Raw genomic sequence first — 111,235 nt, 5'->3', positions numbered from 1 at the left:
CGCATCGGGGCGAGCATGGGTGGACCCGGGGCTCATCTTAAGTGGACGCGTGCCCCGAACAGCCGCATCACACTTGGGTGCGCTGGGTCCACTGGCCAAAGCGATCGCAAACCAACAGGAAGTGACTTGAAGTATAGCTAGATGAAACAAAAACAGAAAAAATAGATACAAACCAAAAACACAACAAACAAAAAATCATAAAATATGTGAAATTTGAGTAGCTCAAAAGCTGGAAATGGATGGTACTGATAGGGTGGGGGAAAAGCGAAACCGATTAACTATCGCTAATGCAACGCTAAATGGTCGGTGAAATGGCTGAATGCTTAACCGGGAAGGGAAGGACAATGTCTCTGCAGGTTTTTGGCGATTGATCAGATAAAAACCGTCCCAGCATCGTTTTACCGCCCTGCCCGTTCATGGCTCGTGCCGAAAGATTGATGGGCCGAAAGGGCATATTCATTGTGGGGTTGGTTTGTGGAGGCACCTTCGAATATCTCCACCTTGCGAGATGATGTAGGAGTTGTTTTGATCTTAAGCATGATGATCATCTGTATTTATCACATGTTTAGAGGCATATTTATTTGCTGCGGTAGCACCGGTTAATATTGTCCAAACGAGTCGAGGCAATAGATGAAAAAATATGACCAAGACAGTCATATTCTTTAGATTCTTTAGATAGACTCTAGCAAGTAGGAATATTAAGAAAAATGTGCAGAGTTAATCTGGAGATGGCTGAATAGTGGAGTTGACTGCCAACGACTTGTTGAGTCCGGTCGGTCTGAGTTCAAATATAGATCTAGCTATCTTCAGGCACGCAGTAGCAGGACTGATGCATCAGTTCCACATTGGCCAGCCATTAAGCGAATAGAGAAGCTAGAGCAAGAAGTCCCCCGGCAATTGTTATCATAAAGAGGAAGAAAGTTGCTAACCAACGTTCCAAAAGCATTCAAATACGCCTCAAATATTGCAGATAAAAGAACTTTCATTGAATATGTTATGTCTTTTTATGCCTTCTAGCCTCTAAAACTTTACGTCTGTAGACCGTTTAGACCATTACGTCTATAAAAATGCCTTATTTAAGACATTTTTGAAGACGTAGCACAACAGTTCGCGCTTACTACTTAGGACCCGGTCAGCCAAATTTTCGCTTCGATTACAGCAATCTTCAAGGCAAGATGGGAACTTAGAATGTGTTTTACGAATTCTGAACGTCGCTTAATAAATATATGGTATAAAATAAATGGTTTCAATACACAAAATGAAGTGCCATTTTTGCAAACCAAAAATCTGCACCATTCACATCACATTACCGGTGTGCGGCTTTATGGGAGGCATCATTTTCTGTTTTACAGCATTCGGGTCGCCCGGCCAGTGGAACGATCATAAAACCGTGTCTTCTACTTCACATCATGCGTGCAGTAACTTTGCTTACGGTTAGAATGCATGCGTGCAGCCTGTTCGTCATTCACCGTGAAAGGAAGCTGTCTTGCAGGGAAACTTCTCCCGGCAGGAAGACACAAAACCGCGATCATCTAGGTGCGCGCCCGATACTCCACCGGGGGTGGTGTTGCATGGTTACCAATGATCAGCATTAGGAAGAGAGATGAAAAAAAGCGCAAATGTAGTTCACCGGTACGGATGCTCCTGCTGTCGAACGGTACCAGCTGCCCGAGCGGAGATCTTGTTGCCTGCCTGGTCTCATATGAGCTGTGTAACTCCGACTCCATGGAGTGATCGTTACGAGCGGAGTAACTAAATCGTCGGCTCCGCAAACGAACGTGACGTCCTGTTTTGCAGTTACCCTCTATCACTCTTTTGCACCGCTATTCTTCACCTGACACAACGCGCATGGGTTAAATTCATGTTTTATTTACAGTACCGCTCGCTCGTACACATTTAACAAACCGCAAGACTCCTTTCTCCGTGGCAGTGAACACGGTGAGGCCCGCCGGTCGGTAACAGCTATCGCATGTAGATTTGACATAAACACCACTGCTGGGTCGCTGATGGTTGGCGATGCCACAAAGTTCTGGTTAATAAAGCTTGGAGTTAATCGCACCAGGGATTCTGGGGGGTAAGCGATTGGAATTTTTAAAAATTGATTCATATACGTTTGGCATTCTTCATTCAAATTATGCGTGTTTCCCTGGAGAGGTTTTGTTTCCTGTTTTTGTTAATAACAACAAATACAAGTGGATTCCAGACAAAACAGCACTAAGAAGCAAGTAATGTTGTGTCTTCAATATATAGCTTAAGATGTGAAATCTTATGTCACGTAACATGAAACAAAGTGTTATGAACAATTCGTTCCATTTTAACATGTCCCTTTTCGAATTTAAGCGATGCTCAACTTCTCGAGCAAATCTTTTGGGAATTGTAGTTTGGGGAATATCATTATCAGAAACTCGGAAGTGGAATCTTCAGGAACCATCTTCTATAAGTCAATCCAGATCTTGGCATTCGCTGATGACATAGACTTCATTGGTTTACGGCTCTCCTATGTAGCGGACGCTTACCGAAGGATTGAGCAGGCGGCAGAAAACCTCGGGCTGGAGATTATCGAGGCAACAACCAAGTTGATGGTGGCACTACCAGCGGCCCTGCTAACAAATCCTAACTTACGCAGGGGTGACGTACAAAAAGGTGAGCGCTCTTTCGAAGTTGTTCAAAATTTCAACTATCTTGGGTCAAAAGTAAACACCAGCAATAACATTGATGTCAAAATACGCGCTAGGTTGTTGGCTGCCAACCGGTCATTCTACAGTCTGAAGTTCAAACTTCTCTACTAAAAACATCTGTCGCAACGAACGAAGCTGGGACTATATATAACTTAAATAATTCCAGTACTCATATACGCCCATGAGACATGGACTTTTTCCATGGAAAAGGATATTTGGCCCCGTATGAAGGACAATCGAGGAGCCGCTACAATGACGACCTCTATGAGCTGTACTTACTCACTTACTGACGTACAGCGGATTAGACTCGCCAGGCTCTGGTGGGCTAGTCCTATCATGGGAATGACACCGGGCGATCTAGCCCGTAAATTCCACTTAGGTCGTCCAGATGGACAGAGGAGTCGTGGTAGGCCTAAACTGCGATGGAGTGATGGCGTTAATGCGCCCGCTAGAAAGGCCGGGATAATGGATTGGCGAACGATGGAGCTCCACCGTGAGCTCTTTAGCAGGTCATAGGGCCCTGTAGCGCTGGATAAGTAAGTAAGTAAGTAAGCATTATTAGGTACAAGACTTTGCAATCAGTTGCTAGAATTTTTACTAAACCTACAAATCTTTCAAATTTTTAAGTCAAAATGGGTTTTTTTTCTGTAACCATTTTACATTTTGTTATTACAATATTATCATTAGTAGTTTAAATGTTTAAATGCTGTCTCGTATCGTGACACAATGTTTTGCTTTGACATAGTTTTGGGTGCTTCTATCTGAATGACCGTCGAATAAACTCCTGAGGGAACAACAAATGCAGTTTATTTTTACAACATTTAGTAGAAAGGCCATTAGAAATAACCACCTTTTCTGTGTAGTTTGTATCTAAATCTGAATACATATTTAATGTTGTACTGTTGAAGATAGTTTTCCCTTTTTTCAAGTTATTGTCGTATACTGCCTCTTACAATATGGTAATTTAAATGTGAGCTTAGGTCTGATTGTGTTGTAATTTTTATTGTATATGTTTTTTTTTATTAGCGACCGTTCTTATAGTAAAGAATATGAACATTTATAACACTAATTTACAATTATATTGATGTCTGATGAATATCTTCATACAAATCTAATGGAGAATTTTCCTTAAGGCCATTTAAAACATAAGTGTATTTGTAACTTTATTAATCATTTATTTGATATCATGACACATAATTATATGATATGATAAAGATTAATGTACCTAAATTATAGCATTTATAACTTTTACGACAGTTTTTTACTTTATGAAAGTATCACTTTTACCATTGTACCGATGTATAATTATCCATTATGCAAAACTACTACGTATGACCTTTCACTCTCGTTGCGTTTCGGTATTGGGGGTCCTTCAGCGTAGCAGCGCCATCCAGTTAGCATACTTTACGCTGTCGCTTCATCACATGCAAGGAGGATTAGATCAATTAGAGTCAGTGTACCAGTAGTGCACCGTTACTCCACACAGCATATCACCTTGTGCGCTTCGTGATTAATTAATCATTAACCATTGGACGCGCTGCATTCCGGCGAAATGTTGCACATCATGTTATGCTGCGGACCATCCCACCCGATAATCCCGTGCCCTGTGCGCCGTTGCGCTGATCGGCGGCTTTGTATTGTAGCGTGCCGTGCGCGTGAAATTTATTGCCCGTCACCAATCGATGCGATCGATGCGTTTTGTTTTTGTTGCATCCAACGTTCGCGTGTGCGTGTGCCCCAGTAAATCATAGGCCCTGCTGTCCTGCTTCACCTACCGCACGGGGTTGGTGTTTCAGCTGATGTCACGCTGATGTACGCAGCTGATGGATGCGACCGGGCGGTTTCGCACAAAACTAACGGGCCATTGCAAATGTGGAACCGATCGGACGCGAAGATTGCAGTAAAGTGAAGAGTTGCAGCTCGCGAACACAATTGGGGTTGTGAATATTGCGTAAGGTACACCTGGTGACTAGAATTATAAAGGGATGCAGAGATAGGAGAGTACCTTGGATATCATAGACCTTCGCTAGTTCGTGATTAGTTCGTGGAGAATTGGAGGGAAGAGCTTTTTTACGATCCCAATCAATGGGTTGTGCAATGTCGAACATGTACGCTGATTGTAGTCACAAAACGATACGACTTCCTCAAAGAATCAATTTGTCTAAAGTCCATTTAGCTCGGCGTATTCTTTTCAAGCTTGATACCAGCAACCGATCACTGTTACAATCATCGGTGGAATATTTTACCACGAAGAACGCAATGCGAGATCAATAAAGTGAACCCGTCCGAAATGATGACTGGTAGAAATTGGGACGAAATTGAACCCTACTCCTTAACATCAAGACATCAACCCAGCACCACCCGACGCAACCACCCGAGACGGGCATTCATAATCTTGTTAGCGGGTGAGATGTGTAAAAAATCGAACCTCAAACAGCGGAAATACCGAACCGACTGTGCAACTGTTCGACGCTTAAAGGAGAAACAGCTTACAGGAGTCTACAATGTTGTTAAAAGCTCAATTCAATCAAAGTATTTCAATTTACTGTTTTCACTGTTTTTTTTTTGTCTCGCTCTCTTTCGGTTTGATCGATCGGTCGATCGGTCGCCACCAAATCCACGGCAGGGTGAGATGTTGTGAATAGAAAGCGAATAGGCGCATTCTGTTACCAAGGCTCTCGTACTGTGTACCGTGTCGATCAAATGGTTGGGATCAAACGGTTTCCTATGGAAGTATCGCATGGAGGCTTATGGAGGTGGCAGCTACCAGCAGTAGCGTTGAACAAATCATCCGTGGTGGGTCAATATAAATATCAATCCCTAGCAGTAGCCAGAACCAGCAGCTCCAAAAAGCTCTCGATTATTGTTTGCTTCCTTTGCCCTTTCGCTCCACCTGCAAAGCCCCACTTTGCTTCCCCATCCCTGTTGGGTCACCCCTCCCGGACGTATCCAAACCGTACGCAGTGAAGTGTTTGAAGTACGGCAATATCGGCAGCCCCCAGGAACGTCAAGTGGCCGCCGCCGTGAATGGCATGAGACTACGCCACCGAAGAAACGGAGCAATAGGAAAATAAATAAAGCACAACACGTGCACCGGTGTTCGTGCCAAGCGCTCCTGCAATGCGGACAGGATCCGATTATTGTTGTTGCTTTTTTTTTACTCCCTTCGATATGCCACACAATGAATTTCTTTCACGTTATGGATGAATAAATCGCCGTGTGTTGTTGGGGTGGTGTTTCAAAAGAAACGGCAACAAAAAATACACTAAAAACAAGCAACAACAGAAGCTGCGATGGTGTTGCGAGATGTGAGGATCGTCGTTGTTGGGTGTTCCGCCTGTCAGTTTGTGCGATCGGATCGGAAACCACACACGATCATTTTTTCGAAACGATTCCACAGCTTCCACGGCGTGAGAGTGTTTCAGGGAAGGCCATTCGAAGTATGTTAAAGCGTGTGCCGATCGATACCCCACCGATACGATCGGCATCGATCGGTAGTATCGATTGCTGCCGTTGCTTCCGAAATAACAGACGGGTACACATTAATCGCGATCCGATCCGATTCCGATCGGATTCGATGAAGATCTGCTGATAATGCTAACGACGATGCTAACGACGTAGAAGAAATCGTTGCGGAGCGATCCTTCCCGAACGAAGGGAATTGATAGCATCCGGCACCGTTTGCTAACAGTTTTGGGATGAAAAATGCAGTTTTTTGTTTGTTTCGAACGTTGGCCAGCTTTAGGTGATCGAGCTTATCAAGCTGTACGATCAATGGGTCGGGATGTTTCATGCAAAACCGAGCGAATCGGTTAAATGTCGATGTAAATAGTCGTAGATATGTATCGGATGATTAGGCCTGGCTGAGTTCAAATGCGCCGCCGGAGCGATTGGGTTGTTGGGGGAAGGATTAGCAAACGTGAGTAATTTTTAATTGCTGTATGATGTGTGGTTGTTGAGAAATTAAGCTGCGAGGCTTAAAACGCGGATTGCACGAAAGATGGAGTTGCTGTGGCGATTGTTCTAAACCATCTTCCTCCTCCTTATCGGCACAACAACCTCACGAGGTCTAAAGCCTGCAATTTCGGGCTTTCTGTGACTTTATTTACCCGCAACTAGGTAGACAGTTCTGCGCACAGGGGAATTGGTCCGGATGAGATTTTGGTCCGATCCGTTCGTGTGAAGATCGGCGCCGCTACCATCATGCCAACGGGTCGCTCCGTTCTAAACAATCTAGAACATGTTAAAATCTCTTGGCCCAGTGACGTATGGTAACTTAAATAGAACCACCAAAAATGTGTAAAAACTGTGAAGAATAAGAGTAGATCTTGATTTTTCGCGGTCCAAAAATGAATGCTTATTTCAAGAATTCATATCAAAAATCTGTCACAATTTGTTGTTCTCACTCTTCGTTTTTTTCGTAGGTCGTCATTTCAACCGCGTAGAAAACTCCCGCTGCGCCGGACCGGTAATAATCAATTAAAGAAATGCTCGAAAATGAAACGAAAGGTGTAAAAGATAAAGCGTTGCCCATTTTTTTGTCGTCCGTTCGCACTTCTCCTCGTCTTTTTGTTTCCAGTTCATGGGTCCTTCTTCGCTCCCATGATATTGATTAATATGAAAGATAACTGCGGATGTCTTCTGTATCACGCGCAGAACGAAACTAGCGGCCGAATCGAGTCACAGTAGACTTTGTAAGGTTCCAAGTTTGCTGAGCAGTATGTTCTTGAGGAAGGCAAATGGTTTGCTTTCGTTTCTTTAGTTGAATGGTTTTTGATTCTCCATTTTCTCTTCGCTTGTTGGACAAAGTCATCAGAATCGAACGAAGAACCTTACGATGGGAGAGACCTTCCGAGCACACTGTAAGGTTCGGTAGCCAGAATTGCCCCGCAGTATCGTTGTGGAAATGGACCCCAAAACTACCCAGACCGTAAGATTCCTGATAACTTTGCTCAAACTTGGGGTACGCGTAAAGCTTTCCATCGAGGTTTATTCAATTTTTCCTGCAGCCCTGTGTCTTCGATTCCTTCGCTCGCCCTTCTCCCTTAAATTCCGCTGCCGACTGGTTCATTCATTAATTCGCTCATTGATGGTTGTGTTTTATAATTTATTCAAGTGAACGCTTTCGCACCCCCTTCGTCAGCGTTCGTTGCTGGATAATCTTCTACAGGGACGGTGCTGGATCTTGGATCTGATCATGCTAAAAAGGAAGTGTCTACGACCGGCGAGATGAGGGATCGTGATCGTGACAGCAGTGTCCGTGTGCTGCTTGCCTTTTGGATAGCAATATCACCCGAAATCGGTCTTCTTTGGCTAGTTCTTCTTTCGACGCCCGCGGAACAAAAGGGGTTCGCCGTGTGAGTAAGGAGCAGAGAAGAAATGACTTAAAATGTGACATTTCCTGTCGTAGAAGTGATGGCAATTAATTATAACCATTGGTCCATTATGACTGCGAGTTAAGCAAACGGAGAGTTGAATTTCGAAGTGTTTGAAAATCGTTTAGTGTTATAGTATATATTTCTTCAAAACCTTACAATCCACCGTAGATATTGCTTCGTTTGAGTTGACAATAAAATATAGAAATGTTTGCTATACTTTTCTAGATTACAACAAACATAAAATAATGTGTAAAGTTGTTCTTCACATGCTTCACATACCAAGACATTGCTAATTGAGGACTGAAAAGGAAATATTACCACTACCTCATTTACTTGTCAGGAGTAACCTGCGCTTATGATTTAGGAATGCTACAGAGGTCCTTTAAACCGTTGATGCAATGATGCATACCCTGCTTCGCAATACCTCAATTTGGAACTACCTCTTTGTCCGCGTGGATGATCTATGAAGACTCTATCGGTTGGGTTGTTCGTTGTCATCCTAATAATCCTAATAATCGTACAACTCATAGAGATCTTCAATGTACTAGCTTTTCCATGGTCCTTGGTCATTGCGCCATATCGTTTAACTCTGTACATTTTATTATATGCAGCTCTTAGGTGAGGAAATGATAAGAGCTTCAAAATCAATTTAAAAGATGATACGTTTGTGTTGATTAGTACCTGTTGCAGGACTTTCTCTCATTATTCTCTCCTATTAAAACTGTCATGGAAAAAATGTCCTATTAAAGTGCCATGTTGTTCACACCTCACAGCACCCAAATCGATCCCCGTGACACTCACAATTGGAATGCAATCGGTTGACACAGTGGTTTGAGATCAGAAACAGTTAACTAAATTTCATCATTATTTTAAAACTAAATGTAACCAATATTTTTTGTTGGTTTAGGCAGCGTGATTAAGGACAAGCTTCCAATTTGTTTTATCCTCGCGTTAATTAAAAAAAAATAACGCAACAATATTTATTTTATTGTTTCGGTGATAGAGCGAATTGAGATCAATCACTATTCGATGGTTAATTGATCGCTCGGAATCGTATTGTTATACATCTGTTCGACAAAGATCGCGGAGGCAAATCTTTTATCACTGAGAAGAAAATTTGTCTTTGTTGATAGTTTTTTCTCTGTTTTGTCAAAATCTTTAATTATCCATCAACACGTTCAAACGGCAAGACGGTGGATCACTAATAGATCGCTACTGAGCTAACGTAACGATATTAACAAAACAAAGAAAAAACATGTAAATCACTACATCTTCGATCACAAATTGGGATAGTTATAGCTGAAACCTCCCCAGCCAGCGGGTTTTATCATCCGGAGACACTGGCTAATGATCGAACGAAATAGCAAATTGGGACCATTTTTCTCGCAACTGTCGCTGTGACTTCTGTTCGCCTGCGGAGAACAGCATTTCGGTCTAGTTCGAGATCCAGTTCCACCCCGCTTAATTACGGGTTCGGTTTTCGATTGTATTTCGTTTGAGTTTGTGTGTGTGTTTTTTTTCCATCTTTTTATGTACAAATATCCAAAGCCAACGAAAGGAAAGCCAACCCGCTAACCGAGGGTGTCGATCGTTTAAATTTCCCTCCAAAAATCGCACGAATGTCAAAGCAATATTAAAATGAGCAGCCAAGGAGAACGACAAAACGTCGAGATGACAAAGAAGCAAAAAAAAACAATAAATGCGCGTTACGGCGCAGGATAAACTGGATTTTAATTTGTGAAATATTTTCCAAACGAACAACAGAGAGAGAAAAATAAATACGAATACGAATTAAACGAATTAAAGGTAGACTGTTAACGTGCACGGGAGATGCTTTAAGGCAACCAGCGCGAGGTGACATACGGTGAAAAGAAAAACGGTCGCCTGTTTGCATGGCCCGTCTCGATTGCTAATGACACAATTTTAATCGGATGTCACACGCTAATGATCGAAATCAATCCGACTAGCTTCGGTTGAGGACGCTGTAAGGGAAGTGAGTTGGGGCGAATGGTTTGGGGGGGATGAAATGTGCATTTATGTGAGCTGCATCGGCATTTTCTTGATTCGGTTTAACGGCGCAAGCCAGCAACGATTCCGATCCCCAGGAGTAGTCAGGAATAATATCGAATTTTTGGTTCTGTTTATCAATCGCACCAGAATATATGTGTTCAATGTAAGGTGTTTTTATCACCCGGTTGGTATAGGATATAGGGGACGAACCAACTGCTCGGCTAAACCAGTTGATCGGTCAGCTTTTGGGCGCACCAACAACTTGATGGTAGCAACCACAAAAAAAAAAAAAACTTCGCCTCCATCATGTTTTTAATGTGCGAAAACTCTGCAAAATGCATAACAGAAGCTACGGGCAGGCCGTATTCGTTACTATTGTCGTTAATTAATTGCTCGTGTCTTATGGAACTGGACATTTGTTTCTGCTGTGCTGAACCGTGTTTGGTTGCGGTTTTATTTTGTTTAGTCCAGTGTTCCACACAGCGAGAAGCACATTTCGGAAGCTACATTTTTGGCGCCTTGATGTGTTGCAGCTGAGACATGTTATTTTTATCCACGCTTCTTGCCGCAGCTGCTGCTTGTACAATGGTTTGGTGATTTGCATTTTACACCATTTAAGTTAATGAAAGATGAAATTAACAAGATGCTTTAACGACTGCTATGAAGTGGGAAAAACATACAATAAACGGAAGCATGTTGATTGCTGACAGCCGAAGCGAAGACGATACGTCCTGTAATTTTGTTGTACCTGATCGGGATCACAGGCGCCACAGGACGATCGGTATGACCGTGACGATAAACAAGTGGTCTAGAATGTAACGTTCGTTGTGGTTCCCGGTGTGCCAAGTGGATCGAATTAAGGGAGAGAGTTGCCCGATTCATCCATATAGCCTTCAAAGCAGCACATGCTTTGCCTAAATACTTCTTCGTTTGCAGTTTACACCGGGAGATCGCTGCCTCCCATCGGGAGACGGCAACCAGATAACGAAACATTGTATCCTTTGCCACTGCCACCAATCGAAATCGTCGTCCCATTGGTCTGTTGTTGTTGTCTTTTGAGATTCGTTTTTCGAGCCCGTGCAAACGGTGTGCCCCTCAATGTGAAGATTAATCGATGGCGATATCTCATCAGGGATAATTAATTTTCCTTCCGCACGGTCTCAACCCTGCCGGTTGATTTCTACTACTACTGTGCACCACGGAAAGGATGGTCACCGTAGCATAGCAGCGCGCCGTAGTTTGGACCCTGCAAAACGGATGCATCACTCACCGAAGGAGATGCACGGTGCATTCTGCACCGCATGCCATTTGTGGGGTGGCGGATGCGGTGAATTTTCGTTAAAGGGTTTCTGTTGGGCTACCGGGCCTGCTTCGGTACTTCCAAGATCACAGTGGGGGGTCGCACACAGGCAAAGGGAAGGCAGCTTTGCTTAAGGTTAAGGTTAGCCACAATGCTGTGCAGTGCAAGGGTATTCTACTGCAGTATTTTCCGCTGATAGTTTGATCCGGTGTAAAGAGGTGTCAGCTCCGGATCGGGAGTGTACGCAATCGTTTTCAATGCTTGCCTGGAAGGTATATGCTGAGCCCTTAGGAAAAGAGATGGAAATGAAAAGAAGCGAAATGAGAATTATGGCAAGATCGGTATGGAAGTAGCCGTACGCAAACGAGCGAGCTGGAAACTATTTTTTATACGCATTTGAGTCATTTATAAAAAAACCCGCTTACAGTAGCCTGATAGGTATCGAAAGTCATTTGCTACAATTTTATTCATTATGCTATGCCGTAATAGCATCAGTGAGCTTAGCTTACTAATGAAGAAATATGAGTAATATAAGTAAACTTATCGTGCAAAGACAAATGGCAGTATGGCGGATATTGAACAACATCAATAGTATTGGGAGTATAACTAATCTTTATAGTTAGGTTTTCTTCGTTAGGATATTTCTTTAGAAAGTATAATTTATTTCCAGCTTTTTGTGATATTGAGAGTTTTGTGCCAATATAAACGCTCGTCTTTTAATTCCAAGAACAATTTTATCCTATGTGTGAACGTTAAAAACAAATGGTAGTCGTATGTTGCCTAGTTTGGGCTAAAAAGTATGTATTGTACTCGGGTGACCAACAATGTTCCTGAAAAAATATAACTATCTCATGTCTATTCTCATGGTTTGTAAAGTTTTCCTTCAATGGAGGCTTCAAACAAATTAGTTGGGTTCAATACTGTATTCTACTGATGGCTCAATCAACTGAAATGAAGTACGTAAAGTATGTTGATCAAATAATGTGCAGAGCAGGAGGGAATTTTTCTCAAAGTCACGCTTTTCTTTTTGAAAACGCTCCAGGATTTCGATCGAAAGTTTGTCATTATTACGATATATGCCCAAATGACCATTGGATGTTGCACATTAAGTATAATATTCCAACAGTTTTAAACAGTGAAATCCGACCAACAGTGAGTTCTAACATTACATGGCAGCGATCTTTGAGCGTACAAGCATGCTCGTATCTTGTCAAATGCCTAATGTTTAGGCATATATCGAAATTCTTGCATAAAATATATTTATGTTTTGTGGCGACTCAACGAACGTTTATGAACAATGAACGTACTATGAACGTATGGATAGGCACAATCCAACAAAAAGCTTCCCGACATTGACATTTAAAGGTATCAGTAGCAGGTGGTTACAAAAAACATAAAGATTGTATCTCACGGCATAAATCATTACCCGTAATGCATCTGTTTAGGTGGATGCATTTCCCTAAACGGTGTAGTTCGTACAGTTGTAGTAGTAAATGCACGTTTTGCATTACCATCGTCCGATGTTATGGATGGTACTGATTAGTTACGGATGTAACGTAAATTTAAAACGTTCTGTGCGAAATGACCTTCAACAGCTGGTACTCAATATATTCGTACATCAAAACTTCCAGCAGAGATTGTGGAATGAAGTTGAATGAGACATGCTTAATAAATGAAGAATATTTAAATTTTCTGATGTATAGCAAGAACTATATTGAGTTGATTAGTTAAATTATGCTTTTCATATACTGAACAATAATCATTTTCATTGAATTGTTGAACATCAACTTTGCGCTCACGTTTCCGCTCAGTTATAAACCAAGTGAAAAAATGTAAAAAATAAATGCAAAAGTAGCAGTTTATATTTAGAATCAGATAGCTTAACCGACAAATTTAAAGAACAAACAACTTAACATCTCATCACGGGTTCCCACCAAGCAGGACGAACTGTCCATCACTGATCGCGAACGATGAACCATGAATAAAATTAAATCTCCCCAAAATAAAGCGTTCCGACGCTATTCCACGCCAAACCGCGAGGGATGTCACGAAATCTTTCGAACCTAAACCCAGCTTGATCGTGTGGATCAGCGTCGAAAGGTGTTCACAGGCAGAGTTCGTGCCATGCAGATACCGCCGTGCGTTGAGTGCTTTCGTGGGCCACCACACCGAACCCCGGCACACTGGCTGGTGTGATGAGCATGAGTAAGTTGTCGAGCACTTTATGCTGGCGCCGTATGATTGTGTTGTCGCTTGCGCTTATCAGATGCGAGCCGGCTGTTGCGATCTTCTGGTTTCATTTTTTGGCTGTGTGCTGATGCGATTCGTATTCGCTGGATACCGCTCGAAGGCGATATGTTTTCGGTAGCCGAGCGGTTGGTAATTCAATCCGGATTAACACAGCCCCTGGTCTGGTCACGTTTCTGACCGGTAGGTGACCTGCATCTGATCAGTGGAGATGATTTGGCGAGGAAGTGCTCTTTTTTCTTTTCGTACGGTAGCACAGTGGACTGCTTAGAAATGGTTGAAAATAAGCGTTTCCTGCATTGAACGAACTCACATTGCACAACCGAACAACGACAAAACAGGAAACGGCCTCATTTTGTTGTGAGGATTTCAACAATATGGCGCATGATTATATCGGTAATGTGAAGATAACGAACACGCCAGAGTGTAATGAATAATACGAAATATTGACGCATTATTCTTCACGCTCAAACGCAGCGCATGTATCGTTCGCGATCGGTACGTGCCAAAGGTACCGTCCGGGTCGGTTTCAATTACGAGCGCATAAATTATCATTACCAACAATCGAACGTTATCGAACAGAGTGCCGGCGGAACGGGAATGCTTAACCATGATGCGATGCTGTAGCTCTGGGCGGCTTCGAAGAGAAAACTGTGAACATCTTTTAGGTTACCGCCTTGCCAGCCGATCGCAGCGTACGCAATTGTGATTTTATTTTTTATTTCACCTGGTATGAAAGAGTTTAATCGTCATTTATGAGTAAAGTTGTATGGGTATTCAGATGTCCTAAACATTCATTTCTAAATCAACTTCAATCGGATGTCGTTAAAATCATCATCACTTTCGACTGTTTGCAACCGTCTTAAATAACAATTTCTACTTGACAATGGATAGAATATGGGGTTTATTAAATTTGTACCAAGATTAGTTAAATGAGTTAAATGCATGGCTATATATTGAGTTTAGAGGTAAATTTCAAGTGTTTTATAAAATTTGTCGTCACAAATGCATTATGCTACAACAATACGAGTAGGAATATCAGATCTCATATGATGTATTTAATGAATGGATATCTGAGTCCTTCCAACCGCTCACGATCGAGGGCCGTCGTCTACATCTGTCAATATCCCGGCCTTTCTGGTGGACGCATCATCGGCATCACTTCATCTCAATTCCAGGCCTCCTCTTACCATGTGGACTACCGAAAAAGAACATTGCAAGTTGGGTCTTCTGGTGAAATTCTCGTGACATGATCAGCTCGCGAGATTTTATCGTGTAGCTCAAAGTTTAAGTTTGTCATTGGGCTCCTCCTTTTTTCTTCTACATGTACTAGGCCAAACATTTTTCTGAGGATCTTCCTGTCGAACGCGGCCAAAAGGTTTAATCAGTTTTGGACAAAGTCCATGTCTCATAGTCTGATATGTCATCTTAGAAATTATACAAATTTTATATAGACTCTGCTTCGTTTGTCGCGACAGGTGTTTCGAGTGCAGAAGTTACCTCAGACCAAAGAAAGATCGTTTGGTAGCCAGTATTGTAGACCGTATCTCACTATAAATTGTTATCGGTGCTGACCTTTGACTCAAGAAGGTTGAATTTTTGGACAAATTCGGAGGTTTGTTTAATTATCTGCACGTCACCCTTGCATGAGCTAAGAATCACTGGTGCACAGCTTCACTGGTGGTGCCTCCATCAATTTGGTTTTTGCCTCGGCAGTATTTAACCATAGGGATTCCATCGCCTGCTCAATCCCATGTAGGAGAGCCGAAGTGTTGGTCATCTATGTGTGTCTTCTATGTGTTCTATGTGGATGTTTATATCATCCAAGTTTTAAGTTTTCACCTCCCAGTCGCAGATGGCCTTCTCTAGCGCTAGGTTGAAGTGTAGATAAACTAGTCCATCTCCTTGGCACAAATCCTTGGCGATAACAAAGGGCCATGAGAATTTTTTATTCACCATCACGTGGCATGTGACATGGTGGCATGTTCATTATCATTTGTGCTAGCCTAGCAAGTTTGTGACAATTTCATCCAGGCTGTGCTATCGTATGCGGCCTTGAAGTCAATGAAGAGATGGAAAGCGGGGAGCTGTTGCTCCGCCATCTTCTCCAAGATCTGTTGCATCGTGAAGATGAAGTGATTGATTTTCCGATTCGGAGCTCTCTCCGATAGTTTCCAACTATCTCTAGTGTTGTATTTTGCTAAAGTGTTTCAAAACAGTTGTCTGATGTAAAAGCTTAAAAAAAATGAACTTGTAACAATGTTCTATAACTTTTGAGGAGAAAATGCTGGAAACTTACTTGTACACCCAACTGTGGTATGATTTTATTTAATTTTAAAATAAAAGTTTTCAAAAATCGGTGCTTCTTATTTCCAAAACTTAGTCCCTCATAAAGCACATGAGGTGTGTAATGAAACATAAATTAACAAGCATGTCGAAGAAGTTCAGTGTTGATTGATTATCGTTTAGGTAATGCATACTTTTAACCTTTTAAAATGACATTGGCTGCAACCAGTAACGAATTTTAGCTTCGAGAATCAATACAAAAAAAACACCCTTCCTTGCAAAGCATTTCATAACATGGGAACCCTTCATTTGACCTCTCTGTTAACGGTCGTATGTTGTTGTCTTCTTTTTGTTTTAGCGAGTTTACGACGAACTGAAGTGTTTAGGGCTGCTCTATGCAGAAAATCCCCTTGGGGATACGTATGGCCCATTTGTTTTATGGTGTGAACTGCCAGTGAAGAAGCTCGTAAAAATGTATGCACATCTTGCCATGGTGCAGTTTGGAATGCACGGCAAGCATTGGGAGTATCAGCGACCGCAGTGGATTCAATTTTTAGATGTTCTGAGCAGCGCAGAGGTGTCAATTGCCCCTCATTTTGCCATTTTTGTTGGTTGTGTTGTTAGATGCTGAACATAAAATTATATTCGGTATAATTATTCAACGGACAGCTTAGACCTTGATCACACTTTCGGATATGTTTGCGGTTGATCAACATATTTGCCAAGTTTGCGCAACTTAAAAAACGTACACCGGGACTGTTTTCTCTTTGAGTGATTTATTCTTAATACATTTTCATTTTAAGAGCAAGAGCTTACAACCACGATACAATGAACTTTGTTCCATTCACCGGTAATTTCTCACTGTCTATCAACGTTGTTCCAATGCAGAACAGTTCTGAGTCGTATTCACCGATCAGCTGACCGGTCGTCAGCTGATCGTCAGTTATCATCAGCAGAATATAGTTTAGTTTTATTCCTTATCCTAAACGTCTGCATAGTGTGGGACCAAAGGACATTTTTTTAAATTTTCAAGTAAATAAGAGAGTTTTTCTTAGTACTTTTGTTGAATGTAGATCATGGTAAAGATACGTCTGCAAACCACCAGATCCCCACTTGAGATTGGAAATTTGCATCTAATTGCCACCTTTGGTTGCTATTCCGTATTTAAATGTTTTATTGTTAACCACTTTGGAAAATAACATCTATTTGTTTGTAAACGTAAAGAGTTCCTTAAGTCGTATTCTGGTTGCTCTGCATTAGTGGTGATACAATGATGTGCGTGTATATTGATAATTTTTATGTTCGATCAACAATGTTGATTTAGTAAATAAGTATTAGGCTAAAGAAATGGTTTCGTTTTGCGTTTTGATGCTTACTTGTTTGTACTGTTTTCAAATGTTTTTCTACCAGTCTGACGTTTACATGTGTTTTTTTCTATGTTACGTTTTATTTGTTTGTCCTTCCATACATCAAAATGCAATCAATTTCATTTATTCATTTACGACACTAAACCCCCAGTACCAGCTGCCGTAGCTGAGCAGAGAAAAAATTCGAAAAGGAACTCACACATTTTTTTAGCGTTTGCCTTATTGTTGTCTGTTTGTATTTTTTGTTTTATTTTTGAAACCATCCAATGTAAATCCGAACTTTAGAATCGCGGATTTTGTGTTGTAATCCCATCTTCGAAATGTTTCTTCTGCTGGCTAACAGCACTGGGTTGATTGGGTTGACTTGACTTCCAGCCCATTACTTAGATTGACTCACAAAAACGAGCAAGTAATGGTGATTAAATGTTTAGTCAACTTGTTTGAACTTTTGCATCCCGTCCCGTGTAAGTTCTATCTAAAAAGGGGTGAAAATATGCTTCGGCCTAAAGGCAACCCTTCGTTTCTTCTGTCCGCGAACCACAGAAATTGTCCCTTCCCGGGCGTTGCGCTACCTAAATTTGGTGGTTAATAAAACTGTCCCCGGGATCGCCGGGAATCGACGTTCTCGAATATGTTACTCCCACCATTGCCTGGAACGAGATACTCTGTACGGTGACTCGTCCCAGCATGTCTTGATCGAGCTATCTAGAATAATTTGTTGACCCCACAAATAACACTTACACTTACAATGTTAAAGAGGTTTTGCTTAGAAAAAGAGCGTACGATACGTACGGCGCGTGTGGGTGTGTGACTGTGTAAGGAAAACTTAGCATATACTATGTGTTATACGCTTATGCTCTAGTAAGTATCTCTCTTATCTGTGTGGGTTATCCTATGCCGATGGGCAATCCGTCCACCGTTCACTACCTTAGAGTGTAGGAAGAAGTGTTAGCAAAGTGGTTTTGTTACTGATGAAAAAGATTACTTTGTAAGTACACATCTAATGCTTGTTTGGAGCATTTCATACATTGGCTTAGCTAAATTTCATTTTTGCACAATTAATGCTCGGTTAGTTCGTTGCTCTTCCCTTTGACTGTTTAAGTATTACATAGAATGCGATTGCCATTGGAAGCATTGTGGTACAGTAGGATATTAAAATAAACATCTGACAATTGACAATTGTGTTGGGTTTCTGTTTAAGGTGCTGTTCGCTAAAACTTTGTTTATGCGATTTCAAACCAAACAAGTAAATAAACTGCCATTTTTGCTATTCTTTTCATTAAATAGTTTCCATTTAGATTTACCTAAACGCAGTAGCGGTTAGGCCGATTTCGTGTAACAGATTAAATTTATTTCTACACATCTGTGCTGTTTTTGCTGTGTAAGTATACGGATCGAGAGATACATTGTTTTGTAAATTTCTAACATTTTTCGCTTTGGCAAAACAGATCGTACGAAATCAGTAAGGGGAGCATTTGATAAATGTTTTTCTCCGCCCACACATCAGTCCACTACAAATATGTCTGGAATGAATTTTATATAATTTAAGGCCATTTTCACCTGTAAATTTGCTGTTTCACTACGAGACACTTTATGCGCGGATGCTGCAAGCCACTCGTTAATGTTTGATCTTTCTTCTTTTGGTTTTGTGTTTCTTTTTTTCTACCTCGCCTTCATGTACAATGAAGCCTCGAGCAGATATATCGTTCTACGAAATCTGATACCTTATCTAATTTGGCAACTGCTGGTACGAACTACATGTAAACGATATTAAAAAAGAAGAAAAATTGAAAGCAACAAATGATATTATAATAAAACATACAAACCTTTACAACAAACTGAAAACAAATGAGGGTAACAGAAAAATTGTGAAATAAAAAAGAAACCACAAGGAAACATACAAAAAACTAAAAATGAAAAATAAACTCAAATTGTGGAATGTATTCTTATTTTTATTTTTTTTTTATTTATTAGAAATACGTGTTTGCTCTTTCATATTTTTTCATCGTACTTGATTTTTCGCTTTGTTCAATAAACGCAATACCTCCAACAGAGGTTAGTACCATTAAATTATACACAATACTACAGATAAATGAGTTTCACACATATACTTGAAAATTCTACACAAACAATCCGATGGGATAGGACATCAGTAAACTGATATCAGGGGCACAATAGAAAAAAAAACAATCGCAAAATAAAGGGAAGCTACTTAGGAAAACCGTCGTTACGCTGATGGTACTGACAGAACACAGACACTGAAAATTTATGCAAAAATTCCCTAGAGCCTGCAATGTAAAATGTAAAGTATCGCTTTCGCTCTATCCTCGTTTCGTTAGGATGGTTTTAGTGATGGTTAGAAAATCCACACTAAATGAGTTTTAATAGCCTACGTGGTATGATTAATTTATTAAAGCCTTTAATTTAGTCATTTTCAAAGCATACCTTTTATGATTACGTCAAACTATACCTGTCCTACGTTGTGTGCGCTGTCTGTGTGTTTGTGCGAAAATGTTACCACAAATTAGTAATATTGATGCGATACACAACAACAAACACCAAAACTTAGGTTTGCCTTATCTGAGTCTCCATGTTGCTTCTAGCGTCAGTGTACAGTGTTATAAATGCAAATAAAGAGAATTAAACTAAACAAGCGTTACGACTAGCTCCATACAGCCCGTAAATAATACAAAGAAACACTTTTTTTTTGCGGGCAACGCGGTATTACTGACAATGTGTCGATATGCAAAACGGACTAATGGCTTAATGGCAAAGCATCAGAGTGATGTAGCGTGAACCGCTCTCTTCCCGGCAGACCCGATTAATTCGAATCAATCCATTCAAGGAAGGGTTTACTTCAGCAAATGCTTTATGCATGAACTTGCATTGATGGCACTGTTAGAAACAGGGTGCAACATAAGTTGGGCAGCAAAATACAAACAAAGTGTTATGTACAACAAAAAACATACAAAAATAAAACACACACAAAACACATTTCAAACATTACATAAAAAAACTACACAAATATGTACACAGAAGTACGAACGAGTTTTAACCATGTAAGGGAAAATATGGACAAAAAGCAGGAGGGATAAATTCAAAAGAAACCAACTAACTGGGAAATAAGGAAATGAAACAGAAACGTTGCAATGGGGGTGTGTGTTTCATTTGCAGCAAAAGGATATCTTAATATGGCAGCACATTTGCACGGTGTGTTGGGGGCTCTACAGTTTGTATTCTTTGTTTTACATCAGCAATCGGACGACCATAACTGCTGATACTTGGTGCTCCCCAAACGCGTTCTTCCAGAGCATGAAATGTTGCTATGGTTGTAACAGTTAGTAAACTACACAGTACAGTTAGCGACACGATAAAATGCGATGAGCAGGTTAAACTATAAGTTAAACGTAGCCTAAATCTAAGCAAAGTAACGAAAGGAACGACCACACCACGGTACGGTGACTTGTAGACTTCCACCTTGAACATTGTTCAACAACCAATGGGAACGTACAAACAAACGAAAGGACTTTAGTGAGGGAACCACAACGAATACCGAAAACCATGCCAACCAACCACGTGTGTCACGAGGTTCGTGCAATGTTGCGCCAGTTCAATCTCCCTAGTGTCGTCGTCAACAGTCGTCCTTTTGTTCCGTTTTAGTAGTTGTTTGTGGTTTGTTAAATACTAGTAGGCTAGAATTAGTTCTCCCGTTTTGTTTGCTTTTCAATGAGAATCATATTCTTTTCATACGAAACAACAGAAACAAATGCATCCTAACTACAATCATGTTCGGGGTTCTGTTTGCTAACACCATTAGCATCCCTTAGTTATGTACTTTCCATTCTATTACACCTAAAGTATGGTTTCCCTTAAGCTTAAGATCATGTAATTCTTAAATCTTCTACATCGTATTCGTCTTCTTCTACTGGTATCGCTTTGTGTGATTCTTCGCCCTAGTGCGCCGATTTTGTTTGCACTCATTGTGTCTTATAGCTAACGTTACTGGAAGTAAAGAGAGAGAAGAGAAAGGGAACGCACCGCATGTTGTACATGCGTGCACGTCCTTCGGCCACGGGGATTGATGGTACAGCAATTCAACATTCAAAAATGTTTAAGTTTCCGATTAAAATAGCACTAAACACTAAAGCAGGGCTGTCTGCTGAGATCTGAACAGCCCTACACATCTAGTGGGAACATTGTGCCGACATTGTGTGCTTTTAAGTGCGTTAAAGGCGAAGATTAACCTGGGACACGAGTTAGTGTAGTGGCAGAAAAATGGGGGTTTTTTTTTGGAAGGTATACACTGATAATGGTTCGATGATGTTCATCTTCGCATAATGCGAAATAGCAATCGTAAGTTACGACAAATGGTTTTTTTTGTTGTTGTTGTTGTTCTAACCTTTCTTACCTTTGACAATCCCAACCCAGATCAGAGCTCGCACGGTTCCCGGATCGTGCGTCGATCTTGTAAATTTTAATCAATTTGTTAGATTACCTACTGAAAGGCAATACTTAGCTTAGCTCGATTTGTCGCTTCAATCTGGTTCCAATCAAGCTGCTCTGAGGCCGCTCAGTGTTTTTAAAAATTTATACATATTTATATATATATTTGTAGGTGTTGTTTTGCATGGTTATAATTTCCTTTTCTTGCTTCCCGCTTGTTCGCTTCGAGTTTTCGCTTTGATTTTCGTTGTTGCTCCTATACGAAAAATGAGATCACAGTATTCTAAGAGATATAGAGATTATAAGAAAGGAACGGTTGCGGGCTCGATGGTGGAGCTTGGCACCACATTTCACCTTCACCCCGTTCGAGAAAATGATATTATTTCCCTAGGTGAGCAGTAACGCTAGGTTTTCCAAAACGACACGAAATTACCAAACACGCGGGAACACTTCCGATGAAACGGATGAAAGTAAGTTACATTTAACGAGCGTAAGATGATGTAGTTTTAACATTCAACATTGCACGAATACAAACGCCAAAGTGCACCGAGTTGATCGCGTAGAAGATCCATTACGAGTGCAGGAAACATTCGTACCGGAGACCGGCGTGTAAACACATGTTGCGATTCCACATGATCACTGTTTGATGGTGCAGATTTGAGAGAGTGAAGGTGCTAGAATTTAGACGTGTAAATACTGTTTGCAAGATCCGAATTGTAAATTTCCCGAAACGCTTATGAACTTCCGCTTCTAGCATTCTAGGTAGATGTGTATAAAAGGTGAGCTTTTTGATCGTGTTCTGTTCATTTACTTATGTACGATATCGTTTAGCTGCTATTGGATTTGCATATGGAGTAATTCCAGTTTACTATTTCGTCAAACGGTATTGTGCGGATTTGTAATGGTCTCACTTGTTCTGGTGCTGTTTGTTCATGTTGGTGGGTGATCCCAGCTGCGAAGTTTCTCTGTTGATGAGCGTTGACACGACCGGTAAATGGCACTGCCAGTTAAGCGAAGCTGTGCGGCTGCACCGTAAATGTCATTTTCGGCACGTTGGTTTGCTATTTCCATCGTATACGGGTGGTTGAGAGATCGTGCCACCTTACTCCATCAGTAAAACAATCACAAACGGTTGTCTGCCGTACGGCGTGGTGCCGCCAGATGGCTGTTGTTCCACCGGCTGATGCACGGAAGGGCTGGAGGTGGGCGATTTTTGGACATTAGAAATAGCCTCCGTTCGACTGTTTTCACCAACGTCCAGCTCTTCCTCCGAATTGTCGATGTCCATCCGGTCTGGTTGCGTTGCTGGATCTGCGTCGTCACCAGCGGACATCTCCACCTCCTCCACAATCGCTAGTGGAGTGGCTGGAGCGTTCGGATGCTCAGGTTCGGTGATTCCGTTTCGGTTCGGTTCGGACGTGTCTTCGGCGGTGGTATCTTCGTTGATGTAGCCCATGAACGGATCGTCGTGGACTAGCTCGATCTGGGGATCATTCAATCGCATAATATCGATCGACGAAAGCTCGGTCTACAAGCTGCTGTTGGCCGGGTTCGATGAGGACGATACGATCGGTATACCGGTGAGATCGTCATGCGTGAGCAGGTGATGCGCGTGCAGTCCTGGATGTACCGCGTGATGTCCGAGCTGCTGCTGCTGCTGATGGTGTTGCTGTTGATGGTGGTGTTGTTGCTGCTGTTGCTGCTGCTGTTGCTGAGCGTGGTGGGTATGATGAGCACTGGAGGCACTGTTGTTGGCACTGCTACCTCCGGCGCCGGAATTCTTCTCCTTCTTGATGCGCTGCTTCAGATGCACCTTGGCGTGACGTTTCTTCTCGTCCGAGCGCGCAAACTTACGACCGCAAATGTCACAGGAGAACGGTTTTTCGCCGGTGTGCGTACGGATGTGCGTCGTCAGGTGATCGGAACGGCTGAACGAGCGCATGCAGATCCGACACTGGAACGGCTTCTGTCCCGTGTGGATCCTGATATGTCGGGTCAGTTCGTCGGAGCGCGAGAACCGTCGGTCACAGTTTTCTACCGGGCAGGCATAGGGACGCTCATGCACGGGTGTCTTGCTCGGTCGGTTCGGGTATTTTCGTGGCTTGACGGGCACAAGCTTCAGCGGCATCGTGCTCTGCTGATAGACCTGTGAAAGGATCTCATGGCCCTTGCTGGTGGCCTGGTTGTACTCAGCCAGCTGGACGGCATATTGGGCCTGTTGGGCGGCCTGGGCCGGTGTCAACCCACCGAGCTGACTCGAATCGGACGTGCAGGCGTTTGGTGTGGAATATGGTTCCTGCTTCGGAATGATTGGCCCGACGGAGATGGGTGTAGACGAGGGTCCGGGCAGGACGACCGATCCGTGCTGCGGACTACCGACGTACGGGTCTACCGGTGAGTCTAACCACTGATACTTCTGGCTCATGCCCAAACCTGCCTGGCCCTGGCGACCGTACGCATGCATGTCCTGGCTTTGCTGCATGTCGAGCGATCCGACGCAGCTGTTGTAGCTCGGTGGCTGCTTCAGAATGATGCTCGCACAGTCCATATTCAGTCCGAGCAGTTCTGTACCGGCACCGTGCCCGTGGCTGTGACCTCGCTCATCGCCACCAGTCCCGTAATGGTGCTGATGGTGCTGGCCGATCGATGGTGAGGTAGCCGAAACACCTTGTGATGCGCTAGTGGCTTGCGGTCCGAGCAGACCGAACATGGGCGCCTGGAACAGACTCTTGTCGGGGCTTGGCAAACCCCAGCTGGCCGGACCCAAACCGGCTGTCGGTGACATCTGACCCGATCCTGGCATCACATTGCCCGCCTGCAGTCCCATGCTGGGGCTAGCGCTCGACGTGAAAATGCCCCGGTAAGAGATCTTGTTCTCGATCGCATCGGACGATTGGACACCGTCGTTGCTGCCGTGATGCATGTCGGCGCCACCCGTGACGCTGGCCAAACCGGCAACGCGAATCTGTCCGTGAAGTGAATGTTGCTGCTGTTGTTGCTGCTGCTGTTGCTGTTGCTGCTGCTGTTGTTGTTGTTGATGCTGCTGCTGCGAACCGGACGATGGGTACATCGTGTTGGTACTGCTGGTATTGCTAGCCTCTTCCTCGTTGGCGATCGATTGCGGTGTACTGCGCTCCTGCTTGGTGGGACTGCAGAGGCTGACGCACGGGCTGGACACCGTTTGTGGCTCCAGCGAGAGATCGTCCGATTCGATTGATCCTGCAAAACGCAACGACACAGAAAAACAGAGGAAGAGAAATTGGTGTTAAGAATGAATCGTTTCGCATTTGCCAACCCGATGGCGTAGAGACGAACATGAAGGTCAGGTTAAATGTGGTTGAATGATTATTCAAGGTGGTCCGGTGTTTGGTTTGTGTGAATCATATGCAACGATACGAATTTATTTAAAAATGTCAGTTCGGAAGAAGTTTTATAACAATCTGCAAACAAATCGTACAGAATTTTCATTAGATCTGTAGCCAATGAATATGTTTAAGTGTTTTGTAGGCTATCATATATTTATTTGGTACGGAAATTATAGCACTGTGTAACATGCAACTGCTTGCGCTGACGCCTTGCAGGATGGGGAACTGAATTCAGGGAATTGCTGCTCGGATGGCTATTGATGCGCTGGTGAATTTCCTGCTGTGTTGTTGCTGTTGGCTCTGATGCCGTGTGTGGTAGTTGTTGTGGCAGTGTTTGTAGTCGGTTCGCCACAGATCCTTTGGATCTAGAGTAGTAAACCACGAACAATTAAGCCATATGGTTTGGGTGCTTTACTTCCATCGAGAATATGGAACGATCAAAAACAAACGATCCCCATTCTCCTCGATCACATGTTTCAGTGTGTGGCTTAGTCGATTGTTCTTTAGAAGTATATTGCCGTCTCACTCACTCTGACGGTGAGCTCGTTTCTTTTATGCTGTCATGGTTTGCATAAATTAACCATAAATTTTAATCGCACCCACAATCATTATTGGTGTTTTTCGTTCTGCCTTTACTCTGAGCTGGTTGAATTGGTTCCTTCTTGGATTTCGATGACTGTTTTCTCTATTCGTTACCATTGAAAAGTTTTGCGGGTTATGTTTCCTCATAACAGATAGGATCAGCGTTACAACATTTGAGCAGTTTGAACGGAAATATTTAGCATACCTTTTTGGTACTGGTTAGAGAAAAATCCCCGCAGGGTTTGTTTTTTGGTAGAAACCTTCAAACCATTTAATAAATCATTGTGTATTAGCAACAACATACATTGTACCAATTCTTCATCGCTTTGAACGATGCTGAAGAAAGCAAAGGTGGCAAACCGAATTTTACTACCAGTTTAGGTCATCACGTGGCAAAAACATTTTGTTTTGTTGTTCATTTTTACATGCCCGTTCAATACAACTCTTCCTCTCCCGTTTGGTAGCCAATCTGATGAATTCGACGGTGAACCGTTGCTGGTTTTGTCCAGAAGGGGTTGTTTAAGGATAATTTTATGATCATACACGATTGGATTCCATTTTGTGTGTGTGTTTCGTGGTGAGAAACCCACAAGCGCCAAACGATCCAACGGACGCCAGAATGACTCGTTGCTTACGCATGGCCTGTTTCGGCTACCGTATTAACATAAATCAGCAAAAATTGCTAATTAACGCTGGAAGGTTCTAATTAATATTTGTTGCCGTATTTGCGAGACGCTTTGGAAATTGGTTTCGCTCCAGCTGTTTTTAGGATGCGCCATCGTTACCGGCGGTTTGTATCATCGCTAACACGATATCTCCAGTTAAAAAAACTGATAAGTTTTGCCTCTATACTCCTGCAATATTCGTCCTGTCTTTGGAAGTTATACACTATGCTTTAGATACTTCGAAAAGATTAAGAGAAAATGCATAGCACGTGATGAAATAAGCTAAGCGAGAAGTTTGTATGCATGCATGTTTTGGGTTGGCCCTCAACCGACGCACGGATGATCCAGTTGCACGATCCACAACTCTTGTACAGCCTGTTTTGATCTACAGCAACCGCGTTGGGGTAACACCGTAGATATAGTCCGTAACCATAGTCCGTGAATGCAATCAGCCACATCACCAACGACTGGCAGCGGTTAATTTATGCTGATAGCGTAATTTATGTTTTCGGTACTTTCGCCTCGATCGCCGATCGATCGATCGTTGAAGGGAAAGGTAGAGAGCAAAAGAGATAACATTTTTTTGTATTCACTCGCTTTGGCACACGGGAATGGGAAGGTTGGGTCTTATCCCCCCTGGTGGCTGGTATCCCGCCGATCGCTACGATCGAACGAGGACGAACAACAGCGCACACGGCCGCGACGGGATCGCATAAGAGGGTGCATAAGTCAATATTGTGATGATGATGTCGATTTAACGCACGCACGCACGCTTCGCGTCGGGTCCAACGACGTTGGCCGAATACTCGCCCAACCATGACCGGAAATAGTGATTAGCGTGGTGATTTGGGGGTTTTTTCTTCGTCTTTCTCTCGCTCTCTCCTTTATCCGCCCATCGCTGATCACCTTTGAACTGGCCCCGCGGTGTTTGATTGTGTTTGGCAGGTTTGGTGCGAGGCTCTTTGGAGAGAATTTTGGTGCAGGAATTACCCGGTCCAGTCGGCTAGTCGCCCTTGTCAGGGGCGTGGAGCTAAGGTGTGAGTTTGCCCTCCGGCGACACAGACTCTGGGGCACGGGCTTGTTCGATAGCATTAGTGTCAAATCGAAGTAATGCTTAGCATCACTGACATGCTCATCGTTTGCCCTGTCAAGGCACGTATCGTACCGCGAGGGATTGGATCTGTCGACGTGTGTTTCAGTTCCTTTTCTTTATGGAACCATAAGTTGTGCGGGCCAGCACGCACAGCATTCTTGGCAAGGGTATAACACCTTCAAGTTTGACGCGGGACATCGGGGATCTCATTCGAATGTCAATGTCATAGCCGTTGCTTTCGGTTGATGGGCGATACGGCACAAACATTAATTCTAACTGCTGTCAACGATTCTTTGTGTTGATGGTTCTTATTCTCGAAAGAGTTTAATTTGATTTTTGGGCTATGGGTGGTAATAGGGCTAGGGCAAGAAAATGGTGCTAATAATGCCAATCCGCAGAAAGCTGTGGTATATCGTGCACAATAAAAATCAAAGTCCGTTTTGCGTTTAATTGTCATCCAAGGTCCAATAGCTCGTCTAGGTGAATTTCTGCACACCAGAAGCCGTCTTATGGCATAAGTTTGTGGCTTGCCTACGGTACACGATCCGTTATTCTACCACCTTTACTAGCAGCACGTACCGCCAGCGGGAGCATAGTGATCCGACATAATGCTGATTTATGCTACCATCTTCGAATGTCGCGCAACTCAACCGAATGAAGCTCTCTTTCGCAGCAATACACGCCTGCTCCAGACACTCCCGGTTGACTTCGTTTCGTTTCCGGCGGATTATTATTTATCGACTGGACGGCTCATCCCCGTCGGCATACTTCACCCGATGATTCGTTGCCTGTTGCGTATCTTACGCTTCGTGATTGCCGGATTACTGGTTTGGTGGCGTGGCCAAGCCTTCACGATTCGTTCAACCGATCGATCTACTAAACCGGTGAGCTTCACTCCGATAGTCTCCATTAATTCTACGCTGCCATACGATCAACCAAAGCTACCGAGCGATGATGATGCGGGTAAAATCGGTTGGCGGTAATGGAAGGAAACCACACAACAAATGAATCTGATTTGGAGAATCGGTGCGGAATCGGTCACTACCGTTTTCGGTAGTTGGGACATTTATATAAACGTCCGCTGATTAATCTTGGGCTGTTAATGAGCCTCGTCGCCGATGGAAGGACCACACAGCTAGGCTTGGGTCGAGAGCCGACAGCGCGGAGGGTGTGATGCCGACGAAATGAATGGTTTTTGATGTGGTTTAGCGTTCTTATTTTATAAGTGTGAAACCACGTTCTAGCAAGAGAATGTGGCAGTCGCGAACAGGTTTTCTAGCTGACGGAATGAACGGGAGAGTCGTAAGCTTAATGATTTTCGAGGCCAATTCTAAAAACGTTAGTTATGTTTAACTTTTTGTCCATAGTAGGAAATAAGTGCTCTTGATATGCTTTATACTAGGATGAAAAAAATAATCCATACCAATGTCTAATGCTATCGTCCCGTTGGAAAGGAAGTCTGAGCGAGATGATGATCATGAAACTTACCGGTAATCGGCGGTGGTTCTACGACCGTCGATGGCCCAAAGAACGACGGGATGTCACCGGAGGTGGTTACGGGTGTATTGAGATCGCCGGCCTGTGCGTCTGTTTGCGATTGCGAATGATCGTCACCGGTACCAGAGTGCAGGGTCGAGCTATCGTTCGAGTGATGACCGGCGCCACCGGTAGCACCGCTGCCACTCCCACCGGTACTCAGCAGACTCAGATGGGGATGATTATGATGATGGTGGCTGTGACCGTGGGATGTATGTGATGCGGTTACACTCGTCGTCGCTGTCGTGTGCGTAGTGATCGCAGTCGAGCTGGCAGCACTGGCTATCGCCGATGAAACTGCCGAAGACGAAACAATCGTACTGGCGGATGAATTGTGCTGATGTTGCTGCTGCTGTTGCTGCTGCTGCTGCTGTTGTTGCGTTGCCGAATGATGATGGTGATGGTGGGGCTGATGGTGGGCAAGGGCAGTCGCAGTGCTGACCGCCGTTTGATGATGGTACGGGTGATACAGGTGATGGTGATGGTTGTTGTTCGGTGTCGTCGTGCTGTTGTTGTTCAACCCGAGCGAGGTGGTCGTGGTGCCCGTCTTGAACAGGCCGCACGTATCGAAGCTCAGCACGTTAAAGTGTGCTGCGGCCGCCGACTCGGTCAGCAGGAATGTGTGATGCGATGGCGCAACCAACGTTTCTAGCCCTTCCATGATCATGGCAGCTGCTGGTGGTCCAGGGGCAACGCCACCTATCGGAAGAGAAACGGATAATGAAGAAAGGTGAGAACTCTGCGTATTACAGTCACATTCCATCGATACGATCGATCTCAATAGCTGAAAATTGTTTTGCAAATATTGTTCACAGCAACACCATATGATGCACAATGACCTCACGGATCTCCATCACTTTGGCTACAATGGAGATCAATTCCGCTATTCCCTGCACGATGGGTACACAAACTAGAACTCAAACAAGGCTCCCTGCACTGCTCCCTTTCCATCCCGTCCGTGTTTGCTCAGTGAGGGAAAATTAATTAATTAAATGTCATTAAACAATTGACACCGTGACACTACGAGCAACTAATTCAGCCGCGGCCGCGCTGTCTACTGTCGGCTCTCGCTGCAATTGTGGCCTTTTACAAGTGTGTGCTTGCGAGCGCACCATAACACATGGGTAAGCATTATGATTCCGCAACGCAGCCAAAACCATAAATGGATGGCCATTAGCAGTGTTGCCGGTACGGTTACGACTTCGGGGTAAATCCGATAGGAACGCAACATTTGTTTTGTTCATCTAAAGTTAAACTGCACCCTTCAGAGTTCTGTGCGCGTCTTGTCCCTTTCGGTACCGCGGGTCCATTCAGGTTTTTCGGAGAGCAACATACTGTCCCACAAAGACGCTATTAATGTGCCCAGTTAGGTTAGATGGTGAATTGTTCAATGCTGTCAAAAAGGATGACACTCGTGATCTTGACGAATTGGTAGAGGAAGTGTGGCCTAGTGGTGTTGATCTACTAATCCAATGTGGCCCAGACATTTCGGAATGAGGTTGTGTTTTCTAAATCGCCATTACAGATGTTGACAATGTCGGTGGGGGGAAAGATCACTGGTTCATGAGGGTTGACGCAGTGATAATCGACATGATTTGGTTTGTTGGCTACTGGCAGAGCTGGTTACCAACGACAGCTGGAATTGATAAAACAGACCTTTTCTCTGTAACAAGCTAAAGCTTTCCAGAAAGATTTTTTTCTTAAAGACACCACGCTTATGAACAAATTATTCTTCAAGGTGTATGCACACTACGCGTATACGTCGACATGGGCAGAAATGTTATAATGAACAGTCAAATTTATAGAACATAAAGGAAATGTTTATACAATAAAAATAAAACATCAATAGGATTGAACCTGAACGTGGCAATGGACGAACTCAACAAGACGTTATTGAGTATGAAAGGAAACGCAGAATCAAGAAGAAACCGAATGAAGAACGGTTGATAGTCCAAAACGGACGCAACAACACGTTGGTAAAAAGAGGTTTTTGGATTGTAACCAGCAAAAAGAATGGATAAGCGACATGACAAGAGGTTGCTGCTCGGTTGCCGAAAGGAGCGCAGGAAGGCAGAGTGGTTGGTTGGTGGCACAGGCTAGAAACAAGAACAACAGCGAGAGAGAACCAGACTTCAGGCGAACGAGCGCGCGCGCGCGCCTTCGCGCCATAGAAGTGTCAAAATAAACGTATTAAATTTATAGATTTTATTCCACCCGCTAGGAGGACAACTCGTTGATGATGGCGTTGATGATGAAGGGTACGGCATTCCAGCGAGCTTACCAGGGGTGCAGTGTACGTGTGTTTGAGTGCCTTTCCGATTCGTTATTATCGGTCACCTGGGTCGGGTTGCTCGAGACCGTGTCTAGGTTCTTTACTGAGCGTTGGTGCGGTCCCCGGGTCCTGGGCCCTGTCTTTCAAGTGTGCTCTCCTTCTGCTGGGTGTTCTGTTTTGGGCTTTTACACCTCTTCGCTAGACTTTTTTTCCCCCTGTGCAGTTTGGAGATTATAAGCATTATGAACAACGCGAACGAGCGAAACGTCGGCCACGACCCGCCTCGACCGATCGACATCGACCGGCAAATGAAATCATCAACATGTCTTGTTGGTGGTGTGCATTCTTCCGACTCTTGCGCCTGGAGTCTCTTCCTGTATTGTATTGTTTAATAATATGTGACAGACCGAGATCGGGCGATGGGCTGGTAGACACCATCGGGCGAGTAGTGCTTAAGCCGACGGCATTCCCTGTTGCAAGATTGTCGTCCACGGGCCGGAGGGTTATGGATGAGATTTTCGACCCGAGATTAAGATAAGATTTAAGTGAAACAGATTGATTCTCTTTTTGTTGCCGTTGTGCTTGTTATTCATGGTGCCGGTACGGTGGTCCCTTTCGAATGGAAAGGGGCTAAGATGCATGCACGGGGAGGACATGTTTAGCCACAGGTTACGATCAATATTCACACATCGGAAGGTACCACCTGAGAGTGAGAATTATTTTCCTTTCTATCGCATGGAACTAAGGTGATAAGCTTATCTGATCGTACAAACTGGTTGGAATAACCGGTTCTCATTGTCGAGAGATAGGATGATTTGTCTGATAATTTTGATTTACCTTAACTATTGACTCACACATTCACCCTATTCGCTTAGTTCATGGATCTTTTCCATGTTTATCATTTCTTCAAAGTAAATAAAATATTGAATAAAACAATATTAAAATATTTATAATTATTCACTGCTGAGGAAATGAATTCATTCCATTTTGTGTATCATAAATTTGTGGAATCATCCTAGACGAAATGGCCTTGGGTGGAGAGAAGTAAAATATTAGTCGACAGGCTCCTAGATGTTAGCTGTTGCCGGGTCTTTTAGGTGAACATGCGCACATGTAACTGTGTAAATGAGAGAAGGGCAGGAGATAATAACCAAAGTGTCAGCGAATTCCTTGAATAATAAGCATATTAAAAAAATATTTATCACTGCCGGACATTTCCGACACATTGTTTCTCCTTCACTAGTCACATATTCAATACCTCACTGGATAATTCTGCATTGTTACCAAAAGGGGGACAAATAACTTGTTGCTCCAGAAGGAAAAACGAACACACTCGCAACAGCCCTTCGACCAGAAACTACGTTCAAAATTGCAAGCGTACAGATAAACAAAAATTAAGAACTTAGACTCGAAGCAAATTCAAACAGAAAAAGAAAACATGACCGATAAATCATGCCGCCTCGTAAATCCCGGGAGTGCCCTATCAATTCTTTCCATTCTCCTTAACCAGTGATTACTTGGCTGGTGGAAATTGAAAGTACAAACATGAGTGGTTCAAGTGAAAAAAGCCGATGTGCCCTTTTGCTACCGGCCGGCAACTGTTGTCTTCCGTATGTTGTCAGTCGAACACCGCTTAAGCCGATGTGTTTCCACGTCCTGTCGTTATAGTGTTTGTTAATTATCATTAACACATTCGGGGTCTAGTGGTTTCCGAGACGATTTTCTTCTCTTCTCGTCCCAATCGATGTGATGACCGTCAACTGCACGGGTAGGCGTGAGAAAACGACACAGCCAGAGAAGCATATCAGCGATCAGCGCTAAAGCAGTCAATGACAAAAAGAGGTTGTGTACCGGAAATGTTTTTAACAGTTTTCCTATTGCGAATATGGGTGGTGGTGAAGTTTACCAATTTTATAAACGTTTCATTGTACAGCTTATCTAACAATTGTCGACTATTACCAACTGTTTTCTTCATATTTATTCTTTATAAATTTTTGTGTAATTAAAATTAATTTAATGTCACTGATAAAAACTAACGGCCCTACCAAACGTTAAATGATTAACCAAAAAGAAAATTAATTTAACGATAGCTCCCAAGTGAAACCCATTCGATAAGCATGGTCTACATCTTAAAAAAATGCATAAAAATGGGCAGAAATCCCGCCGGCACGCAACAACAGTTGAGCGGAGTAAGCTGACCGCCTGATTATCACAAATCGCGTGTATTTTGCAGTTTAATCGGCACATGATTCATCGCCCATAACACGATCTGCACGACCCAGTCAAGGGGGAACATGTGCGGTGGAAGCGGTATTTGTTTGTGATTTATTTAGCGTCGTGTTGTGGTTGTGCGTTTCTGAAATTTTCCAACAAACCATCCTGGACCGGAGCGAAACACCCCCCGGGGATGATGGAGGTTAATGTGTGCTGAATGGTGGAAAAGCTGGTGGCTGTAACGACCGAAGATCATTCTATTCTGGGACTCGGATTGCTAAATGATGACGTTTTGGCGGATGGGAAGGTCCAGAACGTTGGGTGAGAAAATACGCCGAGGAAATTTAATCTTTGTTCTACGCTCCATTTGCCGTATCGTAAAAACGGGCACAAACACACACACATTACCGTTTGGGTATGCGGCTTGCGTTTTTTGTCCACATTTTCCCATTTCCAAACGGGATGACCCTATGTCTGGGTAGAGTTTTCCCAGTGCAGTTGAAAATTAGCAACAAACCCTTCTTTTTCCTCTTCTTGTGTCACTTAAAGCCGGACCGCATAAGCATTCTATTCGACTGTTCGTGCATTAAAACAACCATGTAATGAGCTGCCAAAATGGCATCTTCAATGTTTAAAGCATTCCGTTCCTGTACCTTAGCGATGACAAAAAAAAAACCTTAACGCACTGTGTCTGTAGCAAGTTGCACTCTGAATGGTGGCATAATTATATCCAAACGTACAGATGGAATTGGAATAAGTTGTTAATAAATCGCTGCTATAAAGTGGTTTCATGTTGTAAATTACTTTCGCTAAAAATAAACTCACATAACACATTTCGCAGCAGAACAATAGCGATGGCTTCCCATATCACGTATAAAAGTGAAATCGGTCCCACCGTCATGATGGAGGTCGGAAAAATAAATTCTCATTCACATTTCCCTAAGGCTCAGTCCGTGACGTCAGCGTAACGAAACCGCACAAGGATATGATCGAACAACGAACGGCAGCAGGCCCAGGCGCGCTTTTATGAATGAAAATGCCCGGCCTTTTTTCCTTCCGTGCAATCGTTTCCCTTTTTCTCTGAGCCGAACAAAAACAAGCGATTGAGAAAGGAATGTAAAAAAGGGTTTCCAAAAAGACAAAAGAAACTTTTGGTGAGAGAGTATGAAAAAACACCAAGCTGATAATGGTACGGATTGCGCAATTCCTTAAAAATTTCAGAAGCTTTACCAGATTGGATTGGATTGAATGGAAAAGACAGAAGAAGAAAGAAAACCACCAAAGGAAAATATACGTTTCAGCAACATTAAAAGCCGCTATTTCTTTTAATTTAATATTGTTTCTTTCATATAAACCAATTGACCTACTGAAGGTGAAATTTACTGTTTCATTAGTGAGAGAAATACGTTTTTTTTTTTTACGGAACAACGAAAGGCAAGCGGACCTTTCAAAGGAAACTGACTCCAGCAATCGAGGGAAATTTCCGGGCGCCATTACGCGCGTCTGTATGTGTGTGTGAGTGTGAAAAATCGCGTGAATGCGCAGAACGGTCGACCTTGAAGTTATGTCACGCTTGTCGTGCCGCTTCTGCAAAATTGTTATCCAGTTCTAGTCTCCTCTCCACGGAAACTTCATCTGCTCCCCTTACCCTTCCCCACGGTTCCCATTCTTCACTGCGGCTGCGTGCGCTTTCCCGGATGGATTGCGAAAACGAAGTACGGCGACGAGGGATAAGGGTCGGTATCCGCTTCGTATCGCCGGGGTCGGGATGGGCGTCTTCGCGGTTCGCCAACTCGGCTCAATTTCATTCATAAGTTCAGTTTCATTCATTCGGCCAACCGAGCCCAAGCGCCAGTGTGATGGTTTGGATGGTTGCTAAGGGCAACCTTTCTCCAGATTACCACCATCACCATCATCATTATGCCATCGCCGCGCAAACGTTCTGCTTCGTCCTAGCAACAGCAGGACATTCAGCAAGCTCGCACCCAAGTTCGTGGCCGGGTGAAGGCTTTCCGTTTTTTTCCGTGTGCTTACGACGGAAAAGGTAACATTCTGCCTCCCCAAAATGGGTGTGGTGGTATGTGCAGTTTTGGGGTAGAAATAAATCGATTCCGGCATTGGGCGATAACAAGTTCTGAGCAACTGGTCTAAATTCAGTTGGGAATTTAATGGTCCTTACGGAAAAAAGTACCAAATACGATAAAATTGCATCCCTAACAAAAAACCCGCACCACTGTACAAGCCGCACACGAATTATCACAGTGGTTCCTATATGCCACCAGAAACAACCATACATTACGCATTACCTGGAAACGGTTCCGGAACGAGAAGAAAATTTGAAACGACTATGCGTTTCAGCTTGGAAGCAACGGCGCTTCCGGGGTCGATTCGCACTGTCGTTTGCTCTATGCACTGCACTGACGTTGAACTTTGCCCTTTTGAACGGTTGGGCGCGTTTTGTCTGTACCTTTTGCGCTGATGCTGTTTTATTTATTTTCCTTTTTCACCAAACAAACACACACACTACCGTATCGCGGTCAGTTTAACACTTGCTTATATAGCCAAATATTTGCATGGCACAAGGATTATATTATTTGCACTTGAAACGTTTCTACCACGAGCTAGAAGAACCATTTTATTATGTCACCTTCACCGCCGGATTATTGTAGAATCTGCCCTCTAAAACGTTATCTAACCGAGCGTTGAGATTTGAACTTGATTTGGGTTATGTTTTTGAATTTTCATCCCTTCTTTTGATCCAAGAGATGCCAGGTACATTCAACACGGGAACGACATTCACATTCCGCACTCACTCATTCATAAACGATAGACACTTTTGCAGGAGCGCTTCAGGCAAATGTTTTAAATACAATAACACGGCGCGTTGCTAGTTTGTAGTAACAATTTTGCACAACACTTGACACTTTGTACTTTTGTGTAAGATTTTCTGGGAGTTGATCAGATTTGTGAGTCTAACACATCGTCACCGAACTGCATCTGTTCTACTACTGCTTGGCATACACTTTACGTTACGTTTGCTTTGAAGTCATAATTGTGAAGATTGTTTTCTCTGCACTGTTTGTGCTTCACCGAACGCCGAACCGAATTGGTTGCCCACTTTGCGTGAGGAACTACCGACGGGATTTTTCACTCACTAAAAACGCACGAGAAGAAGGTCGACACACCGAAGAGGGACCGTTTCTGTTCACGTTTGGTATGCTTCGGTTTTCTGGCTTTCGTTTTCACTGCACTGTGTGTTGGGGCTCACTGTTCACGCCTTCCTTCCGAACTGACACGCACCGACCGACTGGTTGGTGCGAACTGAATCAAGAAAATCACCACCACGGAGGCACGACAAACCTTTACTCTGCGTCGGCCTGTACGCTTTTCCTCTGCTGCTGCTGCGTCGCGGCACTCGGAAGTTTTCCACAAAAACCACAAGGCGGACCCGTGCGTGCGGGCGTGAGAAGATGACTCGAATGAAAATCGTCGAGGTGGCTCGGTTTGTGTGTTTGCGGGAGCGAAAAACCCACCGCCCGTGTGTCTGAACGCGCGGAACGATCGCAATGTATTGAAGCGCGTTCGGTCGCAGCGGTTGAGTTTTATGAATGAAATGCATCTCGCGCGACTCGCCAACACGCACACAGTGCTAGGTGCCGCGTTTTCGAACGGGTTTCAGCGGTCGATCGCGGAGCGCGGGAGTTCGAGGGGGCTGGGGAACGATCGGAACGCACCAATCGATGGCGAGCTTGCTACTGCGCCGGCTCGCAATTGGTCGACACGGTATGAATGAACTTGGAAGTTTGTGGATGATGCGTGCGGCAGGGCAATCGCTGGGTTGCCGCGATACGTGCGTTCCGACCGTTGCCTTTTTCGAGAGGGGAAATACTGTAAGCAGTCACTCACACGCACGTACCAACGGAAAGTATACAGTGGGCATCGCATTGTAGAGTTTTGTGGAGACTTCTTTTGGCTCCCCCTGATGCGTTCTGTAATGTGCGTGCGGTTTCGATGTGTCTGTTGGGGTACGTTGATTCCACCACTAACACTGCCATTACTCTCCGCATCGTTTGGGACGGTTGGGGGTTGTAGAGGTAGCCTCCCTGCTTTCTGCTCGCTCCCCTTTTTGCCCTTCCACGCCACAGTTTGAGTGAATATCCACAGCTCGTAGAAAACATTTCTTTCCTTGTGGTGTTCTCTTCATCTCTCTTGCATGATTTTTTTTTCTGGTTCGATATCGGTCTCCTCTGCCCGTATCCAACCGCTCTCATATACGTTTGAGGTCATCATCGTCAACACAGCAATGACACTCGGCACGCGTCTCCTTTTTGTGTGTGCTGTGTTGTGTTTTGTTGATTATTTTCCTTTTTTTTGCTTTCCTCTCTGTTTGCTGCTTCGATCCGCTCTTTGCACAGTTTTTCGCTCCTTCGCAAAGTTTCTATCCTTCTTGCGTGTGAGTTTAGTCTATGGTGGAGAAAACGCATGGAAAAACGGAGCAACGTCTGCTTTGCCGGGGGTTTTGTTGCTGTTACAGCAGCCTGTTGCTTTTTTGCGCTGAATTGGTTGGGAAACGTGATTTGCCGAACTGTTTCTTAGGTGTTACTTGTATCAAACGCACCTTTAAATTTATGCCAAAAGGTGATAAAGATTTTTCATTTTTGTACAGAAAATATAAAATATGAGCTTTTGGTGTTTTTAAGCTGCGATAGATCTTAATTATTAATTATTTTTGGTAAAAAAGTCTTTTCAGCGATGCGTTAAGTTCATAATTATTACAGCTTTGCGAAACAGAACATCATATAACAATGATGACAGGTATAACATTATGCAAATGGACCCGGTGTACTTTTCATTACAGTTACATGCAAACAGGAAAAAAGACGACATGGGTGAAGTAAGAAAAACCGACGAGATGAACGTCCTTTAAAGATAGTGATCAAAAGAAACTTGCCGACGGTATTGCTGTGTCAGAAATTGGTACAACAAGAACATGGCTAAAGTCTCATTCTGTACAAGAATTTAACTTTAACTACATTTTTTTTAAGTTTGGATAGAAATTGTTTTGGCACTACAGCATAATACTAAAGTTTTTTAAGCAAAATCATTTCACGAGATGCATTTCAATTGGATCTTGCTGAAAAACCTGCCTGCAGAGAAAAATATCAACACTTGTCCAATATTCAGAGCAATAAAAACTTGTATTGATTAATGTATTTTGGTGTTGAAACACACTTTCATGTAACATTAGTTCTTTTAAACAATTATTCAGAGAATTGAAACATTATTCCGAGCAAAATAAGAGAGTGAAAGTGAAATAACGTTTTACATGTTTGGGTACTTGGAAGATTTTTAAAAATATTGTCCTCTGCTTTAATGCAAAATTTACAATTTATAACCTTTTATCTGTTACATAACTGCCAAAAAAAACTAAGAAATCTCTTGGTAACATCTAGTGTCTAAGTGTCACAAGCAGCGATGTAAGTAAGCGGAACTGTCCGTCAGAAATGATGCGTAAGGGGAGAACGAAAGGCCACTGTTCGAGGGTTGCCTATCGTGCACCGAGAGTGACCGAAACAGCGACCATCTTGCGACCAGCTTAGTAATCACCTCTGCAAGCCTCCCAACTCGTACACTCGTTCGCTCGAATGCGTATCGTTTGCTCTCTTTCGCGCTAGTGTTGCTGCAAGGCGCAAGGCGCTGTAAAGTTTTTGGCGCGCGTGTATCTGGTATACCAGATGGTACCAAAAACTGGCAAATTGGATCCTTCCCGTGGGTTTCCGCACGGGGTGACCGGCCCAGGTGACGGTACGCACGGTAAACAATGGATCCTGCGCCGGTCAATGGCGGTCACAGCGACCGACCACGGCCAAAAGGACATCGAAAGAGGGGTGCGCACTTTCGTCGCACGGGTCGGATCGTTCCGAACGGCCGGATGCTGTCAACTTGCCGTGGATGCCGAACCGGACGGTGGCGGCAGGCGAGAAAAGTGGCATGGGTGGTGAACGAGTGTGGATTTATGCCACGGCGCGGAGAAAAATGGTTCGCTGTTATGTAGATTGGCTTTCGGTTTCCCGCGGGTATCCCCGTGCACGCTTCCGCATCGTCGAGGCCGCGCTCGTCTCGTCTTGAAGCGCCGATTGCTTGTTTTATCATGCATGGAAAACGATCAACCCCGGGGGGCGGGAGAGGCTGCAGCGGTGCTGATGATGGTTGCAGCAGCATGCATATGAGCGTGGTTCAGAGCGAAACATATGGTCGGTCCGGCCACGATGGGGCTTTATTTTTCAGAACGAAGCGAATGGCAAATGTGATTGGATTACGCGTGGCGAGCAGTTGTGCAGACGCTGGAGTATTTGAGGTTTTCTATTCCGAGGTTGCGTTATCAGTCAGGCTCTAGGGATATTAATAAGCACTCGAAAACCTCGGCAAGAAAAGGTCATTTGTCTTATTGTCAAGGAAAGTTTTAAATGGTAAAGATTTTACTGGAACCTAATATTTAACATTTCTCATATTCTCACCGAAAACACAACTAATTAAGATTTAATTTGGAATACAGATTTCCAAGATACATTATTATATCGAAAATACGAGTATCTAGAATTTCCGCGAACCCGGGAGCTGTATCGCTTGACATTTTGGAATTCAAATTAAAACGTTAAAACAAGAATCTTAACTCTTTAATGAGATTTAATTCGAAAACATTATCAACCAATTATGTTCCTGTTGGTTAGAAATTTGTACAATTAAGTTATTGTCCTATCAAATGCCGGAAATCTTCGTATCTACTAATCCACCTATATCAGATATCTTCTATTCCGGAGACTGTCTGTAATTACCATAAATTGATTCTCACTCAATACGAAGCTCTTGAAGCCTCGGCGTTGTTGAGGTAGTTTGGTAAGGTAAGTAAATGTTCATCTAAGTGGACAGTTTGCACCCATAACAGTTACCATCCATAAGCGTGACAACTTTTGCTGCAACCCATTTACGATTACTGCTGATTTTTATCCAGCCACACATATCTCGTTACGGGGCAAAAGCAAATGTACCAAACAACCACCCCTATGGGGGTGTACATTGACACACAGGCACACACATACACATACACACGAGCATGTTACGTTCTTCGCTCGGTCAATCTCATACCGCATTTGAGCCACAATTCGCTTTAACCCAGCGTCCCAGTAACGACGCGCCACGGGCCCGACATAATGTATAAATTGCACCGCATATAGTGTAAGATAGCGGCAAAACGAAGCGTGCAGGCATAGAGCCACGCGCTTTATCGTGCGTGTGTGTCGATGCGAGTATGCCGATATGCCGATGGTCCGATCTTGTGGACTCCTCCCTGCCCGACCTGAGACGGCCACACCACGGCGGTGAGATATGGTAGTGGGGTTCGATATTTATTGAAGATAGTAATATCATTATCGTAATTGTTGGTGCTTTAAAATATTTGAGCGATAATAGATTTAATGATTTTACCCTGCCCGAGATTGCACGGGACGGTGGCAGCGGTGTAGCGATGCGTTTGGGGCTACGACCCAAACGTGTCTTCCCGGTTTTCCGGTTTCAGTTTTCCCCCCAGAGTTTTGCCGCTTGTCCCACACCGCGGACGACGGGCGGGCATTGGCCGACAGGATTATGAGGTGATAAAATTGGTTGTTTGTTTTCTTAGTTTTGTTTCAAGCCCTGTTGCGCACGGCTGCTGCTGCCACTCCTGGGCCACTTACCGATCCTACCATCTGCCGCTTATTGATCGTTTCCTTCCTCGAATGACAGCGATTGATAAATCTTTTAACACATTTGCGTACAGTGTTGCGCCAGCGGTTTCATCTTGCGCGATCGCAGGATCCGTGTTGATGGGTGCGGGTGCCTTGTGTCACGATCGCGCGTCCCATCACCTCCATGTGGCCCGCTAAACCAAACCCTCCAACATCGTTCTGCCCGCTAGATCGCTTGGAGCAAGTTTTCGTTTTGGAAACAGAAAACGGTATTGTTTCGGAGTTCCGCTGGAGTATCGCTTGTTTCATAGGGCATAGCGACATAGCGCCGCGATAGCCAAAATTTTAAACAGCTTAAGGCCACAGACTAAGGCCGCGAACGTGTGGATGAATAATTTGGTGTTTTGAGATATCGTTACCGGTTCGAAGATTGGCAACGGTGCTTTCCGCCCAATGGGGGTACTCTCTCCCTCTCCCTTTCTTTTTTCTCTTTCTCTCTTGTCTCTTTGTTTTTCTGGGCGGTTGTAAATAAATATGTTTACTTTTGACACAATGCATTAATTATGCTGGATAGTTTCGAGGGCGACAGTAGGATCGATATTTTAATGTGTGCTGTTTCCCGCCTCGTTTTCAACCGATTTGGCCGAAACCATCACAGTTCGAAACGTACACCGCTGCGTGTCTGGCGCCGTCAGTCACTTGGGCCGTTGTTGTTATCATAATTTTAACGATTTCTCACTTTTCTATCAGCCTGGTCGAAGATGGAAGATATTTCTTTATCGGCTAATGGAAGGATAACATGATCGGTTTGCGGGTTTAGTGGAAGAAATTAATATCTTGATTGACGAAGTTCGTTCTTGTTAGGATTTATCTTGAAATACATCGTGAGGAACGTTGTGAAACGTAAATATATTTGCCTATATAGAGTTGCTGTGTTGAGTTGTTCATAGCGTTATATGCAGTATGGCCACAATTTTACATACTAAGAGACTCTATCAAAAGAAGTCAATGTTCGAAAACCTCGCGTACTAGTTCTATAGTTGTTGCCAATTGGACGCAATATCAATGGATTATTCGATGTTGTGAATGTTGAGGCATAAGCCTTTAATATATCTCAGCCTAATGTGAGCTCTTAAATCAAGCATGTGGCTTTCAATATCGAAAGACTGGTTCGTTATTTGACGTTTTTGATTCGAATCTTGAAATGTATAATAAATAAATTAAAAACAACTAAAAATCCTTACTGTATTGCTATAATTGAGTTGAAAACAGTAGTAATGTTGTACCATAACTTTCTATATATTTTTCATCACAAACTACCACAAACTGTACGACTTAGCACTTTTTGTTAAGATTTGTTGCTTAAGAACAGTGCATCAAACACCATAGTATGGAACAAAATAAAACATCTCATCATAAACAACCACCTTCTTCCTAATCCAATGACATAGTGTCAACGGTAAGTACGCACTGTGCAGAAACGAGCAGCGGGTATGTATGCGTGCGGCCACTAAACAAACAATTCCCCCTGCTTCCCACCCATCATCTGTCCATCGGTACGCTATGTAAAGTATGGAATACCGCACGGTGGTGGTGGATCGCTAAAAATAACCCACCGACGTAGTGGATACGTTCCTGTGTTCGCTAAAAATAAAACTCATGTGCAACGTTGTGCTTAAGCGGTTGTAGCGGCTGTTGTTGGTCCGCAGTTAATCACCGTCATCAACACCAATTGCGACGGCCCTTCGCGTTGGGAAGGAAGTTCACTCCAGCTCCTACGTTTACCGTGCAGTATGGTTTAGGCCCAATAACACCATCACGGGTGTTCCAAATTAAAAGAGCACTGACCCAACCAACCCAAGACAGTGCGATCCTTGGCGGTTTTCTCCAGCACCGGGGAACCATGCTGAACGTCCAAAACAAAAGCAGTAATGTTCCACAATTAGCCACTTCCTACTTAACGGCGTCACTCGGCGCAAACCGAGGCACGCGCTGTGACGCGGTGGCGAAAAGCATGTTTGCGTGTTTTCCGGACCCGCTCCGGTTTGGTCGTGTGCCAAATGGGCCAGAGACAAGTGATAAAAAACGAAACCGAATAGCTTAACACATCACCCTTCGATGGCCCTCAGGTTAATCTTAACCGACCCGGTCCGTGGAATGTGGCTGAACAGGGGAAAAACTATACTCCAAAGGTGTCAGCTGTCAAACCGGGCCGTTCTCACAAAATGGTAGTATACATACATGGGAGATCGTCGAAAAAACCGTATTGTATTCCCAGTGAATCATTTTTCGTATGTTTTTCCTAGCATAAACTGTTTATTTCTTTTGTTGATCAACCACGATGGGGTATGTTTTGCAGTATGTAGACCGCCAACGAAATAACAATTACGTCGCCGGTTACGGTGTCGCTAAAAATAGGCCGTGTGTATGGAGGCGCCAAAAAGCGGAACCTTTCTTTGCTTATAATATCCTTTAATGTGCTTTAGTCACGCTTCCGAATTGTACCGGCGTCCTATTCTGGACACCGTAACGTAACGGAACGGGTGACGCTAGGCGCCGTAAGTAAGCGTACATACGGCAGACGAAGTTGGTTTGATTTCGCATCTGACGCTTGTCTGTGACGTACACCGTCGAGGTGGATAGGCTGTTTGTTTTAATCGGCTAGTGTGGCGTACGTTGGTTTATTTTTACAGAAGCATGACGCGTCCTAATTGTGTTTTGTTACCAAATTTGGTAAAACGCTACTCCATCCTTCGGTAGATAGTTGGTTTTCGATGACTTTCGTTAAATTCGTCTAACAGTGCGTTGTTGGTAGAGGTATTTACTGAAATACTTCATCCAAAATGTAAATTTTTGTTGCCAATTTTTGACAAAACCTCATTTCTGTCGCGAGGATGGTTGAATCACATCACTTTGAAGCGATTTTTCTAGAATCTATCTCTATTACTATATCTATATCTGTCCTACTAAACAGATATCTTTCTCTTTGATATCTTTCAACAATATCATGTTTTTTTTCTTTAAAGGAGATATACAGTCAGAAGCGAAATGGCTCTTTTATGAAGTTAGGAAAATTACCTACGATATTGGATTAGGATTCACGAAGGAATAAATAAATAGATAAATATTGAAATGGAATTATTAGATGTTTGCCATGATATAGATTGAACATCTACTACACATTGCTGATTCCTAGTATTCCTAGGATTTTACATTTCGAGAAAATCCAATAATGTGCTAGTTGGAAGGTAACTTTACATCTCTCCCGAAGAAACAAAAGAACAATCTTCTCTGAATTTAACTCTGAAAGAAAAATAAGCTGCATCTCTGCTTCTTAGTTTCTCCTGCATGTTAAGCCTCCCTCCCTGGCGAAAAAAAAAACAGATAGTTCATGAATCAGTCCCACTGTGGTTGAAACGAATTAATCTAAATTGATCAGCTGTTGTTTCAATCTTAACGCAGCCAAACACCATAACAAACGAACTACGCGACGATGTGCGGAGACTGTTAAGTAGTGGGAATGTTTTGAAACCGAGATGAGCTCCCGGGCTGGAGCTAGCAGGGTTGAGAAGGACAAAAAATAACAACGTACCGGCTCGATGCGGAGCTGTCGTGCGTGACGATATGTTCAGTCCCCAGCCGAACGTGCACTGCATTTGCATGCACCCGCGGTGTTGGCACCACCCACCGTCGCTCAATACGGGTGGTTTATTTTGCTTCGCATTTAGAATTCTGTGCACTTTTCCAAAAGCAAAATAAAAAAAACAAGACACACGTAGAAACAGACGTTGTAACGGACGATGTAACGATGATTTGTTTACCCGGCCCGTGTTTTTCTCGTTCGTGTGCAGTTGGGTGTCACCACGGGATGCAAGTGAAAGCGAAAAGGACACTTTCACGCGTTATATTCTTAGGTCAAATGAGCGTTAGTTCCATTGCATAGTTTGTTGTTTTGTGTTTTCAATTTGTTTTTGCCTAATATCAATGAAAACATAGTAACAAACACACATACACACGGCTAGTCGAGTGTTACGTTCGTTCCGATAATCCATTTACGTGCCATTTTCGTTACGGAACGAAGGATTTTGTTTTTCGTTTTGTTCTGCTTCACCAACACGATAGTGCGTTTGTTGTGAGCGCGAAAGGCTGTTTTAAGGGCGGGAGGGAGTTGGAATTGGGAAAGAATTACAAATTCCTTCCGCCGAACGGTTGGTTGGTCTTTTATCTGTTGCCTCACCGTGTGACAGGGACTTTTCTTTCGCTGAAGAAAGATAGATCGCCGCTTAGGTGCGGGGAATGGCACGCAGCAGGGTGGACACTCGGTTGTGATGAAAAATGGCGCCTAGCTATCCCCGTTCAGACGTGGACAGTTTGCTGATGGATTCGGCGAGTCGTGTTAAGCCCGTGGTACTATTAATTGATGATGTGTTGGCGAGTGAAATCGACTGTGAAGGACTAGGGTTGGTGTTTTGGTTGGTATGGAAACCGAAGGAAAAACGGTTGCTCTTAAGATGGAGAATAGTTCTACAATTAATGACGAAAATTACTGCAATATATAGAAAAGTATTAAAACACGATGTGTATTTGGACCAATCAAATAGAAATAAAGAAACCAATTAAACTCATGAAATATGTAGTTATAAAATGGCTCTCACGTTTCCTTCTCTGTTCGTTAAGCTGTACAGCAGTGGTTGGCCATATTCTAACCAATTCCCCCCATTGCTCTGGTACCGTCTGTGAAGGACACAAAAGTGTACTTAAAAAATGTCACAACACTCCCGTTCATTTTTCACCTCGCACCGGTCGACAGTTCAGGTCGTTTCATGAAACGGTTTTCCCGTCCCGTGCAAGCCGCACGCACTTACGCTCAGCGTGTGCGTATGTGTGTGCTTGGTCTGTTAAAAATTATTAATGTGGTGAATAAAGATTTTAATGTTTCATGTAATTGCTTCGGGTATGGAGCACCCGCAAACCATGCCGAGACGGCGAAACGGTGCTAACGTTCTCGTGAAGGTTTTACCTTATTTTCACGACCCGTCAAGACAAAACGGTAGTCTTTTCGCTGGTTAAACGCTGTCACCCTCCCATAGACGGAACGCTGGCAAATAAGGGAACCGAGCAATGAAACGACATTAGCGCTGCGAGTAGCACTGTGCAGTGCTTAGCGTACAATGGTAGAGTTTCTGCGTCTAGAGATATCATACACACAAGCTCACAGTCCATCACTCCGACTGGCAAGGGTGTGAATTAAATTCAAACCACTTTACAGCGTAGATCCTGACAGTGTTTTGCGATCTCTCAAACACGTCTTGAAAAATGCACTTGAAAAAAAACGACATAAACACAAACAAACGGAGACATTTTTACGTTTCTGCTTGATCTGTCTTGGGTGTGTTGTGGTCGGAACATCGTTCCATTTCGGTAGTAACCTTTCCGTACTTTACCGTCTCGTTATCGGATGAATTGTGGAGGATCTGCATTCGGTAGGTTTGTTTGTTGTTTCGCTAGCATATGTTTTATAGCCCCGAACATGAAACCGGGGAGTGTACTTTAAATTCGTTCCGACACATTCACACACTTTTGAGGTTGGATGCAGTTGCGATTGCATCTTCAGTCTATCAAATGTGCACTGTTTCGTTCATATGATAAATGAATGCATCGTTTGCTTATGGCGGGGAAAACCTTGAGCGGAAAGCAATTATTAGGTAGCTAACTGAACATCTACTGTAGGAAAAGTTCAAAGGAACGTGAAAAGCGGGATATTTGTGAACCAAAAACTACCACCAGTAGAAATAAGTAGCAACTTGCTGCAAACTGATATATTGGACATAAGTTTTTGATAGAGTTTTCCAATAAAAAGAACCTTACAATTATTCTACATCTAACGAGGAACTCTAGCGGCATAAGATTTTGGAATCTTCTCCAACAACGAGCGTCAAGGTTTATGAAAGGCAGACTTAAAAAATCAAGGAAAACCGTGCAGATATCATCTGTAATGTTTCTGATTAAACGTATACAACCACTAACTGTCATCTGCGTTTCGTGTGTGGTCTGTTGTCTAGCTAATACTTGTTGCTAATCAACGAGACATCGCTCGTATGGTCAATAAAAAGGATGGTCCGAGCACTCACAGAATGCTTAGTGTGCCAAGTGCTCAAAGGAGTATTAGTATTCGAAACTTCTGTTGCAGGAAGCTTCTATTACTATTTTATAAAGTGATGTATTTGCAAGTAAAAGATCTTTCATGCTAGATTTGTTTTCACGGGACACATGGCCTAAGTTAAAGATTTTGATTCTTTGGCCCAGTGGTAAGGGAAGGTTCAGGAATCTCCAATACCGTATCACCGGAAATCCTCACAGATGGAAGAGAACGAAATATTAATCGCTCGATTTCTTTTCTCTCTTCACTTTTTGTGGGAGGCCAAATTCTTTAGCTTTTTATTGCGTACATTTTTGGAGAAAGTTCCCTTTATATTTTATTTTTCTTTCCTTTCCTTGTCTAACATCATCCAGAACACTTGGCAAACATACGCTTCGGAAAAACGAGGGGTTAGATATTGCAAATATTTGAATCCAGCGTTAATGTGCCAATGCTATCAGAAAATCGATCTCTTACGTAACAAACTATTAGATTGTACGTACGTACGTAGACCATAATAAAAAGGCATTTCCGGCCAACCTTGCGGATCGGGTCGAACCTCCATTGTGCTCCAGATTAGACTATGCTATCGTTTTCCCATACTGCCTGACGTAAACGGTTCTGATAACATCAATAAGTGATAAATTACCCTATCCAGAGTGCTTATGGTCGATCAACAAAAAGCGGTTTACCATAAAATCACATCATATGTCCGAGAGGTGGAGCGCACGAGAGAACTAATCGATAAGATAATTTGTCCGGGACACCAGTCTGCCTGGTGCCGGGTCGGAAAAATCGATACCGAAAAGGACAGACACAGGCGTGCGATGTATATGCATGCACAAACGTCATTTGATGACCCCGTCACACAGGCGACAACCCGTAGCTGCGACAACCAGAACCAACACCGTCGATAATACCGGCAACCAGTCAACCTTTCCATTTCCTCAGCAAAGAACGCAGCGGTACAGTCAGGTCGGGATTTTATCGCAGTAACGTGCTAGCGGTGGGGTTGGAAAGATGGAAAGGGCTGGAAAGAGGTAAATTATTGATTTTTCCCCTGCACCGTTGACAAGTGGTCCGGCGGAAATGCGCCAGCGCTTTTCGGTTTGACGTCATTTCATTCATAAAATTTTTACGCCAAAAGCAACACTTGGTTTGTTGAAGTTACGAGGGAGAACAGACACGGGTGGCGGCTGAAAGGGAGAACCAGCAGAGGAAGAACCAATCTTCCTGGTAGTGAAGTGGCTCGGTACCAGTGTAGTCTCGGTGATAGTGAAAAGTGCGCATGAGTACGCTATCGGTACAGTGGTGCGATCCTGCCAGGGGGTTGAAACGCGGAAAGAAATGGGCTAGCGTAAAAAGGAAGCGTGGGCAGTGCTGCCAGTCGGGGCGTGGCAGATTAAGCTTATGTTCAATGCAATCGAAATTTCTTACATTTGCAGTCGAGAAAACTCTGCTGTCCTATACATTATTCAAAAATTCACTTTAACAACGTTTTTTATGGTGAAGGAGGTTAACGCGGGTAAAATAGTATCCTTGGGCAATAAAGCTCAAAACCCATGGCAACCGGGTCAGGGAGCAACAGCTTGGCAAGGGTTGTATCGATTACAAAAACAATTCATTCATAATTTCAGGCCGTGTACGAACCAGGCTGATATTTTTTTCTTATTTCAAGGTAAGCGAAAGTTAGGACTGTAGTGGTGGAAACGCTCTTATTGATAAGAACTTTTCGGGTCCAGTGGCATACACAAACGCATACATAAATCAATTGTGGAGAGTAAATAGGTATTGCATTGTAGAAATTGTAATGTATTTGTGTTTTATTGGCAGAAGTTTTCATACTACACAACACAGAAATTAAGAGGTGTTGGTCGTGGTGTCGCCCATTTAGTATTGCTGGGAAAAGTATTTATTTGTTTTTCTTACTATAAAGTCTTAGCAATGCAATCAGTTTTACATTTACACACGAAAGATTTATATAACATTGTTATTGCAAATTTTCTACCGATGATTCATAGAGGATATACAAAATGATAGAATATTCTGAAAATAATTTCGGCCTCTTTGGCTTATCCTTAAACCATAGTCTCTCCTTCAAATATGAACAACAAAAAGGGCGTTGGTGTTTTCCATAAATCCGTTTTTTACGGCTTATGTACGGTACGGTAGGATGGAAAGTTCGTATTCAATGGAATTTTTTACACTCCACCAGAACTGCCGTTATGATTGCAAGCAAGTGTATCTTGATTGAGATGTTCGAGAATCCTTCTCCCGGATAGGATATCGCGAACATGAGTGGGTTAAACCCCACAGCCGAATTATCGGTACGTGTTTATGTTATCTGAAACATGAATAACACATGCTCAAACGGATGGAAAGTTTATGCGTGAAGATGAAATTTGTATGAAATATATGCAGAATCCGTTTAATAGATTTGCCTACAAATTCTATCGAACGGAAGCTACAACCTACAACGGTATCAGCAGTTTAATGTAGTGTTTAAGCAACGTATGAAGACGAACCCACATTGTACTACGCTCAGTTGTAGCAAGATTTCCTGTGGTACATGAAAGAATGGGGTCATCATCAAACTAATTTCACACATGTGTTTCCTTCTGCTGCGTTACATACTGCATTCCTATTGCACTATAGATGGAACCGCCCATCACCGTTTGAACTGCGCAATGTATTGAGTTTTTCACGAGTGAGTGTTCTTCCTACTCGTTGTAGTGGTCCTTAAACCAGCAACCTACTTCAAAAGTCAGGGACAGTGTGGGATAGAGTCTGACAATTTCGTGACCGGCGGTCCATCTGCCATTACGCTGTAGATTTTTTCCATTTTCCGGTTTGCCCGCGTGCTGTTCTTCGGATGTTGGAAGTTTTGCCGCATCAACAGCAACGTTCAAAGTTGGCGGTAATTAAGAAAACAATGCTAAGATTGCATCCGTTCGCTTGCGGTAGGTCGCGCTTTGTAGGTGCATTCGATAGACTCGAACAATCTTCGTTTGATGCCAAAAATGTTGTACATGTGGGTTAGATTTGGTCCAGGATGGTGTGGGATCACAACCATTGGCATGCTTTTGGTACGTCCCATTTACAACCGGACGAGTTGCTTAAAAAAAGTTTTGTTCTGGAATGCATAGCAATCCCGGTGGTCGACAGAAAAATGCCAGCCATTGAATTATTTCACCCAACCTACGAATTATGAAAGTATTTAATTTCATGTATGGGAGTGACTGGTTTTTTTGTTTATACTGCTCATATCGTAACTTTCGTAAAATGTCTAAACAGGCTAATAGATTACAAGCAATCGGATTTTTTTAACTTTAACGAAAATTTGCTAACTTGATGATTTTCCTATGTATAGGCCAAAGTCTGTATAGGATACAGGTCGATGTATGGCACAAACCTTGGTCGCCATTTTAAGCTTGATTTTGACATTTAAATTGACTATAAACGTAAACAATTTTACATCTAACTGTCAAAAATGTTCCCACGGCTACTTGTTAGTTTACTCTATATTTATCGACCAAAATCAGTATAATAACCTTTGGTACATGCTTTCATTTGGTTGATTAATGCTGGTCACGATATCATGTATTCCAGCGCTACGCGCAGAACATTTCATTGCAAACAATCGAAATTTCCATATTTAATTAAAAACTTGATAATTATAAAAAAACTACATATAATTATTATATATTTTATTATAAATATAATTAGTCAATTGATACATTTTTCATATATTGAAATCAAATATTAGTTTCATGCTTATTATAAAGCTTACGCAACTCATTTCGCAAAGATTTTTAAGATTATTCAGGTTTATCAAAAAATATGTAATTTCACCCAGTCGGATCTGTCTCCTAGGCAAGGATTAAATAATCTAATGTTGATCCGATAAAGTATATTTGTGATTTGACTGTGTCTTTTAAATAAAGAACTACTAATTCAATAACTGAAATAACTTGTATAGGCAAACAAAACGGAAAGCGATTTCTGTATTCGAATTTAAAATTTACATATGATGGTTTAGCATTAAACGCTTGGCATTGTGTATATTTGTTGTTGTAATGATTGAATGAAGTTTAAAAATTGGAACATGAAAAAAAATCAATCAGAATTGAGACAACTGTTTTTGAAAATACACTGTGTCTTTAGAAATCCTGTTGAAATGCTATTTCACTGGAAAGTATTGCTAATTTCGGACACCAAACCCTAGCAAATGGTGGCCGATCGAGAGCTGTACTGCCCTTAATCCATCCGTATAATTAATTGGTCCTTTTTATGCGGCCTGTTATGACATCCCTGTGAGCGTCGCGGCCGTAACTGGAGACATTCGTGTCTTCAAACGCGGACACACTCCCGGCAAGCACATACATCCCCCCAATCAGTGCTTACCTCGGCAGAAAGGAATTAAAAAAAAAACAAATCCTATTATATTTCACACCGCGGCTCAGCGGCTCTCGATTACGGGTGCGCATCAGTCGTGGACGACGCATCATAAATTAGTGTTGTTTTCATTTTGCGCATAGCCAGTCAAACGGGCGGGCAAGACAAATGGGGAAAGGCAGGAAGAAGGCCATCGGAAGATAAAGTACTCGCAGGTTCAACGGGCATCGCGTCCCGGTCCCGAGATGAAAGGGAACGTGACGCGTCCGTGATGGTGTGTGCCCGCTCACATGGAGTAGTGACAGATGCCTTTATCGCACATAAATTTTCAAGATATTTTCTTCCACCAACAGACAACGGTACCGTATTGTCTGCGTGCAACGGTAGACATGTCACGCATGTCACGAGTTTATTATTGTACGATCGGGCGACAAAATGAACACCGTGCGGTTACGATTAGAATGGTGGCCAAAGGCCTTGAAGCAGTCATATTTTAAAGGATTTTGTTTATTGTTTGAAAGCTCTAAATTCTGGAGGGCTGTACGATGCGCCCGCCAGCATACCGATGCGCACAGACCTAGGATCATGCCGGGCAAGGAAGCCGTCGATCAACGGGGCACGACAGCCGGCACCGATTGTCTATACTTTTTCGAAATTTATTTGCGACATAACCGCAACTAAAGCCGCCAAACAATCTTAGATTCCCGTGGGGTTATGTCTCCGCGAAGAAACAGTCGGTGCAAGGTGTCACCCGCCGGTTCCTGGTGGCGCATTGTTTGACGACGCGTGCCTGACATTTGGCCACCCTGGGCGTAGTGGCGTCCTCGGGGTTGGGACTTGCGTCCTGCCAACCAGCAAACAAACACCAATGTCAGAGCCGGTTGGATAAGTTATGGGCCGATTATTGGTTTTAATCGTTCCATTTCGCTCGCCACTAATTACACTGACTCACTGGGCCATTTCCTCAAACTTTGGCCACTGATTTATGGGGAACGGTGCAGAATAGTGTTTGTGTATATTCTTTCTTTAATTATTGGAACTTTTTTTGTACCATCTTAATGATGGTATAAAAATACTATGAAAAGTAAGCATATTTTTGGTAGGACATTAAGATATTTCTATTTTTTTCTTGGGAGGAGTTTAAACATAGTGTCAAATATAAGAAATATTGTGCCAACATTTCTTGTACAGATCAAACGCACACGAATTTTACTATCTTTCCATATATCATGTAACACTTTCATCTCATCGCCGTTACTTGCGACCGAAACATCCGTGTCCCAAAGAAAGGTGACAGAATCATTTGAGGGTGCGATACAGCAGCATAAATTGTTGCTACATGCTTAATCATTTTCCTGATCGGTCCCAAGACTTCGTTGTTAAAAGCGTGCACAAGCCGTTTCGGTACAGGGAACCGATTTTGTGGTTTGTTTATTGCTTTACGCGGACCTGGCTGGTGAAACGTTAATAATCTAACATCGTGTAGTCGTAAATCTTTCCGAACCCGCATATCAATTAGAGCAATTTTGTATGGGGTAATATATAGCAAAAATATAAAAGCTTTCCCGTTGCGTTGACGAAGAAAAGAATTTATAGTGGATGTTTTCTTAGTCCCGGTGAATAAACATTATTGGAGAACGTTTTAGAATTAAAATATACTATTTTTGTTTGAAACAGGTGAATACATACACGGATATAATGTACTCCACGACGGTGTGCCATTTGTGCGCTTACCTGTAAACAAGAGAGAGAAAAGGGAAACGATATTAGTAACCGCATTGGAATAAAATATACCCGTGATGAATGAAACTAATGATGTTGCATTTATGATGATAGCGATATTTTCACCGCCGCAGAACGAGAATGGCCCCACCGCAACGCATACATAAAGATCACCTTCCCCGGCAAACGTACCCGGTACGCGATCGTCGTGCGCGTCATCCGTTACAGAAAATTAACAATTTCACACATTAAAATCTCTTAATTAAATAACGCCCCGTGCGATCCATTTTTCTGAAGCGGGAAAAGCTGATGGTGATGGCGATGGTCCTATTTTTATGCTTCACTGCTGCATTCACTGCGTTTCACTGCAATGTTGTTGCGCCACAAGCAGCAACGATACGGGCGACTCGAGAAAGAAAATCCACCAAACCCTCTTCGGTGAGGGATAGTGATAGTTCAATCTTAAACTACTGCTCGTTCGCATAACTTCATGCTTCTTAAAGCACATTGAACAAAACTGAAACATGTGGGACAAAATGTTCTTTCTTTAGCTTTCCTTCGGTTTGGTGATAGACGTGTCAATTACCGGCGGCCGTTGTTACTAAAAGATTGCTTTACCCCAGCAACACCAGGTGGTAGGGAATTTTTCAAAAGTAGAAGAAGGTATTAAAAAAAAACACACACACACACACACTTTCATCAATCGCACTGTTCAGCTGTGTCGGTGTGGTGTGGAAAATAAAGTTTTTCCGTCACACACTATCAGTTTGAAGTTTCACATTTTCACGAGTCGTCCCGTTGCGGTACGGTTCACTTCACGCTAGGGGTGAGCGTTTGGCGCGTGCCTATTTTCTTGCGTGCGATCAATGCAACGGAACCCGAACCTGACGCTCTGACAGCAACCTGTCAGACGGTTGACATACGAGCGGGAAAGAAATCATCACTGACACCCCGGCCCGGCGGGAACGGTCGGTACCAACGCACCAGACACGCGTGGTTCCGACCGGTGGGGAGTTGGAACTGAACTCATAAATGTCAATCACTGCTAAACCATCTACTTTTACTTGTCTTCGCACGAATGATGCTGGCCGATTGCTTCGTGTGCTGCATTGTGCTGCACCGATCGATAATAAATCTGAGCGTATGATCATAAACCGGAGCTGGATATCTAATCCGCTGCACTTGTAGCCTTAAAGATTCTCAATGAAATATTACGTTTAAGAATAACTTTACACAATAATTGCTATTCATCTTTCTCGTGAAAGATCTATCCCACCAATGCACAACACAATGGCGACAAACACTTGGCGGTTGTTCCGCATATGGAAATGTTTCACCGTACCATTAATAATTCTTTTCCTCATCTCAATCCACGCCGGGAAGCGTGCCACCCTTCAACATCCCGGTCATCATCACTTGCCACGGCACGTTGGACGCGGCGTAGCGTTTCTCAGCTGGCCGTGTAATAAATTTCTAAAATTAAATGATTTTCTAATTTTAGTCATCACTGCGAAACTGTTCTCGCGGTGGTGATGGTGATTGCGGTGGTGGAGAGTATGCCGCTCTAAGCCGCGTGTGTTCCCGCCTTCATTAAGAGTGTTTACGGCGTGAAATTCTCGCGTGCGACGGATGTAAACGACCGGACAAAAGTTGTCTCTTAAGTATAGGAATGAATCCAAATAATGAAGAGCATAATTAATTTTCACAATAGTTCAATAGCATAATTTCAACGGCTTCCGTTTAAAACAACAAAGTTTACATTTATAAGTACAATATTAATCAGGCACAACAATCAAACAAAGGAGGACGATATTTCCCTAGCCTAGTCTTACAGCGAGTACATCGACCGAACTGTTGCTTATTATCTTTCTCTTCCTTCTAACGGCGTAGCATCGCCCGGTGGTAGTTTGCTACACTTCACTTGTTGATCGGACCATACGGACAAGATTAATGTTCCGCCACACTTGTTGATTTTCATTGAGTGAAGAAGGACGAAACCGTAAAGCTGAGCACCATCGTAGCACAACACGGATCACCCAACGGATTCAAGTTTCAGCAATGAAGTTCTGCAACATTGTGGGGTTTTTTTATGATACGCCTAACCGCTTGCTACATTGCAACACCTCACAAATGATACGAACACTTCGCTTTCTTCCCTCGTTTCTTCTCTTGTTTACGTTTACGGGATGTACTAATCCCGTTAATTGTTTCATCTCTTAGTGTCTAGAGACAGATGGAATGCATACAGTTGCGGTAAAAATTTACGAAGTGGATAAGAAGCTCGTTAATATTACTGCACGGGATTAGATTTAATACCATGGTAAAAGCGTATGGTTACCTTTCTTAGAACAGCTTCATCAGGATTGATTCTGTCAACATAATTCATCCCATCCAATGAACGGTTATTTATGCCTGAATAATCCTCTTTTACCTTCAAAGGACCAACAATCCTCTAGACTGGTGATTCATCCAAAGAATTGAGTACAGAAAAATGGAATCGTTGTTACGTAGCTACGAGAAAATAAGACGCTAAATTCCACAACTCATCAACCGCATTTCGAACCTGGATGGTAAGCTACTTCTTACGATCTTCTTGAGCCCCCCCCCCCCTCCCCCCTACCCCCATCCATTCACCAGGCAGACAACGAAAGGTGAGCGATACATTGACGATGGATAGTATTTTTATCGTTCGAAAATTAAACCCGTCAAAATTCACTTCTATTTTCGTGCAATATTTATAAACAACGGCTCCGGCGATGGCCGGCAGTGGTGGACGTGCGGCGCAATGCCGTCGACGTCACTTGCAGCGGTTTCTGTTTGGTTGTCTGTTAATCCAATTTTGCTTATGGTTTTTTTTTTCGGTGGCAGTTTTCACTAAACGTATTAAAGGAAAAAGTTCAACCATGCAACTTGATTTGCTTATCAGAACTTTATGAAAAACGGCAACCTGTTGTATGTCACTTTTGTTACCAACATTCTGCAATGTTACCCCTTTTGACCCTCCGAATAGTTCATGATCCACTTGGCACCGGATTCATGGATGATTAATTCGAAAATAATAGACTCCGGTGATGTGCTACCGGCTCGCTCGCGCTAGCGGAGTGTATTTTAGAAACATCGTAAACATTACCCACCCTCATTTCTCAAGTTTCCCACTCCCGTTCACCAATCCTGGAAGCATACGATCTTGAGTTAACTTGCACACTTCATAGCGTCACGGTCACGGTGACGAAAGAAGGCTGACATTTTCCGATTGCCGAGTTTTGGCATCGATGGATTGCTTGCTGTCACTCCCCTAATTATAGCACGATGATGCTCACGGAGATGCCAGCCACCGGGTACGGCTCCGAGACTGGCATGCAGACCGCACATAACCAGCTTGTTCGCTCTCGTTATCGTGACGCTACGATGAATAAATAAACTGATCCTCTTCCGTGACGTGACGTTCTAAAGCCCGGGAGCATCCTTCCGAGCACGGCAGTCCCGTTGTGCAATTGCGTAATAGTTTATTAACAACAGGGCACGGCGCGTGTATGTTTACGGGATTTTTTTGTTGTACCGAAGGGGGGGATTGATCATCCACATTCACCAACCTGCTTCCGAGAGCTCCAAATCGAGACCGGATTCCGGTGTCCATTTTTGGGTGCTGTTTGTCGTATGGAAGACGCGCGCGCCAAAGTATTTTCGGACCGACCGGGTCAGGCGTACCGCGGTTTCGAATGGGTGCGCGTGTATATGTGTAATTAGTATGCTCCATTCTACATAGAGCTAGTTTCGCACGCAAACAGCGAACCGGGAAGGGGATAGACTGTTTGTGTTTGCGAATCTATATTTTCAGGGTTAAAAATAAGCCGCTTCCATCATATGATCGACATCTGTAAACAGTACGGTACGGTAACGTGACGTTGGCATGGATTCGAGGCCGTAGTTTTTCCGGAGGTATGTCCTGCACTTGAGCGCAACAGGGTGACTCACGCAGTACGGTTGCACGGTCAGTTGGAAAACACCTCCATTGCTGCGCTTTCGCTAGCGTGTAGCAAAAATAGCGCTCTACTGTAATGCGGCTAAACGCACTCGCTACAACAGGTGAGTCGCTGGTCTGATTGTACTTTTGCGCGCTAGAACCATACATCGGCACTGCGTGCTCACGAGTGGACACGAACGAAGTAACACAAACTGACCACATCCGCATCAGGACGGTAAATGGGATATTTTGTCACAGTGCACATGCAAGACCGGTACGAGTGACCGATGATGCCGCACGGAATGACAGAGTGCGAGAGCAAGTGCGTTGACTGATGACATCAAAACAACTGTCAAATGGTGATAAATTAGTGGTTCGGTTTCGGACGGTAGTCGGCGAGAGTGTTGGTTGTTGAGTAAAGGAAACCTCCTGTCCGATGCGCTAAGCTATTTGGACGCTGGCCGTCACACTGCCGATTGATGTACACCGATAGGATAGGTCGGAATGATTTTTTTTTAAACCCTCCGGGAATAGAGAAGGATAGGTGACATGAGACTACGATCGAGCACTCCCAATGTTACACTGGGCGCATCACAGCGAATGCATTATATTCCTATTTTTGACATACTAATTATACCTGGTCGACCCCGTTCCTTTGCGGACTGGACCTTGGCAAAATGGTGCGAACTGGTTTGCTAGTTTCGTTTCACGCAGCATCCCGTTATGGGCCTGTCACGCGCGGGTGGTGCCATATTTTAGCAATTAGTCGGGTCGCATCAGGCTCGCTACGATTCGTACGGCTTTATGAAGTGTCAAACTATCTGTATAAAGTTTTCATTAGGATCTGCTTAGGAAGCGATCGCTTTTGGAAACATAGTAGTGTGAAGATGAGGACCGTTTTTGTGAAAACTTATCTAAATAAACGTTAAAAATGTAGCTTATTGCTGCTTGTGATGATTTTTTGCTCAAGGCAAAGTCTATGTTCTATGCAGTATTGAAAAACCTATAGCAAAAGGCTTCAAATAACCTCAATGTTACGTGACTAATTTAGAATTCGTATCATTAACATACATATCTGGTAGCTTAAGACATCATAATAACACCATTTAGAGCTTCAATGCACCAAATAAGATAACATTGCTAATGAGGATAGCTCACAACTGCCATCAAGTTTTGTGATAAAATTCAGAAATATGACAACTAGAATATGAGACCTAGTGGAGTGGTGAAGTACTGCACCGTAAGGATTGCATTTTCGCATAGTCTTTTGACCAGCATAATCTTTTTTTAGTACCAGAATGAAGCATTTGGTGCGTGGAGCGCTATTGCATGTGTGGCAATCATCATAAATTTCGATCCCACCCCGATTTGTCAACGAACGGCTTACGACGCCGTGTCGGCCTGTCCGTAACGATGGATGGTTGAACGTTATTTTAATAGCTTTCTTGGGGTTAGAAATATCCCACCCCGTCATACAAACGGGTCATGAAGATAAGCGGGTGGACCAAACTCTCCCGTATTGTGGAAGGTTTGTACCTAGTAAAGGCAAAAAAAAAAACAGTGTTACAGAAGGATTTTACTCGATGGTCATGTTTCTTCTCTCGGCACCCGATGTCACCGGCGATATACCATTCGCATGGGTGACAGAACGAGCAGCTTGTCGGTGTCATTAACGGTGGTCATTTGCTCGTGCCTCATACGCGCAAGACTTCTTTCCGTTTTCGGGGCTTCAAGCCAAGGGGGGAACTTTTTTAATGTTACCCATTTCCACGGATTAGCTGGAACGGGAGCTGGTCGCGGTAGTATGGTCTCTAATGTGCGCCACAGCCAGCACGAGCAAGATGCATCTTGTTTAAAAATTGTCAGCTAAAGCAAATAGTGGACACAACAGAAAAAAAAAACATTCAGGCAGATTCGCAACGATCGGCGTCTCATGCAGTGAGAACCCATTACACAATTTCAGGTAACCGGCGGGAGAACATCGCTTTTGCACCGGAAAGTCAGTGTCGAACGGACCCGTAAACCATCTTTCCCATCCCATGCGTGCCATGCCGTTTGTTGCTTTGTGATTTATGGATGTGCTCAACTGCATTGGAGACTTCTGTTTATGGGCCGGGAGCATGTACGCTCTCCATCATAAGTTTCCGACGGCGGGTGTGTTGTTGAGGTAAAGTACTTTCGAAATATTGTCCCCATTTCCATCGCCAACATCGGCGTGCTGCCGTAACGCCTTAAGGCGTGCATCTTAGCTTCCTTGGAGTCGATCCCTGTTTTTGTTTTGGATGGATGTCACGACCGCTTCGGTGCCATTCGGATGACTAATTAATGCACCGCCAGTTAGAACAACACATGAGATGCAGGAATACTTGAACGAAATGGGGCGTTTGAGCGAAGAATTTGGGGCATTTAGACTTGCCTGCACAACGAGCTGTCCTCAAATTGGAAATAAAAAATCAAATAAAACCATCTGCCGGAAGCATAACGGACGAGAGTATGCTCCACAATATGGTTGCAAACTGGTGACACCGGAGCTGCTCCCACATTTCTTACACCATCATTCCAGCTGCGATCGTAAAAAATCGACTTCGTGCGATCTTTCTGCTGCGCGTTAATTAACGCGCTGTGGAGTCTAGTGAGGTGGTTAGAAACATGATCGAAGGTTCTTGGCAGTGGAGCAGAGACGAGAGCGCATCCGAGTGAGCACAGGCAGCGTTCTGACTGATTGGTGCTGAAATGATTCAGTAAAAATCAGGTACAAGACGCCGAGTAACGGGCATGATTCTATCGCACGCTCTACTGAACCTTGAGCCCAACAACCCCGTTCACCAGCCAATCCATTAATCATAATTAATTGTCATTCGAAGATCAAACGATCGGAGCTAACGAAATAAGCTACGGGGCAGTGAGTCGCAGAACGATTGGAACCGAACAGGACAGCTAGGGAAGGTGTCTCGGTATTATGGTCAGTGGTATCTAGTCGTCAGAAATCATGCTCAGGCGATCGTAGATATGTCGCGCTGGTGTAGATGGTTTTATTTAGACTATTGTAGTGACTGATTGAATAGGTTTTGTATACCATTTCTTCCTCGTCTGACACTATCACTGCCGGAATAGAATAGTCATTTTTACTGGTTCAGGTGTCTTCTAAACACATTATTTTTTGTGGTTAAACAATTCTACCGCAGGTAATGCATATCACCCAATACATATCTATTCCGTAGAATGATCTACCAAAGGCATTGAATAATAGGCCGGCTTTTCGAAATGTTTTATTCTGGTCCTGGCAGTTTTAGTGTCATTAATGATTTTGTACAGCGTGATCAATAAATTCGATAAAACATATTTATCGACAAGTATGGGTTAGTCGAATTAGGTATGCGCCCTGTCCTTATTCTGGAATGATATTTGTGGTGTTGGCTTTCTGTCAGTTGCTGTTTATTCGAAACGATCAGCACAGAGAGGTTGAAGTGAGCACAGATTTTTCTCTTTTGGAAAGTGGTTCTTTTTTGCACCAAAACATGCATAATATGGTTCAAACCTGGATTCAGAATCATTTAACCAACTACAACAACAATCTTTGTGTACTACTAGCCCCAAGGTTTTAGTCCTATTGACTTTTTGTTCTGTACGATGCCGACTCTCAAAGAATACAAGGTAATCACTTTGGACCAGTGATAATCAACCACATACAGTAATTTTCAAATCTCGGACAAAATTCCTTTGTTGGTCGTGCTTGTTACTTGCGTGAATAAAGAGATACTAGTATTTGTTTAAAAAAAGTGTCATAAGTAAGCAAAGGATTGCTCAATGCGTTAGTGTTCAGTGTTCACACTACACGACCGATACCAAACCACACCCGGACCTTGACACTCGAGCTATATTAACATAAAATTATGGTATTATGGGTATTATTATGGTAAATTATGGTAAAATTAAGTATTGACATAACACGACCTCCTGAAAAAAGAAGACGTTTATTGAATACATGATGATTCCTCCGAGGCTAATTGATCTGTCGTTGGTTAACCATCCAGCTTCCAATAATTAATATTGCTCTCACCATAACACCATTTAAGTTCAACGCTTGAGCTAAACGTCAACCAGTGGCGAACATTAGTCCGGATGATTTAAAAGCTCAATGATTTATACTGTTCCTATCGTGGCTATCACTACCTAAGCCGATGATACGGTGTACGGACAGATGCAGTTGTAGCGCGAAAGGCCCAATCCGATGCTGCGAGGAATCAATTTTAAGCTTTCGCTTTCATTTCACGAGGCTATTTTTCGGTCGGTTTTCGTGCCGATAGCTTAAAATCGATCGGCGGCATCTCGACACAGTCCCGTCCGAAAGTGCCGTCGAGTGCCCCCATTAGTCGTGCCGTTGTTATCAAGCGCCTGTACACGCGAGGATTGGAATTAAGAAGTTTGCCACTCCAGCGGTCTGGATGCTGGATCTTTTTTCTTCATCAGAGCCAGCCGAACGAATCGGTCCACGACTCAACGGGGACGGGTGCCGCGGGAAGGATTCACTGGGGCAGCAGGATATGCATTAAAATGCCAACTAAGGGTCTGTTTAGTCCGTTTGATACGTTGCCCAAAATGATCGTGGAGCTGCGCTTACCGATAAAACCATTTGGAGTGGCAGCGTGTTTTCTCAACGGTATTTGTCATATCTGGCCGGTGTGTCTCGCGGCATGTCGCTTCTTTTAACCATTCACCTGAGGTACGTATAAAAACGCTTTAACTAACCGGTAACGGTGGTGACGGTGGTGTTTTAATTATTCAAATGTGTTTGCACATGTGCGCGCAGACGTCCTTTCTCTGCGCTGCTCGTGATGCAGCCGCTTAAGATAATGTGCGGCGTTAGTGCGCCGTACGCCTTGCATGACACACCGAACTGGTTTCGAATGATGCGGTTCAGGTGTTTTTTTACAAACGACGAAGAATACAACCGGGTGCAGGAGAAGGTGGGTGGGTCGAGCGAGAAAGTGTGTGCTGAAATCTGTTACAAAAATTAGTTCTCACTTATGCGACCTGCACAAGCGCGAGACCCGGAGTAATCGACTGGCCAGCCGTGCCATTAGTGTCAAGTATCACTTCGGTTTGTGATACGAGCGCTCAAAAGCATCTGATGTAAGAAACTTTGGACTGGAATGCTACAGGGCTTGGTGAAATTAAAAAAAAATTGGATGAAATCGAAAGGAGAAGTAAAGCAAATAAGTACCGATGGAAATGAACCTTAAAATGTGTAACACAAACCGATTTATCAACTGGGTAGAATTTTTTTTAAATTTTAGCAGATTGATTTTGCAAAAAAGTAATAGATTATTCAGGAGTAATATAGACACTCTACAAAATAGAAAAGTTTATACAGAAATATTCAACCTATTTTCAACATTAACAGAATTTAACTTATTGGAAATCTAAAATAAATGCTAAAAAATCTTTTTTTATGGTAGTACATTGACGAATATGTTGTCTAAGTCTCCTCGAACTAATTCATGTCATGGTACAAAGTCACAACTCGATGCAAGATGCGTCGTTTACACTTTGTCGGTGTAACTGGCGATGCATTGCTTCTCAAGGTACTGTAGATCGTAAAAAATCGATCATAATTGCGTTTTCTCGTACAGACGTGGTACAAAAAATTGGAAACGGGAAAATGTTTTATGCAACTTCATGGCCATGGTTCATACGTATGTTTACGATCGTTTCGTGCAAACGGTTTATTCGCCGCAACTCAACCGTTTATTAGCAAGTGTGTTGCACTATACCATATGTTACACGAGTCTTAGCAACAAAAAAAAAACAGTTTTTACACCATTTAGCACATACATCGTATACAAGTGAGGCGTACGGCGTGAGGAGGTTATCCCCTGTGGCTGATTTTGATCTTAAACTCTATGGTGGTTTCAAATAAACGACAATTAATATTTTTTGCAAACAACTGTCAAGGATAGCTTTTTCCCAATGCAAATCAGTATGAAACTCGTTCTCTTTAAAGTTCAATCTTCGCTAATGCTCATTAGAGCCGCATAGTAATGAATTGCCTCGGGGAATTTGTTTTCTACATATAAGTATCGATCTTTACACTCGCTTACACACATATATTAATGAGACGTTTCATAGAATTTAAGTTGATTTTCCTCCCAAATATTAAATACTCCCAAATAAATATAAACCATAAAACTGTAATGTACTAATCCTTCCGTTTGAGACAAACAAAATGTGACTGTTGAAACATAATCGTAAGTAATGTAAAAAATAATTGCGTTAATATTCTATTCAACAACTACCAAATCCATGTTGGATTGACTACAACTAGTAGGAGGCAAGGCCCGGAAATGAGTTTTACTAAATGGCAGATGGAACAGGAAAACGCTTATCCCTTGAAGTTCATTTCCCATGATATTATATCGGCTGTATCGTACATCTGGGCTGGGTATGGTCCAATGCCCACCATCATCAACTTTTACGCCGCTTTGGGAGGCTTGTTCCGGATCGATGTAAGAAGACCTTCATTTGATCGTCCCACGCAGCCACCTGCTATACCCGAAACGGTTTCAATGTGGAAGCTCCGCATGATGAAATTCGAAACGCTTCATCTCATCGTTTGTGTGCTGCTGGTAGTAGAAGCAGCGCAATGGGGTGTGATTCACAAAAAAGTTGTGAATGAATTTGAGCAACGTATAGGTTCGTTTTATAATTAAAACGAAACCACAGTGTACGACCATCCTAGCAAGGCATATCGGGCTAAAAGGTAGCAGTACATGTTGTGGATCACGTTGGGTGTAATTCTTTTCGCAAAGTTTTCCTTTTGAATCAACACGTGTGAGAACAAAACCGGGCTGGATTCTCGGAATGAGCAAAATTGAAAAATATGTTCAAGTAAAATATGATCACTATTGGGATTGTGCTGATGCCCGCAGTATAATGGATAATTCACTCGAGAATAACAATTTTGCTTCAGTAAAGTACATACATCCGATGGTAAACCCGTGTGGGAGTAATTTTGTTTTGTTTTTGTGCTGTCGTGTCAAAGAAAGCAGCCAGCGAAACAACATGAATGGCCTACCGGAATCCCTTGCGGAGCGTAAACTCTACCGCAAGCAATTTGGTGCGGACAGCCGGATCCCTTCCGAGCCACCGCTAGACGTCCGTAAAATGACGATAAATTTCAATTCAAACATCATCTTCAATCTTGCGGTGCCTTCATTTCCCGACCATCCAAACCACCACGCCGCGATGTCACGAAAAGGTCAAAGTACGGAAAGCTTTCGCCTTGGCACAGTTTTCCACGAAATCATTTTCCTAACCAACAACGGCACAGCGCTTACATTTACTGTCGGTCGAAAAAGTGCAAAAAAAAAACAACGGTTTCCATCGAATCGTGGTAAAGCTGATCGCTACATCAAAGCTGCCAAGCGACACCACAGGACCAGGTTGGTTTCGCCCAATCCAGCATCCTTGCACGTTGACCTTAAAGCTGCTGTTACTGGCAGCCGGGTATCGACAGTAACGTTAAAGCCAAGAAACCTTGGTTTGGTTTGTTTGGTCAGTATACAGCATGTTGCAGGCTTTGCTGCTGTTTGAAAAATTCCCGATGTTTCCGATGGCTGGCGATGGGCTTCCTACGCCTTCGTTACTGGTGTGTGTATTCGTTCGACCCAGGTCCATTTAAACGTTATTCGGAAGCCTCGCATCACTTACTTTGTCGTTTCGTTGGTACGGCCCGCTGCTAGTAGAGACGCCACCGTGATTGTTTCTCGTTAATTTAATAAACTTCCCCATATATCCTGCTTCTTAACCACCCCACCGCGGCCGGTACGTTTTCTAGCTTCTCGTTGCGTTGCGCTTAGATCCGGTCAGCCCACGCAAGCTTCGCGCTTTTTTTTATTCGTTTTTCCCTTATTTTCCTTCGGCGTGTCGCGGGTACACAAGAGACACAGCATCCACCAACACAACCGAATAGCTGTTAGAGGTATTAAGGTAGTCACGAACGCTGCTGGCCCGTTCCATGCGAAAGCCACCATCCTTCGCGGATATCCCCACGCGTGTGGGTTTCATTCATAAACACTCCAGTGCATCGGTCTCGCTTGCTCCACACGGCCAGGTGCGAAGCTGCATCTAACTCACTCCCGTAGACTAACATTAGTACAACTTCATCTCGCATAGCCGATTACCTCCAGTGAAACTCTACCCCACCGCACCAACTGGCGTTCGATTCTACCGTTTGTTGTGTGGGTGGTATGGGCCACGAACCATTCCAGCGGAGAGCACTGTGCGGCGTGGTGGCGAAAGAGACGCTGGGGTGAATTTGTGAATGAAACCAAACCCCCCTCACGTGTGCCACCCCATCCCGGGTCTTTACCATGTCTCCATCCATCAGCACCGTCGTCAATGGTGTAGTAAACAGGTCGCTTGGGCAAAAAAGCTCTCCAGCTCACCAACAGCTAGGCACGTGTACACCTACACGCGCGTTGTCAAGCTACAACCACTAGTTTAGCCACCCATAACACGGCATACAAAGCAGTGCGCAAGCGCACGCGTCCCCATCAGGCGGCACAAATACAAACACATCCATCATGAGTGGCTCCCTGAGTTCCGTAACCGCGAGGACTAACGGCTACCGCAACTGGTGGCAACCATTTTCCGCGGGAACCGGGTGCGTGCGGCGAGCAGCCGGTAAGTGGTGCGTAGGAGCCACAGTAGATGGCGCTTGGATTGAATTGGTATATCGGTGTCTATTGAATGGTTTTGTTTTTTCCTACTTTCGGGTGACTTAATCCTTTCGCATGTTGCGGTTGTGGCAAATTGTTGCGCCTGTGTTTTGCTGGTAGGTAGTAATTAAAACATTAGCAAAAAATGTTCCTGGGAACAGGATTGCACTATTTTCGGATTAAGATATTTATTTAGATTACGCATCCGGAGATTTAAAAGCTTTGACGAAATCCATTCTACAGAAAGTATGATAAATAGTTAACAAGACAATATTATAAAAACGCAGCATTAATTAATTAATTAAGCATTTTTATATTTAAGAAATTTGGATAACTGTTGTGATCCAAAATATGAACTTGCAGTAACGTTCAAACTATTTAAAATTTAATATTGAGAAATTAGTTGCCCGCTAAAACTTGGAGACAATATAAGGTTTACTATGTATCGTTCTGTCGATCCTCAGCTTTGAGTATTAGCGTTAGAAGTGAGCAGATGACGACATCCATTTCCGGAGCATGGTTAAATCAGGTTATGGGGAAATCATCATCACCATCATCATCACAGCGAGTCCAAACGGTACGAAATGGGAAACCGATGATCGTGATCGATACTTTTGCGGAGGTGTTTCGGTTTTCAATACTTGGCGGGTGGATTTGACAAACGACCGGCCCATATAGGGCAAGCTTAAGATGGTGGCCTAACCGTGCGTGCCTAGTCTGGTTGCATCTAGCTCCCTAGAGTTTGTGCGATCACAGCCTCTCCATTCAGATGTTAGATTTGAATTTGAATAAATACGCTAATTTTGTAGCTTTTGGAATGTCAGGTGAAATGGTTGAATTAACCAGTGAAGATTTCATATACAGCTGAAAATACTGTTTTCATAGTCTGCAGACCGACCTGCTGTGTTGGGTTCGATAATTTGCTTGAAAACAAAACTTGATAAATTTGAGCTTTATTTAAGTTTTAAAAACAACCACAAATAAGTAGCGTTGATTTTATAACAATGTTGTTAGTGATTAATGATGCAAAGCTCTCAATCTTTCGTGAAATCTACCATTTGATAAGAACACCATCACGTAAGCTTTACGCTAGATCGTAGTTGAAATGATGGGATAAGACAAACCAAACACTCATCAGTTGTTTTCAAATAGCAAATGCTTAGAGATCTCGTTGTATCTCCATTTGCCCCTCTTGATTTCTATCCCGGCAAAGCGCGTGTTTTATGGGCGCGAAAGCCAAAAGTCTAGAAACGTGAAACCGTGGCCGTCTCAAGTTGAATTTAAATATTTCATTCACTAGTAACGACCAGCGGTAATAAAAGCCGGTGCAGCGCGCAAAACCCACCCAAACCCATACGGTACAGGACGGCCATTTGTCGCCAGCCGCATCTTATTTCCGTGCCCTACTCCAACGATCGAAGATTTGATACTGATGAATGAATATTTTTCATGAATGAAAATCAACCAGCTTGTCCGTGTCGCTGTGTCTAAGAGGTTCGCAGGGTACGTAGGTGGTCTAACGATGCACTCGCACGGCAGTGTCCGGAAATGGTGCGAGACGTAAGATGGTGGCTCGAGGGAGGTGTGGTGATTTAATAAATTATACAACGGTACCCTGGCAATTGGAAGTAAGGGAAGGGAAACGATACCCCGCGCCAATGCTTTCCCAACGGAATTAGCTCCGAGTGTCTGAGGACCTCCGATTGGTACGGAGCGAGCTTCCAAAGGTGACATGTTTCGGTTTGTAGGGCTGACGTGAGACCTTCAGCCGAACCGTGGGTGGAAGTTCAGCTAAAGGGTTTTGCGACAAAGAACATGGCTTGGCTCTCCGGTACGGGTTGGCTAACTGCAGCTTGCTTTGGTGCCCTGAATTTCCTGCTTGCTCAAAACGGCGACGGGCCCATTTCTAGTCCACCCGGCGAGGTGCTGGCCCCACTGTGCCTGGTGGTTGCACGATTCTGAAGGTAAACGTGGTTGTTTGGCACCCTCGCGGGTTGCACATACTAATGCAGATTCGAACGATCGAGTGGTACCCTTTCGTCGCAAGAATACCTGATGTTAGCAGCGAAAAAGCTTTACGCTGTTGGACGTGCGAGGTATCAAGATCGGGTGACGTTGAACAACTTCTGGTGGACAGTGGCGCGTTCGACGTTTTTTTTGTTTTCAAATCCTTGGATACTGACAGGCTTTCGAACGACTGCCATGGTCCATTCATAAAGCGAAACCAAGTCCACGGGGCACAACGCGCATTCGGTAGAATAGGTTGCTGATGCAAATGAGGCTCCAAGGCTCGTGGCGTATAGTTTCATTGACTGCCGGACTATGATGACCACCGATTGATGGGTGACTGATACCGTGGGGCTACTCGTGGCCCTTTACCTATTAACCGGGCATGGTGGTTACGCAAGCTTACGCAGCGTGTGATGTTGCGTATACTGGTTTCATTCATAAAAACCGTGGCGCGACTCTGTCAGTGCGTTTGATGGTCCGTTGCGTGGGCGATGCGTAAAGGATTTGCCAGCACACGCAGACCTTAATGTGACGCCTACGGGATAGCGTAACGGATAAATAGCCTCGGCGCTACGAAGGGCTTGTTTTGGGCGACGGATGGACCCACCTGACGCTCTAGTGCCATGGCGACGGGACTTGATCAATGAACGGTGGTGTATATTTACCTTTTTCCCACCCCGTTACCGATCACCTTCCAACACAAAGATGTCCTTGATAGCTGTACAGCCTACACAAGCACAATTTTCCAAACCATAAACTGTCACTGACAAACTTGGCTATGGCGTTTAATCAAATGGTGGCAATTTATTAATGAACAGCATTAAGCGCGAATTAGATGGAACAAAACCAACGTGCGCTAAATGGAATCACATTGCACTCATTTGCACGGAACAGTGTTCGAACCGAAGAACTGGCATGGCTCGATCACCATGCATGGCTGCACCTCAGGTTGGATTTGTTAGCGATGGAATAATAAATCTTCGCCTAAGCGTTTGCAACATTACTGAAGGAAGTAACTATGCCGTGTAGTTATTTTCAAAGCGTTCGATACCAGGCCTTCATTTCTCAACCATTCTTATGGTTTGCGTTTACCGGCTTACAGTTTAAATCATTCGTGAAATGAATATGCTAAATTAGTTGATAGAATTAATGGTTCAATTGATTATATTGATAAAAGTAAGCTTTGTAATTAGCTTGACATTTTTATCTCCGTAAGATAATCGATGATTTGTATGATTGTGCTTTTCTGAAGACTGTCAGTTAAAAATAGCAATATTACATTCTTGTTGAAATTGTTGGTTTTTAGTCTAAATTAGTCCTGTGATTATGGTTTACATTTTAATATTTATAAAGGCAACTAAAATCATTTCAAATAGTTACGTACAGGTAAAGAATGAAAATTTAAAGTAACAATTTGTATAACACAGATGATATTTAAAAAAATTGAATAATTTGGAACAATTTGTATGAAATAAAGTCATTCATTTTACACCGACCAACACATCCTTAGGGTGCTTCAAATCAGTGCTTCGTAGCTTTGAAAAGCATAAAATTGTTCATCAAATTTCAATCCAATTATTTTTAACCAAATATGTTTAAAACACTAATTGGGAACGCAAATGTATAGCTTAAGAAAAAAGGCACTTAGACTACAACACACTTGAATACCACGACGCCACGCAATTATGTCCCGGCTTGGCAGTAAACTGCTTTGGAATAAAATGTGATGAATTTAAGTTTTCGCTGAAAGTAGCTTATTTTGGTTTCATTCTCTTGCCATCTTTTTTCGTACCTTAACGGTGAACCGTAGCCGCACATGTTGGGACGCGTTATGAAGCTTTTTCGCGGCCGTTTCCCAATGATGCCAAACCATTTGGTACGGGTTTGAGATCAGACGCTCATAATGCGTTTGGTAATTTAGGAAAGAAGTTCAACCTCTGCCGAAAATGGTCCGGATGATCCGGCGATCGCTGTTTTTGGATGGAACCACTTTCGGAGCACAGTTGACAAAGTTTGCGCGGGCGGATGATGCTGGTCCGGGTCCGGTGTATCCAGTCGCTGGCGTCGTGTAGACGCGTGCCTTTGCACAACGCGCCTTGCCGTGGAGTTTCACATTTGGGGTGGCGGCCATTTGCTTTTTTGGTTGGTCCCGGTAGAAATGGCAGAAATCAACACCGTTGTGGGGAAAGAGAAATACGCAACCATCAATGCGACCTCCTGTTCAGTGTGGTTAATACTGGCGCTGTTGCTGTAGTTTCAAACTGTGTATGTCGCGTGGCGCAACAAAAGCGGCGTCCCTTTAAACAATCGAAGTCCCTTCCTACGCTAACATATGGATTTTTTTCTGCGGTCGACCTCGAACGAACATCTAGGAACGGTTAACATCTTGGCAGGGTCGGAAGCTTTTAGCTGGTTTCGACGTTTTGGCGTAGTAAAAGCCAGACTACCACTTCAAGTCGGGTGACGTTAAATGACAAATCCCACACATTTCCGGTCGAAACAGAATCAATCGTATTCTAGTTACCTAGATGAGCAGTAGAGTTACAAATGTTGGCTGCTTATGTAACATAAGAAAGTAGTACGGGAGTAAGAATCTTTTAAGTAGCGGGAATATTTTCTGCTCCTCAACAATTTTTGAACATTTCTTCTAAAATCATCATACAGCACATTGATTTGGTGAATTCTCAAATAACGAATTATGACTTCACATCAGACTTCCGTTTGTCAATGGTTGGTAATATGTATTGAATCAGACACATTCGGTTACTGACGTGTTGAACTGAAATTAAGTTGAAATTGTTTCGCCCAGAAAAAAGGCAGATTGAAGCAATTTTGTACTAATTGTGATTGCAATTATAATCCCGGCGAACTATTTTATTTTCATTATTTATATCTTTATTTCGTTCGTTCAAGGAATTACGAAATTATATTTAGATTTATAAAACTAAATCTATCAAGAAAAATAATCTAACTGTCAAGAAATGCTGATTGCCAGAGTACCATCGACATTTGCGCAAGTGTTCCGCGAACTACGATGACTTTAGACGTGCTTCTCATCATGTTGCACTAGTAGGAATCTTAAATGGGTCACGCTTCCAACCGTTTAGCTCCACAACTTTCCTGTTTTGCATTCGATGCGCGACACTCGGGATCGAGGAATCGCTCGAGGTACGGACAAAAGCTACCCTCCCGAAGGAGCGGTGCAAATTTAATGAGATTTGTAATACGAATAAAGTTAATCCCTTAGCGCACGTATCAGATTGCACGATCGAATAGTACCACCGACACCGGTACGATTGAATTTGTATTCGATTGAGCTCATGCCAGGGTATGCAAAGGAGACCGTAGATATAAGATGAAAACAACATAAAAAACAAGAAAACATGTAAATGGAAGACGCATAGAAAGTAGTGAACATGTGTTCTTACAAGACCGCCAACAGTCATGGTCAACTGAACCGATCCGGGTGATCGGAAATTAATATCCTTTACCAGATAACCTTACGCTTACAGCATCTGTGCCCGTTGATGGGAGAGCCACGGCTTACCGTACTCAGACGATGCACGTTGTTTATATTGAAATTAATTGAATCAAAATTAAAATGTTTCCCGATAGCACCGGCTGACCCGAGCGTGTGCACTACACTGAAAATCAATATAACGTAAGATTTGCAGCGTATTTAAATAAATCGGCCCCCGTCACCGTACGGTCCACGGTGCGCGTGTTTGTTGGGAGTGTTTTCTTCGTTTTGCCGTAACACGTTGGTCTCTGTGCAGGACATGCGTAGAGAGCAAAGGTGTGATTTAATTGCATCGCAGTTTATGGATGCTTATTAAAACGTTACCGTAGTCGAGCGTAGGTTTAAATTGATTCTAGATTATTGGATCCTTTTGAAAACTTTATTATGCCATCCATTATTCAGCTTGCATGTGAGTAATATTTTTCAAATAAAAAAATAGTTTAAGGAAGTATGAATTTACTACCTTTTATCCATCGACGCATGTGAATGTCAATTATTGCGTTCCTGCATGTCAATATAGCAAGTGTGCGAAGCTTGAATCAATTTAATTGCTTATCAATATGCAGCTTTTGTTAGCATAAACTTCCAACTTCGTCTTCAAAGGTTAACATTATAACGAAGTTATTTAAATCTGGTTATCTACAAATGCATAGAAACTCTGCAAGCAACACTCTGAAAAGCTTTCTTGCATGATGTCATCCGGCTCGCACGATCGAGAGTTGTAAAATACTCTTCCGCTTTTAACCATAACTCCATTCAAATGAATCCTCTTGAAAACGTTGGTCTACGATTTTCGACAACCTTTCGGCCATGTCGGACCGTCGGTGGAACGGCGTGGCATCACTTTACAAAAGATCATCATCCTCATTAGTCAAGTGTAGGCTCGTGGCACTAGACAGCAAGTGTATGGGCACAGTTGGAAAGTACCCGTGCGTATACTCGGCACGTTTCGGTACCATAAAACCGATTGTGCCTGAACCGATTGTCTGAACGTGCAACGGCGACGTGGATAATTAATCTATAAAAACAATTCTTTTCGTTTTGTTTATTTTTCCAATCAGCCGCTCATAAACATAATGTATCATTAGCATAATCTAGAAGACGTTATCGGTTTTATAATGCGATTAATACGTAGTTTCCTGTTTTACGGCCCGTCGGTGACTGGGACGCACTGTTTTGCCCGCCGGCCGTCGGGTTTATGCATGATGAACAGCGATGGGTACGATTATTTTATGTCGGATCTAGCAACCTAGCACACTGTCTATGAAGATGTTTTGTAAAATATTGAATTAGTTCAATGTACAGATGGATTCATTCTAGGCAAACCAGGCAGGCTTTTAGGTTCTATTTTTCGTTTGTGTTTTGGTCATTAACATAAAATGCCGACCACCTTTACGATTCGTCATAAAAATGTTGAACGCATGAATTTTTGACACTTTAGGGAACACTTTGTCTTCAGCATAAGTTTCACCGAGTGCAGGAACAGTTTCCTTCATCTGCACGCGCGATACTTTCCTAGGCGATGAGGCGGGTACGGTTGGTACACTCGGGAAGCGAAAAACGTGAAACCTAATGTTTGGTGCAATAAAAGTTGAACTGATAAATTTTCGGGCCCGACGACATGTTAAGCGAGATGAGTGGAAAATAAAACCGTGAAGCAGATTGTTACACTGTGCCATATTTGGAGCGATGAATAATATGATCCACTTAAGGGGAATGGTCGGATTTGTGACTTATACGAGGAGTTTGTAAAAATCCTTGTAATGATGAAACATTGGACACATTTATAGAGACTTAGCCTACGCATGCGAACCCAAGCTAGATCTGCTCAAATTTGGTTTCAATGTTGTTGTTTTGGGGGATTCATTTTTTTGTTGGGCCGCAAGACACATGCCTGAATATGTAATGCAAATTCCCAAAAGCACTGACGGCCACAGTACCAACGGCACTTAAGCAAAGCTGCCAGTCTAAAATACCTCGTTCGTTATTAATAACGAATAAAGCAAGGAGGGAAGAAAAGATCTTAACACGGGCTCATCTTTACTGAAGCGAGCTCGCTTGGTGTACGACAATCTATGACGCTGCCGTCGCTTTCTTCGCAACAACGGATCTCGACCTTACATCTGTGCGTTTGTGTCAGTTTTATTGATAGAAAAATTAATCATATCCCAACAATGTGGGCTCATCTTGTGCGGTTAAGCTGAAAACCATCAGATTACCCAAAACTGAAACTATCGAATGCTGGGAACTAACGATAATGCGTACTTTTGTTTCACGCGAACCGTATGCACGATAGGCCTTTTGGACCTGGTTTGCTATATGGGAACTGTAGTGTAACACACTGTCCAAAGGAACTATGGATCGCCGTGTGAATGGAAAAGTGGCGGGTGGATAGACTGGGTCGCTTGCCATGTGGTCTGCGGTGGGGGAGAAAATTTATTCCCATTTTAATTTATGGTCGTTGACATTTGCCTTCAAATCTGTTCGATGTCGGCTTCGGAATCGGAATAGATAATCCGCTTGATACGTTTCGCTACGTTCCCGTTCGGAACCTAATCTCTTACTGGGTTGATCTTGCTTCATTCATCCCTAAGTTTGGCATCGCAGAGAGTGCCGATTGAGCTTGATGATGTGCATGTCACAAACGGTCGAAAAATCGATAAAAGTTAGTAGAAATACAACATCGATGAATGTTCATCTATCGAGTAAGGGTGAAATAGATATGGTAAAGTGAATCAAAATCCAACTTTTCGATGTTACTTTTGTTGAAGTAATTAAAACCCTCTCTAGAGGTACAGTAACATTTATAAATAATTTCTTTCGATAATTCTGCAGCGGTCGATTTGATGCTGTGGGAAAAATGTTCCACCCAAAATGGTGCCGCACCCCGATTGCCAGTATTATGTGCATAAATCAATGCGTATAAGATTACATCAATTTGCTTCATTTTGATTGTTTTAGACGAAAGGCTCAGCCCGTGATGATGATGTGCTAAACTTGAGCGAAGGAATTATTCATGGTTGCATAGGTCCGTCCGGTGCCGAATGAAACCGTTGAATTTTTAATAAGACATGATCATTATCACTCACTCGGGTCCCGGGCAATAAAGGCAGCCTATTGGTTTATGATTTCATTCATAAACAGGCATCAGTTTTCATCCGATCGTTGGGCTTATCGTGGATAGGATACTGTGTTATTGAGTTTTGAGTTGCGAATGATTCATGGTACCATTTAAAGCGAGCCAAACACGAAAACTCTAACTATTTCAATCGAAATGAAACATAAGTGTTTAAAGCTTAATTTTGTTGATTTAATCTACCACCGACGGAAAAGTGCATCAGATCGAATACTTCACTGCAGATGGTAGGTAAAATAAAACTATTAGCTGTAGCATATAATTTCACAATAATCTGGTCGTCTACTGGTGCTTCGTAATTCAAGAAGAAGTATCATGTTGTCAGGATTGCTTGATCAGTTGGGAAGCAACCCAAAACTGCCCCCATTCTACCCTGTATCCATGCAAGCTTAAGCACCTTAAGATGTTAACCGTCATAAGACACAAGCGACAAAAGGTTTTATGTTTCACTGTTGTGAATCTTACAGTTCGCAGAGCACTCCACGTGCGGAGCATCTATTCTGCATCCGACGACGAACGGGAGAACGTAAATAACACTGTATCATTGCCTCGCACGGAAAACCCAAACAGATCCACGCTGCAGCCGGACGCTATGGACGCTACTGTTTGGGCGCGAAATTAGAACCATCTCGGTAGTCGTGGCACGAACGTGGCCCATGACGCCAACGCAGCTTCTGTCAGCAGAAGTGTACGCTTGGGGGCATTGCTGCAAGGGAGCATTGGTTGCTATTTTGCAACACAAAACCCCCGTACCCACTGGAGCTCATTATGGGACGACGACTTTTCGTGTTATCATTTCGCGCCATTCGTCGTTTTCTGTCAGTCTGGTCATGTGTTTGTGTGTGTGTATGTGTACTTGCGTATGTGTTATGTCCCAAGCTTTCGAAAGCAATCAAGAAAACTTTCCAGCATGTACACGGTTGCTTCTGGGTGGCAGAAGACGCACGGGACGTTTGTTAACGAGCTGTAACATAACGCGCGCCATTACAGGCGGACTGACTTGTGGGCCACGCTTGATCCGTCTGGTGCGACCGGAAGTAGCTCAGCACGAAGATTTGGGCCGCATAAGAATCAGGCTGAAACGTCAACAACACAGCGAACGGCGTCAAGCAATGGTCGGTTACCGGTGCATACGACGGTGTCGGAATTGTTTGCCATTTTCCCGCGTCATTTGCGCTTGTTGACGACAACGTACGTCGCAGCATAAGATTTATCCATTCATAAATCTCCTCTTTCCATGGCTGGCGTTCTAATGCCGCCTGGATGAAACGGAGTACGAGCATGGTTTGAGTAAAATATAGCGATGCAGCGATGCGCCATCACGTAATTGGAACTGGGATTGTTTTGGCGTCCGGTTTCGCGCTTCTTTTCAGTTCAGAACGTTTGAACACTTTGGCGCGAACACGGTTGGCCACGGTTAGCTTGTGGACAGCATAAAACAGGATATCCAACGCGCACCCCAGTCATTCCGGCGGGAAATAGTGCATCATTTTGCGCAGGTTACTATGAGTAGCCACACGATGCTACACACTATGTTTACGTGCTATCGCATGCGAAACGGCGGGAACCACAGACAAGTTGTCAACATGGATACCCAGGACACGGCGGCTATGGTTCGGTTCAGCTTACAGCTCCCGCCAATCGAATGTCAGCCAACGGGTCGCGCTCGTCTAGTAGGATGCGCTCGAAGTATCGGGTGTTTGACGATGGCGTTTAATTAGCATATCAAATGAAAATTCATCATTCCTGGGCAAGGTGTACAATTTTTATGACCCCATCAGGTGCGGTCATAGCGTGCCACATATTTACGATCGGTGACGATGGTGTCTGGTGCACACTGTGGGAAGCTGAGAAGATATTTCGCATATGTACGCGTCGCATACCATTTACAAAACGCTCGTAGCTATTAAATGCGCAATTCCTACGGCTATGGTTGGCATGGTGGCGAAACGATTGCAAAAAAAATGCAAAACTGGTCACATATCTGTAGAAATGCTGTGATGATTGAAAATGCGTGCATTCAATTTCATTTAGCAGTTATTGAAAGAATATCCAAATGTATCGTTGATTAAGCCTTTTAATTCTGCACAATCGGTTTTGAAGGTTACAGTGCTCCACGTTTTCCATTTATTCGCATCAATATCTGCATAAAACATGGCAATTCATATGTGAATGACCCGAAGCGAGGGTCTAGGACAATATTTTTATTAGGCCTACTTCAGAAGACAAAATGATAAAAGTTTAAAACTTCAATTTTTCCCTACAAAAGTATTGTTTTGTCGTTACTTTCTTAAAATTTTATGCAAACACGAGTACTCATGGTTGTTTTTTCTGTTATTTTATCACTAATTAATACAATTTAGAATCCTTTAAAATGCTAACAATTGACATTTGTAGTGCTCACTTTTCTACTCGAATTTACCCAAACTTTGCACAATACAAAACACAATTGAATCGAGTATAATCGACTTTAGAATTGGTAATGGCCCTAAAAGAACTCTTAAATTATCATTATCAAATTATCACATGGAATCATTTGAAAGAAGCTGAACAGTTTAGTAAGATAAATTCAGCTTTGTAAATAACAATATTTTTGCATGAAAAATTTCATAAGCTTGTAATGTTATGGGTTAATGAGCAGAGCAAATCAATCATTGTATTTATTTTAATTTGGTACAAAATTAAAATATTTCATTCAAATTGAAACATCGTTTCATTCTGTGAACTTCACACGTTTGTGCTGGAAACCAGTTAATAGGAAAGATCAGCGTTCGGTGTGTAATGGAGGCGCATTATGTTTGATATGAAATAAATATTTATCTAATCATTTCTAAGTTTTCAATTTGATGAGTTCGACTGAAAATACTGTGACATATACAAAATTAAACTCACACACAAACAGTTATTCGCGCTTCACGTTCTTCTGTCAATACATTTTTACTCCGGCACAATACGAAGCTCTTTTTGGCGTCAAGTTGTATCAGTAACGAAGCAAGCAAACAGAATCGGTTATTATTGCCAAACAGTTCCAACAAAATGGCACCCACGAGATGTAATGGATTCGCACTAACCTGTTCCGTTACTTCCAAACCATAAAGCGACCAGATCGTCACTCGGCGACGGATGATAATTACCATACAAATATGGGCTCGGGTAATCAAAGAGCAGTCTTTTGGAGGGCGATTCGCCTGGAAGTAAAGATAGAGAGAGAAAGAGAGAAAGAAAGAGAGAAAGGAAAGGAGATTGGAGTGATGATTCGACGCGAATTGTTCTCAAGGGAAAAGAGTGGATAGGATACTAGGTGGTACAGTCCATGATACCTTGGGCCATGGTATTTGTCGGTTTATGGCCACTCTGTGTGTTTGAATCAGGAAGACAAAATCTCGAAACAGAAGATATAAGCTCAATCAATATGATCTGTTAAAACTGGTGTACTTCTAAAACTTCCACCATCTTGTTTTTGTTTCGCAAGCGGTAGCGAAGAGTTTTCAAAAAGCAGTACAGTTTTGTATCCAGGGTACATTCAACTCTTATCCAGATTATGTGCGCCAAGAAAATTCAATCAATTTTTTTTCACAGACAAGGTTACTAACCCGCTAGCGGACAGTGTTCGCCACAAATCGGGTTTTTGAATAGTTTTTCTTTCCCATCGCACATCATTAAGAGCTGTGTCCGGGTTTGAATCGCTATTGGCGTCGTCCGGCTGCTGTGAAGCAGGATCCCAAATTCGGTTCTGATGGTCAAGACAGCTTTAGGACCATTCAAACCCGTGGTAAAGATTCCCCAATCCGTAGTGAGGGCTGGTTGCTGCTGCCAAGGAGTAAATTTCAAGGTAATACTCGTCTTTCCTAAAACAGCAGCTTGCCAGTTGAGCGTGGGTTTTCCTTGATGTTTTCTGTTGTTTTCGATCTGTTTCTGTTGCTTTATTTTTGAAAGGAGGTACCATTTCTTCCCTCTACTAACGACAACTCAAGACAGTGAAGTTCAAATCTTGCAGCACTATTATACCATCCGTTCCTCCTGTGTCTTCGGGAGCTCTGCTACGAGGTCCGATTTGGTCAGAGTTCCGTTTTAGGAAGTGGTAGATGATAATGCGCTACATTACTTCTATTTGGTTCTATTTCCAGCTTGTTTGTTTCGTATGTGATCGCTCTAAGTTTCCTGAATGATGGATTTATTTTGTTTACCCTTGAGGATGGCGTCGTATACCCACTTAAGTGGCATGATTTTCTAACTCTTAAATGATTTCTATTCCATTATTTGAAACAATATCACCATTTGGGGTACTAATCATAATGTTTGCTTGCTAAAGATCCTCATATGTTTGCATATCGTAAGTTATTCTATCACATTAATGAAAAATACCTTATATTTTATATTAAACACAATGGATCTTTAGACATTATGGCTAAAACAAGCATAGAAAAAGGCTCATAGAAATTGTCGATTTTTACAGTTCTCTACAATGCACAAAATATCAAGTTTCATTTTGTTTGTTATTCTTAAACGACGACCAGGCTGTTTTGCACTTCAACTATGGTATAATTCACTTTTTTGGAGGTATTTCCTTCTCCGTACAGTGAATGTGTGCCTGTATTTGCATTGTGTTTTATTTTGACAATCACTGATGAAATATTTTCTATAAAAATATATAATGTTTTTTTCTGTGAATATCCATTAAGTGAAATAAATATTATATGCTATCTTCTCATTTAGTAAAAAAAATAATTAATAAATAATTTTCAATAATAGTTCAAAATATATAGTTCAAATTTTTTACATCGACACTGGTATTGTACTTTGATTTTTTATTCAAGAGTGACGCCGTATTGCTTATTACTAAGAGTGGCTTATTCTAAGATACAATCCACAATCCTTGTTGCAATCCACATTCGTTTGAAGACATTTCCTTCCCCAAACAGAGAAAGATCACTTTATCCCGGGTGTACTCGGCCTGGTATTGTACGTTGTGTTTAGTAAACAATATATATGTTTTGTACATCTTAACCAGAATAAAACAAAACAAATAACTATTCTTATCAATAGAATGAAGCAATGATTTGTCCTTGAAATTAGTTAAAGGAGCAAAACTATGTAAGCTAGCTCTGATTACTTTTATTCCGTAATGATCACTTTACAATATCCGTAGCTGAAAAAACTAATCGTTAAAAAGTAATCACCAGTCGAAAGATGCTGATAAGCTTAAAAGCATCAAAATTAACTCATTTTAAGCGAAACTCCACGCATGCTCCAGCTCTTTTATTCATTGCCCAGTTGCGACCCGTGGTTCGGGCTCCATCCTGCTGGTATTAACGCTCAGAGGCGGCAAGGTCAGCCCTCGGCGCACCGATAATTCGTAATAAATAAATTAAAACACACTTAAGCAATCGGCACGGGCTTTCCGCGTGTCGGTGATTATCCTAATTAATACACTTGTTCGCTGTATTAATTTATTAGTGCCATCGTGCTGATTGCCGTCAGCTTAATGGTACTTTGCTTCGGTGCCTGTTGTGCGATGCCCCGTGAGTGCGTGAGTGTGTTTGTATGTTCTTGTTACCTCCCTTTAGCAGGGAAGGTAAGTTTGGTTTCGCCGGTGGAATGTATATTCCCTTCCGATGCAGCTTAGGTCTGACGTGGACGCGGTCAATGCATCCGCGATATGATGGAAATCCCATTTCCCCTATCAGCACACATTTTCGACGACCGGTGCCGTTTCGTACGGAATCAACGACAACGCGACATCATCATCCAACGTCAGCCAGTCCGTTGTCGTCCATCGGCTAGCAAGAAGGTTGACACCTTGCACCGCGAATCGACACGACACGAGGGATAACAGATTGACCACACACTTGTCGCCATCTTATGGCGACGAGAAGCCCACGAGCTGTGCTTGATTGCAGTCTCGGTGCTGTAGTGTCTACGTAACGTAGCTTTTTTTTCTCTCCACTGATCGAATTTCGTTTCAAATTTTCATTTACTTATGTCCAGCAGAAATCGCACCTTTGCCAGAACCTGGCGTTCACCATTATCGCGTTTGCGTCGCGCATCAAGTGGTCGTTGCGTGGCGGAGGTTTAAACCGACGAGCGCAAACAGTTCCGAGACGAGTTACGAGTCAAACCCAAACGTCAGCGTTGTCCCCGCGCTGCATTAAGTGGTGCGGTTGTAATGATGGCGAAACCCATCGCCAGACCGTTGCAGTCGCCAACGCCAGACGACAGGCAATCAAAATCGGAGCAAAATCCTCCGCACCACTGCACACCCGGCGTCGCGTTCCGTGCCTGGTGTCGCGATGATGCCGAGCGAAGAGAGCAAGGCAGCAAAAACATAAGCAGACGTTTGACCATCGGACTGTTGCTTCATCTTCACGGTGGACGGTCGTTACACGGCCAGGATCGATCAGGATCGCAACGGCAAGGGTAATGGAGAACAGATCAGCTCTCGAAGTCTCGAGCCGCGCGAGAGTTGATCCGCTCAAATTGTCGCGCTGTAGGCAAACGAGAACTGTTACGGTAAGAAGATGCGTATGCGCAACGGACCCGGCACATGCCAGCGGCACGCCACGTTATTTGTGCTTAAAATTTATTAACATTTATTTGTCACTTTTCTTGTCGTCGCGCGAGTCAATGCCGTTGTCGTGCGTTGTCGCCAATAATTTAAAATCACGGGACTGGAAGCACACCCGGCATCGTTTCGCCCGGAATATTCGTTTAAGTCAAACCCTTGGTAAAAGGGTGAAAACGCAAACTCCCTGCATTTATTGTGCATGAACGGGAAAAGAGTTAACACGCGATGCGGAAAGATACTTTTTACATATGCTTTTGCTTCCGTTTCGTTGACTTTCGCTTCTGTTTCATACTGCAGGGATCGATCTACAGTTGGGTATTCACGATCAACTTATTGGAACAATTTACCATTGAAATGACAATTTTTGTTAATATTAGCGGAAATTATGAAAGATGTTTAAAAAAACATGAAATAAATGTTTACTTTTGGAATTTGTCAAGGGACAAATGCAGTCAGCATGTTCGAAACAGTAATATCAAAAATTGTATTTCTTCGAAGCGGAGTAATTTCCACAAAGGGTATAAAGACTATTTGGTAAAAAAATATTAAACATGTTAAAATTACCGACAAATGCCGTAGGAGTTAATGTATCACCATGCACGCATGTCCAATCTTCAATGTAAAAATGCGCTTTTTCCTAAAACAGCGTTTTGCAAATTGGTACTCAGAATTGTTCGAAAACCTGAGAACCTCCCAACCAACCAAGTTTCGTTAAAATAACCTTAAATCGTTCCTAAGTTACCAGGTAATTTAAGAGTTAGTTAAGGGAAAATTGGCAGTCGTTAATTTATCCTTTCCAGCAGTTTTGACATGTTTACATTGGTTATTTGAGGCATGCGGATTTCCCCTTTATTTTCCGTTTAATCAAGCGGTAAATTAAGGGAAAATCTTTCACTGAGCATACATCACGGGCAGTGTAAATGTTGGTTAAAGTTTGAAAACAATGTGAAAAGCATGATCAGCATAACAATACTGTTATATTTGATGCATTCCAGGACATAATCACACTGCCTTTACAACACACGATCGTATGATACAGCCTGACGAAGCAAACTGCTCGAATAAGTAGATAAACAGCGCATTGTCTGACTAGGTGTTAGATTTAAATTTTATTATTATATAATCATATTTATAACATATTTATTATAATTATAATACAAAGTTTTAGCTGTTGGAACTGTGGATTATTGGATTTTGTCCAGAGTTTTAGTGTATTAAAGATAAAGTTAAAAGTGTTTTCAAACTATAGGTAATAGTTAGACTTTGCTATCGGGTTTGTCGCAATCGACGCAAAATTCTCATGAATATCTGGTATCTGATCTGGTGTTATATAATTGAATTTCTTAAGTAAATAATAAAATCTAATTTAAAGTAAGTTATTGAAATTACGGCCCAAGCACTCAACTCATTCCCATACAAACACTGCATTAGGGCATTTTATAGAAATTAATTCCTTTTTGTTTAAAACTGAGTTATATTTTTATTTTTTTTACATAAGCTTGCACACTTTTGTCATGAGTCGAAATTTTGAAACTCTATCGCGTCAAGTAACATAGAGATATATTGTTTTCCTTTCTCTTACAACATAATTTTTGATTTCGAATGATTTTTTGTGAACTTTAACTTTACAATAGAGTTCCCAAAGATCGTCATATGTGAAAAGTCTTAATTTTGTAATACAAAAATATTGAAATTTGATATAAAATTATTTTACTACATAATTTTGTTCATACTTCGGCGTAGCTTTTCTCATTAAAACGCTGTATCAGTTTTAAGCAGTTGTCTGTGTACAGCTTTATTTTGCAACAAACAATATTTTTATGTTCATTTTGAAGAACAAATAACTTACTGTAAATAAAACTTTAGCTATAAACTCTACACATAAAAATCATTATTGTAGACGTAGTAGTTGAAAAAAAGCTATTACCGCAACAGATCGAATATATTGAAAATGATTAATGATTAAATTTATAAACTTTAATCAGCTGATCGTGTAATATCTACAACTCGCTTCAATCTGTATTACGCCTTGATGATATTTTGCCAAATCCATTTAAAAAGAAATGTCACTCTTTCGCTATCTTCCGTTCTTGCATTGCACCAGCGACCTATACACTTACAATTAATGCTTTCTTGGTACGATGGGATCATTACTAACAATTCAGGTTGAAGAATGGTCTTCAATGCAGTAAGATTGTTTGTTTGTTTTTTCCTTGATCGCTTGCACGCGACATTGCATCAATGTACGCTTTATAGTCCTTTAAAATGCTGCTGTTTTACGAATCCAATTGACAAACAAGGTAGACAGTTTAACGTGCGTGAAAATAAATGATTGCGAAATTTTTGGCCACGGCTAGGCCTATGTCGTGCAACGCACGGCGAAAAAGAAAAACCATGAAACAGTGAAGAGGAAACACGTATTTAATGCGTTTTTGTCACACTTTCTGCTCGCTTCTGCCGAACGTTAAACACGCTGCCAGAAGCGAGTGAATGGATAAACGTGCGGCTAAGAAACCGTTTGCCTATCGTTCAACTTGTGCACTGTGCATCTTTAATTTGTCACTTTTGATTTCATTGCTTTCAGCTCCGTTCGGGGTGCTTAAGCTGCGCGTTTTAGCCTTAGCATTTTTTGGCTAAAGGATGTATATTTTTGGTGCGTGATTTTTGTACCGTGCATAATTTATGGTTTCATAGCATCGTACCCACCGAAACGAAAGGCACGGAATGGTATCGCTTGTGATGCTTGGATGAAATGATGCATTTGGTTGCATCTAAGTAAAAAAAATAGCAACAAAATATACGACTTTTAAGCCAGCTTTTTTTGTTTTGATTTTAAATTATGATAAAATATTGCATTTTGGAGAAACTGTGTACAAAAATATTCACTTTAAGCACAGGTAAGCGTGTTTTAAAAACGATGTTACACAAACCCTATGAAAAATTATTGTTTTCAGAAAGAAAGTTTGCAACAAATATTTTATTCGTAAAACGATTAAACTTGCATATCTACACAAGGTTTGAAAGCATTGTTATTAAAAAAAGAACAGTTCATCTACTGCTCAGCTGAAACATTCCAGCTATCGGGCAGTGATCCTACACATATACGCGTACGGTTTGCAAGGTTGTTCGGGTGACTGGCTGCCTGACTGCCTCTGCGGCAATAAATCAAATGCCATCTATGAGCAATTCCCTCCGATATCAAGTGAGAGCCGTACAGAGTTGGAGTGTAAACGGGCCGGAAAATTTGCACAAGCCTCATCTTGTGTCGATAAATCTGTGTGTGTGTGTGTGCGCACGCCTGTGTTTGTGTGTAGGCTTTGGCCTGGCCATGCTGGAAGGCTTCGATTTGGAGTGTCCCGTGCCAAACGACTCGTGGCTGTCTGCAGATTGCTAATAAATAATAAAAATCGAACACCACTCGGTCGAATCTTAGTGGCTTCGTGTCCGCATGACGATGCACTGCCACCGGTATGGCAAGGTAGAGGCAAAGTAAGGGACAAAGAGTAACTGTAGGTTTAATAACAAAAAAAAAACGAATACCCAGCAGTTAGGCAAAGGAGAGCGTATTTAGCAAATAACAGCAACAAAAACTGAAATAACACACACGGTGCAGCGAAGAAATAAAACATTCGACGCGACATGCAATCAGCGCCAAGGATGCCAACGCATTCAACAGGTGACGAGTGTCTGGTGTTGCCCCGTGTTCTGGCGTGGTGTCTCCGGCTCCGCTGGTCAGCAGAGTGGTGGCGACTCTGGCATGGGACACACACACACACACACACACACACACACACACTGATGGAGTGGCACGAAAGCAGGAAACAGGCTTGCAGCACAGGTTACCTGACAGCGCCAGTGCCAGGACAAATTTTCAACGACCAGAAGAAGGTGCACCGAAGTCGAAAAACATTGAAATTACATTAAATTATATAGACAAAGTCGTGGGCAGAGATAATGCATTTCTTCAACCTAGCGTTTCGAAACGCTCTGTATGCTGCCGATACCAGCCACAACACCACGGTGCCGGTCGTATCGGGAAGAGTCGCTCGGTTGCCTAGATAATTGTGTCGTAAGTGATCTCAAATAAAAAGAAAGACTTTGAGACACTCTGCTACAGACAGTAGGGTCATCCGGAGCAACCCATCGCGAGCATGGCAACTGTTCAAATGGAATAGATCGATCAAGATGTTCGCATCAGCTTTAGGCGAATGATTTGCACACAAACAAACACATTAACTCGCATACGTATTGATGGCAAGCAAAGACTGGGAGCGAAGACTAACGAGCGTAGAACTACTAAGTATCACTTTGCGCATCAGTCGCAACACTTGATCGTTCACGTTCGTTGTCTTGTTCATGACTTTAGCAAGCAAATACCGAATTAATCTCGTTCTGTATGCAATACGATTAGAGCGCATACAACAGCTCTATATTTTCAATGAAATGCTTTCGAAAAAAAAATTATTACCACCACACTGACCTACGGCAGCCGTTACAGCATTTTTGTTTTCGGTCCGTTGGAATTATGTTGCAATCGAACGGCGGTGCCTAAATCCCAGTCAATCCCCATGTACGCTGTCGTGTAGAAGTACCCATCACCACCACGACCAACGACCCAGTTTCAGGTCCACCAATCTTGCGTGTAACAAATCGGCGAAAAATTGCTCTCTGCGACGCGTCCCAGACGCGTCCGATTAAGTAAAGAACATGCAACGAAAAAAACAGTCAACCGAGTAACAGACATTCGGCCTAGAGTTTGTGGCGGGTAAGGCGTAAAAGCCTCCACCCTCCCGTGCAAGAACTGTAGCAACAGCTGAAAACTTTGGCCGCCCGAGCCCGGGTGACCAAGACGACAGCTTTAATTAAACGATAACGCTAATGGACTTAATGATAAAAGTGTCTAGTTTTATTAATAAATTTAGCACAAATTGACGTGACGATGCGATGGAGAGCGTTTTGCAGCCGCAGCCGGTACGGATGGAGAAGCCGGACCACTGACTTAGACTGGCATGACTGGAGTTGTATTTGCTTGCGTGCGCAAAACACCATTCAAAGGGGCGCGAGTGCGCGCCAAAAAGGGGAAAACCCGGGATCGGGATCCCGACCCGAAAAGAAAAACGACCTTTTAGCGGGGGGAAACGGATTGCCTGGACGCTTTACACACGTGTGTTATGTGTATGATTGCGAACGGCAATGGTAGTGTATCTTCCGTCACTAGTAAGTTGATGCCAACACGCAATGCTAGGGTTCTGATGTATAAGGGCGTTAAACACTTACCTTGAAGCTGGTTAGCTGTTGCTGTCGCTGCTGAAAAGTCGGCCGCTTTCTGTAGATTCACTTTTGGACGGTTTCTAGTAGAGGACGAAAGCGTGGAGGTGGACGGAACGGATGCTGGGGAGAAAAACGATGCGGTGGACACGGTCGGGATGTGCTGGGATAGGGACGCGACAACGCTAGGTGGGACGGAAGGGGATGAGGAAGTGGTAGTGGCGGTGGTGGAGGTACAGGAGGCCGTTGTTATGCTCGCCACCGTCGTGCTGCTCGCTGATGCGGCTGCGGATGTCGAGTTCTCCAGCAGCAATTGCTGGACCTGCAGAATGTCTACGTACTCGTCGAGACTGGACGCCGCCGGGTGTGTGGGACGGCCACTGTTGGGTGCTGTTGAAGAAGGGACACGATAAGACACGGCCGACGGATGGTACGCCAAGGTAACGGGGCAACGTAGAATACGTACGGTTCAGTCCGAAGCTGTTGAACCCGGGATACAATCCGTTCGCCGACGCACCGTTGCAAAGCGTTGAGAATCCACCGTGTCCGAAGCTGGCCGGCGTTACCGGGGACAACGACGTTCGATGGTTGTGGTGATGATGATGGTGAAGCTGAAGCGTTTCCTGATGATCCTGCAACTGCTGTTGCTGCGTAAGGTTGTGACCGTGGTACACTCCCTGACCGGTATGATCCGGCGCCCCGGCTATGGCAGACGAACCACCCTGCGTGCCGTTTTCGGACGGACGTGCACTAGGAGATGGTTCCGTTGCAGCAACACCGTTGGAAGGATGCGAATGTTCGGACGGTGAATGCACCTGCTGGTGGTGACTATGGTGGTGGTTATGATGATGCGCTGGGTGATGCAGCAGATTGAGGTTAGTTGTTGCACTTACACTACCATAGATGGATTCACTTTCACGACGCATAGCTAACATTTTCTCTGCCGTCAATGCACTGACACGCACGGCACGATGGAAAGCGATGCACAAAATGGACGGAGGAACAAAACAAAACTAAACAAAAACAAACGATATTAAATGATAAACACTCCATTAGCACAACAGCACGATTAAATACCGGCACACATTCATGGTGATAAAACACTGTGAACAGTTGGAAAATTTTCATGGAATAACCACAATCTACACTTTACGATTCACGGTTTGGTGTTTCTTGGTTGGATACACCAGAATATTCTTCACTGCACTATGCTGTACAATTTCACGCAACGCACACCTTTACATAGCTCACACATCATTTGCAAAGGAACATTCATTTAAAGCACTTAGAATGGTGTAATGATCGTTATATTGGTGCAATTCGATGAGGTAGCCTTACGCAGAACACTGTTAGATGGTCGATATCAAAGCACTTGGCGTTTGTTTTCGTTTACACTATCGTCACACAAAATAAACCTGTAATGGGACAAAATAAAAACAAAAAACAACTTAGTATTTTTAAATTTACTTTGGCGATCTCACATTAAACAACGTTACAGTAAATTAACGATATCATAATAAAATTCTGCTGACAGATGTGTATTTTGAGAATTGAGATTTACCGCCGGCAAAACAACAACTTGAATTGCAAAGACTTATTTTTCACACTTTGTGTCACAATTCTTGGCTTCTGTGCCAATTTTCCTTAATGCCTCAATTTTCTACAGTTTTATTTATGAAATTAAACATCGTTCACCTTTGCAGCTGAATCTTTGTCACATACTTTAAAAAAACTTATTTCACGGGCTCACACGTGCACACATTCGTTCGAAACCGTCATCTCGTAAAGGGTTCGTAAAATTCGTTAATATTTTGCACCGAGTTCGGAAGGTGTTCGTCAAACCGCACGGACAATCGACTTTTTTCCCGCACTAAACTTCTCTCGCACCGAGGACGGCAGACGCAACCGGACTCAGGTGTTTCAAATCGGATCGTTTCGCAAACTGAACCACCGATCGAGATCGTCGAATGAAAGTGTAGCAACTTCCCGGACACGTTGCGCTAGCCGCGAACGCGAAAGCAGCTGCGCACCGTGCGCGCATCGGCAAACGCTCTGTAGGTTGTGAACAGGAAATGCGACCCGGGCAGGAAGGAAGGCGGCAGGAAGAAAAACACATCTCACCAAAGAAAAGTATGAGATCGGCAGCTCACAGTGCGGTGACGAATTTTCTTTGCTCATGCCGAGCAAACGGCATGGGACAGCCGGTGGGTGTAAGGGTAGAACATTGGTGGGTTTATTAGTATCCGACATTAGTGTCCGTTTTGGTGCGGGTGTGTATTGTGGGTTGATCATCATGCATGCGCGCACACAACCACGCACGCGAGCGTACGAGATCAAGCGGACGTGCAGCCAAAACTTAAAATGTCAAACGAAAGCCAGCGTACATGAATGTATGGGTTTTGTGCGATAAGTAACGAAAACAAGAAAATGGTTCACGTCTCGTCATTTTCTTACGGTATTGCGAGTGATGGTGATTGCGCGGAAAGGTGCTCGGGGGTGTATTCACGATCATAACTTTGCAAAATTCACCCACGACGCACACACGGCCGCGATCGTCGCCAACGTTCACATCCAACCAACACATCCGGCCCGGAACACCAAACACTTGTTCGCGCATTGTGTGGCAGTGTGACGTCTTGGCGAATACCTAACGCTCGCATGTGTCGTTCCATGCGCTGTGTTCGTGTGTTCCGAGTTAATTTCGTCACTAAACAACAACATTTTGCAATCACATTTTGTGTTGGTGTTCAAGTTCAATCTTCCTGGGTGTGAGTGTTGCCAGATTGATCTTGTTTGTTGGCTGCTAACGTAGTGCAAGAATGTCAGTAAAAGAACACTGCGTCACACTTTTAAACTGCCTTTCGCGCGCATATACACAATTATGCAAATTTAACAACGAAAAACATTGCTATGCTTACTACATTATATGCGGTAATTTCACTAAATAACTAAGTTTTGTGCAGACGGTCACGCTTTCCACTAGTATTTCTTAACGCCAACCACGAAATCCTTTCATTGTACTACTCGCACACATCAAACTGCGTCCTGCCGACGGGGACGCAATCGAACGATTAATGAATGAAGTTCGAACTGTTCTCCATTCATGCGGCCAAATCGACACGCTATCAGCAGATCGTGTGTATTATCGATGCGCAACGATTTGGACGACATGCTTCCGAGGACCAACGCCATGTGATAAAATGTGCACAGGCATGAGAGCGACAGCTAGCCGACAAGCAAAAGAGAGGAGCAATGAGCCACTACCGATAAGGGCCGCAGCACCGAAAGCGCCGGTCGAGCGCGAGTACACATGAGTGGGCTGCGGAGGGTTGCAACATGTTGAGCATTAGATGTTGATGGCGGTGAGAGCATGAATGGTATGTAGGATGTAGTGAGCGAACGAATGGAGAAAGTGAGCAACAGGTGTTCCCGGTTGATGAAGACGCTACCGAAAGTGACTGCGGCTCAGCCGTTAGCAAACGGGTGCAAGCAGGACCAAGCGATGTTTGTAGCACGAATTCAGCGGCAGAATGTGAAAGGAATGAAAAGGAGTAGTGAAAACAAAGTAATTGAAAAACACGATTGCACAGTGAAACACATCAAAAATGATTAACAAGATTTTCTTTTGGCTAGTTCTGCTCTCTCTTGTCCTTCGAGGACATTCGATGATGATGTGCGGCAGAGTTGGCACGTGGGCGTTACGTCGCTACTCCTTGGTAACAATGGGCGGTTGTTGTGAGCTGCCGGTATGTTGTCTTTGGTAGGCTCAAAATTTCTTCACAGTACCATTCTAACCGCAACACATTTCTGCGGATTGGTTGAGAGCCTTCGATGGATAAGAGGCTGCTGGAGGCGCCTGGTAGCCCGTAAAATGCGGGCAACAACAGTCCAAAGAATTTCAACACAGCTTATGAATGAATCGCGCACGTGTGTGTGTGTGTGTGTGTGTGTGTGTGTGGGACGCAAGTTCAGTAGTGGAAGTTTTGCCGCTCTTTGGCTCAATTTTTCGTTAGTACAACGCGGTCCAAGGTAATTGATTTAACAGGTAGTTGTTACTAGTAAATACTGATTTTTTATTTCCAAAATTAACTTGAGGGTTTATTCGAAAAGTTTAACTTAATGCGAATAATGTGTTTTTTTAGTTAAAATTTTGATTCATCATGAAGAAACAGAACAAAATCGATGAGCATAACCTAGTAGATGTTTGTGCATTTTTTTAAAGGAAATTACATATTTTAAAAAATCAGATCTTCATCTCTAACTAATAGTTAAATAGTTTAAAATGATATAAAGCTACATACCAAACAACTCGTGACAGTTTTTCGTCTGATTACAAAATACAATACAACGTTATCACTTGGTGGCCACTTACACGATAGTCCAGAAACTAATTTACCAACCTTGTATTTAGTCAACACCAACACTATCGTTCACTTTTCCTATGGGAAACTTGCAGGACACTGTTGTTTTAATTTCCACCCCTCAACTGTCGGTGGCAGTGCGAGATGAAGGGAGAAAACCGTGCTAAGCTTTGGTGCTTTTACCTCAAGTACTGTCTTCCAAGGTGCACAAGGACTGCACAGAGCGAGAGCGTGAACCGAGCGTCGAGCGGATGTACGAAAAAATTGTGAATGAAACAATGTTCCGGTGGAAAAACGTGCCGCTTTACGCGCTGGAACCAGGGAATCAATTGCGTGTAAGCAGCGTGAGCGGAGCTAGAAGATACGGACGAGAGTTGGAACGGACCAGAGCGAGAGCGGTTGCTTGCTGAGAAGGTAATGCAGTACAGTGTAAGCTGGTAATGTGTAGGTAGCAACGCGTATGTGACTGTGTGCCAACTCGAAGTGGCGGAAGGAAGATGCCAGGACCCGCAATCATGGCGAATCCCGCCTGAAATGTACTACCGAAACCGAGTAATGTGTAAGCGAGACCCGTGGCTGAATGTTCGAGAACTGTCACGCGGAGAGTGTTAGAACGAGAGACAAAGTTGCGCCGAGTGGGTAGCTGACGTGCAAAGGGAAACGTATGGCTTGTGTGTAGGTGGCCAATATAACCGGGGCGACGCGTATGCCTGGCCTGTACGAGAGCAGGCGAACAACTGTGAGCAGTCGAAGACACTTCCCGTATACGTGAACGAAAGGTGCGAACGTGTGGAGCATGGAGTCGAAAAACAACAAGAAGCAACAATAATAAGGCAAAGCAGTATATAAAATAAGGTAAAGAACGGGCGACAAAAGATCCGGCCGTCGTTTTAGGTTGCTTACACTGGTGGGTGGCACTACAGTGGGAGGCTGTACAGCAAGTGGGACGATATTAGGTGGGTCGTCACAAACAGGGCACACGTACGATCCGGCAAATAGCTGCCCACACACCGTGAGCGTATTCGTAGTGTCCAGGTGTATATGAATATGCCTACACACGTAGATGCACATACACTAAGGGCTTTTTACTACGCGGGGTAACTGCATCGGGAAGTAAATATACTCGCTAGGAAAGGCTGCCGGCACCATGCAATTTAAGATACGAGAAAGAGACCGAAAGGATAACGTAGAAAAATAAAACAAAATAATAAGTGGGGTAAAGAACAATATAAAACACTAACAGAGCAATAAAATAGTAAAAATTTTAGAAAATTATATAAAATTTCAAAAAAGAAACCTGAAGCAATGCACACATAAAGGAACTCTTCCCGCTGACAACCATATGCAAATAAACATGAAAATCTACCATGACCGACCGTACCGAACGACTCACCGGACCGGGGAGCTCATAAAAAACAAACATTTTCACGCATCCTTATCGCGTGTCAAGTATACCGTAGTGCAATGCCGATATGCCCGCGATGGACGCGATTATTGGGGTGTTATTATAGTATTTTTTTTTTGGCTTCGTTTACGGCACAGGGTGCCATCGGTGTTGCGAGTGGGCGAAATTTCGGCACACAAACGATGCGTGGGCCATGGTAGCCACGCGTGCTATACATGTGTGTAGGAGTTTGGAGCCATTTATCTGACCGGGGGATCGTTGCCGCATTAGTGCAGTTTGGTGCAGTTTATACGAAACGTATGGCGCCTTGTCGAAGAGTGCGCCCAGTACTGGCCGATATGGGTAACGTTTGTGGTGGGAGTTGCATTGACAAAATTATGGCATTAGTCGCGTAATTAAGTGAGGTGGTATAAAATCGAAACATACGTTTGCATGGAGAAGATGGTCAGCTTTTATTTTCCATTCGATGAGCATGCGGTCTGCAGTTATGCGAAGATTGCTTTTGCCATACACCAATTACGAGTTAGTTTATAATATTTTTCCTTGTTGCCATTTCACTAGGCAATAGGCTACATCTGTTTCAACTGGATGTAGTAAGAATGGATTCTACCAGTGTAAACATAGCAAATGGGTTCATTGTTCCATGAACTGCACCATGCGTAGGGAGACGGTTTCCAATAATGATATCGTAGGAGTGTGAACTTTATACTAATTTCATAATGAAGGCTTGTAGGATGCGCACTACTAGAGAAAATTCTAAACCAGCCATCTGAGACATTTTTACAGGACGATGATGATGGTCCTGTTGTATATGTCTTATAAGATGTTTCTCGCTGTTGTTAAGTAGATCACCAACAATATTTTACATACATTTTTAGTAAAATGTGCCGTAAACGTTTACATTTAGACGATATACAAACTCATTTAAATTCATTGCAAATATAAGTGCTAATTTGTTTTCTTTTGTTCTAATGAGCACTGAAAGTCAACCCTTTATTGTTATGGCCTATATCTTAATGATCGGTTTAAATATTTTTTTTCAAAGTTATACTGTTGTAGTTTCAAATTTGCTTACCACATACCAGGAAATCATTCTCGTTGTGATCCTCGGACTTTTTTATGTTGCTTCTCTATCTTTATCACCGCCTTATCCTTTTCACCATATCATGCTTTAAATTGATTAGACACTGTTTTCGATATTTATGAATGACCTTGTGAGCCATTTAACACAAAACTCATTTTTGGGTACAACTTATATCATCACTTGATTACATTTTCAAACTGCTTCTTTCCTTCCTTCTTTTACTCTTTATCATTATTTACACAGACACTATGTAGATGCAATACAAATATATTGCATGTGTATTATTATCGGTGTATTATTTGATAGCAACTTCATACTAACCCCGGTTCACTATCCACCGCAAGATAAATAAAAACACACAACACTTCGTCACTCGTTGAATCATCATCATTTCGGTTAAGAGTAAACCACAGATTTGACACAAACCGGCAAACACCAAGCATCGAAAATCACGCAGATAACTTCAAATCATTCGGTACAAACGAATCTGCTTAGAGTGGATGATGAATAATCGCATCACAGCGAAACCACAGCACAGCGCGCAACGACCGGATGTGCGACTATGATTAACTACTACCATACGAACCGCACGGAATATGCGACCGCTTGATGAAACCTACGGACTTGAACGGTTCAGCAAGCGAACGAACGAATAAAGTAGCGGACAAAATCGTGACTTTGCGTGTACTTTTGATATGTGCTGTAGCCGGAAAATCGGTGTGTGAGAAAAACAGGCAATACATATGTCTGAATATGGAAAGGATTGCACTAAGAAAGGTATTTTTTCGAAGCAAGCGTTAAGAATTATGGCACGGTTTAGCTACATGCTCGGTAGCTGAAAAAACTTTCTTCGGCACACAGCACGGAACACTGAAAATGGTGGAGTTCCCGCTTCCAACTGGATTTACACCGGTTCTTCAAATTGTAATCCACGAATTCTAGGCCAAACTTCGGAAATTGATGTACTGCGAGTGGAAGAATTAATGGAGTTCTTAGACACATTTGATGGCCGTCATCTCCGGGATGCTTTGATTGTATATACTACAGAGCTGTGCAGTACACGCGAACTATGAACTGACTGGTCGCGTAAATTCCACCGCCTTGCTACACTGTTCTTATCACTTCGACTGTACTTCTCGCGCGACGAAACGACACACGATTAATTGCACTAGCCGGGAAAATATCGTGACCTCCAGAGCAGCTGACCGGCGCGATATTGAGACGTGTGTATGCGTGGCCACACCAATTACGCGCGACCATTGCTAGAATCGAGCCCGTGATGGTTAGCTTCCCGTCGACAGCGCCATCTGCAAAACTTTACGCGGGTCGCGGCAGATTGACCGCGTCTACAGGCGCAATTCCGAACCGTACTGAAGCGTCAAACGAAAGTGTGAAGACAGCGGACCGCATTGCTCGGTGGACGGAAACCGGAGCACGACACAAAATCCTCCACCAACGGACGAACCAAATTTGATCAACCCGTCCACGCGGGCGGAGGATGGAAATACTCTCACCCGGCGGCTGGCTATCGCTTCGGCAAAGTGGCCCCGGTTTTTCGGTCATGTAAGCGGCCTACACTGCCACCCAGGTCCCGGCCTACGGTTGGATGCAAAGCATTTGACACTACCACAACCATCAACTGTTTTTAGCTTTTTTTTTTGTTTTGGTTTTGTTTAGGTTGGAGTAGCGGTTCGAGGACAGATATTGGATGCCGCCATTGACTGGGTTAGTCGCGCGCAAATTTGTTACAAACGCGTGACGTCGGCGAGATGTGTTCCGGTAGAGCCGGTGGGTGTAAATGGGTCTGATACCCGAGAATAGTAACGAGGCAACTGTCACTCGATGACTCGTTGCGCTCGTTGAATGCTTAGCTTACGCGTAACGTTACAACCTGGTAGACTGAAACCAAAAATACTAAAATATGTATAGAAATGGAATTAATATCTAATATTTCTTAAACTCAATGACATAGCGATGTTCAATTACAGTTAAAAATTGAATCCTTTATGCGATACGTTCAAAACTCAAAAGCATGCATTTTCAAACACGTTTAGATTGCATCCAACGTGCCAAATTTCTTGATTCACTAAGAAGTAAAGATTATACATTAATTTTAGGTCTATAAGTTAATTGGCAAATTGTCCCATCTCAAAAGATCTAAAATTATTGAAACATATTGCACAAACCAGAATTCAAATGCACTTATTGAGCAATGAATTTTTGTACCGGAATAAAAAACACTGGGTCGCGACAACGAAGCAAACTTCAATTGCGGATGTACAGATTTATTTTTAAACCAATATCGTTCGGAAATAAACTTCTACCGCACATGTCTGGCATCTGCTTCAGTGTCTGTTCCGGAAAAAGCTACCACACGTTGCGGTGAACGGCGTGCTTCGACGCACCTTGGAAGGCATTTTGTCGGAGTTCACGGCTCCACGCGTGATTCCGGTGATCCATGCGACCAGATAACCTTTTACTTTCTCTATCACTCCTGGTTCCAATCACGTGGAACTCAATCAGGCGAATACCATCGAAAGGGCGCACATGGTTGCTCGCACGATGCCCGTGAGTTTTCCCAGGCGATTTCCCGCGGATTTCACCAACGGTACACCGTCTCTGCGGTGGCACGCCGTGTGACGGAGCGAATGTGAGCACTACTGGATGGCAATTGTTTTTATTCCAGTGTGCGTGACTATCGTTTCGGACGTCATTAGCGTGACGTTTAGGGACCGGCTGTCCTTGATGTAAAATGATGTGGCCCGGCAAAGAAGGAGTGTCTGGAAATAGTAGTGCTTTTTCCTAAAAATAGCATTCATCTGTTTGCTTCGGCGGTCCTTTTGCTATTTTTCACTTGCGGCAACAAGTGGTCGAATGAGCAACACGTGACAGGCAAGGTGGTTTCCGAAGGTACGTCTCATTTTGCGAATGTTTGCTCGGTGGTGCGTGAGACGAATGTTTTGTATCGTGCTTTCGGAATTTGTTCACCGGTCGAGCTTTTGCGGACATGGATGAGCGGCTTTTAATAGCTGCCTTAGAGTTGCCGTCCCGGAAGCGTTTTGTAAATTGAAATAAAATTTCGTTTGACGTCATGACGGGTACGGTGTCTGTACGAGCATGTGCTTTGAAACGCATTTGGCAACTAAGGAATTATAAATACGTTCCTTAACATTAAGGGGTTTCTAGCACGTGAAACATTACGTGCCCTATGTATTTTCGGTGTGGTAACAGAATATTTGCTATTCATGCACAAATTTTTGTGGTATGTACAAAATTTATTCCTACTTTTGATTCTATTTAAAAAATATTTGCTTTCATGTTCCAAATACAATTCAAATAAGAAATCAATCAACAACAATGACCAATCGATCTCTTTACAGTCTAGGTAAACTTCTCTACTGACAGCACGTGTGGTTACATTGGAGGCAGATGTACTTAGAACCCGTCATAGACATTTTGGGAAAACAATTATTAGAAGGATTATTGGCTGTGTGGAAGGTCAATGAAAGAACCGCTATAATGACGAGCTCTACCAGTTGTACGATGAACTTACTACCGTACAGCGTATTAAACTCAGTAAATATACGGTGGGTTTAGTATGTTATAAAAATAACACCGGAAAACCTTATTCGAAAACCCTTTTTGAGGACATCCATATGGAGGCAAAAGACTTGGTTGGTTCAAATTGATAAATTTGGACCGATTTACATAATAGAATGGCAAACGACGACACTCGAGCGTGAGCAGCAGCTAAGAAAACTCCTGCAGAAAACTGTGAAAACGTTCCCCTTAACTTAGTTGCTACTAATGCTGATATCGGAAAATTAAGTAATATTGAAAAATTAATGACTATGATTTTTATCAGCATGTTGATGTTCAACCAGGTGTCAAATTACTCGTTCCACTAAATACTCCGCAATACTCTGATATGCATTTAAAACAATCCACCCCCAACGGATGAATTGCATTAAACATTCTAACTAGCCATTTTCTTGTATTCTTTTCTCTTTCTCTTTTGTGTCTTCTAGCTCTATTTATTTTGTTTTGTTATTTGTCCATTTCAACTTCTATTTGTTTCCTTTCTATATGTTTTCCCGATTTGGTTGTACTTGCTTGCTCTAGCAGTTTTCTTAATTTTCTTTTCTTTTTTGGTTTAGTTTAGATTTAATTTTTACCATTGTACAGCCCGAGAGTTAAACAATAAATAAGTAAATAATAACTAATCAAAAAAGCTTATTTAAAAGCACTTTCGATCCTCATTAAGACCGTGTGTCCACTCTTGGACAACAAATTAGGGTTGTTAGGCCACAAAGGGCTGCCAATTGTACGAAAATATCGCCGCTCAAGAGTAAGTGCAAGGATAAGGGCGGTAAGGATAAGTGTGGGGTTTGCATGATGACTAATTGCACCACTATTGGTAAATTACTCTGCTCAGTCCGTTTCTATGACAACTTGAAAAGCTTACTATGATCAGAAGTATCGATAAAAAGGGAGGAGTCTGACAATTGTACCTATACAAGCCAATTGATCAATATTCTATTTTTATACAAACAAATCAAAGCAACCGATAATGATACAGCTTGGTCATCAAAACAATGACATTCACATTTTTACCAGATGGTTCAGGTTGGCTGTATCCCACAGCATTCAGTTAGAACCTCCCACTCAACTGCAATGCAAAGGATCGATGTAATAGAAAAGCAAACGTTTGCATTGTGTTCAGTAAATAGCAGTCGCAGGGTGGCTGAACCATGATTCGCTGAAAGCAGGAAAAAACACAAACACATCCTACTACCAACTACTAAATCGAACACAACGATACGTTTGCTGTGCATCGAATAAATCCGATTAAATCGGTCTCGATTGCACAAATCTCAGATACTAAGAATGTGCGACGTGCTCTGTCGTTCTCTACCGCACCAAACGTCAGTGGAAATGTTCACACACCATAGCAGACTCCAGCAGATCGAGGCAACACCTTCGAAGTAGCAACTTAACAATACAAACAGCACTCATCCACCAGATATCCATTTTAGGCAGTGCCACCCCGACCAACCGCTGGCTAGGAACAGGATTTTACCTTTTTTGGCTCATCGAACTAATTATCGGCCCGGATCGATTCCACCCACGGATCGATGATATGTGTGTGTGCATGTATATAGAAGCTCGCGCTAGAGATTCGATTGGTGAGGATTTACAAGTGGGTGGGTACAAAGTTATTTGATCGGCATGCCGAACAGATAGAGCCATACAACACGGTACAAATTGTTCGCACAATGTTCAGCTTAATCGTTTCTGGCTTGGTCCGTAGAATAACAGCAGATCTATAAATCTGTTTACACACCCAGACCTGGTAGAGTCATGCATTCTAGAACTACAGTGTGTTTTTTCCAATGCATTTCAACACATCTGAGAATATTAAACACACGGAGTGTTGCATAATTTGAAGCAAAGTAAAATAGTTTTCCCATTAAACAGTAGACGAGCTATAATATCCGAAAAAAGTATGCTTACTGCTGAAATCCTTGCACAATTCACTAGTGATATGATGCTTCAACCGGTGCCCTAAAAGGCGCACAGCACTGGCCGAGTGTCAATGGATAAGGCAATAACAAAGCCACATCCAGACCCACTCGAAAACGCAAAATTGAGATCGACGAAAAAAAATCCGAAAAGTGTTTAATGAAACTAAATATTACAAAAGCTTTCTTGCCAATAAATTAATCATTGATTAATAAATCATTATGATTTATGACTTTTTATTCGATCGACCCGTTCTGCTTCCTCTGGATCCTGGCCACCAGCATAGTGGTCTCTGTAGCTCCGTTTTTCCTTCTCAACCACCTTCCTTCTCAGGGGCCCTGCGAAACCCTGGTGAACGAACGGTTTGACAGTCAACGGAGCCGGTGCCGCAACAGAGCAGCAGAAGCCGTTTCAGCGTTCATAGAGTTTTTTTTTAATGTGTGTTGCCTCCATTCGTCTCAAACAGATTGCGCCCGGTTCCCGATGCAATTGCTGCAGAAAAGATCCCGCGCCGCTTTACACTTTGCATCCATCCCGCGCATGGCTTCTTTGCATGGCTGGTTTTCAATAAAACTCGAAATGACAGGTAAATTTATAAATAATTACATAGTTGTTACACGCGTGCATACAACACTTTTGAGCGGAGATTTCTTGAGATAGTAAAGTTTTTTTTAATATTGTTACTGCTTCGTGTCGTTTGCTCGCACGTTCAACTCTTCAGGTGCACATTAGGCTTGAGTGTTTGTCGTGAGCTTCCAGCTGGAAACGATCAAAGCGAAACAAATGGGCGAAGAGTGTGGCGAGCGTGCGTGAGTGAGTGTGTGCGTTTGGGTGAGAAAATGTACGAATAAAAATGAAGAATGCATGGTACAGCGATAACCTTCCCGTTGGGTCTCGGTAACATCGACCCGAAGGTGTTAAATGCAGGTCAGCCCGGGACCAGCCCCATTTTGTAAGCGGCATTTCTCTTAAGCCTTAAGCAGTTGACCAGCTACGGGGGAGGTCGCATACGTTCTGGAGGCCAAGGTAAGCGAAGCGTTTTATTTTATTTATTTTTCTGAACCAAGTCATTGTCCGTCAGAAACAGGACATGGTTGCATGTGGTAGAAAGCTACATAAATGTATTTATGAAAATAGCAAATGGCTCATGACAATCTATGTATGCCGTGTCTTTACTTAATTGTTAAGATATATGAATTTTGATTTTTTTTATATCAAGATTGCCAACAGTGATGGTCAAACTTCAGGTATTGATCAAAATTTAAAGCTCGATTGCTGTGTCTCGTCATTAACTTAAATGTTTTTTTTGTACTTTATCATAATGTTCAAATCAACTCCTTAAACTATGCGACTTCCTCCAACTCCTTAAATTACAGCAAAACTTTTGAAAACGTCATTAAGTTGTGCTTCTTTTACTTGCAAATCAATCTGCTTCTGAAAACAATTTAAATTACCAGGTGGAATTTTTCTTTTCGAAGCCACTTCCACTGTATGTACCATGCCTTATCGCATCAATAGGATGCGTTCGACAATGCGCAGCAAATGGATTGCTAGCATGTCCATTACAAGCAATTAAATTCCTCGAAATCAGCCACTGCATGCAAATTGCAATCAACATTGTCGAGCCTTCCGCTCTGTCTGTCCACCTCAAGTGCTGAGTCCATTTTCCGCAACACAGACAAGCTTAAAATTGTCGACAATCTTGCAGACAACGCTACTGTACACAATCCGAACCAACCCAAGGCCGGTAGCCGTTACACTGGATGTTCAGGCTCGGTCGTTACAGCTTTAGACTATTCGCGCGGGAAGAGCATGAGCTGGTACGAGCGGCATGCAGAACCGGCAGCATGCAAATAGTCCCGGCGGGAAGCGTACCGAACCTAGCCTGCCACGGTGACCATGTGTGTAGTCCGGTCATCGTCCAGATGGAGCGTACCAGATTTCTCTCTCTGCGAAAGGGCTAGCAGTGCGCCCGATGCACAGGGAACATGTTTACATGCGCGCGCGCGTCTCGTGTCGGAATCCATTTTGGTGGGGGTTAAGTTATTAGACTCAAAATCAGATAAAAGTTTTCACCGGGTGCACGATAGACGCGGGTCGCTTGGTAGGAAAAGCAGGCAAAAGAAAGATCTATAGGGCAGATGATGATAGAGCGGGAATGTTGGGAGCTGTGGAACCGGAGGCATGAGGATGAAGCAGAGCAGAGCGTAATAAAATCTTTAATAATTTGCATAATTTCGCCCGAGGGCACTAAATCAATAATGAACGTGTAAGTGCCAGACGGCTTTTCTAGCCTGACCCGAGAGGCAGGACAGGACGACCCGCCATACACACTGGTACCCCACGATTTGGAGAACCGTGAACGTATTTTACTGTTTTTATCTTTTATAATTCGTCCCAACCCGAAGGGCACAACCGGTGGAATCTATAGCATTGAACTGGGAGAAAAACAAATGAAAAATGCACCGATGCAGATGGATAGCGAACGGGATAGATGGTGTTTGGCTGGCGTGCAAATTTGCAACAGACAACAATCGTTTGGCTTGCGGGCAATATGGAAACCCCGTTTCCAAACTGGCGTGCGTTCGTTATGGTCAGCGTAAGGCGAATCTTTACCATTCCGGTGTACAAATCTTCCGAATGCCCATAGCACCTATTCCAGCAAACTATCGCCATTTCGGTGAAGACGCGGAACGCGGGTTGGTGAAGCGTTACCGAAGACATGAATGATTGTATGGGGAACACATATAGCACAAAATTAACATGCGTTGCATAGGATTGTGGTGCATATTTATGCTGCTAGTGACAGTTTTGCCTAGTATCACCCGAAGTATTATGCTAAGGGGACGATTTACAGTCAGTATTGTACGAATACATTGACAAAGTATGATTTTCTTTATCCTTTATTCTAAAGTTCTCCAAAGTTTAGCAAATCGGTATTCAGAATTTTTCAAATCCTTGGAATCCGAATTACTGGAAATTTACAGTAGATGCTCTTTGTGTTCAATTTCTATTTAATGGAAAATTACTGACAAATTTTCAGTCTGCCTGCAGACTGCACGACTCGTTGTATGTACTATTTTAATTATTTTCTTTCAAAATCTTTAATTTATCTGGACCGTTTTTTTTTTTAAATATTATAAATATTTCTGTTACTAAAGTGTTTCAATTCAGCAAATTTCAATTGAAGTGTGTATTTTTATTGAAATTGAATGTTTTTATTAAAATTGCTCACGAAAAGTACATTGTCTTCTAAAACGCTGTGTGTATATTGCCTCATAATTACACCGTTATCTAGAGGATACGAGTAACCAGACGCTAATACATAATATCATGTACAATAAAGCAGAGTCCAATTCGTTTAGTTTACGAAGTCTTTTTTGTTCAATCCTATAAGAATGAAATCCTCTAAAAACCTTTTTCGTTTGAACGGCAAGAACTATACTGTTCACAATTAGATCTTTTTTTCTCTTAAATTTAAATACCGTTCGGATAAGTTTCTGATGATCAATAAAATGCCTTACATTCACCGACGATACTTGCCACGGTACTTACGAGTTCATTGATTATTTCCGTTAAACTTAACTTAGCTATACCATACCATTAATGTTTACCTTAATGTGCTGTTTATTTTATTTTCTATCATACCTCGTCACTCAGATCGCTAACGACTAAGAGCTGTACAGCATTCGAAGAATTTATAGCCCCATCTTCAATCGCATTGTGACAAATCACCAGTACTTGCTTTATTTCTCAATCGAATGTATACAGTACAAGAAAGATAGGAGAATGAAATAAAAAAAAAATCAAAACAACGAGTAGCAGAGCCACACTATTATATTTGATCCTATCAACGAACAGAAAACATTCATCAATGCTTATGTGCTAAGAAGGAGTGCATTCGTTGACAGGGTAATAGATGGATGCAATAGGTGTGATTAAGATAGTCAAACATTGATTGGTTCGCCTCTATCGAAGGCTTGATGCTAAGGTTCCAGTTTCTTTGCTTATGGAATGGAAAAAATGCACAATTTAAAGGACACCGTGGCATCGTTGCGGAATGGACAACCCGAAGCACATCCTTATGTTGCGGAAATAGAAATGGTTTTTATTGGTTATTTTTAGCTGTTGCTATACATCTGTTTCTGAAAAAAATTGAAACCAATCATTCAGCCAAACTCTATTCGATTCTTGCTCTGGACACGGAATGATTATTTAAATTTAAAAGTCTATCTAACGACGACAAAATTAGTAGGGAATTCCAAGTAAAAGTAATTCTTTCCAAAGTTTTACACTGTTGTGAATAGCTCAATTACATAGCGTCATCTAATTTCACAGTATAAGTTTGTTTTGTCTTTAAATGAAAGCATCTTTGGTTCGTAAATGATTCAGAATTTCGAGGAATTCCAAATATGGGGCTTTTCCTTCGGGGTGTACCATCCTGTACACACATTATAGTACCCGACATATGTGGGATGTTTAATAGCATTCAAAACAAGTTGTGTTTTTTTTAATTGATTCGTTTATTGTTTACATTTGAGGGAAATTCACGCGGAATATTCGAACGTAAGAAAATCGAACCCCAGTCAGCTTATTTCAATGTATCTCAGATTGATATTTCTATTCCTTGTGTGCTGAGACACATTTATTGATTAAGTGTTTGGGTGTCATAAATCAACTGAACTGCAACGGTTCTGCAAAACCATTTAATTCCAGCAATAATTAGTATCATCGATCATGAGTTCATTCCATGCGCCTACATTCGTCTCCTAACTGTTTCCAAAATTAGCCATGGACCGTTATTTTACGGTCGATTAAATCATTACTTTTTATACATTTCATTCCGTACGTCTGCGATTGCTTCTACATCAGAGGGTTCAATTTCAGCTGTTACTTTTGCCTGTTTCTACCAAGTTTGGTGTCCCGAAGCACGGCACCGGCAATTGCGCTCGCGTAGTAATATTTGAACGCTTTGTGCAGGTCGCTCGTTACGCATTTGTTTGCTTAACGCTGACCCTGCCCTGAAGGAGTCGAAGGCTGTGCAAAGTGAACGTTAATGTGATCCCGTTGTCGGTGCTCCCGGTACTACGAATGGTTCACCCCGGTCCAAGTAGTCGCGCTGGTCCCATGTGGCTAAGCAATTACTCAAACCCCTAGCAAACCAATTGACTGCACGGTGTCCCGCAGAGTTTGTCTGTAGGTGCAGTTGCAGTTAAATCGATCGAAAGATTTGTGAAGTGCATTCTGTGATTCGGGAGCGGTTATAGAATAAGGGACACTTCTACCGCATTGCAAACGGGTATGCTTATGAGTAAGGTTAAATATTTGCCAACAAAATATATTTATGATATTATGTGAATAATAAGGAAATGGACAGATGTTTGAATTAATTTTTAGTAATATAAATATGAGAATATGTTGATTAATTTATTTTATTGTTGATATGAAATAAATTAAGCAATACAAAAAAACAAACTGCAAGACTAACCATACTTCCAGCATAAACTAATCTATGGAAGAAAGGTGCATAACAAATATTGCTCTTTCATCCACAACAGAATGACACCTTTGAACTATCTAACCAGCAGACATTCTCCTTACTGATGTTTAAGCCGGGAACGAGACTCTCAATACCCGATCGGAACCGTAATTTCCAGTTTCAACAACTAATCAGTGAATCAACCGCAACGCTGGGTACACGGGAGGCCTACAGCCGTGAGCTCCATTCCTTGGCTGCAACCGATTTGTATGTTTGGACAGCGCACGCGTACCGCCGGTCTTTTAGCGTCGGTGAAATATTTTAATCAACGATCTTGAAAGTCCGTTGGAAGTCGATGGACTACATCGAAATGGAAAAGAAAAAAAAGGACCTAAAGAACCCTCCGGCGATGGTTCGCATTTCGCGGCAAAACCGAACGCGGCTCAATAAATCACATTCATCGCATTCCTCCGCACCAGAGCTCCGCTAACGTACACCTTCCCGCCATTAGGATGCAACAGTGCCACGGCGAAATACCAGTAGCACACCTCGACGGGCGGCCAACATCAACTCGCGTCCACAGCCGCATCACATTAATTGGACGCAATCGATGCCAAATTGCGGGCGAAACCGATGATCGTAAGATGCGAAATTCAACACTCCCCACTGGGCTTTTGGCATCGCGAGAATGGGCGCTAGGGCCCCGGGTATGAAAAGCGCACCCAGAGCCATAAAGTTCACCGGGAGCTATCAATACCGACGGGGCACAATCGAAAATTATTCTTCTCTTAATAGTCCACTCAGTCGCTCCTTATATCACTGTAGCACATTCGGGAAGCTTTCCGCGACTACTGGTTTGCGGTAACGTTGTAACACAAACTGCACTATGGCATATAAGCAAAACAGGAATCCTCAACGAATGATCCATATTCGACGTATGGACATGCAAATATTTTGTAGTTCATCGTACACTGTTTTTGGATTGAAACATGGCCCTGTTTCAAAATGCCGTCCGTAACCGAACATGGAGTAACGTGTTTGTTTCTTCCGATGATTCAGCTGCGTCTCAGGAAAACACTCGAAACGGAAGATCATTTTTGCATAAATCTTCAACCTGTCAACGGCGTTTGATGTTTGACAGAAATGCAAACAATCCAAGCATGGAAACAACGGCATGTGGCTTCCCTCGAACCATCCCCGTTTGGTGCAGGCATAAAAGGAACCGCTCATGGAAAGTGATGCCGAAACCGAGACAGCTTATGCGCGTGGCATGGTATACATCCAGCCTTACGATGACGGTGGGTCCACGGCATGGTGCAGCACAAATCAAACTGACAAAGGCATCTTCCCGGTGCGTGGTCTGCGGTTGGTGTCCTGGCGGATGGAATTGGAAGCACCGATGCACGTGCCTTGCATAGGGGAATTATGCGTATGGGCACGCTTTTGAACGCTAATCGATAAATGTCTGCCCATTGGGATGCCCGCAGGATGGGGGCGTTGGTGGGACATTAATTCGTCCCAATTAAAATGTTATCGAACCCATAAATAGATATTCGGACTTTGGGTTTGAACCGGACCGGGCGGTCGAGATGAAAGCGTGTTTGCCCGATGAGTGCTCCCCACGCACAAACCTTCCATGCACCGCGGAGACATCAGAGCTTTGTTCGTAAAACAGCGCTTGATTCGTTTTCAAAGTTATGCTCTGTGGTGAGCCTTAAGCCCCTAACGCCGAGCCGAGTCTCATTCATTTCCTCTGACAGGAAGATTAAAAACAGCGTCCAACTAGCACCCAAAGAACGCACCTGGCCGAGATTATCGTGCTAATGTTTGCGCACAGTATGGCGGTTCTCTTTCGCCACATGGAAACAGGATCAAGTGGGGCACTACAATTACCGACCAACAATGCACCGGACCTCGGGATAGCGTATTAACATATGCTCATTAGGTGGGTAATGAGTGATCATTTTCTGCTCCGCTTATGCACGCTAATGTATGCGCCTTTGCCGTACCGTTCTTAATACCCCGATGTCCAGCGTCGAGAAGATGCAACAAAGTGCAATAAAATACTCATAATATTCATTAGCCTTTTTGAAACTCTTTTCCACGGCAACACGGGAACGGCCAGGTTTGCGACTCCTGCGCCCCATGCTTCATTATCGTTGACTTTATCTTAAATAATAATCTCATTAACAAGATATTAAACGAGAAATTATAAGAAAACGATGGCCACATGCCTAACAGCTCTTCACGCATGGGCCAGCTCATGTAACAACCATATCTTGCTGTTTATGCAATCTCTACCATGTTTCTCTTTGTTTTTGATATTTTAGTTTTAGTTTGTTTCTGTTTTTCATCTCTTTTTGAACTTTACTTTTCTCGTTGCGTTTTTCTGTAGATTTCTTCTTGATTGAGGCATGCAAACAAAAGCATTAGCTCAAATAAATCACTGCAGAAGATGTAAGCTTATTCATCTCGATATTCTAGCACAAATAAGGAGAAAGTTTCCTATGGGTGGTTTGAAATATGAAAAATAAAACTTAGGAGAATAAATTTCACAAAAAATGCATGCATAAGGTATGATAAAATCAAACGACAATAAACGGAAAGAAATCTAGAATAAACATTGGACACACAGAGATAATTCACATAATCATGCACCTTGTTAAGAAGTGTCCATAAAACCGTAGTCGAATGACAAGTGAGCCATAAATATTAATTTTCTCACTCACTTTCACCCGTTCAAATGGCGCGATCTGTCCTGGTACTTGGCCTGCAGCCACTTGACAACATCATCCCTCTATCGTGAAAGTGAGAACAGCAGCTAAGCAGAAAAAAGAGTAAACGCTTGCAAGTGAACCGGATCACTCGCATCGGTGCATCGGCCAATACCCGCGGACTAGCTGAGGCTCGTGCCCTGACGCACGGCGTGCGCACGAGCGAAACATGTTGATTCCCCGCGTAAGGTTGAACCGGAAACGCTGGAAGCGGAAAACGGAAGGATTGAGTTAAAAACAATCGTCGGGGGTCCGCACGCGTTCTGTCCATTGTTTCTGCGCTTCGTTTCATCATTGGGCCGTGTTCTTTGTTGGGTGTGCACGCGGCACAACAGTCCGTGTACCGTGTGGCTTCAATGTTGATGATGGGCAGTTCTGGATGTGTGTTGTGGTTGTTTCTTTTCTTTCCTTTCGTCTCAACGAGACACGCGCAACGCTTAATCCAAATCGGATGTACATGTGTGCCTTAATCGACATCAATTGAGATTTATAGCATTTATGATCTTTGCCCATAAATTTCGGCTCCATCAACTCCAACGCCGCGGAATGCATCGTGACGGTGCGAGAATGTTTGAGAGGAAGAGTTCGGGTGATAAAAACTGGCGAGCGCGTAAAGAAGACGAGTGCAGAATGAAGTAATAGATAATTCGTTGGTAGAGAGCTATTAAAGTAAGTTGCGAAAACAAATCATCTAAGCATCACTTATTTAACTATATATTTTTTCAACATACAATTAAATTTGAATACAAAATAAATATAGGATGATTATTAGTTATAAGAGCAATACGGTTTTGGGGCCTATATTGGCCGTTCTACATCAATAAAAAAAAGTTGCATTGATTGAAAGCGAATTCGGCCAGATTGAATGCCATAGAGCAAACCATTTACTACAATTATGGAAAAAATACTACTTGTGGATTCTGATTGTAATATGAAAACGAAAATAAAATAGAGAGGCAGATGTTTCAAATGGCTATTTGACTCAAAGTCTTTATAAAACAACTACAGTAAATTATCTTAAATCTTTGTTAAATGTGTATTTTAAGTGCAGTATTAATTGTAATTATTGTGAACTTTAAAACAAACCCGTCGAGAATGTTGAATATGAATGAGAAAAAACTATGATGATATTTAGTATTCGGAATATAGTTAAAGCTATTGTACATAACTTATTTGATTGGCACCCGTATCAGCTGCATCTAGCACAATTACAAAGTTCAAGATAACAAAACTGCATAAATATCGTAATTTCTAATTAACTATGTAAACACTAGTGCCTTTCCGTGCCTTACTAGTAAAACATCCCATCAGGTCAGAAACAATCTACAGTACGAAACAATTCTTCGATTGCAGCATCATGAAGCTGATTGTTGAAACAACCCTGTCTACTGTCGGAATCCGCTTTGGTGACCGGTAAGGCTCTTAAACGCCTCATTCATGTAATGGGCAACACAAGAAGCTTTGCCTAGGAGCTATTCACGAACAGCTACTGCGCACAGCAAACCATGAAAGCTCTATTCGGCCCCAAAAGCAATCCCTCATCCCCCAATCAGCCCTTCTCAGATCGTTCTGTCCGAAAAATATACCTTCTGCTAAACGGTTGAATCGAGTGTGAGGGATCGCTTTTATTTTTCCATGCATGCCTTTGACGGTACCGCGTTTTATTACACTTTCGCGGAATCTTCAACCTACTTTCCTATGGTGGGCATTTCATCGGGCATTTGGGCTCAGCTCACGGTCCTAAAGTATAGTTAGACGATCAACCATATGAGGACAGTCTTAATGTGCGCGAGCGCTTGACTCGCACGTTTCGGCAGTCTATTAAACGGAAAAGGGGGAACTAAAAACGATGAAACTCTTTCTTCATCCGACGACAGGGTGGAATGGAGGCGACGGAGTGTTAAATAGCGAATAACTTTGATTTCATGATAGATGAGATAGGCCGAGTGTAGTGATGCGATGGTCATCATTCGTTGCTGATGAGAACAGCGGAATGCGGCGTTGGGGAATGAAGGGAAGTGCCTCGCGTGCCTTCACAAGGGAATGTGTTAAGTCTCGCATGTGCGAGAAGTTTTGTTTCGACGAAAGGTCTCTTTGTATGCTTTTGCCCAGTAAACAGTTTTTTCACGCCAATGAATGGAGCGGCTGGTGTGGCGATCGTAAAGCAATGCCATTATCCATGTAATGGATTAGCTGAAGGAATTTCTGGAACAAGGAATGGTTTTAGGTTAAATGCAGTTAGAATGGGAAGAATTTCATGGTAGTTACTGGTAGTCTGAAAACTATACCGCGAATAGGAAGGAATGGGAAGAAATCTTCATCTAAACCCATCTAATGAAGCAAATAAATGCTACTTCCATAGCTCTGCTAGCATGTCTATGGTGCAGTTCAAGACCTACGGGTAATATAGTGGCGTGCGTTTAATCCTGAACCTGCACGGAGTCACCGTGTGCCGGCGTATTGCATTTCATAATATGGCCTTGTTTTACACTGACCATTTGCCACCGTGCATTAGTCGCAACCGTACCCAACCGAACAGTGGAATGATTAATTTGCAGCTTAAAAGCTTTCTCCATGCTCGTTCCAGCTCCCTCCGGTGCAAACGGCTTCCAAGCGGTGTCCAACGTTCGCCACTGTCACGTTAACGCTGGCTCCGTTCAGCTTCAAATTTACCACAACGCTAGCGCCCTGGTGACACTTTACAAATTCGTTGACTTTCCGTGGACTTCACCGAGGGCTGTTGCTGCTGCTGGTAGGACATATCTGATCCTCAGCAATCGAAGTAGCGCCAGCTCAGTGTAGGCCACCGGCGCCAGACTTTCCAGATGGACGTACGCTGGCCCCGGGACACTTTGACACCTGTCGTGTGGTCGCGCGACACCTGACTCTTGTAGTGCAGTCAATTGGGGAACGGGTTCTTCGGTCGATGGTAAGAGCGCGCGAGATGGCGCCAACGTGATTATTTATTTTTAATTCGATTCACTGTTTTCTGCATCTTTAAGATTCACCGAGCTGGTTCGTTTGTTAACTTTCAATACCGGTTTCTATTCTAGTATACTGTGCTCTTAATGGAGTATGGTATATGCATGGTTTCAGTATTATATGTCATAATGTGGTCTAATATAACAGGTGTTTGGGTGCTCCAATAACAGTAAAAGTGAAGAGATTTTACTAAAAGGAAAATAATTCATTTTAACAGAAATGTCTACAGAAACGTTTAAATTCTTTGAATATGCGATTTTTTTTTATTTTAAAACGAAGCCTAAGGGAAGCATATATGGTTGCATTACTGCGTATTAAGATAAAAAAAGATAGAGCTACATCGTAAAATTCCGCTTGAAATAATTGGTCCAGCCATAGGATGATCTAATTTCTCGAACAAAAAAAAGTTTGTCCTAGTTCTGAATACCGCCTAACAATTTTCCCTGGGCATAACTAACGTAAGGAAACAAACACATGTTTATCAGCTGGAACCCTAATTGGCCCCTTCGCTGCCATCGTAAACGCACTTGCATTAGCACTCATTACTGTGTCAATTAACGCATATACCATGCATCGTCCCTGCACTGCCGTTTCCCATTTTCTTTCACTGCGCGTGATAATGTTGCCGTGGCATTGTGTGCGAATATGCGGAAATTGAATGCACTCAAACGATGCAACTGACTTAATCTGGCTGGACGCCGAAACCGATAGAAACACTGTCAGGACGAACGGGTAAATAATGTCCCATTGTGTGGCCGAGCGCTCCAGTTTAAGGATGGAAAGGTTTTGTCTTTACCAAAAGGGGGATGATAATTTACTCAGTCGATACGGTGTAACGGTGCAACTGCAGGCGGGAACGGTCGATTCTGGTAGCCCGTCTTGCAACACAATAAGACACCACTTGCTGGCGGCATCGTTTGCCCGGGATTGTGAGGGCTGCCCGAGTGGTTGTGGTCGTATATTTGTTTCCCAATCACACTCCGATTGAAGCGAACCGCAACCGTTTTGTATCAAAATGCACCACTATC

At 42.9% G+C, this 111,235-nt stretch overlaps 1 protein-coding gene across 1 annotated transcript; it reads right to left on the bottom strand.

The window, feature by feature from the left end:
• Positions 1–23,237: 23,237 nt before the first annotated feature.
• On the bottom strand, positions 23,238–87,534 carry LOC128709854 (mucin-12). Its single transcript, XM_053804877.1, has 5 exons — positions 87,066–87,534; positions 86,609–86,989; positions 77,838–77,954; positions 28,903–29,649; positions 23,238–24,928 (listed from the first exon to the last, which is right to left on the bottom strand). The coding sequence occupies exons 1-5, from the start codon at positions 87,532–87,534 to the stop codon at positions 23,238–23,240; spliced, it is 3,405 nt and encodes a 1,134-aa protein (XP_053660852.1).
• Between the last annotated feature and the right edge of the window lie 23,701 nt (positions 87,535–111,235).

This window comes from Anopheles marshallii, chromosome 2 (genome assembly GCF_943734725.1).
Source record: "Anopheles marshallii chromosome 2, idAnoMarsDA_429_01, whole genome shotgun sequence".
In the NCBI taxonomy this organism is placed as follows: domain Eukaryota; kingdom Metazoa; phylum Arthropoda; class Insecta; order Diptera; family Culicidae; genus Anopheles; species Anopheles marshallii.
The sequence above is the reverse complement of the archived record's forward strand: the minus strand, read 5'-3'. Positions and strand labels throughout refer to the sequence as shown.

Bases quoted from the DNA above. Each gene is read 5' to 3' on its own strand.
- LOC128709854 (XM_053804877.1), bottom strand. From the start codon at position 87,534: ATGTTAGCTATGCGTCGTGAAAGTGAATCCATCTATGGTAGTGTAAGT. The intron at 86,990-87,065 runs GTACGTATTCTA...CTTCTTCAACAG, and splicing joins CAACAGCTTCGGACTGAACC to CACCCAACAGTGGCCGTCCC. The intron at 77,955-86,608 runs GTAAGTGTTTAA...CTTTACTTCCAG, and splicing joins AACAGCTAACCAGCTTCAAG to GCGAATCGCCCTCCAAAAGA.